The sequence below is a fragment of the Zalophus californianus genome, chromosome 10 (assembly GCF_009762305.2).
Source record: "Zalophus californianus isolate mZalCal1 chromosome 10, mZalCal1.pri.v2, whole genome shotgun sequence".
Taxonomy (NCBI): Eukaryota; Metazoa; Chordata; class Mammalia; order Carnivora; family Otariidae; genus Zalophus; species Zalophus californianus.
The window spans coordinates 109376790-109518164 of NC_045604.1; the positions used below are offsets into that span (position 1 = coordinate 109376790).

The 141375-nt window shown below is 49.0% G+C and overlaps 4 protein-coding genes across 6 annotated transcripts; 1 reads left to right on the top strand and 3 right to left on the bottom strand.

Moving 5' to 3' along the window:
• The first annotated feature begins 1012 nt into the window (after nt 1-1012).
• RAC1 (Rac family small GTPase 1) lies at nt 1013-25230 on the top strand. Its single transcript, XM_027611399.2, has 6 exons — nt 1013-1264; nt 11120-11191; nt 14826-14943; nt 22313-22375; nt 23138-23297; nt 23606-25230. Exons 1-6 carry the CDS (start codon nt 1230-1232, stop codon nt 23734-23736), a joined length of 579 nt encoding a protein of 192 aa, XP_027467200.1. The 5' UTR covers nt 1013-1229; the 3' UTR covers nt 23737-25230.
• Nucleotides 24724-56221, bottom strand: DAGLB (diacylglycerol lipase beta). 2 transcript variants are annotated; one of them, XM_027611385.2, is made up of 15 exons: nt 56048-56221; nt 54425-54576; nt 48589-48760; nt 47230-47488; nt 45494-45616; nt 44443-44570; nt 43445-43571; nt 43002-43085; nt 40535-40612; nt 37495-37575; nt 37272-37399; nt 30338-30406; nt 30179-30251; nt 29012-29262; nt 24724-28897 (listed from the first exon to the last, which is right to left on the bottom strand). In XM_027611385.2, the coding sequence occupies exons 1-15, from the start codon at nt 56140-56142 to the stop codon at nt 28702-28704; spliced, it is 2016 nt and encodes a 671-aa protein (XP_027467186.1). In that variant the 5' UTR covers nt 56143-56221; the 3' UTR covers nt 24724-28701. The 2 variants fall into 2 exon arrangements, with proteins under 2 accessions (XP_027467186.1, XP_027467188.1); XM_027611387.2 differs by lacking the exons at nt 24724-28897; nt 29012-29262; nt 30179-30251; ... (1 more) ...; nt 37272-37399; nt 37495-37575 and adding an exon at nt 37624-38817.
• A 4995-nt stretch (nt 56222-61216) lies between these two features.
• On the bottom strand, nt 61217-78920 carry KDELR2 (KDEL endoplasmic reticulum protein retention receptor 2). 2 transcript variants are annotated; one of them, XM_027611397.2, is made up of 5 exons: nt 78703-78918; nt 69815-69915; nt 65960-66118; nt 64721-64973; nt 61217-63322 (listed from the first exon to the last, which is right to left on the bottom strand). In XM_027611397.2, exons 1-5 carry the CDS (start codon nt 78791-78793, stop codon nt 63288-63290), a joined length of 639 nt encoding a protein of 212 aa, XP_027467198.1. In that variant the 5' UTR covers nt 78794-78918; the 3' UTR covers nt 61217-63287. The 2 variants fall into 2 exon arrangements, with proteins under 2 accessions (XP_027467198.1, XP_027467199.1); XM_027611398.2 differs by lacking the exon at nt 64721-64973 and having other exon boundaries at nt 78703-78920.
• A 15205-nt stretch (nt 78921-94125) lies between these two features.
• LOC113932380 (Grid2 interacting protein) lies at nt 94126-135792 on the bottom strand. The gene is made up of 23 exons (XM_027611400.2): nt 135705-135792; nt 129244-129679; nt 121695-121849; nt 113631-113879; nt 113315-113400; nt 110838-110907; nt 109874-109968; nt 109379-109562; nt 106322-106476; nt 105300-105449; nt 104936-105033; nt 104639-104756; nt 103524-103879; nt 102714-103130; nt 102100-102187; nt 101214-101291; nt 100502-100698; nt 100009-100164; nt 99785-99871; nt 98772-98901; nt 98567-98685; nt 97701-97865; nt 94126-97460 (listed from the first exon to the last, which is right to left on the bottom strand). Exons 2-23 carry the CDS (start codon nt 129658-129660, stop codon nt 97389-97391), a joined length of 3642 nt encoding a protein of 1213 aa, XP_027467201.1. The 5' UTR covers nt 129661-129679; nt 135705-135792; the 3' UTR covers nt 94126-97388.
• Between the last annotated feature and the right edge of the window lie 5583 nt (nt 135793-141375).

Sequence of the window (141375 nt, forward strand, 5' to 3'; positions counted from 1 at the left end):
GGAATGAATAGTAAACGACCATTAAAAACGTCCTAAGGATTCGGCATTTCTCCATTTTGTTTAAAAGATGTCATTACATAATAAAGAAACAATCAAGAGGGACATCTGGCTGGCTCAGTCCGTGGAGCATGTGACTCCCTGATCTCAGGGCTGTGAGTTCAAGCCCCAGGGTAGGCATGGTGCCTACTTAAAAAAACAAACAAACAAAACAAAACTGACAGAAAATACACCAAAATATTGGCACCTTAATGGTCTGCTAACAGAACGTCATCTCCAGAAGTTGGTACAAAGCGTAGGACTAGTAAATGCTCAACGCACTGGAAACAGAAAATGCATAGGTAAAGGAAGAAATTTCAACACATTTTTGGCCTAATGAACAGAAGTTATCTTTATTTATTTATTTATTTTTAATTTTTTTAAATTTATTCATGAGAGACAGAGAGGGAGAGAGGCAGAGGGAGAAGCAGACTCCCTTCTGAGCAGCCCCAGAAGTTATCTTTGAAAAATGGTACAGTGTCGGGGTGCCTGGGTGCCTCAGTTGTTAAGCATCTGCCTTCGGCTCAGGTCATGGTCCCAGGGTCCTGGGATCGAGCCCCGCATCGGGCTCCCTGCTCAGCAGAGAGCCTGCTTCTCCCTCTCCCACTCCCCCTGCCTGTGCTTTCTCTCTCGCTGTGTCTCTCTCTGTCAAATAAATACATAAAATCTTTAAAAAAAAGTGGTACAGTGTGAAGTATTTCCTTCTTTAGAGTTTCAGGTTCCGAATTTTCTGTAAGAATCTCGTCTTCCTGTATCAGGGAAGGCTAGTCTTAGGCCCTTCGCCAGGAGGCACAAAGATGGCGGCCGGCCCGCCCCCGCGCCCTCCCTCCTCCCAGCCGAGCACTCCCGAGCGCTCCCGAGCGTCCCCGAAGCCGGCAGGAAGCCCGGGAGCCGCGCGGGCAGGAGCGGCCCCGCCCGGGAGCCTGGGAGCGGCGCGCCGGCGCGGGGGAGGGGAGACCGGATGTGAGTGGAGCGGCCATTTCCTGTTTCTCCGCAGTTTTCCCTCAGCTTTGGGTGGTGGCCGCTTCTGGGCTCCGGCTTCCCGTCCGCGGAGGGCTAGGCGGCGTGGACAGCGGCCCCGGCACCCCGCGCCCTGCCGTCCGCAGCCGCGCGCCCGCCCGGCCGCCGCGCCTCGAGTTCGCCGTTTCTCGCGTCAGCGCCCGGCCGCCGCCGCGGCCCAGCGAGCGGCCCAGATGCAGGCCATCAAGTGTGTGGTGGTGGGAGACGGGTGAGTGCGCGGGCCGGGAGCCGGGGCGGGGGCCGGGAGCCGGGGCGGGCTCGCGCGGGCCGGGAGCCGGCCCCTCAGCGGCGCGGGGCGTGGGGCGCGGGCCGCCACTCACTCGCTCCGGGACCGGACGGCACGGGCCTGGTTCCGGCTTTTTTTTTTTTTTTTTTTCTTCTTCTTCTTTTCTTTTTAAAATTTTTGGTGGGGGAGGGAGTGGCCGGCCGGCGGCCGAAGGGAAAAGTGAACTCCACCCTCCCGCCTTCTTTCGGGCCAGCCGCGCCGCCACCCTCGCTCGTCGGCCCCTACCTCGGTGGGCTTGCAGTTGCCTTTCGTAAAAAAAAAAAAAAAAAAAAAAAAGGACCCTTTCTGGGCTTTTACATCAATCTCTCGAGCCCGGTTAGGAGCTTCGTGTGTCCCGGCGGTCGGGTCGACAGGACTGGACGAATATTTGCCTGAGCTGGTTTGGTGACCGTAAACTGATTGACCACGGGGTATCTTCCGTTGTATTTCGCCGCTTTAAAACAAAACAAAACAAAACAAAAAAATTGGAGGGGTGTGTGTGTGTGTGTGTGTGAGATAATTTTTGCTCTTTCCGTGGAGAAACTTTTGAGATCCGGGCTGCGAGGAGCTGGGTTGTGATTAAGACTGTTCTTTTCTCTGAAAGTGGTGCGGTCATAAAAAAAAAAAAAAAAAAAAAAAAAAAAAAAGAAAGAAATTGGCTTTCGCTTCTTGCATTAGGTATGGGATGTAGCAGAACAGGCTCCCTGAGCGGAGCTGCCCTGTGACTCAAGGCATTTCTTTTCATTACTGTCTGTGGTGGTTACAGGCCCTAGAGGAAGACAAGACTTGGCTTATGCAGTTTTTTTCTCCCGTGGAAACAAGAATCTCAGTGTAATCCGAGCAGAATTGTGTGTCTCAGCAGTGCGCGAGGAGTGTTGAGTGTTAAACAAGGAAGCTCCGAGGATTTCTATCAGTTTCATCAAACTCAGGATGCAGTTGGTACATTTTTCAGGTCCTGGAAAGTCGAAGGAAGAGTTCTGGCGTCGCTCTTCCTTTTGATTAATAGTCCCCAAAGTTGTCATTAGAACTGGTGTGGCCTTTATGCCTCCCAGGTTGTGAATTAGCTTGTTTAGATGGTCGTAAGTTAGACATTCGAAATTGTTTCTACAGCTAATTCAGACGCAAGGACAGTTGAGCTGATTTTTAAAAGATGCCCATCTGTGTGATCTGTCAGGATCAGCGTGTGAAACATTAACACTTAATGGTTCTGTGTGTATAGCTAAAAATGAAAACTTCACCTTTTTAGGAATATGTATGGTTTTTTTTTTTTTTTTTTACACCCCCCCCCTTTTTTTCTTAAACCCTTCAAAAGAAAGCTTTACTTTCATTTGGGGTAAAAAATATTCAGCTAATTAGTTTAGTAGGGAAATGAGTAAATTGGTTAAACGACATTTGATCCTTTTGTGTAATGAGTTAACTAAACGTGTATCATATTGTTTTAGGAACACTGAATTTACTTTAAAAATTAAAAATACTTAAAGAGTATGAAATAATACTGTTTTTTTAGCCAAACTGCTGATAATTCAATATCTAACTGTAGTATGTAATATTTTTTTTAAAGATTGTATTTATTTATTCATGAGGGACAGAGGGAGAGAGAGAGAGAAGCAGAGGGAGAAGCAGGCTCCCAAGGAGCAGGGAGCCCGATGCGGGACTCGATCCTAGGACTCCAGGATCATGACCTGAGCCGAAGGCAGTCGCTTAACCAACTGAGCCACCCAGGCGCCCGACCTCTATTTGTATTAGCTTGTTTATCTAGTTACCTACTTGTTGAATGCCTACTGTGGGATCTGGATCCCTCCTTCAAATCCCCACCCCACTGCCTAGGGGGAATCCCTGGGCAAATCATCCCCCAGGACAAGGGGCCTCAAGTTGAAGTTGTGAGGATTAAACAAGATGGTGGATACTAACTGCCTCCCCGGTGCTTGGCCCCAGCTGAGTAAGTGCCTACAGCCAGTCTTATTGGTGCTGTTTCTCTTACTCTCAGGCACTGCTGGGCTCTGTGAGGGGAGTGCAAGGCATAAAACACAATTCGTGGCTTTAAGTTTTCAGCTTTTTTTGTACTGGATTTGACGTTGTTGTAGACTGGGGCTAAGCCCTGTTAGAAGTGGAATAAACAATTTAAGCTCTATTTTTTAAATATTTGTTCGTTTATTTAAGTAATCTCTACACCCAATGTGGGGCTCAAACTCATGACCCTGAGATCAAGAGTCGCATGTTTCTCTGACTGAGCCAGCCAGGTATGCCCTCTTTTACTTTCTTTTTTTAATTTTAATTTTATTTTTTTAAGTAGGCTCCGTGGCCAGCGTGGGGCTTGAATTCATGACCCTGAGATCAAGACCTGAGCTGAAATCCAAGATTCGGATGCTTAACCGACCAAGCCACCCAGGCGCCCCCTCTATTCCTTTAGGGGACTACGTATAGCAGACATCATTACTTCAGTGAAAAATTTAGATACATAATATTCCATACCAAAAATATTTTTCTGCTTTTACCCAAACAAAGCATGCCTGATGGTATAACTGGAACGTTCTTTTATTCAAAAATTGTTAAAGCCATAAATGTGGCTCTAAATTTTGTGGGGCAAAGAACTCAGTGCTATGGAATTTGAGGCAATTAAGGGCAGTTTAAGCAATAAAGGCAAATTGATTGAAGTTGCACAAATTCCAAGCTCCCTTATCTAAAATACATTCTTGGAAAGTATGGTTAAAAGCTATGTTACAATCATATAAGTAGGATCAGTTAGCCTATATTCTTCTTACGGATTTTTTCCTAAATTGCAATTCAGTTGCCATTGAGTATAAAATATGAAATGAAATTTTGATACTTTTTAATTCTGCAAATCCTTCTGTTGGTCCTAATTCTGTTAGTCCTTCTTGAACACAGGGTCTGTCACTTTTATTTGGGGGATCTCTGCCCCCAAGAATTTCTCCTAGCTTTACTTAGGTAAGACAGCATCTCACGTTCAGGTATTTCTAAACCATTTTTTTTTTTTAAGATTTTATTTATTTGACAGAGAGACACAGCGAGAGACGGAACACAAGCAGGGGGAGTGGGAGAGGGAGAAGCAGGCTTCCCGCCGAGCAGGGGGCCCGATGCGGGGCTCGATCCCAGGACCCTGGGACCATGACCGGGGCCGAAGGCAGACGCTTAACGACTGAGCCACCCAAGGCGCCCCATTTCTAAACCATTTTTAATAGTGTTGTTTTGACTTTGGTTGACCAGAAGGCTGGGAGTGAGTGACTTGAGCCCTCCAACATTCACTCCAGATTGGACTAGTGGTCTCTTCAGCCCAATGTCTAATTTAGACGTTGCTGTCCAGGAATTTTTTTAGTTGAGTGTGAAAAATACCTTCCGTGATGATGTAGGATTCCTTTTTAGGAATGTACACTACTTACTCCCCACTCACGTCCATTGAATAATCAGTGAAGGTATGATCCATGAATTTAAGTGCTTCATGAAATGTCTTTGTGTATTTTTGTCTTGAGGCATGGGGTTCCATATTTTTGACCTGTTGTAAAGATGTTTGAATTCTGCACTGGCTTCTAAATTTGGGTTTGTTATTTGACTCTGATCTTGGTGGTTAAAATTATACTTAATGTCTTTTTTTTTTTTTAAGGAATCCTATTGTTTTTATTTTTTGTTTTTTGAAGATTTTATTTATTTTTGACAGAGAGCACAAGCAGGGGGAACAGCAGAGAGAGAGGGAGAAGCAGACTCCCCGCTGAGCAGGGAGTCCGATGCGGGGCTCGATCCCAGGACCCTGAGATCATGACCTGAGCCGAAGGCAGACGCTTAACGACTGAGCCACCCAGGCGCCCCAATGTCCTTTTTTTTAAACTTTAAAATGATAATCCCAGTAAAAGTTTGAGGTTGGGTTCCGTACAGGAGTATCAGTAGTTTTTAGAAATCTTAAAGCCGCTTTTTATAATCTTTTGCATTAATCATTGAATGTATTAGTACTTACTACTTTTTTTTCACCTCAGCATCACCCACCAGGTAGTTCTTGTCATTTTAGTCTTACTAAAAAGGATATGTTTTACCAGGAATCCTGCTACCAAGGCAGTTACCACATGTCATCAGAGGACGATTTTTCCTGCCACATCTTAATATGAAAAGTTTCACACATACAGAAAAGTTGAAAGAACTGTGCAATGAACACCTTCCAGTTAGATTTCATAATCAATATTTTGCTCTATTTCTGTATCCCATATCTTCCCATTATCAGGGGTTTTTTAAGATTTTATTCATTTGAGGGGCGCCTGGATGGCTCAGTCATTAAGCGTCTGCCTTCGGCTCAGGTGATGATCCTGGGGTCCTGGGATCGAGCCCCGCATTGGGCTCCCTGCTCTGTGGGAAGCCTGCTTCTCCCTCTCCCACTCCCCTTGCTTGTGTTCCCTCTCTCACTGTGTCTCTCTCTCTCAAATAAATAAAATCTTTAAAAAAATTTTATTCATTTGACAGAGGAAGGGAGAGCACATACAGGGGGAGTGGCAGACAGGGAGAGGGAGAAGCGGACTCCCTGCTGAGCAAGGAGCCACGCAGAACTCAATCCCAGGACCCTGGTATCATGACCTGAGCCGAAGGCAGACACTTAACCGACTGAGCCACCCAGGTGCCCCTATCGGGATATTTTAAGAGGATTTGATTTTGAGGGAGAATGAGGGTGATAAGTAGATAAAAATTCTTGTTTTTGAACTCTGTCTTCTGCATATCCAAATATCAAGTACTCCAGGGTTAGACTTGGTGGTTCTAGAAGGCAGGGGTCTATAGACTGAAGGCTACTTCAGAATTGAACTCTTAGAGATAGCATCTTCAGCTTTGGGGGTTTTTGAAACTACATGGGTTTTTTAATTTTTTTGAAGCCTACAATGGTGATAATAGTTTTCTGTAAGTTGGTTGTGGTGTCCCTTGTTAGTGACAGAATATCAGATTAGAGTTTGTGGTTCTGTAGCACTAAACTACTCTGTTCATTTTCTAAATTTATTCTCTGCATGGTTATGCATTTACTGAAGGCCTACTGTTGGAGAGTTCCCAAACCCCATTTCACAGGGCAAATTGAGGACTTTCATTCAGGGTCTTTCATTTATGCAGTAAACATAAATACATATTTGGGGCGCCTGGGTGGCTCAGTTGGTTAAGCGACTGCCTTCGGCTCAGGATATGATCCTGGAATCCCTGGGTAGAGTCCCACATCGGGCCCCCTGCTCAGTAGGGAGTCTGCTTCTCCCTCTGACCCTCCCCCCTCTCATGTGCCCTCTCTCTCTCATTCTCTCTCTTTTAAATGAATAAATAAATCTTTAAAAAAAACATAAATACATATTTAATACATGTAATTCACATTTCAGTACATTCTATTAATTGATTTTTTTTTTTAAAGATTTTATTTATTTGACAGCGAGAGAGGGAACACAAGCCGGGGCAGTGGGAGAGGGAGAAGCAGGCTTCCTGCCGAGCAGGGAGCCCGATGTGGGACTCGATCCCAGGACCCTGGGATCATGACCTGAGCCGAAGGCAGACGCATAACGACTGAGCCACCTAGGTGCCCCTAAAGATTTTATTTTTAAGTAATCTCTATACCCAGCTTAGGCTCAAACTGACACCCCTGAGATCAAGAGTCAAATCAGTCAGGCACCCCTCCTTTACTTTTCTAACATGAGGAAGTTGCCAGTTTTCCAGATTTATTGATTGTATGTGCTTTTTTTTTTTTTTTAAGATTTTGTTTGTTTGACAGACACAGAGAGAGGGAACACAAGCAGGGGGAGTGGGAGAGGGAGAGGCAGGCTTCCCGCGTAGCAGGGAGCCCAATGCGGGGCTCTGTCCCAGGACCCTGGAACCATGACCTGAGCCGAAGGCAGACGCTTAACGACTGAGTCACCCAGGGCACCCTATTGTATGTGCTTTTAAAGTTTTGGTTTATAGATTTTGGTAATATTGAAATCTACCCTCCAAATTTTAAAAGTTTCCTTAAAGTTCTCCTAATGGAAAAGCAAAGAACATAATAGGAACATAAATTATTGGCTTTAATCTTGGTTATTTCTACAAGATAGAGCAGGACAGGCAGATAGGCTAAAAAAATGTGCTCATGTGAACTTTCTTCCAGTAGACTCATGTTCATTTTTTTAACGTTGTGGCAGCCTTCAAAGATTAAAAAGAGGTTGAACTGAGCAGTTAAGTATATATATAAGTTGGAAACTCCAAAGCAGATAGTAACTTCCAGCGATTCTGCTGCAGCCTCAGGCAAGGCTGTGACCAGATGTGGCTTCCATTCTCCGCGTGAGGAGCTCTGGCTGCCTGAGCCTGTGTGTGTTGACTTTGGCCTCTAGAGTTAGTTTGTGGAGTGTGTTTAAAAGGAGTGAATAAGTAACACTAATGGGAGGTAAATAACCATTTCCTTTTTCTTTTCATCTTTTCTTAAAAACTAAGTAAATATTTAAGTCAAAGGTTGGATGTGTACTTAATTAAAAAGACAGAATTTTGGGGCATCTGGGTGGCTCAGTCGGTGAAGCATCAGACTCTTGATCTCAGGGTCAAGCCGCACATTGGGCTTCATACTGGGTGTGGAGCCTGCTTAAAAAAAATAAAATAAAAAGTCAGAATTTTATAATTTAATAATTTCTTACAGAACTTAGATTTATAGCAAATACTGTAATGATTGTTAAAAAAATTTCAGTCAGTGTCAGGTTATGCCAGTACCTTGAATTCCTTTATAGTTAAACCTTTCAAAAGATGATGCGTCAGCTAAAGATGAAGTTTCAGGAAAAAAGTTTTAGAGCATTTTAAAACAGAGTTGGTCATATTTTTTTTTTTTAATTTTTTTAAGATTTTATTTATTTGAGAGAGAGAGAGCGCGCGCGCATGAGAGTGCGGAAGGTCAGAGGGAGAAGCAGACTCCCCGCCGAGCAGGGAGCCCGATGCGGGACTCGATCCCGGGACTCCAGGATCCTGACCTGAGCCGAAGGCAGTCGCTTAACCGAGCCACCCAGGCGCCCCCAAAAAAAACAGAGTTGGTCATATTTTTAAGTAATGGCTTTGTTCTTCATACATATGGAAGAGATTTAGGGAAGTGCTACTATGACGTTTTAACATAACCATTAAAACCTTCATAGCTGCTTATTCTTGACATTAAGAGGCAATAAGTATTTTTTTAAAGATTTATTTGAGAGAGAGAATAAGGGATAGCACGAGAGGGAAGAGGGTCAGAGGGAGAAGCAGACTCCCCGCTGAGCCGGGAGCCCGATGTGGGACTCGATCCCGGGACTCCAGGATCATGACCTGAGCCGAAGGCAGTCGCTTAACCAACTGAGCCACCCAAGCGCCCAAGAGGTAATAAGTATTAACATTTTTACACACTTGTAATTTGGAAAGAGGTTCACTGATGATGGCTTTAACTCTACTCTCCTCCCTCAGCTACCACATCCAACCCATGGCTGAGCTGTCTTGTTCTGCCTTGTGCCTAGGAAGCTCTTGAAATGGCCCACTTCTCTTCACCCTGAAGCCCCCTCGTTGGTTCACACCACTCTGCTTTTCCTGCCTCCAGTCCCAGCTTCCTTCCTCTGTCCTCTTTCCACACTCAGTCAGAGGCTGCTTCTAAAAATGCAAATTTAATGGTTTCTCGGCAACTAAAAATCTTCTGGGACTTCCCGAGTAGGATCAAGTCCCATACCCTTAACAAGAAGAGATGACAATTTCCTCATTTTCTTTTGCTGCTTCCCCCTTCTTTGTTCTTCAGGTATACTGGGCTTCCCCATAAATGCTGTTGTTTTGCCTGGAATGTTCCTTCTGTCATGGCCCCACTCTTCTAAGTTTCAGTATACATTGCAGCCTCCTCTGTGGGCCTCCCAAGACTAGGTTAGATCCCTTTGCCGTACATTTCCAGAGCATCTTTTTTTTTTTTAAAGATTTTATTTATTTATTTGAGAGAGAGAGCACGAGAGAGAAAGCGCACCAGAAGAAGCAGCCTCTCAGCTGAGCAGGGAGCCCGACGTGAGGCTCGATCCTGGGACTCCAGGATCATGACCTGAGTCGAAGGCAGCCGCTTAACTGACCTGAGCCACCCAGGTGCCCCTCCAGAGCATTTTTAATACACTTATCACACCTATAATTTTATGTAATGACAGCATTCTTCATTTTTTACTTTAATAACCTCACGGATTCCATGAGGTCTTGTTCACTGCAATATCTTCAGCACCTACTATTCTTCCTTGCATAGCATACACTTTGTTGGTATAGATTGAAATAGAATTAATGCCTTCAGTAGTTTTGTGATGGAGTTGGTAGTCTTGCATCCATTTTACAGTTGTGAAAACTGAGTCATAAGGAAGTTGAAACTTACTAACAATTCCAGCCAATAAGTGATAAAGTGTCTCTGGGTCTCAAATCCAGGGTAACAACTGCAGATCTTAGCCTCCTGCTCACAGGGGTTTGACATTGTAAGCTTTTAACAAAACGTTTGGCCAGTGAGTCATTTTGTTTAGAAAGCCTTTAGGAGTTGGAAGCTACTTCCTGATGATGTAATGTTTGACTCCGTGAGGTCTTTGGGGGTGGGGGAGTTCCAACTTTTAAGCCCTTAATAATGTTATGAGTAAAACAAGTATTGGCAAGACTGGATGGGCCTGTAATCTCTCTTAGCTGAGAGGTTTTTGCCTTCAGCTAAGAGTGCTACAAAAATAGCAAAGCACTTAACTTCTTTATTGTGAATCCTAATTCATAGTAGTTGAGATTGAATAACAAAACCTTACAGCTCAGAACTTGATTGTGTGATAAACATGACCTTGGTAAGGCAAGAGAAGACAGCAGGAGATGGGCTCGTTTAGGGAGCGCATTTAGTGAATCCTTAAGCCAGGGACACAGGCTTTCAGAAGCCCTTGAAGTCACCATAAGAATGTAAAATTTGGAAACCATTTTTTGGCTAAGGGTGCAGTGATCTTAATTTGTAGTGGATATTCTCATGAAAAAACATTTCAAGCAGTTGGGAGACTTTGAACCACCACTCTGATCTCTGCCTGATGGTACACTGTACCCACTACCAGTTGTGCAGGAAGCCCTTCTGTCTCTGGAGGATTTCTACACGATTCTTTTAAAGACTTTCTCCTCTTTGCAGCTGCTTGGAAGTTTATGCCAGCATCCCTGAGCCATTAATTAATTGTCTGGAATATATTGTTTTAGTTGCTCTAAAAGCTTATGGTGGTATGTGAGGATGGGGGTTGGGGAGGTGGCAAATGAATACAGATGAATTAAAGCGAGTTCTGTGTGGCTCTTTGTGGTTCACAGTTTGTGTCGTGGTTAGTGACTAAGCACTCTATTAAGAGAACAGTCATTACTGATGCCAGAGGGAAGGCTTTAAAAGGTGGTGGGTTTGAACTACCACTCTGAGGCAGCAAAATATATTACTTAGCAGCCAAGTGGAAGTTGTAGAGGAAGGCTGTGTTCCAAAATGATTTGAGGATAGAATTGAAGGTTCTTGGATGAAAGACTGGTACAGATGTTCACAGAAGAGACTTTCAATTTAAAAATCTTGTTCCTCTTCAACCTGGCTTATTAAACAGCTGTTTCTGACCATGAATGCTAATGCTGTACACCTAAACAGAACGTGAAGCCTCCTTTTTGAGAAATTCGAGTGTGTTTACTATAAATTTCAGGATAAAAATGTGTAGTGTTTAACTAAAAGATTATAGAAACCGTTCAATGCTAAGTACTTGGTGTATACTCCTTGATTTTTCTATAAATTTAACAGAATAATGAAAGGATTACATTCATGTTGACTGAGCAACTTACACCATTTTTTTCTCTCTCTAGAGCTGTAGGTAAAACTTGCCTACTGATCAGTTACACAACCAATGCATTTCCTGGAGAGTACATCCCCACTGTGTAAGTATCCAGTTAAACTGGGAATTAACTTGTCTGTGATGTGTTTTTTTTTTTTTTTTTTACCTTTGACCATTGTTTTCGCTATAAAGGCATTCTTAATTTGTGCATGAACAGAACTAATTAATTTTCCATCCAAACATTCACCAAAGTCTAATTATAAGGTATTTGGGCTTTTTTAAAAATAATCTAATGTAAAGTTTCTATATTGTGACAAAACACACAGCTTTCCTAATTGGTTTGTAGACATTCAGGAAACAAAGTTAACTAACTGAAGTATGAAGACTGGATAATAGAAGAGTCTCAGATAAATTTGGCTCTCTGGGCTGTGTGTGTGAAGGATCAAAGAACTGGAACATGAAATATGCTGTTACATTGTAATTGGCCTTTTCTGGCAAGGAATCTGATGGTTGCTTGTCACTGTTGAGTTATCAGGCTGTTGAAATGAAACCAGGGTGTGTGTTGGGGGCAGTTATGGGAGGACAGAATTGGCTACTGAGCTGCTTAAACCCTCTTGGCAGCAGAATTGAGTGGAGATGGAAAAGTGCTTTTCTGATGATGGGGTACTAGGGAGCCCCATGTAGCCGAGCCTCATAACGTATCGCCCTGTAGCCATGGTGTCAGTTCTGTCTTGACGGCTGCCATGCTGGTGGAGAGGGAACAGCACAGGTCCCACCTGTGCTGACCTCGTCAAGCACAGCACTGTATGCTGCAGAGGTCTCCACAGTTGTGTAGAAATGGGATCATACTGTCCATGTTCTGGTCTTATGGTGGGGACTTTCCTAATCTACACATAGGGTAGAGTTAAATCATTGTCAGTTGTCAGTGACTTTGAACTACAATACCTGGAACACCACTGGTCGTTAGGTCTTTTTTTTTTTTTCCTGTGTTAAAAACATCATTGCACATGTCTTATTGCACATGTGATTGATTTTTAGAAGTGGAAGTGTGCCAAGTCAACAGGGAATGGATATTTAAATTTTTGATAGATACTACCCAACTGCTGCCAAAAAGGCTGTCACTTGGACCAGCTGTGACTGAAGTGGCCCCCTCAACTTAGACCATGGGCAACAGGTGTTAAAAGTTACCTTTTCATTTGCATTTCTGATCATCAATGAGGTTAAGGTCCCATGAATGTTCACTGTCCATTTGCAGTCTTCTGTGAACGGCCTGTGGAAATCCCTTGCTTGTTTTTCTACAGAAATTTTTTTTTACTGGTGGGACTTTTGTACATAAGGAATATTAACCCCTTTGTCTCATTTGTCTGTGAACTTTGTTATATGGGGTCTTTTGCCATAAAGAAGTTTGGCATTTTTATGTAAATATGCCACTCTGCCTTCATGGAGTTTTAAGTCTTACTTAGGAAGACCATTCCTACTTCAGTGATACAAAAATATCCTCTAGTAGTTTTTCTAGATTTTTGTGGCTAAAGTTTAAATTTGTTTAGATTTGATTTTTTTTTTTTTTTTTTTTTGGTATAGTAGGACACAGGCATCTGATTCTTTTTTCCAAGATGGAAAAAAGTCATGATACTGTTTACTGAATAATTTTTCCTTTTCTCACGGAAACAGAATTGCAAAACATGAGGCTTTTTTACGAAATCTAGTTGACATTCCGTTCTGTAAGCTACATTGCAGGCTTACTCAGACCATGATTTTGCTGTTGCAGTGTAGCAAGACCCTAAGTTTTAGTGTTGAGAGTATGTGAAAATGAATTCTGAATTTTATCTTACGGGCTGATGTATTGTGTCCTGTTTGGTACTTGCCCAGGTTTGAATTGCAATGCCAGATTTTCGTTTTAATGAAGTGCTTGGTGGTACTTTAATAATTTTTTTTTTAAATTTTATTTATTTGAGAGAGAGAGCGTGAGGCAGTGCATGAGTGGGGGGTAGGGGCAGAGGGAGAAGCAGATTCCCCTCTGAGCAGGAAGTCCAACTCCAGGCTCAATCCCAGGACCCCGGGATCATGATATGAGCCCAAGGCAGACACTTAACCAACTGAGCACCCAAGCGCCCCACCCCTTTTTGTTTTATTTATTTATTTAAAAAGATTTTATTTATTTATTTGAGAGAGAGAATGAGAGATAGAAAGCATGAGAGGGAAGAGGGTCAGAGGGAGAGGCAGACTCCCTGCCAAGCAGGGAGCCTGATGCGGGGCTCGATCCCGGGACTCCAGGATCATGACCTGAGCCGAAGGCAGTCGCTTAACCAACTGAGCCACCCAGGCGCCCACCCCTTTTTGTTTTAATGTCCACCTTATTTTCTGCCCATCAGACAGGCTTTTCTGGACTGTCTCTTCTTACCAGTAACTACTTTTTGTGTAGCAACTTTAAGTTAATTTATGTGTGTAATTCGGTACACTCACTCTGGAAACGTTGTACTATAGCTTTTCAAATTAGGTTTGCTCTTTGTTACCATGTCCCTTTGGTTGCAGGCCTGGATGACCAGGGCTTGGTTAATTTCACCCTATACTCAGTGCGGGTGTTCTGGAACACTCGGTGTGGCCTGTGTGCCACCTTATTGAAGATGAGTCCGATACGTACACAAAAAAGTCAAGTGGGGTTTGAAAGCGGGACTAATTTTATACTTTATTTCTTCCTGGGGAGAAAAATTCTTTTCTTTCTTCCTTCCTTCCTTCCTTCCTTTCCTTCCTTTCCTTCCTTCCTTTCTTTCTTTCTTTCTTTTCTTTTTTTATTATTCATTTGAGAGAGAGACAGAGAGCGCATGAGCAGGGAGAGAGGCAGAGGGAGAAGCAGGCTCCCTGCTGAGCCAGGAGCCTGATGTGGGGCTCGATCCCAGGACCCTGGGATCATGACCTGAGCCGAAGCCAGACGCTTAAACATCTGAGCCACTCAGGTGCCCCTCTTTCTTTCTTTTTTAATTGACTAATTATGTATTTTTATTGGACAGAAAGAGAGCATAAGCAGGGGAATGGACCGAGTGAGAAGCAGACTCCCCACTGAGCAGGGAGCCTGATGCAGGGCTCCATCCCAGGACCTGGAGATCGTGACCTGAGCCAAAGGCAGACACTTAACCAGTTTAAATTTATGTATGTATGTATGTATGAATGTAAAAGATTTATTTATTTGACAGAGACACAGAGAGAGAGGAAACATAAACAGGGGGAATGGGAGAGGGAGAAGCAGGCTTCCCGTCGAGCAGGGAGCCCGATGCGGGACTCGATCCCAGAACCCTGGGATCATGACCTGAGCCCAAGGCAGACGCTTAACGACTGAGCCACCCAGGCGCCCCCCAGTTTAAATTTAAATAAGCTAAAAACTGAGCCACCCAGGCACCCCATGGGAGAAAAATCTTAATGTTCTCTTTATTAAAAGCAAAGGTTTTCTATTGCTGACAGTAATTTGTTTCAGTTAAATGTAATAGCTTGTCCTTTGTTTCTCGGGCATGTTTCTTCAGGTGCATGTTTTTCTCCTTACACTGCAGCCGGTTTTCCCTCCACTTCTTAGGTCCTCAGTCTCCTCATGCCTGCGTGCTGGTGCATCTGCTGCCCTGGAAGCCTCCAGGCCACTCCTGGCCTTGGCACACCTCTGGGACCCTCACCACGACAGTAACTCAAGCCCCCAATCTGTGCTTAATGTTCTGGAGCTGCGGACTGACTGTTTTCTCTCCACTCTACAGCTTTGACAACTACTCTGCCAATGTTATGGTAGATGGAAAACCGGTGAATCTGGGCTTATGGGATACAGCTGGACAAGAAGATTATGACCGATTACGTCCCTTATCCTATCCGCAAACAGTAAGGATCATGACTGATTTTTAACGTGTCCTTCGGAATGTATTATTTTGCCTGTGTAATTGGGTATTGCCTATGGGTTTGCTTATACAGTTGGCACTTGAACACACAGGTTTGATCTGCAGAGGTCCAGTTAGACCAGGACTTTTTTCCATAAATACATTACAGTACTGTAAGTATATTTCCTCTTCAAAATTTTCTTAGTAATATTTTCTCTGGCTTATTTTAGTATAAGAATGCAGTGTATTTTACACATAACATACAGAATATATATTAATAGACTGGTCATGTTATCGGTAAGGCTTCCAGTCAACAGCAAGCTGTTTATTAAAAGTTTTCAGGGAGTCACAGTAATACACGGAGTTTTGACTACATGGCAGGGGGGCAGTGGCCCTACCCTCCTGCGTTGTTCAAGGGCATAAGTAGTAGCAAGGTTAAGTTCAATAGTGAATGTCCTCCTAGATGCGGACCAAGGATTTGTTTCCTTTTTTTTTTTTTTTTTGGTAGCATTACCAGTTACTTACTGTGGTGCTATGCTTTAATTTCAGTTTCAGGACAGCCATATGAAATAGGTACCGTTTTATTCTTGCAAACCAGTTTCAACAGTAATTAGTTTCAAGGTCAGTTTGCTTTGTAACAGTTTGGTACCATAGAATCGAATCAAACAGTTAAGATTAAGGTTCTTAAAAATCAAGTTAATGACTTGTCTTTTGGGTTTAATATTATTTTTCTTAAAGATTTTATTTATTTATTTATTTATTTGAGAGAGAGAAAGAGAGAGCGAGCTTGAGAGGGGAGAGGGTCAGAGGGAGAGACAGACTCCCTGCCAAGCAGGGAGCCTGATGTGGGACTCGATCCCAGGACTCCAGGATCATGACCTGAGCTGAAGGCAGTCGCTTAACCAACTGAGCCACCCAGGCACCCAAGGTTTAATATTATTTTTCTATAAAACATGCTCATCTTTTATGGCTTTAGTACCTAAATCTCAATGTGGATTCAGGTCTTTTGTAAAGATATGTCCACTGTGTCCAGTCAGAAAAACTTCTAGATTAGTTTTGCTTCCATTTTAGACAATTAAATGATGTATATACCAAAGCGAATCAGATCTATAGCTGGTGAAAATATGCTTAGAAGCCCTTTTCTTGAAATAAGCAATTGTCTTATTTGTACCATTTGCTTATCTTGTTACATGTTTGTTCATCATTTTAAAAGTATTTTAAAGACTTTAAAGAGATTCAGGTGAGATTCAGGTGACTCACTGGTCAAAGGAATACACAGGTGACTCTGCGCTCAGTGCAGAGCCCAATGTGGGGCTCCATCTCATGACCCTGAGATCATGACCTGAGCTGAAACCAAAAGTCAGACGCTTAACCGACCAAGCCATCCAGGTGCCCCTAAACTTAGTTTGCATGTGCACAAATAGGGGAGAGGGGCACAGGGAGAGAATCTTCAAGCCGACTCCCCACTGAGTGCAGAGTCCTACGTGGGGTTCAATCTCATGATCTTGAGATCACAACCTGAGCCAAAATTAAGAGTCGGACGCTCAGGACACTCAGGACACTCTGGACTGAGCCACCCAGTTGCCCCCCCGCCCCTTTTTTCTCGTTTTAAGCTTTTGAATACAGCTTTTCTATCCAATAGTCATTGCCTTTTGTTATTTATTTCCTGCTGGAGGAATTGCCAAATACAATCTCTTTGAGCCGTGGATTTTTGTTGATTGTCCTTTAGCTGAATTATAGTAATAGTGTTAAACAAAGACCAAGACTATAAAATGGGAGGTCTGAATGAGTGATGTCTCAGTTAATCTCTCCAGCTAAAAATTAACTGTGATTAAGTTTTAAAAATCAGCTCGTAATTACCAAATGGTGTGAGGTCTTCAATTATTCTAACCCCAGTGGGTGCTTGATAATTCCAGATTTTAAGTGGATTTGCTAACCTATTGATTGGTAGAGTAGGAGTCTGCAACCCACTGGATACATCTAGAAGGGCGGGGTGTCACTTCTGAGAAATGAGAACCACCTCCTGTGACTCAAGGGGTCCAGGCAGGGTGCGGCCTTTTTCTCTGAGGGAGTCACTCACAATAAGTCAAAGGTGACTTGGCAAGATTCCCACTCTGTATGCTAGAGAACACACTAGAGAACGCGTAGATAAAATAACAGACTGAAGCAAGCCGCAGGGTATGAGGCCTGACAGCCAAGCGGGTGGGGTGTTATCCTTCTGGGGCAGGACTTAAACTATTTATGTCCCATCTGTGTAAGGTGCTATTTTCCTGTCAAATACTTGGCCGTCTAAAAGGGGATAAGGCATGATTCTTGCTCAGGTGGCTCCCGCATGTCGTGTGTAACAAACCACGCACCAGCACGGGGGGGTGTCATGGTGCTTAGAGCAAAGAGGGGAGAGCAGCCATCTGGCAGTTAAAGATGCGCCCGCTGGGGATGAGGAAGTTTTCTTGGCTCCTGGGGGGCAGGCCCCAAATGCCATCCTACCAAGAGGAGCAGGCTTGGTGGTTCCGGGCTGGCACCTTGGCAGAGGGGACGCCTTTAAACTTTGCACTAACTGAAACATGGTTTCCAGTTGTTGACTCTTTGGTCTACAGGCCTAGTTATGTGGCTCATCCATGACTGGGCTCAGACCCTCTCCCGAAGGGATCTCACCACTACTTAGGGCTTTGTGACCCAAAAACAGACATTCTATTTCCTGTGGTCATTTAACACAGCATGCTGTCCTTGTTTGTGGGGTGGCTCTGGGGAGCGGAGTTAAATCTGTGTAAGGCATTTGTTTCTACTTCTTCTCCAAAAGATAACGAACAGGTGGTACTTTTTAGTAGAAACTGTTCACATTTTTGTTTTTTTCAATTAAGTAATTCTTCAGCCTCTTCCATCCTTGAATAAGTTACCTTTATACTCTCTTTTTTTTTTTTTTTTTTTAATACTCTCTTTTTTAAAAATACCCTGAGTTCTGCACACTCATCTTCAGTGGCCTGCTCCCCGTCACGGTGTGGTCCGAGCAGTGCTCAGGCCCAGCATTGTGCATTGTGTCCGGCCCACCGTATTTGTCTTTTTGTTCCAGGATTTAGTGGTGTGAAGGGGAACCTAGGTGACTTGCCAGAGTCACAAGGCCTGAGCTCTGTGTGGGTTCTCAGAAGCTCATGGTGCCCCACCTGTCCGCTGATACACTGGGCCTCTCCTGTCCTGGGCAGCCGGGTTCCTTCTGTGTGAGCTCATCTGGAGAAAGGGCTAGACTGCTCGACATTGGTCAAAAGGAAAAACAATAGCATTTAGCTTGGCTGCTTTGATTTGCAAATGGCTTTCTACAGTTGGCTTTTACAGGATCTGTGTCCCCTGGCCAAAGGTCACTAGGAACACACCTGTGGCTAAACCAAATTGGGTTTGTCCTTGTGTCCCCAGCGAGACACACATCTTCGGGGCTCTGGGGTGTGCGATTCGGGTGAAGGCTTGAGGAGGCAGGGCTTGCTGTGGATGGGGTGCTCGCGGGAAGCAGGGTAGTTTTAGGGGTGCTCTAATCCATATCCTCTAGAAGGTGGGGATGAAGTGTGGCCAGAGCTGTGACTGGTGCAGACATAAGCACACAGTCTCGTTGGCTGGGAGAGGGGGATGTTTGGTGTTTTTAGTTTGCACGGTGACCTTTCTCTGTAGTCAGACAAGATTGTGAAGTGGTCTTCTATTTATTGCTTTACTTTTGGTCTCATTCCAGCCTGTCACAGGCTGCCTCCCAGGTGTCAGGCTGCACCTCTCTCTCCAGAGCTTGTTTTCTTAGCAGCTCCCCATGGATGCCACAGGCACAGTGTCTTTGCCCTGTTTGTATGTATACGTTCCTTTTCCTGGTTTGTAGAATGCCTGTAGTGAAAAATGTTCCAAGCCTGAAGTAAAACCAGGTGGAAGGTCTTCGGAAGAGGAGAGGAGAGAGCAACGCTGGGTAGTATGTTCAGAGCTAGGAGAGCCCAAAGTCTGCCCGCTGCCATTCTGCTAGGAGCTGACTTGTCTCTTGATGGTGCCCTCCACACATTCAGGGAAGGCAGTGGTTTTGAGTGAGAGAGAGCTGCCTTGTGATACACAGGTAATAAAGTCACTGAAGGCATGGTGGGAGCCTTTGTGGTTGGAAATGTCCTGCCAGCTTGGGGAAGGCGGCGTCCCAGCCAGAGGAAAGGTGAGCCTGTGACTCAGATGGAATAAAGAGGCTCCAGGACACACGGTGACCCCGGGAGGAAGGCTGAGCAGGCCAGGCCATGCCTGGCCCCAGTGGCCTTGTGGCGGAGGTTGGGGGTTTACCAGGATGGGCGTAAACCTGGAGATGCCGCGTAAATACTGAGCAGCACGGACTCTTTGGGGTGTTGGGTTAGAAGGCAAAGGTTGGAACGAATTGCTACTGGAAGAGATAAATATCAGAAATACAAGGCATTTTATTTTTTAATTTACTTTTATTTTTTAGAAGTGCTAGTTTGTGTTTGTTTTTGTTTTAGAGGGTGGGGAGGGGCAGAGGGGGAGAGAGAATCCTAAGCAGGCAGTGCGGGGCCTGACGTGGGGCCCGACACGGGGCTCGATCCCACGACCCTGAGATCATTACCTGAGCCACAATCGAAAGTTGGATGCTTAACTGACTGAGCCACCCAGGCGCCCCTAGAAGTATTTTTTAAAGCCATATTTTGTCTGGGGGAAGAAAGGAGAAAGGAACAGGCAGATGGCATGTTAATGTAGGACAGAAAGTGTGTTTCTTCATCAAAAAAGATGTTCTTAAAAAATGAAAGGGGTAGAACAGATGTCGTTGGAGGGTATTTTGAATTGAGGCTGCATTTTTGTAGCCGATGCCCATGAGTCTGTGTGTCACAAAGATTTGGCATCACGTCAAGGTGTCGGGGGCACAAATCTTCAAAAACAGCTCATAGATTAAACCCAGATAGTTACAGCAATTTTAAATATTCTCACAATTGCAGATCACAGAAGCTTGAGTGAGGTGAAATTAAAATAATTTTTTTGTCCGATTGTCTCTTAAAAGAATTGTAGGTTTTAATGTTGCTTGAAGAGCAAGTCTTTCGATTTTTGTTGGAACAAAGAAAGGAATTGAAAGCACTGTGGTAAACACTAGAAATGCTGTCCCTCTGGGCAGTCCCGTCCAAAGCTGGGGGGTGGGGAATGAAAGGTCTCAGTGCGTCAGTGCTGTTCACTCCAGTAACTCAGGTCCCGAAATTCAAACCGCACTCCCAGCATGTGGGGGAGGAGAGGACCAGCACGTCTGTACGGGAGACTTGCGGTGTTCAGGGCTCTCAGACCTGGCCGTGCTCCTGGGGAGCCTTTCCTCTCAGAGGCCTGTTTTTACAGACAGATGCTTTCCCATTTGCGGCGGCTTCAGCTGGACTTAGGTCTCAGAGGTTTTTGATGGAGGTCTTTGACAGGTGTGCCTGTCGCTAGTGGGTGTCAGTGACAGCCTACGGACGCACCTTCATTAAGGACGCTTCCTTCACATTTCCTGACTGGCTGTGACCTGTGTGCTTCCTCAGGCATGTCGTAGCGCCTGCTGGACAAGGAGCACTCTGTGTGCTGCCATGGGTGGGCTTGAGTGCCTCCGTCCTGCCCCTCCCCCCAGCATTGGCCTGACCTCGTGTCTTCACCATCGTTGACCTTCACAGGGTTTGATGGAGTGCTTGGTGGTGTTTGACATCATAGATGTTAGATAATCATCTGCTTTCAGATCCTTTGGGAGGGTTGAGACCGAATTCTGATGAAGAAATAATGGATTATATTGACTTTTATCTTCTTCAGTTTTTACTAAACTCAAACAAAGTTCTCATGCATTACTAGGTTGCAGAAACGTATGGTAAGGATATAACCTCCAGGGGCAAAGACAAAGCCGATTGCCGTATGTAAAACTTTCAGTCGACTTCAGTTTCAAGCTTTATCTGTTCTCTCGTTTCACTTAGTTTTCCCAGGATTTCCTATTGAGCCTCACGTTCCTTGAGTGTTCTGTATTTAATTCACTCAGGGCTGGGTTTTGCTTGACCAAATGTGCTTTCAGTAGAGCAAGGCAGTTTACCTATTAGCTTGAATTAAAGCGGTTTGTGAACTGCTTGCTCCCCTCCTGAGGGAAAGGAGGAACTATGAAGGGGCCTTTCTGGGCGGGTTGGAGATGGAGGCGTGGAGGCTCCACCCCGGAGCCTGTGCTTGAGCCGGAGTGGGACTAACCGTGGCTGCCGGGCCCTCCTCCCCCCGCTTTGGTGTCCCGGTGCAGCGGGCCTGTCTGGGGCATGGCTGTGTGGTGCTGGGGAGCTAACCCAATCTTGCTTTGAAATGACGTAATCAGGTGCCCAAATGCCATGGTGATTCTTGGACAAGCCTGTGCATGCGCCAGCATTTTTTAAATGTCATTTATAAAAAGCTGTTGTGTGGGATGTTTCTCTCCCTTTCCAGGTACAAGATATCAGCTGGATGATTGAAAGTGTTAGCTTGGGAATTGGGTACATTTCACAAAGTAGCATAGTTGCCTTTTTCCAGGAAAATGTCTTAAAAGCCTAGCATTTTAGAAACTCCTAGGCATTTTAAAATATAGGTAAATCTTTAAATTCAGCTTTTTATACAGTACAGAGTGGGACACATGGTTTCCGTTCAGTCAGAAATTCTTCCAGGTATTTACTCTGCACCGACTTTTCCTTTGAACCTCTACTTCAGCTGCAACTACCCTGTGCTGCAAGTCCTCCAGAGACCCTGCTTGGGTTTGAGAAGCTGACAGCCAGGAAGATGCCCCTCACACGCTAGACCATCCTCCTTCACGGTGGAATGTGCTCACGTAGCAAACAGCTGAGCCCCACTTTGTGCCAGGGACTCTGGTGGCAGTTCTTAAAGAAGCAGTTTAATTGCAACCCAATGGTCAACTAAACGTGTATTGAACGTGCACATGGGGAGCTTACTGAAAAGCATGCCATTGGTAAATGGTTTTAAAATAGACTCTGCTTTTGATAAACTGAGACCACATTTTACAGAAAAATCGCAGTGGTATCTTGACACTTGATTTTATCCCTATATGTAAATAGGGCCATTAAGTTCCTGGTGGGAGTTGGGAATGATGGAAAAGAAGCCTTTTGCGGGTCTGATTTGAGGCCTCCCTGGCCTCCAGTAAATTCTAGCACATTCCAGTAAATCTCCCTTCTTCTCCCAAGTAACTGGCTGCTTCATGTGCTGGCCCTGCTTTGGGAGCCTTCTGACAGAACTGAAGGGGTAACGAGGGGGTAAGCTTTAGACACAAGCTGCTGGTACATAACATGCATTTTGTCTCATGATTCATTCCCAACAGCATTTACAAAGCAAAGTGCATTTGTCATTGTAAGGCCATTTCTAAACGCCTCCCTGTTTCCTTTTTATAGGATGTATTCTTAATTTGCTTTTCTCTTGTGAGTCCTGCATCATTTGAAAATGTTCGAGCAAAGGTAAGCGGGGATGTTTTAGAGAAAGATTTTGTTACATAATGTCATTCTTGGGAGGCAAAAATACCATTTAGTGATAGGAGTTTTAATTATTTAAATTGATTTTGTAGTTCTCTTTAGGTAGCGAATCAATTTTTGAAGTATAGGACTTCGTTATGTAGAGTTCTAAAGTTTCGGGGTCTGATTCAGAAATGCTGTGTCCCTTGTTAAAATGACAAGCACTTTGGAGTCAGTCTGATGGGGTCGTCTAATAAAAGTGGCGACGATGATTTTGCACTCCTGCATCTCACACGCTTCTTAGTGAAACAAGACACGGGCAGGATGTCCTTAAGTTGTGATCAGGGATGTGTTCGGTGGGGGTCATGGTAGCAGAGCTGAGACTTCAGTCCAGGTGGAGTTGACTCTCTTCACTGGATTTAGGAAGGATTCTCGGAGATGATCTAAGAACTTGACTCATTTTACCAAAAGGTAGTTGTTTTGGGAGGGGGACCTTCACTTCTCCCCTTGCTCTTGTTGATGAGTAGGCTCGTTAGTCTTGGGAGTCCCAGCTTGCTAATTGAATGCCCACAGGTAGGCCTGTGGTTCTGGAAGGTATTGCAAGGGGGGGTGAGCAGGGCTGGAGGGCGGGGTGCCGTGTCCTGCTGAGGGCTCTGCAGGGACTAAGGTGGGGTGGCTGACACAGTTTGGCGCCCGTAGAAATGGAATTTAGGCGAATGATGTTCAGGGAGGGAGTGTGTCATGACTTTTTTCCTCTCTTGAATCTAGTGGTACCCCGAAGTGCGACACCACTGTCCCAACACCCCCATCATCTTGGTGGGGACTAAACTTGATCTCAGGGACGACAAAGACACGATCGAGAAGCTGAAGGAAAAGAAGCTGACACCCATCACCTACCCGCAGGGTCTAGCCATGGCTAAGGAGATCGGTAGGAAATCCGCATTCTCACATCTGCTTTGCACATGCTTTTATTTCTGTGGCAGAGACGAGAGTCTAGTCTGGGCAGGTAGAAAGTGAGTCTTTCTGACTCAGGCTCCTGTTGACCTCTGGGGAGCCAGCGAGGCAAGGCCCTCGGTGTGAGCCTTCAGGAGCCGGGCACAGGTCAGGGGTTGCTCTGCTGCACCCAGTGGGTCAGCAGGAGGCAGGGCCTGGGGAGCCGCTTCCCGCCCTCGTGGTGGTCAGAAGGGTGGCTCTGCACGTGGCCAGGAGGCTGTACAAGGCTGTGTTTCTCGGCAGGTGCGGTAAAATACCTGGAGTGCTCGGCACTCACGCAGCGAGGCCTCAAGACAGTGTTTGATGAAGCGATCCGAGCGGTTCTCTGTCCCCCTCCCGTCAAGAAGAGGAAGAGAAAATGCCTGCTGTTGTAAATGTCCGGGCCCGCCCCCGCCCCGTCCCCCTCGGAACCTTTGTACGCTTTGCTCAAAAATGGTGGAGCCTTCGCACTCGATGCCAAGTTTTTGTTACAGATTAGTTTTTCCATAAAACCATTTTGAACCAATCAGTAATTTTTAGGTTTTGTTTTAAGTGTAAGATTTCAAACTTTCACATTATATTAAAATTTAGGCCTAAAATGTCAAGCTTTCTTAAAGCCTTATTTTTCAAAAGCCCCTGTTCTTGCTCAGATTAAGAGTTGCCAAAATACCTTGTGAACTAAGTTGCGTTGTGCTGAGAACACTAAGCACTAAACCGTTCGAGAGCTGTGTCTTTCAGAAGAGCCGGCAGCTCAGGTTTGCCCCGCACACACTCCCACGCTCCTTTCTGGTAGGAAAGAAGCACAGCCTCCTCCCCCAGCTGCGCCAGGAGGCCATCTAACCCCGCGCCCTCCCCTAACACTGTACTGTACGTCCTCATGGAATGAGTGTAATGGCTCAACTCTTCGAACCAATCTTTTTGATTTTGTAGTGAGATTTTTTTTGAAAAGTTAATGTATTCGCTTTTGCTGAGATTTTGAACAGACCTCTTCTTCCCGTGTCCCTTCAGCGAAGTGTCCACTCCAGCTGTGGGCGCCCGGGCCAGGGGGGTGTGCAGCACGTGACGCGATCAAAGAATGAAGACAGTATTTTGACAAAATACAGAGGTTAATTTACACTACATTGTACACGTCCTAATTAAACTGAGTAAAAGTGTCACGGGTAAAATATTAAAGGTTAACTTCTGTCCAATGCAGTAAATGACGAAGGTCGGTATTATCACTGTTTAAGCTTTTCCTTTTTCTTAGACCTGCCATCCCTCCTGAAATTGGGCATTTAATTCATCTTTGAACTGGTCGTTCCCATAGTTGCTAACTTAGTGCTTTTCTTATAGAACCCATTCTTAATGAGCAATATGCCTCCTTGTATTATAAAATCTTTCTGATAATGCATTAGAAATTTTTTTTTTTGGTAGATTAGTGAAAGTGCATTTCTGCTTCCTTGTTACTTTATTCAGAGCTAATAAGCGCTTTCCTTAGTTTTCTAGTAACTAGGTGTAAAAATCATGTGTTGCAGCTTTACGGTTTTTGAAATATTTTAGATATTCTTAAACTATGAACTTTCTTAACATCACTGTCTTGCCAGATCACCAATACTGTACCCTGACTAATGCTGGCCCTCCTCTCTGCCTCACCTCCCTGGACACACGCTTCCTCTTGCTCTGCCTGACCATGTTCCCTTGGGTCTGTGAGGTTCTGTAAGCCCGTGCTTGTGCTAACGAAGTTCTGTACAACTTACCCACTGGCAAGAATATAAGGTTGGACCTCTCAACCACTAGAACATTTTTTAAATTGACAGTTGCAGGATCGTGGAGTGTTTTTACATTGATCTTTTGCTAATGCAATTAGCAGTATGTTTTGCATGTACGACTTAATAAATCCTTGAATCATATGACTGTAATACTTGAATTCTTGAGAACAACCTCCTGGGGTATGTGTTTGGTTGTCTCACCTGAAAATCTTGGGTTGTTGGAAACAATTTCTAGTGCATGTTTTTCATGCTGGGGGGACAGGGAGGGCCCCCCGGGGGGAAGCTGGAGGAGTCCGCAAGCACTGGTGCTGGGGGGCAGGTTGGGTTTTGCACCTGTCAAATGCTGGGGAGATGGTGACATCCGCACAAGGGTACGTGTGCATGCACATCTTGGGCCCAAGCTCTGGGCTGAAGAGGCAGATTTTTGGGAGGTAGGGAGGAGGCTGAGTAGGACCTTAAGATCCTTGCCAGAGCCTGAAACTGTACTATGAACTTGTCATGTTAGAATCAATTCTCTAAATTATCCTTTTTATTGCTCTGAAGATTGCTTTAGTTTTGAGCATTTTTTTTAAAGATAAATACGCAGTTTAAAGACCACGTAGTTCCAAAGGTTTGCTACAAAAACATCAGCCTTCTCCCTTCACACCCTCCCCAAAGGCAACCAATTTGAATTCTTTTAACTAATCTTTGTTATTTATCTCCATATGCCTAAGTGACATCTTTTTTTTTTTTTTTTTTTTTTACCTACTAGATCACCAGTTTGTTATTAAAGGATAGAATTCGAACAGCCCGATGGAAGAGATGCCTAGGGTCAGGTATGGGGGAGGGACACAGAGCCTCCACACCCTCTCCAGGAGCCCCCTCCCCAAATCTCCACATGTTCACCCACCTGCAAGCTGCACTCCCCACCGCGCACTCCCCCCTTTTTTTTCCCTGCAGGCTTTGTTACATAGCTGTGCCTATTAAATGACAGGCGGTTTGTTTGATTCAATCTCCAGCCCCTCTCCCCTCCCTGGGTGTCAGGCTAAGTCACTTTATTGCTGGTTGCATTTTCAGTTTTGGCTGTTACCACAGATAATCTGCATGGCAGTACCCACACCCCGCCCCCCTCCCCCGACACAAGAGAATGATTTGGGTTGGTAGTCACTATTGAGTATGTTACTGTGTGAATATTCCTAGCCGAGCCATGGAATAACAATTTGGCTGCACAAACTTCTGGTTTCTTTAGGGATAATTTGTACTTTATCTGCTTCATTTTCTGTGTGCTTAATGATTTAAGTGAACTTCCATCTGCAGTCTAAATCTCTCAAGATGATTGTATTATGTATTTCACCGATTTTTATTTTCCTAAAGTCTCAGAATCCTCTGGCCACCATTTTCCGATGTGCTGATCTTTAGTATAATCCCCACGCCTAACCTGGGGCTCGAACTCACGACCCTGAGATCAGGAGTCAAATACTCTACTGACTGAGCCAGCCGGGTGCCCGACTCCTTTTTAATTTGCTTCATCTTGAACAACAACTCCAAGAGTTTCCTGAGAAGTGTGTGGGAATCTGTTTCTCAGCCCTTGTGTCTTTGAAAAGAACTTTGTTCTCCCCTGGTCCTTTCTGGCTGGTTGGAAATTCCGGGGTGGAAATGCGTTCCCCTCAGTTTGGAAGGCAACTCCCATGGATCTTCCTTGGCCGTTGCTGTTACGTGGGGTGAACTTTTGCTGACAAGTTCTGTGGGCTTTTTTTCCCCCGTTTTGCACATCCTGGGCTGCTTTTCTCCTTTGTGCTTGGGTGGGCTCCGTCTGCCACCATGCAGCTATCTACCGCCCAGCTGCTCTGGAGGTCCACCTGTCATGCTTTTAATTTTCAGGCATTCTTTATTCTCCACTTTTCAGGCTCAGGCTCTGTTTTGTGGTTACAACACTTTCTCTGTTCCCAAGCTGTGGCCAGGTAGTTTCTCCCAGTCCCTTGTACTGCGTGTGCCCAGCAGTCATTGGCCCATGCTTAAGGTTGAGAGCCCATAAAAGCAGATTGCGGGGGCGCCTAGGGGGTGCAGGTGGTTAAGTGTCTTGACTCTTGGTTTTGGCTCAGGTCATGATCTCAGGGTCCCGGGGTCGAGCCCTTGCGTCGGGTTCCCTGCTCAGCATGGTCTGCTTGGGATTCTTTCTCCTCCCACCCCCTCCTCCTCATGCTTGCTCTCTAAAATACCTTAGTCTTAAAATTGGGTGGGGGCGAGAATGGAAACTGGGCACCATGGTGGTGTCAAGGGGTGTCCGAGAGCTCTTAGCTTTCTGCCACTAGGAATGTACAGGAATTGTGTTTAGAAACAAAACTTGTGGCAATTGGACGCCATGACATTTCAGAGTTTTTTAAATGGGCTTTTGCAGGTACTCAAGAGGCTAAGGTGGTATTGGTGTGATGGCCGAGAGGCCCCGAGGGAGGGGTCTCTAGAGGTCAGGTTGCCCTGGAGAGTCTTAGATGTCTGGCATCTTCCCTCAGTGTGAGAAGCTGAGGAGCACCATCCCCTTGCCTCCCGCCGCGCTGCTGTCCAGGGCCCCCTCCCCCACAGAGCAAACCAAGGGCCAGACTTCCTCCAGCTTTCAAGTAAGCCATCTCACTTTCACTCATCCCCTGCTCTGCTGGGGGGGGGAGGGGTCGGAGTTGTAAACCAGGGTAGTTCTGGTCTTTCCTCCTCCACTTAGGATTCTATTTACCTCTAGTCAACCAACTGTTGCTTTTCTTCTTTCCCCATCCTTGTGGGTTTATGCTTTTAAAGAGATCCACTTACTGTCATTTTCTGGCACTTCAGTGGGGTTAAATCAGATGCCCGTGTGATCTCCAACCTTTGGAGATCTCCAACCTCTTGGAGCCCAGAGCTCCAAGAAAGCTTAAGGCTGCATTTTTGCTTACAGTAGATAAAAAACTTCTTTTAAAACAGGATTGCTATACAAACTACCCAGTAAAATAGACCTTCCTGGAAAGGTCCAGTGGACGAGTACATCACTGTCCAGACACGAAGGACACGTGTGAGTGCTTTATTAACTCCCTCTGAACCCACTGGCTGGCCTCCAAGAGCCAGAACACTATGTGCAAATGAAGCAGTGAGCTTGATGTGGAGACAGTGTTCAGGGGCAGGGGTCCCAGTTCCCAGCCCGACCTCAGGGCCACCCAGGAGAAAGCCCATCTGTGCAGCCAGGAAAATCCAGTTTGCAAAATAAATTGCACAGCTGTACGCGCAGGTCAGACTCCTCTCAACAATGGTAAGACCCTGTCAGTCAGTGAAAACTGTCGGGGTGGGAAGCTGATCCATCAGGGTCTTAAACCTGGCCTTGGCTTCCCACCCTTTCCTGGGGGCAGTTCTCAGATCACCAAGGAATGGCCCTGGAGTTTCCTGGAGCTTCCCGGAGCTTCTGGCAGGAGCCCCATCCTCCGTGCTCTGTCCTGATAACTGATCGTGTTAATACTGCGATCAAAAGGACTTCCCAAATTATTCAGTGACTTTAGAAGACCATCCCATTCCTGCCGATGGACATCCAAGGTACTGGCATCACGGGAGTCACTGATCCTGTCAGTTTTAAGAAGTGTCAGTCTGTCGTCCTGGAGCAGTTTGCATGAGCCCCAGTTACACCACGTCCACATTCAAGCTGCCTCGGGCTGGGCAGAAGACGGAGCCGGCCCTGTCCGACACCACGCTGTCCAAGGCTTTCATCAGGACATGGGGCATGTGGTCTGTCAACATCTTGGGACCGATGAGTATTTTGCTGAATTGTGATTCGTGTGACCACCTGGCACTGTACTGGGCAGCAGAACGCCAAAACCTGGGAAAGACAGAAGGTGAACTGGCAGAGCGGCCCTTTAGGCTGAAACCTGTGCATTTTCGACCTGTGTGGACTGAGCCCCGTCTGCTCCGTGCCCATGAGGCCTGCACTTACCTCCCTGAAGCACCTTCTTCCTCCAGGTGGATGATCCTGCCGGGAGGGTAGAGAGGCGGGTACTTGGTGGGGGACTCCAAGGGGGAGTCACTGGAGAAGCTGTAGGTCGGGGACCCGTGCGTCAGCAGGCTCTGCTCCCCCAGAAGCGGCTGCGTCAGGTCTCCCTGGGCGCCCCCGTCCAGCTCCGTCGGAAAGTTATCCGGGCTTCCTCCAAACAGCTCATACCAACACCCGTACAGCAAAATCTGGTACTGGCCGAGAGACCCAAGAAGGCAGCCTGCTCGTTACTCTGTGACGCTTTCACTGTCAACACAGACCTCTGCCCCAGAAGCTCGTGCCGGAGGACGGTGACCCTCAGAGCTCAGACTAACGGTCTTTCTAAATCCTGGATCTCGGGGGCGTGGAGGTCAGTGGCCTAAACTCCTGCGTCTCTTGGGCCATGAAGCCGTATCAAACATGAAGCAATATGTAAAAACCAAATCCTGCCGACGAGCTTTACTCTTTCCCTTCACGACATTTATTAATTTTTAAAACTCGGTGGCGGGGGATAGTTGGGGGTAAGGAGAAGCTTATTTTAAATAAAAAGAATTTGAGTAACAACCATAAAAAATGTCAGAAAACTGGTTAAAGTCACTTCTAAAAACTCTATATCCCCTCCCTGCCTTAGGGGATATATCCCCGAAGAATCATTTTTAAACCTGTCCTTTAAAAAAAAAACAAACTTTTCAGTACATCACTGCTATCTTTCTCTAGTGGTCAACGAAAACTTACGTCACCATTTTTAACGACTATAATATTCCACAGTACACACACACTCGTACTTCTTCAACTCTGTTCAGCAGCCTTATTTTCTAAGCTTTGGGACCAAAAGCATCAAAATATTGTTGGTCACAAGACAGGGCTAAGAGAGTATGACAGAAAGCAAATCACATAACTAGAACAGGGATGGTTCTACTATAGTATTTTCTAACTGTGGCATTTCATGACTGACAGCCATTTGCTTTCTTCGGCGTCATCTGTAGAAGCACACGAGTCTGTGTGGAGGGTCAGAGAGAGGTTCAGGCGACGGCATCAAATGCCCCGCTCGAAGAGGCTGTGAGTTTACAAACTCTCCTTGGCGCACAGCCTCAAACTCCTTAGACCCTCTTACGGGGCCCCGCAAGTTACCTTGGGCTTGTTACAGTGAGCAATCACTCGCAAGATTCTCTTCTTCAAATCTTCCAGGTTAGTCACACTTAACCTGTTTGTTAGCAAAAGACCAGATTGAGCCTCAGTACTTGGTCTTTCAGCTGCTGCAAGCCCAGATGAAGCATCCAGCTGACTCACCTGGGAATGACATCCTTGCCTAGGACAAGTGACACGATGAAGTTCTTAGAGTATTCATAAAGGGATTTGCTGAAATTTCAGGAAAAAAAAAATTAGTGAAGTTTCAGGATTATATTGCCCACAAAAAACTCCAAAGGGAAATGAAGTAACTTTGCCAGGTCAGTGAGGTGAGTTTTCAGAGTATAAAACTGTTCTCTACCCTTTAAAGGAAAAGAGAAATAAAATGGAGATACTCTGATCACAGCAACTCGTTTGCCAGATTCTAGTAAAGCCACAACATGCACCAACCAGATCAAGATGGCAGACCGAGCGAGCCTATGCTTGCATCCTTTGACCCAGCGACCCCTGCTCGGAGGAATCTAACAAAGACGCTCGAGACGCAAAAGGCTATTCACTGCAGCTCTTACTGCTTGTCCTAGCAGAGGCTCCAACCCCAAATATCCATCTGTGGAGAACGGTTCAATTCACAAACCCCGGCCCGCCCGCAGAGTACCGAGTCCTTTGTGCTCTGGGGGGTGATCCCAGGATGTGTGGTCAAGTCAAAACAAGCAGATGCACAAGGGCATGAAGTGTATGCTACCTTCTATCTAAGAGGGGAAGGGATGCAAAGATAAACATACTTGCTTTCATATATAAATGAGAATAATGGAAAACTAAGTCAAACACTAATGGCTACCTTAGGGAACAAGGACAGAAAGGGACATTTCTGAATGTAACTTGTTTATAGAGTTATCTGTGGAACCATGTCATTGGTTTATTTAATTGTAAAAATTAAAACAAAAGCAATTCCTAAAATCAAAAGCCAAATGAAACAAATGAACCTAAACAGTGCCATTAACCAAATAAGAATTATTTCAAGTGACTACAACAACAGAAATCTGGCTGTACATCCCTAGTGGGAATATCACGTAAGAACAAAACTGCAAAAAAATCTCAAACTGCCTTCAGCAATCATTCTGAAACTGATCCATCAGTCTGTTTTCTAGGACATACAGCCAACAGTGCAGAGGAACGTGTTAAAAGTGACATGGTGAATGTGCAGGAGAAATCCAGAATGTGGATTCTCCAGAACTAACCTGGTTTCAGAAATAAAGAGGGAACTGAAATATCTATACATTAAAGGAGAGTTACATAATTTCCATGTGTGTGTGGATCCCTTGTACACATGCTTTTAAATTTGATTTAAAAACAAAAATACAGTTCCAAGACAAACCCACTGCTGAGGGGTGGGGGGGTGGAAGGAACCAGTGGCAAAGGGACACAGGACATCCAATCCAACCTTGTTTGGAATTTAAAGAAATTAACTGTAAAACATTTATGAGATAATGAAGAGAACACGATCAATTATTGGAATTAAATTTTAAGTGCTCTATGCTTTAGAGACACATTAGGGTATTTACAGATGAATGATAGGTCTCAGATTTGCTTCAAGGTACTCCAGCCACAGGGATCTGTGGGAAGTACGGTGGGGTACACTAAGATTGGTCATGTTAACAAATTATTGACGCTGGTGAAATGGTGGCTTTTTATACTATTTGGTTTGAATTTTTAATTTTTGTATGAAAATTCCATTATAAGGCAATAGTTTTAACAGATCATCATAAGCACTGAAGAGAGAATCAGTGAACTAGTAAACAGATCTGAAGAACTATCCAGATCGTACCACTAAAAGCAAAGAGACAGGTATGAACGAGAGTTAGAGATGCGAAATAAGAGCAAGGGGCGCGATGCCTGATGGGAGGCTCTCAAAGTGGGAGAACGGAGAAGAGGCAGTCACATGTGACTAGGCCTTCACAGATTTGAGAATCTAAAACTTTCAATCGAGAACATTGAAGACCATACACTTCAGATTAAAGCAAGCACCCACATAACCTGGATGCATCTTACTGAGTAAAAGAAAATGCAACACAATCCTGCATACTGTAGGATTCCATTTTTATGACCTTCTGAAAAAGGCAAAACTACAGTGACAAAAAAATCCTTGTGCACCTGGGGGGGGGTTGTGTGTGTGGAAGGGCCGGATGGCAAAGGGACACAGGACATTTTAATGGTGATCCTGTCAGCCCCGAAAGGCAAAAAGACAAAACTGTCATTCATGAAATTATACAGTTTAAAAAAAAAATCTGCAGATGAATTATAATTAATAAGCAAATTTAACAAGGCTGTTGGATACAAGATCAAAAGACAAATTTCTATGAGATTAATACATGTCAGCAAAAGATGTGTAAGACTGGAGAAAATCATTAAAAATTGAAAGATATTCAAGAGTCCCTAAATACCTGAAAACTGACTTCATGTTCAAAGGTGGGAAAACTCAATAATACATCACTTACCTCTCAACTAGAAAATAAAGGCAGTTGAAATAAAAAGTCTAAGCTTTTTGTTTATGGAACTTGCAAAATGATTCTTGGGCTAAGAATAGCCAACAAGGCTTTTTAGCCAAAAAGACCATCACAAAAGTGGAAACTCCACAGCCAATAAATACATGAAAAAAGCCCCAATTTCATTAGCCATCATGGACACGCAAATCAAACCACAATGAAACATCACTGCACACCCATTGCACTGGCAAAAAAGTTTTAAATCTGAGATTAACTGTTGGTGGGAATGTGGGGCGTGGCGAACTCAAATACACTGCGGGCACACGTACGCTGGCGCAGGAGCACGGGTGTGTCACACGCGAAGGGGGGGCATGTGCACACGCGTGCTAGTAATTCCCACCTCGATCTACACCCAGAGGGGGTCAAACAACCGACGTCCCTTAGCAGCGACACAGACCATTTGTGATCCATGTACGATGAGACAGAACCAGAACGGACAGAATCACGTCTTACAGGTATCAAACAATGGGGAACAAAAAAGGAAAGTCACAGAATAAAATTAAGTACGATTCTAGTTCTGTAAATTTCAAAAAAAAAAAAAATTTTCAAAGCCAAATTATTATGTGGAGACCTGCATATACGTGGTAAAACTACCTTAAAGCAAAGGAAGAATTTTCACAAAGATCAGGACGGTAACGCTCTGTGGACGGGAGAGGAGAGGATGCTCGGGGAATTTCGAAGGCGCTGACTGCTCTTGTTGCTCAACCTGGGTACAGAGTTGTTTTGTTTTGTTTCGTTTTTGAGAGAGAGAGCACGAGCAGAGGGAGAAGCAGACTCCCCACTGAGCAGGGAGCCCCATGTGGGGCCTGACCTGAGCTGAAGGCACATGTTTCACCGACCGAGCCACGCAGGTGCCCTGAGTGTGTGTATTTTTAAATCGGCCTTACTGAGGTACACACCGCAGAACCACCCACTCTTAAGCGTACAGTGAGTTCTGATAAATGCATATAACTGTTTTAACTACCAGCACCATCAAGATAAAGAGCGTTTCCATCGCCCCCAAAAAGCTCCCTGTGTCCCTTGGCAATCAATCCCACCCCCAACCCCAGACAACCACTGGTATGCTTTCTGTCATCATGTACTTCTGTCTTTTCTAGAAGGTCACATAAATGGATTCTTACAATAGGTCTTTTGTGTAGGGCTTTTTTCAGACAGCAAAATGCATCCACGCTGTATGGATGTTTGTTGCTTAGTTTCAAAAATATGTTTTATGTTGTTTCACAATTTATAAATTCAGGTATTTTTAAAGTCACTCATGTCTTTTCATATGTACAAGTATATATTTTAAAATAGAACTTAGGGGCACCTGGGTGGCTCAGTGAAGTGTCTGCCTCTGGCTCAGGTCATGATCCTGGGGTTCTAGGATAGAGCCCCACATCAGGCTCCCAGCTTAGCCAGGAGCCTGCTTCTCCCTCTCTCTGCGCCTCCCTCCGACTCTTGCTCTCTTGCACATGTTGTCTCTCGAATAAATAAGATCTTTAAAAAAACTTAAAAAGAACTTCTAAAAATTTAAAAAGTACACCAATATTTATATATAACAGATTTACAATGAGAAAAATGAATGTAAATATGCATCAGTACACTAAATAAAAATGCCATAACCAGATGATAGAATACTAAGCAGCTCTATAAAAAACATGTTCTCAAACAATATTTAAGGATATAATGCATACAGATTATGTTAATTTGTAACACACACACACACAGCTGAAAGTAAACAAATAGTTACAATGGTGAATTCTGGGTAGAAGATCTTTGATCTTTCAACCTTTTCATATTTTCCAAAATTTCTATGTTGGATACAAATTTATTTTTTCCTCCCTTTTTTCCTTCTTTTCAATTGTAGCACAAATTTCGTTTATAATCAGGGCAAAGATTATACAAGATTAAGTATGTTGAGTAAGAAAGGAAAAATGTACTTTTCAAACTTAAAATAATCAGTAAACAAATTCAATAAAGTTGTAGGACAGAAATCAAGAGAGACAACTTGGGGAGTCTTGCAGGGCCAGCCCCAGACCGCTGCGGTGAAGCAAATACTGCAGCACAGCGAGGCAGATGAATTGTTTGCTTTCCCAGGTGCGCGTAAGGTACGTTTACACCACACTGAGGTCCGTTAAGTGTGCAATGACGTGTCTAAAAAGCCAATGTACATACTTACATTAACAAATATTTTATTGCTAGAAAATGCCAACCACCATCAGAGCTTTCAGCGAGTCAGTCATAATCACGGGCCCCCCCAGATCAACATAACAAAATACGAAATAATGAAAAAATTTGAAATATTGCCAAGAACTATTAAATGAAACAGAGACACAAAGTGAGCAAATGCTGTTGGAAAAATGGCCCCGACAGACTTGCTTTTAAGGCAGAGTTGCCACGAATCTTCAATTTATTTAAAGAAAAAAAGAAAAGAAAAAGCAGTACTTGCAAAGCACAATGAAACAAGGTATGCCTGTCTGCAGAAATCTGCATAATGAACTATCAGAAAAATAAGACATCAATCCCACTTAACAGTTGCACCAAAAAAATATGAAGGAATAAATTTAGCCAAGGAGGTGGAGACCTGCCCACAGTAAGACGCTGATGAGACAAACTTAAGACACAAATGAATGGAAAGATGTTCCGTGCTCACGGACTGGAATAACGATACCGTTAAAATGTCCAAACCACCCAAAGCAACCTGGAGTCAGTGCAATCCCTATCAAAATTCCAATGGCATTTTTCAAGAAATAGTCGAAATAATCCTAAAGTTTATGTGGAACCACAAAAGGCCCTAAATAGTCAAAGCCATCTTTAGAGGGAAGAACAAAGCTAGAAGCCTCATGCTCCCTGACTTCGAACTAGATTATAAAGCCACAGTAACCACAACTGTATGGTACTGGCAGAAAAACAGACGCAGAGCCCAGAAATACACCCACGTAACTGACAACAGAGGAGCCAAGAATATACGATGGGGAAAGGACAGTCTCCTCAATTGATGGTGGTGAGAAAACTGAAGCCACGTGCAAAAGAATGAAGCCGGACCCCCAGCTCACGTCACACACGCAAAAATTAACTCATGACAGATTAAAAGACCTGAATATGAGACCTGAAACCAGAAAACTCCTAGAAGAAAACAGGCAGTAAGCTCCTTGACATTGGTCCTGATGATGATTTTTTAGATTTGACACCAAAAGCAAAAATAAACAAGAGGGACTGCATGCAACTGAAAGTTTTCTGCACGGCAAAGGGCACCCCCAACAATAGGAATGGGAAGAAGTGTGCAAATCCTCTGACAAGGGGTTGATACCCAGAATATATAAGGAATTCACACAACCCAACAGCAAAAAACCAGTAAGATTAAAAAAATGGGCGGAGGATCTGAACATTTCCCCCAGAAAGACCCGCACACGACCCACAGGGACGTGAGAAGGTGTGCAACATCACTACTTAGCAGGAAATGCAAATCAAAACCACGGGGAGATCTCACCGTCACACCTGTTAGAATGGCCAGGATCAAAAACAAAAAGCCCCCCAAGCCCAGAAATGTCAAGTGTGCGTGAGGATGTGGGGAACAGGGAACACTCATGTGCTGCTGGGGAGAAGAGTACGCAGGTTCCTCAAAAAGGGAAAAGCAGAAGTACCGTAGCAACTGGCAATGCCACTTCCAGGTCTGCACCCGAAGGAAATGAAAATACCGACTTGAAGAGCTGTCTGCACGCCCATGTTCACTGCACCATTATCTGCACTAGCCGACGCATGCAAAGCACAACGTAAGCGTCCGTCGGCACGTGAACGGATCAGACGGGTGTGTGCACATACGTACACGATGGCCATGAAGCAATGAAAACGGAATAAAGCAGAAGGAAATCCTGCCATTTGTAACAACGTGGATGGACCTTGAGGGCATTATGCTCCACGAAATAAGTCACACAGACTTCTTTATCCTTACGAATACTGTAGGATCTCACTTACATGTGAAATCTAAAAAAAAAAAAAAAAAACAAAACCCAAAACCCAGCTCACAAATCTAGAGAATGAGGGTTGGTGTTGGCGGCTGCAGAGGTGCGGCTTGTGGGACAGAAGGGAGTCAAAGGGCACAAACTCCCGGTTATAAATATAAAAGTCACAGTCACTGATGGGGACAGAATACACAGCTTGGCAACGCCAGTTCAGCTGCTGTGCATCTGAAAGTTGCTAAGAGAAAAAATCTTCAAGGCTCTTACCACAAGAAAAAAAAAAGTGAACCCCGTCACCACGAAAAGTGATAGATACGCTCTTCTGCATCACTTGCAATCACGGCGCCGTATGCAAATTCCAAATCGCTGCCTCGTGCAGCTGGCGCTGCTGCCAGGCCGTATGCCCACCACACCTCCGTTTACATTAGAAGCTCGGCACCCTCCGCACCGTGTAGGAGAGCAGAGTTCCGCTCACACAGACCTATGAAAGGCTCTCCAGCGTGTCTCCAACCGAACAGGGCCTGAAACAAACCGGTGCTGCGGACGCGCGAGCAGAATGAAATCACAGAGGCAAGAGCAGCGCGGCGCGCGTGCCCCCGGCCCACACGTACGTACCTCAGCAGGCCCCTGGGCGGGGAGAAGGCGTAGCAGCGGATCTGCGGGTACGAGCTCCGGAGCATGATGGCCAGCAGGGCCGCGGCACCCGCCCCCAGGCTGTGCCCCACCACCACCAGCCGGTACTCCTGCAGGCCAACAGAGAATGCGGCACGGTGAGGGCAAAGGAGCAAACTGTGGACACGTGACAGACAATGAGAGAAAAGACAAATTAGAATCTCACGGGAGCAATGCTGAATGCTTGGCTCAAAATCCCATCGTTGACGAGGCGCTGGTAAACGTATCTGGCGGCTTGAGAAATCCCCTAAAAATGCAGACAAGAGAAGGCGGCTGTTGGTCATAGGACGAGGGAGGTTCTGTCCCATGACAGGGGTACGCCGTGCATGCTTCTGCGTCTCCCCAAAGCCGAGGTGAGCATCAGGGGATCGGCGGCCGCAGCTACTGCGCCCCGCCGTGCTCCTGGTCCCCGGCGCAGGGTTGGGCGTGGAGCGGGTGCTCCAGGACTAGTTCTGGGGACGAAGGAATGGGTGACATCCACACCTTTCCAGCCAGCAGATCTTTCTGTGGCTTTTCTGTAGCCACACGGTATTTTGCTGTATGCACAGACCACAGTTTACTTCAGCCAAGTCCCGATGGCCGGTCCCATTTAGATGATAAATGACTGATCTTTTAACAAGATGTTAAAACATAAGGTTCTGAATTGGTGGTAACTGATTAAGCATCCGGTTTCTGCAGAGGCAAAACGAGGACCACTGGAAGCTGAGTTCTAGGGAGGTTAGGTTTTAATTTCAGAGAATAAATAAAACCTAAAACCTAACAAATACAGCTGCCCTGAGAACCAGGCTTCCTGAAAGTGAAGCCATCTGCACGGAGGACAGAGCACCCTGTGGACGAGATGGGCCTGTCTTCTCTCCCAGCACCGAGCGGGAGCGATCCTGGGCCGAGATGGGAGACTCATGGCTGCCTCAAAAACTCCTGCCAATTCCCGAGTCAGTCACTACCGAGGTCCATGGGAGAAGGCTGACCCTGGCCACATCCAGGAGAAGCTAAGAGGAGGTCTGACGTGTTTACCGTTTGGGAAGAGCACCTCTTGCCGGACCACCGCGCTTCCCGGCCTCCCCTGCGGCCGGCTGTGCAGCCACCTCTCACCCGCCGCGGGGACCGACCACATGTCCGCCTCGGGACAGCTGAAGCCAAAAGGGACCTGGACACAGCAGCCGTGGCGGAGGCCCTGGCCTGCATCCCACACACAGACAGCCCCCCCGCCACCCGGAAAGGCCAAGACTGCGTTCAGCGGCACAGCTTCGAACTCCGGACTGCTCTGGCCGGGGTCAGAGGCAGAGCTCAGGCCCGCCGCCACCACTACCACCGCCTTCCCGGCCCGAGGGAGCTGCCCCCCGTGGGAACCCGGCTGGAGGAGGCCAGGCCCAGCGCGCACCTGGTGCACGCACAAAGCCTCGACCTGCGGGCTGATTCTAGGAACACAGCCGCAGCCCAGGCCACAGGATCCTGCCGGGTATTGTGTGGTTGGCGAGTTGATGTGTCGCTGTAAGAAAGTAGAACATTTCTCTTTGTTTTTCTTCACACGTGCCCAGTAGTGACACTGGAGTCTTCGGTGACTTGAGGCCCAAAAAGACAGTTAAGGGTTAAAGGGGAAAATTCAGATTCCCAGGACTGTCCCACTTCTAACTGGTGGCAGAACGAAAGCCTCCAGTCTGGCTCCAGTCCGGCCCCGTCCTGAAAACCGTCCAGGTGGGACCCCGGGGCTCCATCAGCTACGCTCTCGCTCTGACACACGTTTTTATAAAGATTACACATTTTACTTAAAAAACGATCACCACAGAAGTAATACGGGTTTTGGTTAAAAAACAAAGTATATAAAAACAGCACAGGCCCACTGCCCTCCACCCCAACATCCCTCTCCCCGGAAGGAGCTGCTGGAACCTCTGGGATCGAATCATTCCTTCAAATGTGCAAACGCTCTGCTCTGCAGCCTGATTCATCATCCGGGAGACGTGAGCCCAAACCACAGTGAGATACTGCCGCGCGCCCACTGGCACGTCCAGCTGGAAGCACCAAAACCCAGAACATAAGCGGCGACGAGCACGTGCAGAACGAGGGCCTGGCCACTCGCTGGTGGGATGTGAGATGGTGTAGCTGCACTGGAACACAGCCCGGTGGTCCCTCAAAACGCTAAACGTGGCAAACACCACCAGACACGCAACCCCACTTCTGGGCAGGTTCCCTAAAGCACGGGAAGGAGGGACTCGAACAGCTGTCTGTCCATCCCTGTTCTCAGCAACAGCGCTGACAGCAGCCAACGCCTGGGCGTGACCCCCACGTCCATCCGCAGACGAACGGATCAAGCAGAGGTGGTCCCTGCACACAGCGGGGTGTCGCTCAGCCAGAACGGGAAGGGGGCCTCTGACACATGCTACCACCTGCATGCACCTCGAGGACACTGTGTTCGGTGAAAGGACAAATAGCTGCATGACTCCACCTCTGGGGGGGGTCCCAAGAACGAGCGCCCTGGGGGGCACTGGGTTACCAGGGGCTGGGGGTGGGGTGGGGGCGGGGCCATCACTCACGGATACGGAGTTTATGTTTGGGGTGATGAGAAGGTACAGAGCCTCCTGTGTGTCTCCGCCGCCACCGAATCAGATACTTACAAAGGGAAAGGGTTGCAGTGATAAACATCACGTCACATAATTAAAACCCTTTTAAAAAACAAGTCCACCCGAGGCAGGCCGTTTCTGTCCCGCACAGTAAGACTGAAAGGAGAACCTTGTGTTGTTGACACCAGCGGAGGGAGCCGGCCGGGCCACAGGGAAGTGCTGGGGGCGCCTGCAGCTGGGGGGTGGGGGTGGGGGTGGGGATGTGGGAGGGGCTCCCGGGTGGGGGGGCCTGTACTCAGCTGAAGCTTCTCTTCTCCACAATATAGGACTTCGGTCAAGGGAAGAGCGTTCGACTGGGGTTCAAATGCCAACTGACACTATTGAATAACTGTGTGGCCTCTGGCAAGTCCCTCGATGGTTCTGAACCTGCTCCTTTCTCTTAAAAAACCAAAGCAACCTCATGAGGTTGTCATGAGAATTTCTACGAGAAGAATGGAAAGCACTTACTTTGCACAGCACTTGGCACCTGGTGGCTATCTGCTGTGTGGTTTTAGCATTCCCGGGAGAGAGTCAGAGTTGGAAAAATCCTGACCCCTTTAAGCTTCACCTTAATGGAACATTCCTGAACACACACCCCAGGGCTTGTACCTTGTGTGCCGAACAGTCTTGCACCCCACACTCTAAGTTGAGGGTCTCATTCTCCGCTGACAGGTCCGTGAGGATGTCCTACAAAGAGCGCATTGGAAGAGACCGTCGGGACGAGCTGCGCACGGCGGCCAGGGGGCAGGTCCCTCTGAAGGACCGCGGAGCGCTCCGGTCTCCTGGGTCAGACTGCTGAGGACTGAACCTGACACCTGACCTTGGGGGGGAAACCCAGGCGGCTAGGAAGCTCCTGAGGGACCCACGGTCGGCAGGGAGGGGGTGTGGGACGTGGCTAAGACACACCTGCTGCCTTCCCTCACTGCACACCTCTTCTAAGTACCCATGAAGCACAGAGCCCTGTAGCTGGGTTCTGAACAAAGCATGCTTCCTGTCCTCAGGGGGCTATCAACAGCTCACTGAAAGCTAAGGGAGGATAAGAGATGCATCAGAGGGGAGAGGGGTGTGTACTGCAGGGCGGAGATGGGGGTGGGCTTCCTGGAGGAGGTGGGACCTGAGCCAAAGACTAAAGGGAAAACTTGCTTTCAGGGAACAGAGAGAGGTGGGCAACCCCACCTAAGGGGCCAGCAGGACCCGAGGCAGAGCGTCTGAGCACAGGAAGGAGACACAGGGCCAGGCACATGGGTGCTCAGAGGGGCCGCGGGCAGAGCCCGAGAGGCAGGTGCGTCCCCAGGACCCAGTACAGTTAACCCGCTGCGGATGGGACTCCATAGTAATACCCTGCAAAGCTCAAGGGGACTGCGGCCCATTGGAGAACCACCAGCAGGCTGAGCTCGGGGCGGGAACCAGAAAGGCAGGCTGGGGTCAGGTCACAAAGCATCAACGGAGCTATGATAAGACACGTAAATTTTCTATTAAAGAGTAATGGGGGGGCACTTGGGTGGCTCAGTTGGTTAAGCGTCTGCCTTCAGCTCGGGTCATGATCCCAGGGTCCTGGGATCGAGCCCTACATCGGGCTCCCTGCTCCGCAGGAAGCCTGCTTCTCCCTCTCCTGCTCCCCCTGCTTGTGTTCCCTCTCTCGCTGTGTCTCTGTCAAATAAAAATAAAATCTTTAAAAAAAACACCAAAAACTAATGGGGTGAGGTGCCTGGGTGGCTCAGTCAGTTAAGCATCTGACTCTTGATTTCGGCTCAGGTCAGAATCTCAGGGTTGTGAGACTGAGCCCCGTGGCGGGCTTCGGAGTGGGTGAGAAGGCTGCTTAAAATTCCCTCTCTCTTTGCCCTCTGCCCCTCCCCCCGCTCACACGTTCTCTCTCTCAAAAATAAATAAAATCTTAAAAAAAAAAAGTAATGGGGGGGCCGAGGGAGGTTTCTAAGAAGCACTGATAACATCTGATCCATGTTCTAGAAAGAGTTCTCTGTGGACGGTATGAGGACTGACTGGAAAGATAAGAGACCAGAGACAGGGACCAAGGTAGAAAACTGCTTCCCAGGCCCGGGATGGGGGATGGGGCCACAATGGGGGCCGCGGGGGCCATAAATGGACAGACAGCCGGAGGGACCGGGCCGGAAGCCAGGAGAGAAAGCGAGGATAACTCCACGGTGCCTTCAGGGGCTAGCTGAGGGATGCTGCAGAATTACTAGAAACGGGGGCCAGAGAAGGTGAGGTGTCTGCTTTCCTCGGTGCCCCGGGCAGAGCCCTGGGCAGGTGCAAAGTCCCCGCCAACACCCCGAGCGGCAGGCCCTGCCTCGCAGGGCGCCGAGGGCCCACACTGTGGTGTCTCGCTACACTTTCTGGGTCAGCGGGGAAGTGAGGACCAGGAAATGAGATGCAGCAAGGGCCAAGAACAGACCAGAGAGCACGACACGGAAGGAGGGCAGCGGCTGCCCACTCATCTGCACGGGGCCGAGAAGGCGGGGACGGGCCAGCTGGCACAGGGCTGGCTGGCGGGCGGACAGACAGACACGGCAGGCCCCGCGCCCCTGAGAGTCAGGCGGGCGCCTCTGGAGGAAGTCCTCCAGCGGGGAACCCGAGCCTGCTGGTCTGTTTTTTTTTTTTTTTAAAGTTGAGTGTGTTGGTTCATTGATTCTTTTTTTTTTTAAAGATTTTATTTATTTATTCATGAGAGACGGGGGGGGGGGGAGGGAGAGAAGCAGAGGGAGAAGCAGGCTCCCAAGGAGCAGGGAGCCCGATGTGGGACCCGATCCCAGGACCCCGGGACCACGACCTGAGCCGAAGGCAGACGCCTAACCATCCGAGCCACCCAGGCGCCCTGCTGGTCTGTTTTTGACACTTCTCGGTGAAAAGGAAACGACTCCCTCCATTTCTCCAAAGGCAGCATTTCACAGCCCTGGGTCTGCTTCTGCACTTCCTATCCCGGTGTTTCTGGCTACACCTGCTGCTCTAACCAATGAGCGCTCTACCCTCCGTTCCAGCAAAGGTGGGTCTCCTGGCACCTGTGGCTTGCTGTTCGCCCCACCCCTCGTCCCCGGACCTCGAGCATCAGGCCCCTTACCTGCAGAGACATGGTTCCTCTCACGGCTACCACGACAGATTCTTTCCTGTGGTCCAGAGCCACTAAAAACGGAAGCTCGTAGACCTGAGGGCGAGGGAAAGAAGCATGAGTTCTCAACAGAGAGAGCGCGCAGCTACGGGGCCGAGTTCGGCCGGCCCGGCGGCAGCGGGGCTGGGCTGCTCTACCACAGAAGGTGGGCTGCGTAAGAATCCAGGATGTATCTCTACAAAGATTTCCGGCTCCATCTTGTGTTAAACCCATGTGGGCTTCAGGGGGCCTGGGAGCCCCCTGAAACAGCATACAAACCGTGCGTGTGTGTGTGTGTGTGTGTGCACGTGCGTGCATCTATGCTCATTGTCCTTGGGGAGATAATTTATAACTTCCATCACACTCTCAAAGGACCCTGCGACCCCAGAGCAGTGACGAGGCACCGCTGTACCGACCTTGTCATGAAAGCTTATGTGAATGAAGTCCCTGTACTGCAGGCCCGTCGTGTGCAGGATGGAGCCAAAGTGACAGTGGAGCTGGTCTCCTCCGACCAAGTCGTATTCTGTCGTCCTGCTTCGACAACTAAACACACAGGCAAACGTGTCAGTTATGGTACTGACCGGGGAACATCAAGCTCACCCCCCGCTTCCCCAACAACCATGAGCACCGAGCTCACAACATTCAGCCCTTCCTCTGGCTCCCGTATAACGGCCTTTACTATTTCCGGGCACACCTCTCACTAGAGTTCTGACTTCTGAGGTCGTATTAATGTTTTACATATTCAAAAAATAAATCATATTAAGAACGGGAGAGACTCTAAAATCTCCAGGAATGGGACAAACTGGCATCTTGTTTCCTCCTATGATGGACCAAGAAGGGCAGGACGTACCTCCCGAGGAATTCCTGCCAAAAATGTGTACTCGACTCCAACCCAGAAGAAACCATCAGACAAATACAAACTGAGGGCCATTCACAAAATACGTAGACTACCGTGCAAGGCAATGTCACTAGCACGCAAGACAGAAAATACCATGAACTGTTCCAGACAGCCAGCCAAGCGCTATGCGTGAGCCTCACGCGGAGGAAACCTTGCTCTGAAGGCTCCTACTGGGACAAATGGGAAACTGTGACCAAAACCTAAGGGAGCTACTGCGTAACGTGAGATGTGCTGGCGCAGGGCGTGCGGAGTATGTCAAAGGAGGCCCTCGATCTCAGGAAACGCGGGCGGGGGCGTGCCCTCTGCGCGGGAAGCCAGGCAGGAAGCGATGATGAAGCAGCACAGCTCCAGATAAGCGATCCATGGGCCTTCTCGGTACCGCACTCACAGTTTTGATATATTTCAAAACAGAACGTTTTTGGGAAAGGGGAAACGGGATTATTTTTAGAAACTACAGTGGGGCGCCGTCGGAGTGACGGGTGAAAGGCGGGTGGGGGCCCAGGCGCGCCCACCTACCAGTCCCCGCCAATCTTGCAGAGCCCGGTGAAGGGGTTCTGATAGATGTAGAGAGGCCACCCATAGGCTGCTGCTGCAAACTGCATGTAATGGTGACAGTTGGCTAACTCGGCGTCCAGATCAGCTTCCTGAAGAGAAGAAAAACAGCTTTTTGTTTCAGGGAACGCATTGCGGACGAGACCAACTCACGAAGATCATAAACCTGAACTCGAACTCCTGATGCCTTTCTTTCCTCACGGAACAGACCTCAGCAGACTTCCACAGGGGAAACTCGTCTTTAAACATGGACTAAAACAGACCCCTCACTTTACAGGAATGCCGCAAGTACGGTGGAAATGAACAGCAGGAATCCCTGCTGACTTTTGGGGCCCCTGCTGGAACGAGCCAGGGACTGAGTCGGAAGCGCATGAGGACAAGCGGAGCGCCAGGTCCCTGCAGCAGCAGAGCCGGAAGGCCCGGGCACCTGTGTGAGGGGCAGAGAAATCCATCCACCCGCGTGCAACCTTCTCCTTCAGAAGCCTGAACAGCTGTGGCAGGAAAACTCCTCCAGCAAAACCCAACTGTTCTGCTCCCTCGTTCCAGAGAAGAGAGCAAACATGCCCACGGGGAATCAGGCCCATCCTTCAGCCAATTTCCTAAAAGAGAATGCTTTAAAAATACAATGGAGGAGGGGCGCCTGGGTGGCTCAGTCGGTTAAGCGTCTGCCTTCGGCTCAGGTCATGATCCCAGGGTCATGGGATCGAGCCCTGCATCGGGCTCCATGGTCCGTGGAGAGCCTGCTTCTCCCTCTCCCTCCCGCTCTGCCTATCTGTGCTCTCTATGTCTCTGTCAAATAAATAAATAAAATCTTAAAAAAAAAACAACCCCCACAATGGAGGGTGAAGCGGCCAGGAATGGGCTCCCTCTACCTGAGGGACCACAACTAGCAAAAGCCACACATCAGATTCCAAGCCAACTGTCCTGAAATTGTTGCTGGCCAGTCTATTTTGTTTTTTGAAGATGTATTAATAGTAAATGTCAAAACTGTACAAGGCACCAGAAAGACACTTACCTGGGGGTGCCCCGGGGAATGGCCGATCACCCCGTCCGGCTCCTGGCTATTCCTGATACTGTCCTGTTGCTGATGGAGAAGGGTGAGGCCCGCTGCTATGTCGCTGGGCACCAGGTCTGTGTCCTGGATGTGAACAGTGGCTTGTCATAAACTCAGCAGGGATGGCCCATGAGTTCCTTTTTAAAAATCCAGTTTTTTTACAGTTCATACGCACTCACACATAGGTATGTGTAAAGAGATTCCTTAAGAGTATTTTCCTTTCAAGAGTCCTTCTATATGTGAGCTTGATGATTTTTACTATCCTGCCCTCAGACAAATCCACTAGAGAACACAGAAATGTTGCTGAGCTTTTATTTTCAAATTTCATTTCAAGTAACTTAACTGACTTCACAGCTTTTGTATAGTTGGGAGCAGATGGCTAAGTAAGTTCACCATCTTTGTAGTAATGGCCAATTTTAGCCCAAGGTTAGCCTCTTGCTCAAGATACCCTGGTTTTGTTCAAAGAGTCCCTAGTAGAGATTTAAGAGACTGAACTTAGAATCACTGGCTACAGCAAGCCTCCAGAAGAACCTCAAACTAGGACAGCAACAGAGGGCGTCTCCTGTGCCTGCCTTCCCCCTTCTCTTTCAGGCAGGACTCCTCGGCTGCCTCCAGGCACTTCTGGTCCACAGGCACGGACCAGGCACTGGCCACTCGGCCTCTGAGCCAGCGGTTCTCCCAACTGTCTTAAGACCAGACTGAAGCACTCCTTGAAGGTTACTTTAGGGAGACACACTTCTCCAGCCCCTCCACGGAGGCTGTTGCGGCCACTGCTACCAGCCTACAGGGCCAGCCCTGGGCCCTGCAGACGCAGACACTGCACAGAGCAAGGAGGGACCGGCAGCCGTGCAGGACGTCATGAGAACGCCTCTCCCTTACCTGGTCTCAGTGCTGAACACAACAGTTTACCAGAGAACATTACAGGAAAACGCTGGATGTGAAAGGAAAACGAGTATTTCCAAATCACTGAAGAAACTGCTCTAGAACGAAAATGCCTTCCTGCATTGTAATAACATATTCAAACTCTCCTCCAAAAGCAGAATAATCTATCATTTCTATCATGCTATAAAATAGTAAACAAGGTCTGATACCACCCTGGATGCATGACACTGCCCATACCTGGTGCCTGCAGAGGACCAGCTGGATGGAGGACAGACGATTCAGACAACTGGCAAATCATCCCCAAAATATGCAGGTTCCATCATTTAGCTCCTTAAAAATGAACTAAAGGGCGCCTGGGTGGCTCAGATGGTTAAGCGTCTGCCTTCGGCTCAGATCATGATCCCAGGGTCCTGGGATCGAGTCCCGCATCAGGCTCCCTGCTCCTTGGGAGCCTGCTTCTCCCTCTGCCTCTCTCTCTCTGTCTCTGTCTCTGTCTCTCATGAATAAATAAATAAAAAGTTTAAAAAAAAAATGAACTAAAAATCCTGACAGTGTAACAAACAGGTGGCAACACCAGGACGCAGAGACCAGAGAGACGGGGTCTGCAAGCGCAGGGTCCTGGGTTAACGCCCCCAGTCTCCCCCCGACCCCGTCACACCACAGACCACACGTGGGCAAGAGCTCTTTGACGTGAACAGGGAGATCAGCTCCAAACAGAGTATTCATCTTTTTTTTTTTTTTTCCAGAGTATTCATCTTAACATAAGAGACATTTACTTAGGAGAAAGAGACGAAAGCAGACCCCCTTCAGCTTACTGAAAAGTAGGTTGAGAAAAGCTCTGCCGTACTCGAAAAAGCAACTCGAGTATGGTCGTCTTTCCCGACGCAACAGCACAGGAACTTGATTCTGGTTTCCCACACGCTGGTAGCTGCTGTCTTGAGGCTGTTAAGTAGCTGGCTCGAATCATGACTATCCAGGTGGTTGGGGCCAGAGGAGGGATATGGAGCCATTTTCCCCCCGAGTGGGTCAAAGACGATGATGATGGTGACCACGGTGGAGACGATGATAATCCAGCTGCAAAACAGGGAGAGAAGGCGTGATGGCCCTGGTCCCACATTCAGATGCGGATCTCCCAGAACCAGGTTGAGGTGAGCAACTTGTTTCTTCTAGAAAGTTTTTTGTGTTTTTTTTTTAAGATTTTATTTATTTATTTGTCAGAGAGAAACAGAGCACAAGCAGGGGGAGCGGCAGGCAGAGGAGAGGGAAAAGCAGGCTTCCCGCTGAGCAGGGAGCCTGATGCAGGACTCGATCTCAGGACCCTGAGATCATGACCTGAGCCGAAGGCAGATGCTTAACCAACTGAGCCATGCAGGTATCCCTAGAAAGTTCTTCATGAGCCTGTGGCTGACCCACGCCCCACAAAAATCAGAGCCTTAGAAGTGAAGATCACAAAAGAAAAAAGGAGATGCCTGGTAGGCAGAGTTGCAGCCTGGGCACAGAAGTAGCTGGAACCTGTTCTCCATGGTCCACTGGCCATGACCTAGGCCCTTAATTCCTCAGTGCCTCGGGGTTCTTCTCAGTAAAACCGAAAGAACTGTGCCACATCGTGGGAAACTCTGATGGGTCTTTCATTCATACGTGTGAGGCACAACATGCCAGATACTGTGGTTCCTGGATACGTGTGCCACGGGAAGACGCGCCTCTGCGAAGGGGCTCTGCTGCCCATGCGTGTGCAGCATGGGCAGGGCGACATCAGCACAAGTCTCCAGATTGTTCCTAAGACTGTGAGCCTGGAAACTGTGAAAACCCGATCCCGTGCATTAGTCCCTGTCACGATTCCTGACACCATGTTTCTTCTCATCCTGCCTTTAGTTTTTGCCCTTGAATTGGTCTTTGGGTTTTCTTCCTTCTTAAAACAGAAGGGATAGAATGCAGAAGAATGAGAACCAGCAAGAAAGAAAATGGTATCAATAAATGCGTTAACGGGAGATGAATTGTTTCTTATATATAAACGCATGTCTCTCAATTTTTATGATTTACTCAAAAAGGTCCAACTTCTAATAATTTTAGGAAGCCCACATGACTTGGGGCTATCTGCAGTGCCTCAGAAAGGTCTGCTTCCTTACATCTCAAATGCATCCGAGACAAGGAACCAAAAAAGACAAAGACCTCACCTGATGATGACGGTGGCAATGATGCCACTCACCACTGTCCTGTCACACTGCACGTCATCTGCTATCCAGGCAGCCCCCAGAGAAGCCCAGACCATTTCCGGAAGAAAGAGCGCAAGGCGGAAGTAAAGCAGTTTGGACATAGATTTCCGTGGTCCGGGATTACAGATGGTTCCTGAAACACAGAAGATACTCAACCCGGGCACCTGGCTTCCTCAGAGACTTGCTTTCCACAGAAACAGAGCGCGGAGAGCATCTGTGAGTACTGTAGGCGCGCCTGGTGGTTTCTACTCATAACTGGAAACCAAGGCCCAAGGGAGGGGTGGAGACAGGACAAAAAGCCTCAGATTCATTTCCTAGACTTACTAGGGTTTCAAGATACTTCAGGGTTCAAACTGGGATGACCATCTAATCACTGTCCAAATTGGGACACTTCTGAGAGAGGAAGGGGGTGCTATTAAAAATTATGCTGGGACAACCAGGACAAAACAGAGCTGTCCCAGGCCAACAGGGATACACGGTCACCTGAGTTCTAGGACATAACTCCACCATCTGGTGAGACCTATGGCGTTCAGGCACCATGTGAAACACTCTATACCCATTATTCTGTAATCCTCCTGACTCCGAAGATAGTCACCATCCCATTTTACAAATGAGGAAACTGAGGCTAACTGGGCTTAGTAACTACTTTCTAAAACCTAACCCAGAGGGTGCATGATGGGCGGTAGGGTTGATAAAGCGTCCGACCCTGGATTTCAGCTCAGGTCATGATCTCAGGGTCGTGAGATCGAGCCCTGTGTCGGGCTCTGTGCTCAGTGGGGTGTCTGCCTGAGATTCTCTCTCTCCCCCTCTCTCTGCCCCTCCCCCGGCACTCTCTCTCTCAAATAAATAAATAAATAAAATCTTAACGACAACAAAAAACCCCACAATCCAGGTCTGCCATAGTCCCGGCTCTCTGCCTCCCCAACGTCTGCACTCTTGGGAAGTGAACAATTCTGACGCGTGAGAACGCTTGAAGAAACCTAACATGCAGACACAACCTTTTCACCGTGTGTCTCAAACAAACCCAAGTATCTCACTGAGATCTGTGTGCTTTAATTCCTGATGTAAAACATCAACTCTCTCCATCTGTGAAAAAGTTGTGATAAATACTAATTGAAGCAACATAAAAATGCCACATGGTTAAAACAAAAACAGCGAAAAGAACCCCAAAACCCGAAACAGTGAGTGAAGACATTTCTAAGATGTAAAGAATGATTTGGTGAGGAAACAGCTTTTATGTTCCAAAAATCACCTTCCATTAAAATGGATTACTTAGGGGCGCCTGGGTGGTTCAGTCGTTAAGCGTCTGCCTTCGGCTCAGGTCATGATCCCAGGGTCCTGGGATTGAGCCCCGCATCGGGCTCCCTGCTCGGCAGGAAGCCTGCTTCTCCCTCTCCCACTCCCCCTGCTTGTGTTCCCTCTCTCGCTGTGTCTTTCTCTGTCAAATAAATAAAATCTTAAAAAAAAAAAAAAGAATGGATTACTTAAGAGTCACGTTTTAAAATGTTAAGACACTCTCCAGTTTCATGTTTGGCACAAAGACAAAATACAAGGTAACCAAAACACCACTCTCTCTCTGAGGGACAGGGAGTGCAGACATAAAAACTCGGCGCTATCTGGAGCCTCCTGCTAACAACAGCCGATCACCCGCAAAACAGGCAACCCGACCCGGGCAGGCGCCGTGAACACCGACAGCACCTGGGCCCAACGTTCCAGGAATGGGATAAAGTCGGAAATTAGGAAGCACAAAACGGAGTTCTAAGATTCCAAAAAGAAATCAAGATACTGAAAAAAACCTCCTTTATATAGTCATACCCGCCAACGAAAACATTGTCATTTACTTAGATAAGAGATTTTCCTCTCAAGGCAAAGAGGGGACCGGTGTGCACCCAGATGCTCCAGGGGGCACGGTGACACTGAGAACCCAGAACTGAGGAGCTGGACAGAATGTCCTCAGCGCAGCCCGGGTCTTCATCAGGCAGAACCATTTGGCCAGAGACCACAAAAGGCAGGCCTGCGTCACAGAATCTTTGGTTCAACACCCCTACACACTGCAGCAATCTTCCCCGGCGTGAGATGAGCAATGAACTCCTAATACAAACACGGAGGTGATGCAAGGAAACATCCCAGAATCACGATCAAACCCAGCGAATGGCACACCCTGGAGGTTGAGGGTGTTGTGCCAGGAAAACGTGGTAGTCATGAGGCTGGACCTTCCCCTAATTAAACCTCCTACATGGTAGGAACAGTAGGATTTCACCAGGGAGGTTCTCAAATCAAAACTAGAAACTGCCACAATATCAAGATTCTTCCCAACTATGCTACACTGATGACCAAGAAAAAGAGCAGAGGTAATTACACAAGGATCAGTGTCTGGGGTAAAGATGACTGACCCCCACTGGTCCCAAACGTGTGCAGCCTGTGGTGTTTCTTTTAGAGAGTAATACCAGTGCAAAGCTACAAAAACATGGACTTTCTGCATAAGTGACAGGTTAATTACTGAGATGCCTTACGGAACAAAAGGGGCAACAGAAGTCATCCATGGATCAAGAATAAAACTAACAAGGACGCCTGAGTGCCTCAGTCAGTTAAGCATCCGACTCTTGATTTCAGCTCAGATCATGATCTCGGGGTTGGCACTTAAACTAACATAATTTATAAAATATTGTTTTTAGTTCAGTTGTGGTATCTCTAGCCACAAGTAACGAAAGTTTAAAAACGGGAAGGACCTGGGACCGCCCTGACTTCGGGGACTGGAAATGCAGAGCTGGCACAGGCGTCATGGCTCTCCGGCCCCCCCACGGCTCTGCCCTCCTCTGTGTCGGCTCATCCTGGCGGTGAGCGGAGATACGGCAGGAACTCAGCAGCTCCTCCCTCCACAGAATCACCCAGACTGAAAACAGCCTATTGCTTCTGGATCTTTCCTAGAGGAGCAAGGAAAGACTCCCCAGAATTTTCCAGAAAACTCCTGAGTTTCACTGGCTCAAACTGGGTCACACGTCCATTCCAGAACCAGTCACTGACACATGAGGATCATTCCTGAGCTGGGTGGAGAGTTGGCTTCTCTGACGCACTTACTTCATATGTGAGGGATGGGGGATGTCCCAAATAAAACTGGGTTCTGTTTGGAAGAGGCTGCTGGACAGGCAACCCACCCATAACACAAACAACTGGCACATGACGCCTAACACGTACACCGTCAGATGTTTTCTGAGCTCTGACCGTGAGTGTGAGATGGGGCAGGCCTTAGCAAGTGCTTACAATGGGGAGCCTCAGTGAACATGGCCATCCATCATGGCGTACATGCCCTGACACCACCAAAAATACCTGAAGCAAACCATTTAAGGGAAAAAAAGCTTACATTCCTGCTTCAGATCTGAACCCACTATTATAGCGGCATACTGGGTCTCCTAACCAGAACAGGACATGAACAGAAAAGGCCAATAAATGACATGATACCACAGCTGAAGGGACACCAACCAAAGACTCCATGGTGCTGGGGCGCCTGGCTGGCTCAGTTGGTTAAGCATCTGACTCTTGGTTTCGGCTCAGGTCATGATCTCAGGGTCACGAGATCAATCCCTGCATCAGGCTCCATGCTCAGTGCAGAGTTTGCTTGAGATTTTCTCTCTCTCCCTCTGCACCCCCCACCCCATTCTCTAAAAAACACCACCGTCACAACACCAAAACCACAACTCCACAGTGCTAAAGCCACACAGAGGGCACTGACACAGATCACAAAACTGGGACCTTCTTCGCTCGAGACAATTCATGCATGCATTCATGTTTTCAGGGGCATGCTAAATTACACAGAGCTCTCTTTCCATATATTTCTCTTTAACTGGGCACATGCCACACCTCTTGGTCATCCAGAACCCTGTGGTCTTTCTCATGAAACACTTGGCCACTAACATTTCTCTATCACTCCCCATGAGCTATCCCCATCTTTTAAGTTTCAGTTGGTCATTCCACACCGTCAAGATCATGATTCTGCCGCCCAGTGTATCAGCTATTCCCTCCCAGTGCTTTCCCCATCATCTGGAGTATGTGAGCGTGCCTCCCACAACCCCACTCAAGCAATGATGAAATGTGCTGGAGGGCGGCATGCCATTCAGCCCTGCCTCTGACTGTGGTTTTTTTTTTTTTTTTTTATTTGACAGAGATAGAGAGAGACAGCACAAGTAGGCAGAGAGGCAGGCAGAGGGAGAGGGAGAAGCGGGCTCCCTGAGAGCAGGGAGCCTGATGCTGGACTCAATCCCAGGGCCCTGGGATCATGACCTGAGCTGAAGGCAGCCGCTTAACCAACTGAGCCACCCAGGCGCCCTGACTGCGCAGTTTTTAGTTACTAAGGCACCACGATGCTCGGCTCCTCCTATGAACCTGAGCACTCATATAGGGAGGCTCCCAACATTTTCAGCAAAGTGACTGCAGAAAACTGTAACATGGAGAAAAAAGATATCATTAAGAATAGACGAACTGTTACAACTCATTAATAAAAAAGGACAAATAACCCAACTTAAAACGGGGCAAAGGATCTGAGTAGACACATCCCCAAAGATGATATACGAATGTCCAGTAAGCATACAAGAGGATGCTCATCAAGGAACTACAAATCACAACGACAGTGAGATCCACCAGGACCGCTAGGATCGGAAAGTCAGACAAAGGTAAGTCTGCTGACGATGGGGAGAAATGGAAACTCTTTATAAACTGAAAGAAAAATGGTGTAGCTGCTTGGAAACCAGCCTGCCAGTTCCCCGGAAGGTTAAACACAGGGTTACCACATGACCTAGCCATTCCACGCCTAGGCACACATCCAGGAGAAATGAAAACCTCTGTCTATACAAAAACACACATGTGAACATTCATAGCGGCTTTATTTGTAAAAGTCCAGAAGTGTTAATAACCCCAATGTCCACCGACTAATAAATGGATAAGTAAAAATGTGGCAAACCATTCGATGTAATTATTTATTTTTTTAAAAGATTTTATTCATTTATTCATGTGAGACAGAGAGAGAGAGAGAGAGAGAGAGAGAGAGAGAGAGAGAGAGAGAGAGAGAGAGAGAGGCGCTGAGGGAGAAGCAGGCTCCCAAGGAGCAGGGAGCCCGATGCGGGACTCGATCCCAGGACCCTGGGATCATGATCTGAGCCGAAGGCAGACACTTAACCATCTGAGCCACCCAGGCGCCCCAATGTAATTTTTTAAGAAGATTTTTTATTTATGTGTGAGAGAGAGAGAGAGAGCGAGCGTGTACATAGGAGCTGGGGAGGGGGGTTGGGGCAGAGGGAGAGGGAGAAGCAGATTCCCCACTAGGCAGAGAGCCTGACGTGGGGTTCGATGCCAGGACCCTGGGATCATGACCTGAGCTGAAGGCAGATGCTTAATTGACTGAGCCAATATTATTCAGTCATAAAAAGAATCAAGAGCTGACACACACTAAAAGGTGAACAAACCTTGAAAACATTATGCTAAGTTTATGAAGCCAGACCAAACGGCCACATAGTGGATGACTCCACCTGTATGATCCAGAATAGGTAGATCTACAAAGTAGATTAGTAGATGGCTGGGGCTGAGGAAATTGGGGAAAAATGAGGAGGATTGCTAATAGGCAGAGGATTTTTTTTGGGGTGATGAAAATGTACTAAAATTGTGGTGATGGATGCACAACTCTGTGAATATACTAAACATCACAGACTTGTACATTTTAAATGGGTGAATTGTATCGTACATGAATTATATCTCAATAAAGCAATTAAAAAAGAACAGATATCAAATAGAAAAGGCTACCCCTTACCTTTCATGCTGACACACACAATGGCGGACACCGTACATATAATAACTGCTAGGAGAACAAGAAGAACGATCAAGTAACTGCTGAGCAGGGTGCCGCCTGCACAGTCCAGCTTCCCTCTGTGCATGAGGTACAAAGTCAAAATGCCAATCCACCTGCCGAGAGACAGGGAGGGTCAGAAATGGAAACCAAGGAACTACATTATAAAACATTACAGAATGAAATAAAAGGAGTTAATATTTAAAAAATTTTTTTTAGTTAAAAATTTTTGAAAAGCTAATATTTCCCAAAACAAGGCGAAGTTTGCGTTGGAATATAATTTTCTTCGATAAAAGATCTACTAAAAGAAAACAATAAAAAATCTACTAAGTCAATTACAAAGCGTAAGCTTTTTTAAAAAAATGAGTTTTATCCTTTCTGTGCTTACATGATTGTTCCTAATTCTCCGCCTCCTTTAATATCTAAGAGGCATTTAAATGCCATAAGCAGGCAACTATAATGTGGGCTGATGAAAAACAGCAGCCCTACCATGACTCAGAAACATGCAAGCGTAAACCAACAAAATACACGCTTGCTAAAATATTAACAAGATAATGTTCACTTCTGGGGATTAACAAGAAACTGACAAACACACTCTGTCATCTGCTGTGTGTAATGCAAAAATCAGGAGGTGGTAATCAAGTTATGCCAAGATGTTCCACGGTGAACACTGATAAGCTTGAAAGGCCCCGTACTGCAGACTTACATATATTTTGTAATTCGGTGCAGAACAAGGAAAAACAGCACCAAACATCGCAAAGCAACAGTGACCATTCACCCGAGGCATTTCTGCAAAGGGCAGAACATCGCCGGCAAGAACGCTGTTATTAAGGATACAAGCCCAGGTGTGGAACTGGGACTAGAGAACATTTTATGCTTTTGTCAGTTTTGTGGTATCAGGACTTTGGGTCTGGAAATAACAATGGGAAATGATATTGGAGAGACCTGGCTCTGAAAACTATGAAACTACTGAGGAGCCGCTTCCAATATTTCACGTTCTTATATTCCTTTCTCCTCGAAAATGCACTCTTATTCCCTGCCCAGCCCCTCTGGGAGCAGACTTGAGGCGCCCAATTCCACTTCCCATCGGTTGCACACTTTGTGCCAAGCCTGGCTGCTCGTCGGGGAATTCGGCCACAACCGGCTCCAGGACGACAGGCAGGCTACTATTTCCCACACTTTCCTTTGGTTGACACTTGATGCCCCGAGTTTCCATGCCGAGCGCCATAATGATGCAAGTGGCTGTTCCTGCCTTCAGGAAACAGTTCCCGGAGGCCACGGCCTTTGGTCGGCAACCCCGTCCCGGAGGCTCCTGGGGCCAGGCCTCGGGGCCGCACGCGACTGGAGACCCCCTGGGGGACCCCGGGCCCGGTATCCCCGCTCCAGCCTCAGTGTGCCCTCCGAGAAATGGGGAGAGCGGCTGCACGCCCGTCCTCGGAGGCCTTGCGCGGTAGAGAGGCCCAGACGAGGGAACGCGGGCACCGCGTCCGTGCGCACAAAGCCGGCGACACCGCCACGCTTCCCGGGCCGCTTGAACCCGCTCCCTCCGCGCCTCGGCCGCCCGCCCGCACAGCCCACCGCCCTTACCACACCACTCGCAGGGACAGCTCGAAGAACCCCGGGAAGACCAGGTCGTCGCTGGCGATGGCCCAGCGCCGACCGAAAAGCACCATCCCAGGCATTGCTGAGGCCCCGCTGCCCGGCCTCGGGCCGGCCCGCCGCGCGCCAGAGGCCACTCGGAACCCCGCGCCCTCCGGGATCCAACGCCAAACTGACTGCGACTCGGCGCAGGCGCGCGCGAGGGTCGGGCCCGGCGCACGCGCACTGAGCCCCGTGCGGCCCCTGGACCCTCCGCGCCTGCGTAGAGGCGCTGACCGGAAAGGCGCCGGTCAGCTTCTTAGTGCAAGTGTGTGAAGTCCGTTCTGATAACGTTCCCGTTTTGTAGATAAGGAGTCTTCGGGGCGCGGAGGAATGAGCACCTCCTGAGGTCCACGGGTGTTAATGGTAGATTTGGGACTCCTCCCAGGTCTGGGCCTCCAAGCGTGTGACGAAGTTCACCCTCGGTGCTACCCGCGGTCAGGAGTGCCGCTTTAGGACGCCTCTCGAGTTTAGGGTTTGAAACCACCCGGCGGCTTGGGGCTGGGGCGTGGGGAAGATCCTGATCCTCAGAGCCCACGGCACCGAGCACTTAGCACCTCCACTCTGCCCCACCCTGGTCCGAGCCCCCTTGAGACCCCTTCGTCTCGTGCCAGCCCGGGTCTCCCCACTGCGCTCCCTCATTCTGCCCTTGCCTCCCACCCCCCGCCCCCCCGTCAATGCATTTCCCCTGCAGCAGCTGGGGCGACCTTGTTGAACCGTCAGAGCAGGCCCATCCTCCGCTTAGGATCTTGCACGTCTGCACTTTGTGCATGAGATTGACTCCAACCCCCCCCCCGGGAAAGGCTCTTCCCTGGTAGTCACACACCACAAGTCTGTCAACGCGTGTTTCTCTGTCTCCTTGGGTTTGGGTTACCATTCTCTCTCTCCATCACCTCACTGCCTGCCGCCTCCCCGCCAAATACATCAAGCTCACTCTCGCCCCAGGACTTTTACATTCTCTGTTTCCTCGGCCAGGGATGCTCCTCCCCAGTTATTTACATGTCTCTGTCTCAGGTCATTCAGGCCTCAGTTCAAGTGCCCCCGTTTCAAAGAGGCCTTCCCTGGCCACCTTACCTAAACAGCACACCCACCTGTTCCTATTCCCTCACTCGGCTTCAGTTTTCCTCCCTGATACTTAATCACTCCCTGACATTGTACCACATTTATTACCTTTCTCCTCCCACCTTAGGGTGTAAATTGCATAAGCAATTTACCTCTCCGGTCTTGTTTACTGCTATGCACATAATGGAGCAAATTACAGGCACTTATTCAATACTTGATGAATAAACAAACTCATTGAATGTCAAGGTTTTCTAAGTCTGAAGTTCCTTCAGGGATCTGCTGAAGTGCAGGATTTCAGAGTTAAAAATAGTATCGAAATTATATTGATGGTTGCGGAAATCATACAGAGAATTGTAGATGGGGAAGTTACAAGGTTTCTATAGAAAAGAGAACCGTTCATTATAAAATAAGTATTCATTGGGTACTTGGTGTGGCCAGAAGTGATTTAATCCGAGAGGTCAGGGACGACTTCCCTGAAGAAGATACTAAAATGAGATCTGGAGGAAGAATAGGAATTCAGTGGAAGAGGGTGATTCAGAGGCTAAAGGGCTGTGCCTATGATCCGAATATTCTCAAATGTAATAGTTCCCTTTTGAAAACAGGATTTGTAAGGGTTAGCAATAAGATAATTCTTCTATATAAGCTTTTGTTAGTAAAGATAAAGATACTGATGACTTAATGTTACAAACAATAACAACCCACAAAACTATGATTTCAAACAGGTAGCATACACATTAAAAAGAAAAGAAAATGTGTTTTGTGTAGTTTTTTTTAGATTTATTTATTTATTGGGGGGGTGTGAAGAGGCAGGGGGAGAGTGAGAGAGAATCCAAGCTGACTGACTGCACTGAGTGCAGAGCCCAACAGGGGGCCACAATCTCAGGAGCCTCAGCTCACGACCTGAGCCAAAACCAAGAGTCAGGTATTTAACCGACAGAACCACCCAGGTGCCCCTGTATTTTATGTAATTCTAATCTCTGGGAGTATGTTTTGCCATTTCCTTGTAACATTATTCCATTTGTTGAATTAGAGCTGTTTTAAAACATTATTCCATCATGTGGGTATCTCATACAAAGCATATTAAATCCCCTTATTTTAGACAAGTTTTTCAATTTTCTATTAAAAATAGCTTTTTTAAAAAAGATTTTATTTATTTATTTGAGAGAGAGAATGAGATAGAGAGAGAGCATGAGAGGGGTTAGGATCAGAGGGAGAAGCAGACTCCCTGCCGAGCAGGGAGCTCGATGTGGGACTCGATCCCGGGACTCCAGGATCATGACCTGAGCCGAAGGCAGTCGCCCAACCAACTGAGCCACCCAGGCGCCCCCCAAAATACCTTTTTTTAAAAAAAAGACTTTATTTATTTGAGAGAGTGAGAGAGAGCACAAGCAGGGTGAAGGGCAGAGGGAGAAGCAGATTCCTGCATCGGACTCCCTGCTCAGGGCGGGAGTCGGCTTCTCTCTGTCTCTCCCTCTGCCCCTCCCCACTGCTCGCGCTCTCTCTCTCTCTCTCTCCCAAATAAAATCTTTTAAAAAATAAACAGATCTTTTAAAAAGATTTATCTTTAAAAATAAGTACAGTTGATCCTTGAACATTGTGGGGGTTAGGGGTGCCGACCCCACACAACTGAAAATCCGAGTGTAACTTATGACTTCCCCAAAATTTAACCAATACCTTACTGTTGACTGGAAGCCTTACCGGTAACAGTTGATTAATACATATTTTGAATGTCATATGAATTATTTACTGTATTCTTTTTAAAAAATACTTTATTTACTTGAGAGACAGCAAGCACAAGGAGTGAGGAAGGGCAGAGTGTGAGGGAGAAGCAGGTTCCCCACTGAGCAGGGAGCCCCACATGGGGCTCAATCCCAGGGCCCCTGGGATCATGACCTGAGCTGAAGGCAGCCGCTTAACCAACTGAGCCAACCAGGCGCCCTTATATTTTTTATGTTTAAAGATTTTATTTATTTGACAGAGAGAGACACAGGGAGAGAGGGAACACAAGCAGGGGGAGTGGGAGAGGGAGAAGCAGGCTTCCTGCTGAGCAGGGAGCCCGATGCAGGGCTCGATCCCAGGACCCTGGGACCATGACCCGAGCTGAAGGCAGACGCTTAACGACTCAGCCACCCAGGTGCCCCATCATGACTTTTTTTTTTTAAGATTTTATTTATTTATTTGAGAGAGAGAGAGAGAGCACGAGAGGGGGGAAGGTCAGAGGGAGAAGCAGACTCCCCGCCGAGCAGGGAGCCCGATGCGGGACTTGATCCCGGGACTCCAGGATCATGGCCTGAGCCGAAGGCAGTCAGTCGCTTAACGAACTGAGCCACCCAGGCGCCCCCATCATGACTTTTAAATGATGAAAATTTTCAGATACAGAGAAGATGCCTGACACCTAAGGATCTACCATCCAGATGTAACAAGGGATAACATCCTGCCATGGATGCTGTATCTTGAATTTTTTGGGGAAAAAAAATCTTTGGTATCCTTCTCTGCTTGTTCTCTCAGGTTAATTTCACTATGTATTTGCAAAATACAGTAAGTATTCTTCAGAGACTTTCTTGGCTTTTCATTTTACCTTCATATTAACTTGGAGAAACTGTGACCTTTACTCTTCCGTTTTTCCAAATCAGTTGGCTCATTTCCTCCCCTATTTCTCCCTTTGGGACTTAATTTTCTTTGATTTGAGAAAATGCTGTGTCCTGAGTAAAGTTAATATCCTTGCATTTAGTCTTTGTCAGGTGGGGGTGGGGCAGTGTTAGCCAGGTGATCTTTCAGGAAATTGGATAGTTGTTTCTCTAAGCCCTTCTTTACAGCCCTGGGATCTTCAAATTCTCAGAATTCGAAGTAAACAAGTGACTTTTTTCGTTTCAGGGCACACCAGTTTCCCCGTTACCCAATCAGTTTTTGTCTTAGATCCCTTATTAGAGGAATAAATACATTCCACATTTCCATTCTGTTAGAACAGAGTCAAGCGTAGCATAGTACTTAGAGACTACAGACTCTCACCTTTTCAGTGCCCAAGGGGAAACTAGAGGTAGAGACTTGGCGCATCCTAGTATTATACAAAAGTATCCCCGTCATTGTTTTAAGACATTAGTGCTGTATTATGCTGCAACTTGCTTTTAAATTGCAGGGGTAAGTGGGAATGGTTTCGGAACCCGAGGACAAACGCCCAGAGCACCCACACAAGTCTCCACACAACAAAGGCTAGCTCAGAGGGGTGAAAGAGTGTGGCGGGTACTGAGCACAGTGCGCGTTCCTTGCTATTTCCATATTCAATCACTAGAGGGCGAAGCACACAGGAAAACCCCACCCGGAGCCCCAGGCCAATCAGCCCTCAGGAGTCGTCACTCAGGTGGTTTGGGGTAGGTACTTAGCGGTCAATGTCTACAGATGCATTGCTCTCCCAACAAGGGCAAAATTCACAAATATCATCAAGTAGGTCACAGGGTCTCCTGCGAGAAGTGGTTTCCAGCCAGCTTCTGAGGCATCTGTCCCAAACTAAGCACAAAGGGAGGGGAAAAGGGGTCATACCGGTGCTGAGCACTTAATGTGTGTGCATCAAGCCCTAATTTGAGCTTCACTAACACGGGCTCATTCACACCTCACAAAATCCTGTGGCAGGAGTCTCTGCAGGAAACTGAGATGGAGACTCATGTTAAACCAGGGTCACAGAGCTAGAGTGGGAGGAGTGACCCCAAAGCTTGTGCTTTCCTTCCTCAGGGTTCCCACCAACCACTCATGATTTCTATTGAAACGAAATCTTTGCTTGACCTTTCCACGAAGTCGTCCAACCTAGTGGTGTCTTTGGCAAGGCTGGGCTGGATCCTCTCCCTGCCACCTGCAAACTTTTTGTCCCCCTCGCCTATTTACCTACTCCTCTCTCAACCGGCTTGTAAGGAAGCAGGAAGCGTTATTCTGACGCTGTGATTGAACTGGATGGGGAATGGATTGGTGTCTGTAAGCAGCCAACTTAGCCCACTTAGAACTTTCTTTCTCCTCATGCTTTCATTAAAAAAAATTTCACACGAATAAAACAGCTGGATAAAAAAGTATTAATTACCTGATAACCTTTATTGGAGAAGTGAAAGGAACTTTGAAACAGTGCTTTGTAAGGCGCATGATACAAGGCCTTTGTTTCCTATGTGTGTGAGGACGCTGCCCCAGTCCCGCACTTTCCCACTCAGCCACCCTATTTAAGATGTCATCCTGGTTGGGCGCAAAATCGTGGTAACATCTTAGCCAGTTTCACTTTTACATGGGCAGGATAACTAGAGAAGACACTGATACTTCCGAAGTCAGGCAGCCTGCTGAGGTCCCAGATCCTCGTCTGCGTTGTGCTCTCCTACAATGCTCCCAGCTTGTGTCTAATTTACACGCACAGAAACGGTGTGAGCCCCCCACCCCGCCCCCAGTGTGGGCGGCAGTCTGCTCCACTATACCGAGACTTCCCGCCCTGCCTCCACGCTCTCATAATCTTCCAAGGAGGATGAAAACAGAAACTAAACCAAGACTAGAATGCTGGGAAGATACAGATACACAAAAAGGACAACCATGAGGCACGGCGGTGGGGGGGCTGCGGGGGGCGACGGGACGGGGCACAACAAAAAGATCAAGACAAGAGGTTCAACTCTGCAGGCACCCTGCCACTTTAGAAAGATGTTAAGAGACACACTAGATAAAAATAAAACCCATCTAGCTCCCTTCTTCACAAGATGTTTTAATGCAGCAAGCAAAAATACTACATCCTTCTTGTAGTAAGCACTGTTAGTATTCAACACTTTAACATTTATAGTGCATCATATAAAAACAAAGTCATATGCTTTTGCACAAATCAAAAAAATGTAGCAAATCAATAAAATGGCAAAATCAGGAGGAAAAATTCCAATTTTCCCTTAAAATACAGAAAGTTTTAGATTAATTTGTGGACAATAAATGCTTGCGGCCCTATACGGAGCTTTTGTTGCCAATTGAAAAATGAAAAAATCATCCTGACATAGGATGTTCCAAAAGCCTAATTCACAAAAAAAGGACAATTTATTCTACATTTAATAAAATGTTTATTTAGGATGGTAACACAAGATAAATCATGCAAGAGCTCAGTAAAAATAAAACAAAAACCAAAAAAAAAAAAAAATCAAAGAGTATAAGGAATGGCAATTGGTACTGCCAATTAAGAAAAAACTGTAAATCATTTTACTACCCGAAAGTGATATGAAAAACCATTTGAATCTGAGCACGGACACGGTTGTAGTAAGCTTTTGGAACTGTAAAATAAAGTGATAGGTGACTAACTTGTATTCCATTCCTCAGAGGAGCATAGTCCTAGATCCAACATAATCATTAATGTCCCTCACATCCCACATTTAGATGGCAAGCAGCCCAGAGCCCCTGCCCACTGAGTTCTCTGACACCCTTCGGACAGTCTCAAACTCATTCTTAGCGGGAGAGGGAGGCGGGCACCTTTGGTGACTCTTGAACGAGACTCCATCTACATTCAGAATCCGAAAATTTTGGTAATGAAAACCATAAGCTTGTGAGTCATCCTTACCAGCCTTACATGTAGTGTTGTGATGTCCAAGGAAGGATTTCCACATTAGGTGTGAAGAGATTTGAACAAAGATAGATCAAATTGAACATAGTGTCTCAGATTTCAAACAAATAGTACTCATCTTTTGGCAAAAAATAAATATAGTGGAATGCAAGTTTGATAGATGGAAGAATATACAATCTACCAACTGTCAAGGAGTACAATTCCATTGCAGACACAAAGAATCAACAGTTTCAAAGAATTAAAAAAAAAAAAGTTTGCACTTATTCCTCACAAAATCTTCACTTTTGGAACTACCCCAATTGAAGCTACACACTGAATTTATTAATACAGCATTAAGTTTCTTTTTGTAAAAAAATCTTTGTACATAGTAATAAAAAAAGATAAGGCAAGATGCATTAAACAGAAACCTTCTGGTTCTTTTCCTCTGGGTTCTTACAGAGCCACTGATGACTATTTGCAACAAAAGAGTTAAGGTTCTGATTTTCCGCATCACGCATCTTGTGCCTTTGCTGTGGTAAGAATTCTGTCCGAGCACCCTGAAGGACAGAGGCTGGGGATGGTCTTTGGCACTTACGCTGGCAGACTGAGCTTCTTTCCCTTGAGTACTAGAATTTTAGAGAGAGGAAGAGAAAACAAAAGGTTACTGGTATTGACAAGCTTATAGTTTCTTTCTTCCTGTTCCTAGAGGTCTGTCACACTCAAGACAGCACAGAATAAGGTACAAGGAAACAAGCCTTTGGCATCACGAGTCATTGGATTTTGGTGTCAATAAACAAACCCCCTGAACTATGAGTATGTCACACACACACATACTGGAATTTTCTTCATGTTCCTTGATGTCACAGCAACTGAATTTAAGAAACACAAATTCGATTGAAATTGTCACTAAATTCACAACAGCATTTTCTTCTCATTACTTTCTCCCCTAATCAACATATAGTAAAATATAACTATTAATATGTACAGAGGTCTATGAAATTTTGGACGTTAAAAAAGAGAAGATATATATACCTCTGTAGCTAGCAATTCCACCATTAGGCATTATAATGTATAGCAAGGGTTCTTAGCCTAAGGCTATGGTTGGGTTTCAGGGGCTCCTGAATCCCCTAAAACTATATGCATACATTTGTGTGCACATGCATTAATATGACTTTTTTTTTTGAACAAGGACCACAGTTTTCATCAGATTTTTGTGACGTTCACATGTCCTATACTCACATAAATGTGAAAATATACATATACAAGATAATGATTTAAGCACTTTTTGTTTTTTTTTTTCTTTTTGAGAGAGAGAGAGAGAGAGAGAGAGTGAATATGTGTGAGCTGGGGGTGGGGGCAGAGGGAATCTTAAGCAGGCTCCATGCTCAGTGCGGAGCCTGACGCGGGGCTCAATCTTATGACCCCGAGATCATGACCTGAGCCGAAATCAAGAGCTGGATGCTTAACTGACTGAGCCACCCAGACACCCCATGCACTGGATTTTAATAGCAGCAAATCAGTAACAGCCTGAATATCCATGAACAGGGGGCTGAGTAAGTAAACTATGGTAATACACATAATGAAACCTTCTCTGTTTACTGAAAACTATGGAGATTTCTGTCTCCTGACTTGAAAAAATGTGAGGGGGGAACAGATTATATATAGAACGGCATGTACAGCTTAACTCGTGTATCTGTGCATATGCATATAGACATATCTGGAATTACACTTATCGAAACATTAACTATGATCTCTGAGTAGTAGGGTTTCAGGTGATTATTTTCAGAATTATAAAAGCTGATTAAATTTCTTACACTAAAAACATATTATAGAAAAACAATAAAGCTACAGAAAAGAAAAAGGCTGAAAGCCCTGACCCAGATTTTTTTGACAGTCATTAAAATGTTTTTCTGAAACCAGTTGTGCTTGATGAGCTAGTGCCACATTAGGAGCATGCTGGGCCAGGGAGCTCCTAAAAACACACAGCTGTAGGAACAAAGCAGGGAGAAGGCAGCCCGTGGTACCTTTTGTAATGTACAGGTAGAAGAAGTCACAGTAGAGAATAGTCTGGACAACACCGGCCACCACAGCAATGAGGTCAAAGAAGCCCTCGAAGTAGAAGCGCCAGATCCAGTTGACAAGATAGAGAGCTCGGTAGAGGCCCAAGAAGAACAGGTAGTGGGTGGTGATGGTCTCCGCCTCCCCTGTCTTGCTGATCATGAAGAGCTGAGGAAGGATAGCCACTGATTCTAGGTAGATGGAGAAGGTCCACAAAATCTGTAAGAGAAACCACAGGCTTCAGTCAGCACCCAGTACCCACCGTGAGTTCACAGGAAATACTCCTGCTTTATTGTGGAGCAGCACAAAGAGTGAGGGAGTCTAGGCATCTGAGGACAAACCAGAGTAGCTCAGCAACGGAATAAATCTCAGAAACTTGAGTTACATTGAAGAGGCACGACATTCCCGATGACAAGCTGGGTAACCCAGACACCTCTGCCTCTGCGAATTTTCATTACCCATCTCTCCAGCATCTCCTTCCCGGTACAATTTTCTGTGAATCTACATATGTGTTTCTCCCGGGTAAGCTTGTCCCACTCCGAATCTAGGGTGCTCTCTGCCACGGTGCACGAGGCTGACAGCCGGGGCCTTCTACTCTCCCACTGCTGCTTTTCCTTACCAGCTGGTCTCCTTCACAGACTTTATCTTGTCTATGTATATTTTCACCATGTTTCTTACTCTTCGGACTTTCTTGGTGTGGTTAAATCAAAGGGGTGAGTAACAAGAACTGTAATTACGTGAACACTCTGCCCAACTTGATTCACGCAGACGACAGAAGGCCTTGCAGGTAGCCCTGGGAGTGTTCTGAAACCACAAGCAGCGGCTTCCCCAGGACGTTAAGGGAAGGGCGAGGCAGGGCTCTGTGGAGTGCAGGGCACCATGCAAACTACTTTTCCTCAACACCCCCAGCATAGCAACACTGCTTAGGGGATTTGCACACAGTATCAAAGTGCAACACGCTTACGTGAAGAACTGTGTTCTTCAAGCACTTGGACAGGCAAGGCACTGTCTTTGCTACCACAGAAGCCTGGTTTATTCTCTGGAGAAGAATCCGGCAAATACCTGGGGGTTTAATTCCTGTCTGTGATTTATTTACACCAAATAGTGTATGCTGCACCAGAAGCTTGCCAAATCCAACAAACAAGCCAGAACCACCCACATTACCTGGAAACATGTCTGTTTCCCTAAATAACCTCTTAACTAACCTCCAGAGGAGAGAAATCATGATTGACTAGAAAGGAGAGGCCTCCCACAGGGACCACCAGAAATTCCACTCGGAAGGTATCATGATTTCCATCGTAGGTCGCCTTAAATTTCATGTAGATCAGGTACACCGTGGCATAGGAACAGGCAATGTAGATGAGCTAAGGACAGAAGAAAAGCACAGGTCATCCATACTTTAAAAATGGCTCCAACTCCCTTGGCCTTCTACATCATCCATATGCTCACAAAAGCAAGATTTTTTTCCTCAGCTTCTTTATTTTGCAATTTAAATACAATAAAGTTCACTTCTGGGGGTATATGGTTTTATTAGTCATATAACCACCACCACAATCAAGACACAGAATAGTCCTATCATGTGACGCCCCCAAAAACCTCCTTCATGCTGCCCTTTGTAGTCAAGCCCTTCCCCCAGGCCCAAAGTCTGGTGATAACTGATCTATTCTTTTTTTTTTTGATAACTGATGTATTCTTGGTCCCTGCAGTTTTTGCCTTTTCCAGAATACCAAATAAATGGAATCATATAGTATGTCCCCCAAGACTGGCTTCTTTCAAGTACCATGATGTGTTCTCGATCCACCCATGTTGCTGTGTGTATTAACAACTGGTTCCTTTTTACTGCCGAGCAGTTCGCTGTCTGGGTGCAGCACAGTTGTTCATCCACACACTACCTTCAGGACAGGTGGGTTGCTGCCAGCTTGGAGGGTAACAGATAAAGCTACTATGAACATTTACATACAGGCATTTGTATGGATCTAACTTTTCATTTCTCTTGGGTCAACACCTGGGAAGGGGATTGCTGGATCATATAAGTGTACCTTTAACTTTATAAGAAACTGCCAAAGAATGCATTTTTTTAAAATTAACATATAATGAGTTATTTGTTTCAGGGGTACAGGTCTGTGATTCATCAGTCCTGCACAGTTCACAGCGCTCACCAGCGCACACACCCTCCCCAGTGTCCATCGCCCAGCCACCCCATCCCTCCCACCCCCTTCCAAAGAATGTATTTTTAATCTCACTTTAAACTATTAGATAGCAGCCCAAGGGGTGCGGTTCAACACCAGTGCACCTCCCTCCAGCATGAGGCTATTTCTTAGCTAGTGCCTTTCTTTTCTTTTTCTTCTTTTTTTTTTAATGTATTTATTCATTTGAGGGAGACAGTGAGAGAAAAAGAGTGAGGGGAGGGGCAGAAGGAGAGAATCTCAAGCAGACTCCCCATCAAGCGGGGAGCTCAATCCCACGACCCATGAGATCATGACCTGAGCTGAAACCAAGAGTTGGAGGCTTAACTGACCGAGCCACCCAGGCGCCCCTAGCTAGTGCTTTTCTAAAGAGAAGATACAATGTAGCCCACATTTAACTTTATGATGATCATTTTTACTTACATTGTGTTACTTTAACACAGAACATTCAGATCATTCCCATGAAATTCTGTCTGGTAGCACACCAAAAGCAAAACCAAAAGGAAGGGATAACTTGTCAAACATTGCCACCTACAAGGGAGCTCACATAGCAGTACAGCTGTTCAAAGGCTTACAGTCGAGTTATGTTCTTTCGCATTCAAAAGGTCAAACACCAGATAGTCACGCAACCCAAAGGAAAAGTCTGTTATTCTGAAATTATAGCAATTTTCAAAATGCAGGATTTTAGGTCCAAGAACCAAAGGGCAGGTTTAGTCTCTGAATGGAAACAAGTGGGATATCAGGTGGGATGCCCGGTACGACTCCTCAGGAAAACCACCTTATGAAACTTACAGGAAAACATCTAGGCAAACGACTTATGAGGAAAATGAAAGCAATCATCAAGTCCTCATATGCTGAAAAACGAAACAGACACTAAACTATCCCTGGCACCTCATCATGAAGTTATATTTGCAAATAAATAGTCGACAGGGTATTAAAATTGTTGGTCATACCCGTACACCGAACTCCCCCCCCAAAAAAAAAAATCAAGATTAGTATCTTATATTGTTAGAGTTCTCTCCACAAATATATGTATACATGTATATGAACAAGATAACATATAAATCTACATGTAACAACAAAACACATATACATTTATACTGAGTCTCCTCCAGCAGAACATCTGGCCAAGGCATGTGGTAGCCGGAGGGTCCCTCGCCAGCGCCCGGAACACGGCCAGCCAAGATTCTGTCCCTAAAGGCTTAGGCAGCCATGGAGGTAAGCAGCTGCTACTCTCTCCTCACCTGTGCCTGGCATTTAAAGTCAAAGCAATGAGCATATAAAAGCTGGCTCTCACTCCTCTGATGCTCAGGACATGCTTGGAAACTAGAACCAAGCAAGCATCTTCTGAAAGCCAAGGATCCTGAGGGGATTCTTGCTCACACGCTTGTAATAACCTGCAGTTTTAACTTGCCTGGACAACAAGCAGGGACCTACCCATTTTTTTTTTTTTTTAAAGATTTTATTTATTTATTTGAGAGAGAGAGACACAGCGAGAGAGGGAACACAAGCAGGGGGAGTGGGAGAGGGAGAAGCAGGCTTCCTGCGGAGCAGGGAGCCCGATGCGGGGCTCGATCCCAGGACCCCGGGATCATGACCTGAGCCAAAGGCAGATGCTTAACGACTGAGCCACCCAGGGGCCCCGGGACCTACCCATTTTAAGTAAGCTAATTATTTCCTGAATATGAGGCTCCGGTCACTTAGCGATGAAGAATGAAATGATTATAGGTAACTCAAATTTGTTTCTTAGTAAAGACCACAGGACCAAATATGGCTTTGTCTACTCTGACCTGTGCTTATAAAAAATGCTTTTTAAGTACCACACCAAGAGGCTTCAGGTTAAACATGACTTCCTCAGCTATGCCTACAACACTGCCCCACATGCAGGTGCTCAGTAAGCTATGTAGAACAAATGAATGAAAGAAATCAGACTCCTACTGCACACCCTGAGAGCCCCATACTTCTCCTTCACAGTACCCATCACAAACTGCCGTCATTCACTGAGTATTGGGATGATCCATCTACTCTCCCCAACCAGACACTAAGACTTCTGCTTGTTTTCGGCCCTGTCCTCAGAGCTAGGGAAGTGCCCGGCGCTGTGGGTGCTCAGTAAGTCTAAGTTCAATGATGGCGCGAAACCGAGGCCTTGGCAAGCAGGGAGCATGCACCCCCAGTGGTCCACAAGATGTAAGGTGGTACACAAACATCCTGCATTTTAATATTACACATTTGTTTTCATGTGGATTCAGAAAAAATAGGACACCAAAGCCATGGATACTAATGCTTAGGACAAGTTAAAAGGTTTTAGAAACACATTAAACGAATTATGGTACAGATGTTCTCTAGGCATGGAAAGAGTAATAAAGATGGCACACAAAGAAGTTTACAGAACACGGATTTAGCGGGAAAAGAAAGAAAAGAAGTAGAAGGCTACACATAATCCCTCCCACAACAGCAAAACGAGGTACTGCAGCGAGGAGTCCTGGCTTTCATTCCTCCTTCTGAACCAACCTGCTGGGTTTCCCAGGGAGTCTGTAATTTCGCACTGCTTAAAAACGTAATAGTTAGCCCTCTTTCTTACAGGGTTATCAAGAGCTTTAGAAGTTTATCATACTCAAGGAATTTAAGATTAAAAAATCTCTAACTGCACAGCACTTAAATTAAACAGATACTCCTCTGAAACAGAAAATGTGCTTAATGATAATGCTATTCCCACGTCTATGTACAAGGTGGTCTAAAAGTGCTTAGGTCGAGAACAGCATGTTTAGACATTATTCTAGAAAATGTCTAAGTACACAACTGACACAAACTTAATAGTTTCCATAGGCCTGTGAATTATGGATAAAATGCATTCCATTGGATGCCATACCATACCTTCATAGATGTATTATATAGTGAAATAAATGAAGTAAAAAGATCCAGGTAACGAGTTGTGAAGACCAGTGCAAAGAGAAGCTGGCTTTTTCCAGAAATACCTGAAGAAACAAAAGGAACATATTAGAAAAGCCTCTCTTAGAGAAGCTGAACGCTTCCTGCAGAGAATATCGCAGGAAGTGCAGATACGGAAAGTGGGCTCCAGGGTCAAAGGCTGATGTCTGGGATGACTCCATAAATGAGAGCAGCTGTAGTTTTCCTTTCACTTAACATTCTTGAACATGCTCCTTCACGGAGGCTCTAACAACTCTGCAGTCTTATCATGCTGGGTGGCTATGGGAAAGTGCCTTAATTATGCCAGCGCCACTGTATCAGGATGTTCTGTTCAAATGAATATTTTTCTTTTTTTGAAAAGATTTTATTTATTTATTTGAGAGAAAGAGAGAGTGCAGGTGGGGGAGGAGCAGAGGGAGAGGGACCAAGCCGACTCCGCCCTGACACAGGGCTCAATCTCACCACACCATCCTGACCTGAACCGAGTTGGGACGCTTCCCCGACTGAGCCACCCAAGTGCCCCTGAACACTGTATTTTTCAAATATATGCTTCAGGTAAGAATACTTTCACTAGTTCTACCGGTATTTATTGTTATAACTTGTCTGCTACCTTTTAGCATCTTTCTTTCTACTTTAAAACAGTGTTTCTCATGGTGACAAATCCTTCATGGCCTTGGGATCTCATCTGATCAAGGAGATGAGGAACCCAGAGAGGAACACTGCTACAGGTAAGAGTCTGAGCGTACCACCCTGGAACAGTGGTATGGCCTCCCTAGGCACCTTATTTTGTGAGGGCAGCATTTCTTGGACATGTTAAGATTTTTAAAAATTCCATGTCTTAGATTCATCACACCACCATAAAAAATGTTGCTCTGGATGCCATGGCAACAAGAGGGTAGGAACCTACTATAGTCAGTCCTCAAAAGCAGCAGTCTTTAAAAAAAACCAAAACCAAAACCAAAACACACAAAACAAAAACAAAAACAAAAAAACACCTTAAATCTGTTCCCGCCTCAAACCACCAGTCCACCTCCAGAGCACCGCTGCAGCACGTGAAGATCAGCTGCGGGTGTCGATGGTCACGTAGCATGTGCACTCAGCTTTTCTGACATCTATATTTGGCCAAATATTTATGTGACAAAGGATGTGAACTATGGGTTTCAGATGAAGATTGAGCAAATTCATGAAGGAAACTGAATCTTACTACACGTCAGAACCCACCCACCTTCCTCTACGTTGCAAACTTCACACCATTAAACATTTCAGTAAGCATGTATTTTACAGAAATGTTGCTGCACCAAATTACTGGCAATGCTCCTATGGAATGTGAAAATCACATTGTTTTTAAATGATACTTTATAACACAATTCTGCAGGTTGTTGAAATTAAAAAAAAAGCCTGGATACAAGAATGTTCCTTTCTACATATGAATAATTGCAGTTCTAGTCTATTCACAAAAATACCTAAACAGAACCTGAAGAAAAAGTTGACTCTCTCCTTCTGGATCCATCAGTAGTAACCAATTTCAAGGGTCAAATGTGGAGATACAGACACTCTGCTCCTTTCAGTTTTCCCCAGTAATGGGGAACTTATTTCCTTATCAGAGATCAATGTTCCAAAGGAGAACAATGAGGCTGCCATTCACACAGGGACATGGGAGAGAGAGAAGACGAGATGAAGGGGAAAAGCATGCAGCTCACGTTTGATATTGGCTGAGGCTTTGAGAGAGAAATTCCCAGTTCCTTTCCCATCTGGTTCTTTCCAATATTTTAAATAAAAAAATTATAGGGTACATACAGGCAAATTTGTTATAAAGGGTTTATTCTAATGGAACTTTGGAAGCCAGAGAGATTTGCGATTTTTCCTCATTTTCGGCATCCCTATATTAAAAATCCAGGACTATCATATCACTTTTACCACTCCCTTTGAAGCCCAACTCATATACCACTTCCTGTGGGAAGTCGTCTTTGAAAACACCCTCCCTTGGTACTGTTTATTCATTCAGCAAGTACATAATGGGAACTACTTCCCACCAGCTGCTGCCCCAGCTCCTATTATGATCTTACAATATACACTGCAATTATCCGGTTGCCTGTCTTCCTTCTTCCCCAACAGACACTGAGATCTCCAAAGGTTGGGGTCATGTCTTATCCATTTTGTATTCTCTGTGCTCAGCACTGGGCCTGACACGCAGCAGAGCTAAGAAAATACCTGCCGAATGAATGAACAAAGGGTCAAAAAAAGAGACAGAATTCATTTTATTTTCATGTCATGGCATAAATTCTCATTTTGTGGTATTTTGGGATAACATTTCCAAGAAGTTTCTAAGTCACACTGTGTCTCTATAACTGTCAATAGGTGATGTTCTGTGGGCTCTGCCCTAATTTACTGCCGACCAGAGGGTGGGAGAGCCCCTGAGCGGAGAAGAGCAAGAGTCAGGCAGTGTGTGGCCTGCAGCTTGTCTCATGGTGCAGAATCCATGTAGGAACTTCCATGCTGGAAATCTAGGTGTGCTCATACAGTTCTACCCTATTCTTCCTGGACTGGGATCCTGATTAGGAAGTAGCAGCTTCTTCCTTGAAGACAGAAAAATTTTCCAGTCTTCACAAGATGGCAGAGATCCCAGCTGAAGACAGAGAGGGCAGGGGCAGGAATCTCCTTCCAGGGAGAGAACCTCCTGAAAGCCTGAGGGGCTCCCACAGTCTCTTTCTCCCTGTTTGGGACCAAAGCATGTGAAGGCTGGCAGGTAACAGGCTCTCAAGAAAACTCATTCTAAATGGTCCTGAAATGGCCATCCCAATACCAAATGCACCAAATATCCATATTAAGGAGTATGACACGTTAAATGGAAATCAGTCATTAAACCTAACACCATTCCTGTCTTTTACATTGGGCCAAGTTAGGTTTAATAAAACCCTACAACTATACACTACAGTGTATATTACCTTAAATTATGCTGCAGGTGAAAGGTTGCATTTCTTATATTCACAGTGGTTTACAGAACAGAACCCTTGACCAAAGAGAAAAGCTTTCCATGAATTATTTTTGTTCTGGTAACAGCTGAGCGGCAACCGAGTCCCATAGATTAGACCACCAGGACAGTCTGCACTGTCAACAAGGCACCATGCTCCAACCCATTGTCTCTAAGGATGTGGATACTCTCCTAAAGGCCATTAACTTTCCCTGGAACCAGCAGCCTAATAGGAACTGACTCGTAACACAACTCTTGCGACTTAGGGAAAAAGAGCCTCTGAGGCCAGACAGACTGGATTTAAGCTCAGCTCCTGAACACCCAGGGTAAGCCTGGGCCCATGACATACATTGCGCCCCACCCCCAACCTCACTTTCTGCATCTGTCAAATGGGGACAAATTTTGACAACTTTGTGGGACTGCTAAAGAAAAAGTGCTTTATATTATACCTGTCACACTGCAAATGCTTGATAAATGACAGCTCTATGTACTGTTTTGTTGTTTTTTCTTGTTTTCAAAGAAATCCATGCTATTTAATTAAAAATTCCAACTGGGCTAAAGTATACGAAATAAAAACAAAAGGACCTTTTAACATCCCTCCCACCTCCATTTTAAATGCAACTTTCCAGGCTTTTTAAAAGTTCCTTTCTAGGGCGCCTGGGTGGCTCAGTTGGTTAAGCGGCTGCCTTCGGCTCAGGTCATGATCCTGGAGTCCCGGGATCGAGTCCCACATCGGGCTCCCTCCTCAGCAGGGAGTCTGCTTCTCCCTCGGACCCTCCCCCCTCTCATGCTCTCTCTCTATCTCATTCTCTCTCTCAAATAAATAAAATCTTTAAAAAAAAATAAAAAATAAATAAATAAAATTTAAAAAAATAAAATAAAAGCTCCTTTCTATATACGTGTTTGTATACGTACCTGCATATATGTTTGCCCCTTAAAATGGGGCCACAGAATCTTCTGCTTTACAATTTTTTTTTTTTTAAGATCTTATTTATTTGAGGGAGAGACAAAGAGAGCACAAGCAGGGGGAGCAGCAGAGGGAGAGGGAGAAGCAAGCCTCCTGTTGAGCAGGGAGCCTGATGTAGGGCTCGATCCCAGGACCCTGGGATCAAGTTCTGAGCTGAAGGAGATGCTTAACCAGCTGAGCCACCCAGGTGCCCCTACAATTTGTTTTTTTATCTTAACCTCTCAGATTTATCTTCCCCTGTTAATACTTCTAGCTACTTCTTGTTAATGGCTGCATAGTGTTCCATAGTGTAACCATACCACATTTGCACAACCACTCCACTAACGGACATTTGGGTTGTTTACAACTTTTGTTTTTATGAATACTACATGAATATCTTTTTATCTATAAACAGTGTTTTATAGTTATTTAGGTACAAGGAACATCTTCATACCTATAGTTTATTTACACATATGGCAATTTCTGTAGTTCAGATTCCTTACAATCGCTGGTGTAAATATATGAACATCAACTTTTAAGTTTTGATAAGCAGATTTCCCCTAGAAAGGCTGTGCCCATTTTCATATTCACTAACACCAAATGAGAATGGCCTTTTACACCCTTGCCTATGTTACATGTTATAAACCTCTTACTTTTCTCACCCAGTGAGGAAATGATGGTGTGCATTGCTGTTTTACTGTCCCAGTTCCTAACTATTAATGAGGCTGGGCATTCTTTCATGCTTAATGGGCCTTCTGTTATTCTTCTGTGAGCTGTCAACTTTGCCCATTTTTCTATCCTTTTTTTTTATTTGTAGGATTATTTTATTATGTATGTTAGCTTTTTGTCACTTAGATATATTGTAGATTATTTCTCTCAGTTTATTGTCTTTTAACTTTGATGATATTCTGAATCGGTAAGTTAATTTGGGGAGATGAATCATCTTGCCTCCTTCCCAGCCTATCTGGTCCTATTCAGAAGCACGGTTACGAAGATACATTCAGGTCATCTTCTGTGTCCATTAACAAAGTCTCAGACTTTTCCTCACAGAGGTCTTACCTACACCTTGCTGGGAAGTCATGGGAGCCTTCCCTGTGATCCTTCTAGCCACTTCACATCCACAGGATTTACCGCCTACATTTAACACCCTTTATCTTTTTATATATGTCTTATTATTTCAAGTAAATTGCAACTTTCTTGAAAGCAGAGACTTTTGATAGCTATAAGCTGCTGTTCTAAATTGTGTCCCCAGTACCTTGCACTCAATGGGTGGTCAATAGATTTCCTTTTTTTTTTTAAGATTTTATTTATTTATTTGACAGAGAGACACAGCAAGAGAGGGAACACAAGCAGGGGGAGCAGGAGAGGGAGAAGCAGGCTCCCCGCAGAGCAGGGAGCCTGATGCGGGGCTCGATCCCAGGACGCTGGGACCATGACCTGAGCCGAAGGCAGAAGCTTAATGACTGAGCCACCCAGGCGCCCTGGTCAATAGATGTTTGAGAGCAATGATTAGTCAACAGACTGGCACTCAAAAGAACAGAGGGGACAGCTGCTACAAAGAGGGAGCTGGGAATGTGATACAATAGCTTCCTGAAGTACTCAATGACCGCAATAAGAGAGATTTTGTATTCAAAATTATAAGCTGTCCAATTATGAGAAAAGCAGGGGACACTGGATGTTCCTGTCATGTATGGAAGGATAAAAAGTCTACAACAAAACGAACATAACAGCTAACAACAATCAAAGCAATAGATGGGGGAGGAGGGGAGAGACTAGGAGAGGGCGGCTGGGAGTCATGGATCTCAAAAGGACTCCACTAGTAATTTAAGCACAATAGATACAGCACTATTAATAACTATCAGCCAGCCTACAGAAAAATGTTGCTAAGAAGTTCTCCATCTACAAACCAAGGCTTGTTCTCCCAAGGCTATCCGGGTCAGGGTATAGGACAAGGATAAAGTGCTAACTTGAGTGTACTGTGGATCCAACTGCAACGACAGTTCAGGGATATGAGAAAGTCACCCTTCATTTCGGCACTCCTGTGTAATGACGATAGCAGACAAAGACACAGAGAGCTAAACCAAGATCAGCTCTCCTGCCCTCACTTTAAAACAGGCCGTTTAAGGTGGTCATTCTCAAATTAGATGGTCAGGAAAACAGAATCTCCAGCTTCCTCACTAACCTGTCTCATCCCTTATCCTAAGGGAAAAAAGCCCCATGGTTCTGGCTGCAGGCATATTCAAAACAGGTGCCCAAATCCTAAAATGAACCCCAATACCAGTATTGTCAAAGTGAGAAACACAACCTGAACGTACAAGTCTCTTATTCCAGTTATTTGAGAAACTCATATCAAATTCCCTTTCAAAAGCCTCTAAACAACTTTCATAATTTAGAATGGAAAAACAAAGCAGCCAATCAAATTTAGCATTTAATTCTGAATAAATGATCTCGGTGATTTTGATTTTTAAAAAGGCCAGGAAATCTCATGTATAAGAACTAAAATGATCTTAAGTCTGACCAAGAGAATAGTTTAATAATGCCCTATAACTTCAGGTTAACTGTAGGAATACTTGACAAATACACAAGAACTTAACTACCTACCTTCCTTATTATCTTGGCTGAAGTATTTTCTATTTTCCTAAATGCTCCTAAATCTCCCAAATGAAGATAGTGAATATTAAAAAACAAACAAAATAGTAAACCTCTCACTTTCTCCGTATTACTCAAGGTTCCCTTAAGAATTCTATATGTGGAGGTATACTAGCTTCTCCCCCACATCTTAGTTTACATATGTGTTTAAGAGACAGCATGCTTCAATACTTAAGGACTTGACAGAGAACAGGATTCTGAGAAATACACGAAAGAAAATGAAGAGACTCATACAAAAATTTTGGAGCAAAAATCAAGATAAAAGTAACATTTTCTGAGTGAGGGGTGGGTGAAATGGGTAAACGTAGTCAAAAGGTACACACTTCCAGTTATAAAATAAGTCCTGGGGATGTCATGCACAGCATGATGACTACAGTCAGTAACACTGTATTGTATATTTGAAAGTTGGTAAGACAGCAGATCTTTAAAGTTCTCATCACAAGAAAAAAAATGGTTAACTGTGTGGTGATGGATGTTAACTAAACTTATTATGGTGATCATTTCACAATATATACATATATCAAATCATTATGTTGCATACCTAAAACTAATACAATGTTATATGTCAATTATATCTCAATAAAGCGGGGGGGGTGGCGGGGGCGTGACAAATTTCCTGAGTGCAATGAAAAGATGACCCGAACTACTGGTCTGGCATCAGAGTTTAAACTAAAATTACTTAGGCCAAAATAGACAGATACTGATTCAAAATCCTTAACTGTACCATTAATTTCCTCACCTCCCTTAAGGCTCAGTTCCCTCCTCTACAGAATGGGGACAATAGCACCTAGCTGTTAAGATCATTTTAAAGACTAGGTGGAAAAAGTTATGTAAAGCATTTAGTGCACTACCTCGTACATAGCACGTGCTGAATTGTCAGCCATCACAATTGCTGCAGTTACTCTGCTATAATTGTAAATCTTACAACTGAATCTCTCAGAATATGTACAAAATGAGAGATCACCTCCAAGCCAGACAACACTGGTTTCAGTACATGGACTTTGTAACATCCATTTTGACAGCTCAAAGGTCTCTTTGTTTTTGCTTACTTCCTCGATCTCAGGTATGTTCTGGGGAGACAGGTGAGTCCTAAACCCAGCAGTCAGTGATGTGGGGTGTTACCCTAGATATGGAAATCTTTAGAAACGGATCAGGGAAATGGGATCTTTTACTGCCTGTGCAAAAATTGAGCTCTTGAATTCAAAAGTTATTTCACTGAGGCCATGGCATCAAAAAGAAGTTTAAAGAAGACACTGCATTTCAAGAAATCATTTAAAAATTTGCCCCTCTGAAGCTTTTAGGGTTAATGAGATGTAAAACTTCACAGCTTTTATCTGGGAAAGATTTGTCCCACTGCCTCGCAGCAATGCAAGCATGAAATGTGTACTCCAGAGGCGGGAGTCGCCCACTCACTGGTGACGTGGAGTGAGGAATTACAGGAGACCACACGAGACCTCGGCGGTACCCGGCGCCGCAGGTTTAAGAGAACCCGTTATTAGATGGAGGCACTTCAGAGTTCGACAAACTAGCTCGTTTCTCAAAGCAGCACTGACGGTCCCCAAGAAATTCACTTAGGGACGGACACACACACACACCCCCCACCCCACCCCCAGCCCATGGCAGGCGAGATCCTGGATCCCAGAACTGGGGTGAAGCCCACAGAACTCTAAGGGTCAGGCCTGACCCGACACCCTAACCTAAAGGCCAGTCCTCCAAGGGGCAGGGTAGGGAGCGGGGTGACTTCCCCGCGCCCGCTCCACCTCCCGGCCTGGCCTGGCTGCCACGTCAGGCCGAGCGGGCCGCGCTCCTGCCCATCCTCCTCCCTCCAGTCCCATTGATTCGCGGGCTCCCCGCACCTCCCGACCCGCCGCCCAGGCGCCCAGGCGCGCGGAGCTGCGCCCATCAGAGCGGAGGGCCGAGGGGCGAGCCCGCCGGACTCCCCCGGCCCCCGCCCCATCCAAACTTTTCAGACAGAATGGGGCCCAGCGCAGTCTGGCTGGCGCCTCCCCCGCCCCGACGGCTCAAGTTCGGGAGCCGACCCAGAGCCGAGCGGGGCCCAGCGCCGCGACACCCTGCCCGGCCTGGGCGCCCACCCCGAGGGGCCGCAGGGAACCCCCCCCCCAGCCAGGGCCGATCCCCCGCCGGGCCAGCCGAGGGGGTGTGTCGGGCGCCGCAGGCCCGCAGGCCGTGGGGCGGCCGAGGTCGGCGGCTCCTCGGGGCGACCCGGCCTGGCGCCCGAGCCTCTCCGGGACCTGGCCCGCCGCTCACCGGCGCAGGAGCGCGTCTTCCAGATCTTCAGCAGCAGGATGACGATGGCCGCCAGGTGGGACAGGTCCCCCGTCAGCCGGAAGATGTTCATGGCGGCGGCGGTCGGCGCGGCGGCCCGGGGCTCGGCAGCTCAGGCGGCGGCGGCGACGGCCCCTGAGAGGAAGCGGCGAAGATGGCGAGAGCGGGCGCGACGTGGCCAGGGACGTGGCCGAACTGCCGGCGCGCGCGGGGCAGTCTGGGAGGAGGGGGGCGCTGCCATGCCCCGCCCCGGCCCCGCCCCCTTAAAGGGGACGCGCCCAGCGCAGGCCCGGCCCGAAGCGCCCGCACAGGGGCTCCCTCCCCAGGACCCCGACCCCTCGCGAACTTCCCCTCGCCGGTTTCCGGCTTCCCTCGAGTGCCAGCGATTTCCTTTAAATTTTTGAAATGACACTCCCTTGTGAGGGATTCCCCCCCCCCCACACTGATCTTAAGCGCTCTGCAGACTTACTGGATGAAAAAGTGTAAGAGGAAAATGAACATTAATCCGCGGCGGGTTCGCTCAAGATAAGGTCGTTATTGGGGGTGCCCGGGAGGATGCGGCTTTTGCGGGGCGGGGTGGGGGGGGAGGGAGCTTGAAGCTTTTATCATTCTGGGGACTCTCTTTGAGAGTGCAAAATTTGGTGGAAAAGTGAACATTTCTGTAGGATGAGAAAATAAATCACAAGAAATTACAAGCAGAACAAAGCTGACAAACTGGATCCGCTGCATAATTTGCGGAACCCAGTGCAGATTGAAAACGTGGGGAGGGGGGCGCCTGGGTGGCTCAGACTGTTAAGCGTCTACCTTCGGCTCGGGTCATGATCCGGGGTCCTGGGATCGAGCCCCACATCGGGCTCCGCGCTGAGCAGGGAGCCTGCCTCTCCCTCTCCCCCTGCCTGCCGCTCCCCCCGCCTGCACTCTCCCGCCCTGTGTCAAATAAAAAATAACAAATCTTTAAAAAAAAAAAAAAAGAAAAGAAAAGAAAACATGGGGTCCCGAGTTCAAAAACAAGAACAAAAAGTGCTGGTCAAAAGTGCGAAAATACCAAGCTTTCTCTTTTCTTTTTGCAGTCTGTCTCAGGGTGTTTTCTGTTTGCTATTTTATGCTGTGAATAAGAAAAAGTCTTAAAACTATGATCAAGAGTTTCACAAATTGTCTTTATATTGGGCCATGTCAGTTTTGAATGCAAACACCAGAACACTTAAGTCCAATGCTTAATCGCTGAAAGAACACAATTCATATTTCAGGGCTTGTCCTAGAGATGGACACAGGACGACCCAGGAAGAGGGGAAGGATGAAGAGGGGGTTCCCCCCAGACACAGGGCAGGCCAGGGAGCACTCTTTTGGGCATGGGGGTACTGGATGAGCTAGTGCCATGAAGCACGTCTGCTCTAGATTCCAGTGGAGTGTGCACGTGGGCCTGATGACTGGCTGCTGGTTCCCTTTTAACCAGCTGATATTTCTGGGGCAGGGAGGTCAAGCCAGGAAGCTCCCCTTTCCATGCTCAACCCATAGGCAGAGGGCAACCCTCAAGGGTATTGGAACCTTAATGCCAGGACACATGAGGTGCCTGGATCAGGGGACGGTCAGGCTTGCCCCCGCCAAGTTACCCACTAAGCAGTGGGATGGCCACCTGCTCAGAGAGGCCACAGGGCTCAAGAGTTCAACCAGACCCACTCCAACCCAGCTGGACCCACCCATACCTGCACCCAGGCCCCTACCTAGGTGGAGCATGGCAGTGGTCACTGTCAGGAGCAGAGAGGAGGAGACTGGGCGCCAGGGCACAGGAGAGCAGACAGCCTAGAGCCCAGCCTGAGGAGGTAAGGAGGCGGCAAGAGTGGAACCATGCAGGAGCCAAGGCTCCACGTCCCTGCTGTATGTCCCGTTGTCTCATTGGACCTCACCAGCAAAACACAAATTCAAAGATGAAAGTATTAAGAATTTGAAGACGGTGACCACAGAGCATTAAATCTTAATTGTGGGGTCCGTCTGTCCCTGTGAAACTGCATTGGTCGCTCACTCATGAACTCAGCCCTGCTGACAGATGCGGCAAATAGCACAAAATCCTGAAAATATCACAGTATTTTTATTAATAAACAACCGTGTACAATTCTGTAATACCCTTTACCTCCTTTATTCAGTGTATACTCTTTGGACACCTCTTCTTATGCCAATGATTTTTATGTGTGTCTGTGTGTTGGGATTAAAACTTAATAGTGCAGAACATTGTAATTTTTTTCTATTTTCTATTAAGATATAATTGACATATAACATTATATAGGTTTCAGGTATGTAACATAATGATTCAATATTTGTATGTGTTATGAAATGATCACGACATTTACATCTAGTTAACATCCATCATCTGGGTGGCTCAGTTGTTAAGCGTCTGCCTTCAGCTCAGGTCATGATCCCAGGGTCCTGGGATCGAGCCCTGCATCAGGCTCCCTGCTCCGTGGGAAGCCTGCTTCTCCCTCTGCCACTCCCCCTGCTTGGGTTCCTGCTCTCGCTGTGTCTCTCTTTGTCAAATAAATAATTAAAAAAATCTTAAAAAAAACCCAAAACATCCGTCACCATACAGAGTTACAATTTTTTTCTTGTGATGAGAACTTTGAAGATCTACTCGCTTAGCAACTTTGAAAAGTACAATACAGTATTGTTAACGATAGTCACTGTGCTTTAAATATCATTCCCAGGACTTATTTATTTTATAATTGGAAATTTGTACCTTTTGACCCCCTTCACCCATTTCTCCCGCTCCGACCCAGACAATAATTTTAAAATATTTTCTATAGAGAGAATGGAAAATGATCTTTTCTCCAGCATAATTGATTGAAAAATACTTCAGTCAATCAAAAATAGTTCAAATGATAGTTTGGAAATGTTTCTTTCATCTTCCCAAATGGTCATGGATAATATCATGGAAATTTTTAGGACTGTTGTCACATTTGGGAAAACCTCAAGTTACTTCAGGTAAAAGCTGCAAGATTTCGGGACATTTCTACTTTTCCTGTGAAGGGACTTATATGATACTTTTTGAATTAGTGACGCTAATTAACCAGCTTGTTGTCACTTCTTGCTGTATTTCATGGTTGTGAAATTTGTCCACAAATGACTTGATGGTTCCCTTAAGAGGGGAGCTTAATGCCTCTCTCCTTGAATGTGGGCTGGATTTAGTGACTTGCTTCTAATAAATAGAATATGGCAGGGGCGCCTGGTGGCCCAGTTGGTTAAGTATCTGACTCTTGGTTTCAGCTCAGGTCATGATCCCAGAGTCCTGGGATTGAGCCCCGCATCGGGCTCCCTGCTTGGCGGGAAGCCTGCTTCTCCCTCTCTCACTCCCCCTGCTTGTGTTCCCTCTCTTGCTATGTCTCTGTCTGTCAAATAAATAAATAAAATCTTTAAAAATAAATAAATAAAAATAAAAATCTCCTGGTTCCTGTTTGGCTCAGTCGGTAGAGCATGCAACTCTTGATCTCGGGGTTGTGAGTTCGAGCCCCACGTTGGGTGTGGAGATAACTTGAAAAATAAAATCTTAAGATAAATAAATAAATAAAATCTCCTGTCAACCAGTAAAACCTCTGCTCAAAATGTAAAAAAAGAATGAAACAGTTTTAATATTGGATAAGTATCAAACCAAACTGACGTGAGTCATTGGCAGTCTGCTAAAGAAATTTCAAAGATAGAAAGAAACCTCACCCTTTTGTATAGCCAAGCAGATACAAACCGTTACACACGTGTGAGTTGTCTTTGTCTAGAATCAAAAAGAAAACTTGCCATCTTTTTTTTTTTTTTTAAGTGGGCTCCACGCTGGGCTTGAACTCACAACTCTGAGATAAAGACCTGAGATCAAGAGTCAATATCTTAACCGACTGAGCCACCCAGACGCCCCGTCTCATCTTTCCAACAAGCAGAAAGTTTTAACTTGGAGCCTGGCACATAAGCTAAACTCCCACAGAGGCAGGGAGACAAGGTGCCATCCACCTTGGTGTGTGCATTTCAAAGAGATGGCTCCACAGCCCTCCAAGAGAGACTAGGATGCAAAACTGGCAAGAGATTTATTTAGCTTTTAAAAAGATTTATATACATCTGAAAGAGACAGAAAAGATTGGAGATTACAGGTTTTTTAAAGGAAATGCTGAAAGAAAAGGTGTGTTTCTGCGGGGGGGATCTTTCCCTTTTGGCACCAGGGATTTAATTTTTTTTTTTTTTTTACATTTTTATTTACCCAACCTCATGATACTTCCTGAGCCAGAGGCAGCCAGCTAAGTCAATCCCAAATTTCTGGCCTTCCAAAACTGTGAGATAACGAATATTTGCTGTTTTAAGATACTAAGTTTTGGGGTAATTTGTTACCCAGCCACAGATAACCAATACAGGAGTGATGCATAAAACATGCAACTTCATCCAAAGACACAAGATGTTTGAGTTCCACCAGGGCTCATGCCTCACCCAGGGGTACAGAGGAATTGTGATCATTCTATTTCCCTGGACTTCCATAAAAACAAAAATGAGTCATGTGTCCATAATTGTAGAAGCTGGATAATTGTGCCTATTCAGGCAGGAGAGAATTTCCATTTTTGACAGGGCGTTGTGGAGAACTCACTCCTCCACTTACGCTTTTACACTTTCACTGGCTGGGAAGATTTTTTTGCAGACTAGCTTCTGGCCCTCTACCCTCACAACTTGTTTCTCCCTCACAGAGATGCACGCCCCCCACCCCCACCCCGCGCCCCAGATCCCCTTTCAAGAAAGGGCTTGCTGCCCAGCTGTAGGAAGTGTGGTCAAGATCCACCCGTCAGCATCTTCAGGGCTGGCCTCACCTACAGGGTGCCACCTCACCCAAGGTCACCACTACCATGGGGCAACCCATATCTGCTTCCGGTGATCATAAAGGCTTGGCCAGTTCACCTCGGACGTTCTAGCAGACCGCACTTAGTCCAGAACTCCCACCGGGTGGCCAGAAACAGAACTCCCACCGGGTGGCCAGAAACAGAACCCCCACCGGGTGGCCAACAGAACTCCCACTGGGTGACCAGAAACAGAACTCCCACCGGGTGGCCAGAAACAGAACTCCCACCGGGTGGCCAACAGAACTCCCACCGGGTGGCCAGAAACAGAACTCCCACCGGGTGGCCAGAAACAGAACCCCCACCGGGTGGCCAACAGAACTCCCACCGGGTGGCCAACAGAACTCCCACCGGGTGGCCAGAAACAGAACCCCCACCGGGTGGCCAACAGAACTCCCACCGGGTGACCAGAAGTTTGCTGGGCCTGTGTAACCATTTGCCTTCTCCACGCCCAGCCCTGCTTCTCCCTCTTCCTTCCACAAGTATAGATTCCCTGTATAGATTCCCTCCAACTGTCTGGGCAGTGGCTGCTTCTGGAGAACCCATCCTGTGACAGTTGGAACAGGGAGGGGTCACAAGAATGCAGGTGATTAGATGTGGTTTTGGAGCTGGCTGGCAGTGGCTACCCCATTGGTGCGTGGATCACAGACAGCCCCTAACAGAAGGTAGACATTCAATTAGGAAAACTTTAACTGTTTTTTTTAATAGGCGGTGGACTCGGAGGGTGTATCAGTGCAAGAGAATACATTGGTGGGTACAATGTCAGGTGGGTACAATGTCAGGTGAACTTCGTGGAGAAAATAGTCGGCACAAGGAGGATGATGGGATTGGGGGGGCCGCCGCTACAAGCCACTGATACTCAACATCTACAGAAAGACAATGAAGAGGTGAGAACAAGTTTAACAGCCCCTTGAAAGGCAGGCTAGAATGCCAATGGATACAATGGCTGTGTGCAGGGAAGCCCCCCAGCGCCCTGCGGTGGGAGGAGGGGGAGTCGGGGCTCAAGCCCAAACCATCATAGACCAGGGGCTGAACTTGAAAGGCACTTAGTGAACTTGCCCAACCAAGACGAGTCTGTTATGTCAAGGGTAGGGCCTTGCTTGAAAAAAACCTGGAATCCAGACACATAGATTGGAGGTATTTGGGCGGAGGCCTCAACCATTTCTAGCTCCCAGGGCTACCCTGATACTTCAGAGCCTGGGGCCATGCCGCGCTCCCCACCCTCCCCCAAGATCTAGCACTTCTTGGAGCTGGAAGGCCATGCAAAGGCCTCTCCACACCAGGCAACACGTGCTCCTCTCAGGACCAGCCCTGACATGTTTGGTTCATGACCTTGCCCCTACACCAAGGGAGTTGGTACAGGTGTTTCTGGAAGCATTCACCCGCAGGGACAGCTAGCAGCCATATAACTACATGGAGAGGATTGTGGGTCCCCTACATATGCCCCACTGAACTTCAAGCAAACATATACGCAATGCAGCGTCCCCTTGCCAGACCCCAAAGTGCCCGTGGTGCCTCCAGGAACACTTAGAATGTGAGGGAAAGAGAGGTAGAGTAGAGACAGCAAGTTCAAATATTTCACTTTTGCAAAATTTGCAAAAGCATATGACCCTGTGAATTCAGTGTTAGAAGCACCCCTGCCAGGGTCTTGGTAGCAGCCTGGGTAAGTGAGGGCCCCAGAGCTTCAGCTTCACTCCTTCCATGGTAAACAGACTGCCAGGGGACAATTTGTCCTGTTTGTTTGTTTGTTTGTTTGTTTGTTTTACTATATATACCACATAGATAATGTAAAATTGCATCTTGCTTGTAATAGTTTAAAACAGTATAATCATTCTTTCTCATCATTAGTTCTTTCTGAACACCACTGTTCCATGGAACTTAAGCTTTTATTATACCCCTTCTATAATAGAAAGGAATGCATGCTTATTATCGGAAATGTGCAAATAGAAAAAGGTAAAAGTAACAGGGGAAAAAATAATCACCTGTAAGTCCACAACTTAGAGATAATAATAGTTAATGGAGACCTTGTCTGCTCCACGGTAAAAGTTCAGAGAAGATGCGGTGTTGGGTGGGGGCCCCTGCATGACAACCCCCCAATTCCCAGGGAAGGGCCAGAGTTACAGAGTCTTGCCAACTGTGGGGTGGGGTTGGGGGAATCTAAACCACGTCCTGAACTGGGTGTTCCACAAATACGGATTTGTTTGGGAAGACTGGCAGGAAGCAATGGGATCCCAGCTCCAGAGAATCCTGTGAGCCCCTGAGGGGGCTCCCTGTAGGAGAGGAGCAAGGAAGAAGAAGCTGCTCCTAGGACAGCCTGTCCCTAGTTATCCTAGCAGGAAGATCTCGGTGGAAGGCCTGGGACAGCCCTACCACTGGAGTCTGTAATTGGGGTACTAGCCATTTTTGCTTTGTGCCTCTTTGATGTAGCAAAACCTGAGGGGGGGCGGTGGCAAGGCGAGTTATTCACCTTCCTCCCTCACGAAGAGTGCCAAGTGGTTATAAGTCTGGGGGATGTGGCTGGAGACCTCTGCAGGCTCTGTAGGTGGGAGGGAAGGGGGACCGACTGGCAGGTGTGGCGGAGGGATTTCAGCAGATGGAGTCCAGGGCTGGGCAGAGCCTCAGCACCGACAAGGTACTGGGGAGCGTGACCATGTGTGGTAACCCTCAATAACCACACCACCTGGTAGGCGTGTGCTTGTGAGGCCTCTTCTGCCTGGTTCTGGGGTGCACCTATGACTCACGTTAACCCATAGAATGAAACAGAAGGGATGCTGTTCTGACTCGGGGCCTGGCCTTCAAGGGGACTGGCAGTTTCCCCGTCCTGTCTCTTGGGAAACATGTTTTTGGGAACCCTGGGCTGCTCCATCTACCCTGCTGGGGAGGCCAGGATATGGGGAGAGACCTACACAGCATGGCTGAGCTGGAAGAAAGGTAAAATATTGTCAAAAGCCAGAATGACAAAGGAGCAAGAATCCAGAGAAGAAAAGAAGGCCTGGATCTAGAATCAGCCCTGGAGGCTTGTGTTGATGGTTCGGGACTCAGAAGGACACAGGAGAAAAAGCATGTACAATATGGCAGAGGATTAGGATTGGAGACCTGCATATAAAGTGGGCCCCTCAAGAGGAGGGATGCTCAGTAGGTACATCAGAGTAGAAATCAAAGAGGGTGAAGGGCTTCTTTTATTTAGCCTTGGGTCTGGGTGAAGGGAGCAAAAAAAAAAAAAAAGTCTCCCTGAGAATTTTTTTTTTAAGATTTATTTATTTGGGGGGGGAGGAGGGGCAGAGGGAGAGGGAGAGAGAGAATCCTGAAAGCAGACTCCCCAGTGAGCCCAGAGTCCCATGCAGGCTGGATCCCAGGACCCTGAGATCATGACCTGAGCTGAAGGAAGATGCTTAACAACTGAGCCACCCAGGCGCCCCTCCCTTGAGAATTCTTAACACAACCCTACCCACCTATGAGTTTGAGGCTGAAATTCATAGTACCTGTGTGGCAAACAAAACAAAACAGAACCACCAAGAGAAATGCATTTTATTTTTTTAAAGATTTTATTTGAGAGAGATAGCGAGAGAGTATGAGCTGGAGGAGGGGCAGAGGAAGAAGCAGATTCCTCGCTGAGCAGGGAGCCCAACACGGGGCTAGATTCCAGGACACCAGGATTATGACCTGAGCTGAAGGCAGACACTTAACTGACTGAGCCACCCAGGCACCCCAGAAATGCACTTTAAGTCCAGACTTTAAAGAATTCCCACAGGCAATTTTCCAAGAATAAGAGTTCTCAATACAATGTTGCAAAAACAAACAAAAAGCAAAAAACCACACACAAGGAGAAAGCCACTGTGAGATAGAAACAGCAGAAATGAGACACCGCAATATTGGACTTGCAGAAACTTTAGTTATTAGAATTAGCAGACACATAATAAAAAATGTGTTTAACATGTTTATGTAGATAAAAGGAGAAAAAATATGAATGGGAACCAAAAGACTATAAAAAATGATCCGGCATAGTTGAAAAAGAACCAAATAGAACTTTGTTAAAAAAAGATTTTATTTTTAAGCCATCTACACACAATGTGGGACTTGAACTCACAACCCCGAGATCAAGAGTCACATGCTTTATGGACTGAGCCAACCTGGCACCCCCCCCCCCCGAATAGAACTTTTATAAATAAAAACGATAATAATTGATATTAGAAATTCAGTAGGTAAATAAAACAGATTAAACATAGCTAAAGAGAGAATTAATGAACTAGAAGTTAGATACGAAGAAATTAAACAGAATTTATGGGGCAAATAGATGGAAAATATGAAAGAGACAGCAAATAGAGTAAGAAACAAAATGTCTGATTGGCATTTCAGAAGGAAGAAAAAATGGAAAGAATGAGAGAGAAGCAATATTCAGAAAGATAATTACTGAGAACGTCCCAAAACAGATGAAATATCTGAATTCTTGGATTCAGGAACACCAGTGAATCCCAAGTGAGATAAAGGAAAGAAAATCTCGGGGTGCCTGGGTGGCTCAGTCCATTAAGCATCCACCTTCGGCTCAGGTCATGATTCTGGGGTCCCGGGATCAAGTCCCACATCGGGCTCCTTGCTCAGCAGAGACCTTGCTCCTCCTTCTGCCTGCCACTCCCCCTGCTTGTGCTCTCTCTCTCTCTCTCTCGCAAATAAATAAAGTCTTAAAAAAATTTTTCATTACTGGGGAGTCTGGATGGCTCAGTTGGTTAAGCGACTGCCTTCAGCTCAGTTCATGATCCCAGAGCCCCACACTGGGCTCCCTGCTCACTGGGGAGTCTGCTTCTCCCTCTCCCTCTGCTCCCCCTGCTTGTGTTCTTTTTCTCTCTCTGTCAAATAAATAAAAAATCTTGAAAAGAAAAGAAAAGAAAATCTCTTCTAGACACAGAAGAATGTCAAGAGGAAGGGAAAATTTTGAAATTAACCACAGAGAAAATACATAGAACCCACTGTGCTGGGTCGAATAGTGTTCCCTCATCCCTCACAAATTCACATCCACCTGAGAAACTGAGAATGTGAACTTATTTGGAAATAGGATCTTTGCAAATGTAATTAGTTAAGATGAGATCATATGGGATTAGGATGGGTCCTAATCCAATGACTCGTGTCCTTATAAGAGAAAACAGATGCAGATACACACACACACATAGCACCATCTGAAGACACAGACACACATGGAAAACATTATATGATGGTGGAGGATGGAGTGGTGAGTCTATAAACCAATGGGTGCCAAGGAGTGATGATAACCACCAGAAGGTGGGAGAGACACATGAAACAGATTCTTCCTCAGAGCTTCCAAAAGAAACTGACCCTGCCAACACCTTGATTTTAGACTTCTGGTCTTCCAAACTGTGAGAGAACACGTTTCTGTTATTTTAAATCACCCAGTTTGTGTTAATTTGTTTACAGCAGCCCTGGGAAATGAATACACCTGCCTTTCCCAATAAAATCGTCATTATACTGACAGCTAACTTCTCAAGACCAATAATGGAAGTCAGCAAGTGGTAGAATGGTATCTTCAAACGATGAGAAAATGTAACTGTCAACCTAGAACCACATACCCACTAAAACCATCTTTCTTTTTTTTTTTAAGATTTTATTTATTCATTTGAGAGAGAGAGTGCGAGAGAGCACAAGCAGGGTGAGTGGCAGGCAGAGGGAGGAGAAGCAGACTTCCCGTTGAACAAGGAGCCCAACACAGGACTCGATCCTAGGACCCCAGGATCATGACCTGAGCTGAAGGCAGACACTTAACTGACTGAGCTAACCAGGCCCCCCTAAAGCCATCTTTCAAGAATATGGGTGATAAAAAGACATTTTCAGGGGCACCTCGGTGGCACAGTTAAGCAGCCCACTTGATTTCAGCTCAGGTCATGATCTCATGGGTCACAGGATTGAGCCCCTAGTTGGGCTCCATGCTGGATGGGGTTTCTGCTTGAGATTCTCTCCCTCTGCCCCTTCCCCCACTCATGCTCTTTCTTTCTCTCTCAAATGAATAAATAAATCTTTTTTAAAAAGACATTTTTAGATACAAAAAACAAAGAATTTACTACCACCAACAGGCTCTCACTACAAAAAGTTCTAACTACGGGCGCCTGGCTGGATCAGTCGGAAGGCCATGCGACCCTTGATCTCGAGCCCCACACTGGATGTGGAGATTACTTAAATTAATAAATTAAAAAAAAATTTTTTTAAAGTTCTAAAGTAAGACATGTACTTGAGAAGAGTGAAAGTGATCCCAAGAAGGAAGAAGGGATAACAGTTGAGAAGAATGTGAAGATAAGAATTCTTCAGTGGTGGAAACCGGGAGACCCAGAATAAGACAAGAGCTCAGCAGCCAGCCCTTCATTAGGGCAGAAGCTCTGCATCCAGGAGACAATCAATGGGCCTGATTGTTTCCCAGGACGGAGTTTTCCACTACACCTGAGAAAAAAACTGACAAAATTAAAAATATCTCCTATACCAGTGATCCCTTGTGGCTCAGCAGTTAATCTCCCAAATCAGCATTGTATTAATTGGTGTCCATTTACACAGCCTCTTTCAGAGATATCAGTTCGTACTTAGTATAAAGAAAGGCTAACCAAGGTTTTGGGGTGACTTTCTCGAGCACGTCAGAAATGGCTCTTGATGCAGGTACAAATATTCTCATTTATTTCTGGGAAGTTTAGATCATTTTTGGTAACTAAGTAGTGTGTTTTCTATAAGTATTATGTATTTCAAGTACTTCTACCAACTGGTAAGTAAAAATCCAAGACCGGTCTTAATATTTTGGGTCACCCATTGGCAAGCATAATTTTTTCACTGATCCCCTATTTTTGGACATCCTGGCTGCTTCCGATTTGGCCCACTCATTGGAAGGCATTGCAAAACAAATTGATTTGTATAGTACGATGCTGCCAGTTGTTAAATATTTACATACTGCATACACCTGTATATTTCAGCAATGGGCCTGGGGTCCTATCACCTATTCCTTTTCGGTTTGTTTGTTTTTGCTTTTTGTAAGTGAAAAAGATTCAGAGCAAGCACACAACCACTTTTCATTTCTAGCCACAGACAGATAAAACAGCCTCCTGTCAGGGCAATACAAAGTTAAGCACTGAAAGTATCCAAATACTTTGAAAAAGCCGTCCTATGTTCATCTCTCCTTCCATTTGGGATATAGTGTGTGTGCCTTTTTTGGTATAGAGTCAGCTTTGTGAACTTTTTTTTTTTTTTGGTAAAAAATTATAGCACCTTGGCTCATACTGACAATAACACCTAAGAGATTTATAATTTCTTTTGACTCTTCTGTAGAGCTTATGAGATAGTTTCAGCCTTAAGTAAGCATCATCAAAACCTTGTGCACACATTTCAGTTTGCTACGTAATGTAATGATATAAAATTGTACTTCACTTTCTCTTCTCATTTCTCTTTTTGCACGCAAGTTTGCTGTGAAAATGCAAATCTCTGAATGCAAATGAGGTTATGCCTGAGATTTATTTCTGCATATTATGTATCTGAGTCCATGATGTCTTCAGAAGAATGATGAATTATTTTCTATGTGTGTGTATATACGTATACATACACCTATAACTCAACACATGCACACTGGCATGCGTATACTTTTGAATAATATGAAATTATCTGGAGACAAGAACTTTCTGTGGATTCCTTCACCAGTGAGGATTAAATTAATGATTGCTGGGCACCTGGGTGGCTCAGTCAGTTAAGTGTCTGCCTTCAGCTCAGGTCATGATCCTGGAGTCCTGAGATCGAGTCCCACGTCGGGCTCCCTGCTCAGTGGGGAGTCTGCTTCTCTGCCCTCCCCTGGCTCATGCTCTCTCTCTCAAATAAATAAATGAAATCTTTTTAAAAATAAATTAATGATTGTTTAAAAACCCTTGACAATCTGAGGATAATTTCTCATGGATTGGATTAAATGGCCGAGAACACTTAAAAATGGCAAAACAGATTGAGTACATGCACCTTGCTCTTCTTTCTCTGCAGACTGGTATAGGCTCCTCTAGCTCACCTGGAAAGTTTACATCTCTTCTGTTCCAGAGAGCAGCTGTAAAGAGCCTGAAATCTCTAGATATTTATTTCAGATCTTCTTGGGATGGGTTCTAATTGGCTCAGCTTAGGCCAGGAGTCCACTCAAAGTCCAATACATTGGCCAAGTGGGCAAAGACATACTGTGGAAAATGGCCGCCAAGGGCCCATTGGGTTTATTGGGAGGAGGGGCATTGGGTGGGGTCTGCACAGACAACCAAGCGAGCAGCCCACCACACTCCATGGGTCAAGGGCAGGCTCTCTGGCTCCTGTAAAAACATTCCAGGCATCTTCTGGCCTCAGAAGTCAAGCCAGAAAGAATGGTCATCTTCAGCCCAGTCTAAAGCTTGCTCTAATTCATTTCAGGCCCCAAGATTCACCTTTTCAAGGATGACTGATGGTACGATTTATATTTCCAACAGGAGAAAACCCATCTCCCGCAAAAGTGATCAAATGGAAGTTAGCATTAGGGCACCCCCCCATCCAAGTGTCCACAGTACTCAGTTCTGAGTGGCTGTGCAGCAGACATGGACAAGCCAGACCAAGTGGGTTACCCCGGCCAGCTCCTTCTCCTCCTCTCCTTATCCGGGCTTCAAAAAACTCTTTTCAGCCAAGGTCGTCTTGTTACATCCAATTTTGTATTTTTCTTTTTCACTTATTATATCATAAGCATTCTCCCATGACTTAACACCTCTTCCACATTTTAATTGCTGTTTCATTCCAACATATGACTGTTGTGTATACTTTCACAAATCCTTTGTTTTTGGACATCCTTGTTCCTTCAGATCGACTCCACATACGAACGGACAACTGGGTGCCTCGATGTCTATTTGCATTCCTGACTGTTTCTGTGGGGTGAATTTCCTAGGTACGGATATCACCACCCATTTCACCAGACTGGGGGATATGATGACACCATGGGGGTTTTTAACTGCTCAAATCACAATGCTTCTAAGATTGCTCTGGCTCGAACTGGTGGGAGTTCTGATCTTTCCCTTGGGTTCTCCCTCCTCAAAGAGCTTCTGGGGGATTCTTTAGGGATGGGGCCATGTGCCACATGTTGTGGTGGCCGCCTGAACCTTGGCCCGGTTCCGCCATTTCTGCCCACCCTGTTTGTATCCCTGAACCAATCCCTTCCTTCTGCCAATGCAACTAAGGCCCGCCCCCCGGGGTGTCCACCCAGCACCCAGTGGGGGAGACAGGACCCAGCTCACTTCTTGCTACTGGGGGGTCCCCAGCTCCACCCCAGTGGGCTCTCCCCTTCTGCATCCTACAGTCCTTCCTGCCCATGGATGCACAACAAGCCAGGCATCCATTTCCTTCTGTGGAAACCCCCACACTGTCCCTACATTGTCTAAGAACACACAATCACTGTGTTTATTCAATGCTGGTGACGTTAAGAATCCAGTCAAACTCTCTTTAGAGAAAACACTTTCCTTTTCCTTTAAAGACACTGTCAAGGTAAAGAGGTAGCTAATTTGCACAACTAAACAGATCCTTGACCTCTTGGTCTGTGGAACCAGCATTTGATTTCCTCGTAGCTCACGGTACCCCCCCCCCCCGCCCCCCCGCAGAATACTGTGCAGGTCTCGCCTTCCTGTGAAAGAAGGGCCCACCGGGTGAATTTCTTCAAACAAAGGGCATCTTCAAAACAAGGTAATCAGCATCTTTTCATCCAGAAACTGGAACTGCCAACTAGCCTCAAACACAGTTCCCTTGTTAAAACTGAAAAACGAATCAAGTCCTTTGTTATGAGGTACCCCCACTATACCCCAGGGCAGTGTGAATGTGCCAACTGGTGCGGATGCTCTATTTCAGGGGTTGTGCACTCACAGCTGGGCTCTATCTGGCTCACATGTTTTCTTTGGCTCATAATTGATACTCTTCCTTACAGTTTTGCACTGGCTGCCAACATTTCACCAGGACATTGTAAATAAAAAATCCGGATTTCTAGCTTCCTTTGAGAAAGCCTGAAGATCCGGCATCACATGGCATGCCTCCCCACAAGGACGTCCACGGGCTGGTTCCCCCTGCAGACAGGGCATCTGCTCCCGGGCACCCCATGCTCTCTCCTGTCCCTCCAAGTCAACTACCCTCCGTCCCTTGGCTTGTGTTGCTTTCTTGCACCTGCCCACTTCTTGTGTTTGCCTTGCTTGCTCGGCCTCTGTGGACTTTTCCTTTGCACCCCTTGTCTTAGAGCTTCAGATACACGCAGCCAAACCATCTTACAGGAGGAAGGCCGCCATTTTCCTGAGCAGTTTGGGAGCCCTGTATCTGGTTGTGATTGCGGTTTGATTTAATGGGCAATGATTGAGTGCTCGCTGCGTGCAAAGGCTAGAAGCAGCCGGGCCAGTGGGAAATCAAGCTGATGACAGGGTTATTGGTGCACCTCGACACCTGGTAGCCCGAGTCTGGGTGTGTGAGAATTTGCCAAGGGAGGGCAAGCAGTGCCCGGTGCTGCTTCAATAAAGGTCAGTTAAGATAAGAACAACAAGCATGCCCCGTGGCTTCCTGTCAGGGAGATAGCAGGTCGAGATTAGAAATACATACGTGTACATTTGTAAAATTGTGTTGAGCAAAACAAAGAAGACATTTCCGCACAGAGGATGGGCTTTCATGTAGACAGGGGGGCTGAGTTTTTGATGCAGAAAGTCACAAACCTTCCTGAGTTTCACTTTTTATTTGTAAAAATGAGAGGACAAAAACCCATCTTAGAGGGTTACTGTGAACATGAAATGAGCCGAAATACGTAAAATGTTGGGCACACTACCTAGTAAACATGTGTGATTAGGAAAGGCGGCATGTAATTAGGCTATGTTATTTGGGTAGTATTATTGAGAAATAAGTAAATTCCTGGGGCATAAATGTTTCCATTCACAGCTTGTCACTTGGTGAGGAGTTGCTGGGGGGACATGGTGCACATATGGGCTCACATATAGGGCTTTGTACCGACTCGGGTATAGAATCACCATGATGTAGAACCCTAGAAAACCAAACTCAGAGAGGCTGACCCACAAGATATTTGTACTCGGTATGGTGCCTGGCACATAGTAGGCAGTCAAAAATGTTGGCCAATGCAATTATGAAGAGCGCTCATTGAGGATGTGAAAAGACTGAACATCCATAACCATCTGTGGATGGGTGTTCTTAGCCAATGCTCTTAGTGTTGCAAGCGACAGAAACCCATTCAAACCAGCCTAACCCAAAAAACTAAAATAAATTTTAAAAGTTTACAAATGGAGGCGAAATGTATTGGCTCAGAGACCAACAAGTCCAGAAGTCTGCCTCAGGCATGGTTGGATCCAGAACAAAGAGATGTATGGAGTGGTCTTCTCTCCTCTTCTTCCCTGTATTGGCTTTATACCCAGGCAAGTGTCCTCCACACAGTGGTCCTCGCAGCCCCATCCAGGGTTCCACCCTCTATACATCCAATGATTTATCCAGAAGAGAGGGAGCCTCCCTTTCCAAACAGTGCAAACTTGGGTCTTAACTGGACTCTGAGCCACCCAGCCAGAGTCACGAGACCATCCTTGTCCAATCAGCACTGCTCAGGGCCTGTGAGTGGGGGAGGGATAATTTCTCAAATGAAAGTCAGGGTGCTTTCCCCAGCAGACGGGAGACTAATCAGCCTAGGCAGGTGCAGAGCGTTGCTGTCCCCTGCATGGAGTAGAGTCAGGAGACTAGGTAATGGGTGACTAGTTAAGAAAGAGGGAGAAGCATGCCACCTGGAGGAACTGCAGAGATGGCTAACCAGAACTGAGCTGGCAGGACCGAGACCACTGAGGATTTAGAGGCTGGGATCTGTCCCGGGATGTCTGGCCAAGCGGGCAGGTGGTAGAGTGATGCGAAAATGGCCCTGATTCTCCTGAATCCACACCCCCTGCCATGTGACTTGGCATCGTCTTTCATCAAGAGTGGAGCCTATTAGCCCTCCCCTAGAATCTGGGCTGGCCTTGTCACTTGGCAGGAGACTGTGGTGGAACGGTGGTGTGCCAGGTCTGAGGTCTGAGCTTAGACCTCAAGGGGTTTTCTGTGACTTTGGTTCTCTTGGACCCTTGCCTCCACCATGGGAACCATCCTGGCTATTTGGCTGGGGGTGGGAGGCCCCATGGAGCTGTCCCAGCTGTCTCAGCCAAGGCCCCAGACGTGGGAGAGAGACCTGTATGACTAGTAAAGCTGCTTAGGGAGGGTGGGGAGGGACAGAAGGAGAGGGAGAGAAAGAATCTTAAGCAGGCTCCACACCCAGCACGGAGCCTGACACGGGATTCAACATCACGGCCCTGAGATCATGACCTGAGCTGAAACCAAGAGTCAGACGTTTCACCCGCTGAGCCCCCTCCCCCCGGCGCCCCAGGTTTACAGGGTGGCTGTGAGCTCCCCACTCACAAGGAAAGAACATACATGGTCTCAAAGAGCAGTCTGTGGGAGACTGCCAAGAACTGAATGGGTCCCAAATACTGTCCAAGAGCAACATTAGACATTTGAATGTAGGGAGAGAAAAAGAATCCAAGAGACGAGTTTAAAGCCCGTTTCAGACTTCTCTGGAAGAAAGTTGAGGAAAGAGGCAACAGGAATCTACCTGATGCCCAAAACCACCAAAGGGAGCATGGGAAGGATGGAGGAAATTAACCCATCCTCCCCACCCACAGCACCCCTGCTCCCTGTCTCCCCTACCCGCCGACCTCCCCAGGGCCTCCAGATACACGTGTGAAACAGCCTCTGGGATCCCAACCATGTCCCACTGTGCCATCCAGTCCAACACCTGCTCTGCTCATGTGACCCATTCCAGGGAACATCACCACGACCCAGCCAGGCAACCAGCCTGAGTCCTGCTCACCCAGCACCTGAACATCTTCCCATTCTCCCTGCCCCTACCTTGCCCATGCCATCCCACTCTCAGGCTCCCCAAACTGGACTTAAATTTGTCTGCTGGATAAAAACCCTCAGTTCTCCAGCCTGACGTAGCGTGTCTTCCCAATCCAGTCCTCCCCTGTATCCCTGCCTGGCACCTGTCCTGCCGGCCCTGCTTCTGGGCTGCAGCCAGCCGCAGGTTTTTCCAGCTTCCAAGACCCAGGTTGGGTGCACAGGCCCCCAGGTCCCTGCACCTAGGGCTGTCCTTTCTCCCCCTTTCTTCCAAGCAGCCCCAGGAGGCCGGGGCTGGGTGGGAGACCTCAAGGCCTATTGTGCCCACTGGCATGGCATGTTCCAGGGCTTCTGTCACCCTCTCCAGGCTCCAGGATGCGTGTTCTGCAAGGGCGTCCCTCCAGCCCACTGCAAGCAGGCTCCAAAAGGAGATTCGGATGTCCTTGCTTGGGGCAGGGTGTGCTCTGGCCAAGCTCGGAGGGGCAGACAGCAGACGCCGCCCCAGGGTAGGGGCCGACCCACAGTCCCCTCGCGGGTCACAGCCCCGCCACCCCTCCCTGGGACCAGACCAGAGTCCTGAGGGTGTGCACAGCCAGCACCTGCTGCAAGGCCCAGAGTGAGGCGGGGCAAAGCCAGGCCTCCCGGTGTGAGCACGCCAGCGGGCAGCCAAGGTTCACATTCCCCGGCGAGTTGGCGCCTCCTCTCTGCCCCATACCCCCGGTGGGTGCCACAGCCAGGGCCAAGGCCCACAGAGGGGAACCCAGCGGACCCTGCACTTTCCCGGTGCCCAGAGCCTGATGGCTGAGGTAGCTGGAGACACGGGGAGGCCGGGCCCCATCTCCCACACCCAGGCCGCTTTGGGCTGCTCCAGGCCACTGGAACGGGCCTCAGGCAGGACAGCTCCGCAGGTCACCAGGCCAGGGGTGAAACCATCCCTGAGCTGCGTGGGCCATCCCCAGCCTCCAGGTCACTGAGTGCTCGCTGGGGAGGAAGGGGGCACATGGGAGGGGCTGGTCAGTGGTCCCAGGAGCCCCTGACCCCTGCCCTGACTCATCTCCGCCCTCCACCCCCCAGAGAGCCAGGGAAGAGATCTGTTGGCCCCGTGGGGGTCACATCACACTTGCTGGAGCCCATTTCCTGATCTGGGCTTCATGGAGGCCCCCGCATTTGACCTCTGGAGGGACTTCTAAGAGACCCCTTATGCCTCCCATCATGGCTCACCTCGAACTTGCTCATGAACTCTGCAAAGATGCCAAAGAAGGCCTCGGAGGTGGTGGCTTTGGAGTCCTCGCCAAAAAAGGCCAGCGCCCTGCCCAGCTCCTCCATGGCCTCGCGCTGCAGCCCATCCAGGGCCCGCAGCACCGGCTGGGCCGTCTCTAGGAAGGACTGATCGGCCTCCGTTAAGGAAACTGCCAGGCACCCTCAGGTTCCCTAGCTGCCTGGCTCCCGCCTGCCCTGTGCCCTGTGCTTGGCCGGGAACCAGGCTGTGTCCAGGGGCTCCAGTGCCTTGGCACGCTGCCCTCTCAGTTGCTCCTGGAGCCTGCCGCATCCAGCGCAGCCCCAAGGCCATCTACTTGCCTTCTCTGTAGGGCAGCCCTCTCCCCATTCTGGGCTTTTCTCAGATGCCATGACCCCCTCCTCCAACACCCACTTACAGTGGCCCCCTGGCACTCTCTTGGCTTTGATCTCTTTCTTTTTTTCCCCTGTAGCCTTCGTCCCTAACTGTGCTCAGTGGCAACGTGCCCGTCTCCTGACTGCCTTTGGCTGGCCAAGGCCTGACAGGTCACACCCTTTATCTTGTGACCTAAACCTGGGCTCTCCTGCCCACAAGGACAGATGGGGCAAGGCAGCGGCTTTTGGACAGTCAAAAAAGCTCCTCTTCAGTTACACAGACCTGCTGTTAAGCGCTTGGCTTCTAAATCACCAGGATGGATCCTCTGCCGGGGCCCCCAGACCCACCCACAGCAGCCTCTGCCCAGAATCTCTGCCAGAACACGGGGTCTGCGGTGGCCGCTGGAGCAACAGCTAGTTCTACTCGGCTACCCCAGGGTCCACCCTGGTGCTGGGACAGGCTGCTCCCTGGATACCGTCATGACCACAGCAAACTTGTCCTCACTGGAGGGGGACATGCTCTGGCAAGCAGCCTGTATCTCACTGATGGTGCCATGGAGGTCAGCCAGGTCACTGGTCAGGGCCCGTTGGTTCACTGCAGGGCAGGGAACAGAGCCGCATGAGCACTGACCTCCCAGCCCAGGACAGCTTCCACGCCCACCGCCCATCCACTCAGCCTACCTTTGGCAGCCAGGGGCACAGTGGGCAGGTCCTGAGCAAAGCCCAGGAGTTCTGGAAAGTGTTGGCTCAGTGATTTGGCAAGGATGTGCAGGAATGTGGACTTCCCATCCACAGTCTTGGTGGAGTTGAGCTGCAAGTGATGCCCAACATACATCCTCCTCAAGGACCCCATCAGATTCCTGATCACATGGGTCTGGGTACTCTTGGCCCCACTTCTCCTGGACTGTGGCAGCAATTCCTGGCCCTTGACACTCACCAACTCCAAAGCTGCTAGTATTCCTCACTGTGAAGCTCTGCTGGGATGCCCAAAGGCCTCCCCAAAGCGTTCGGAGGGTCCCTGGCCCAGATCTTTGAGACACCACCCCCTGCTCCCACCCAGGAACCAGGCCCATAGCCACCAGCTAGAGGAGGCCACCAGGTGTCCTGTCCTTGGGAGCATGCCCTTGTCAGCAGATATAGTCCAAGATTTCCTGACCTCGGGGGGAGCACCACTCACATATCTTTGCTCTTGTGGTTTTCGGGAACCATCTGTGCCCCATCTGTGCCTCAGACATCCTAAAACATTCGTATCTACAAATGGAATTTTTCTTCCTCTCTTTTAAAACAACGAAAGGTACCCTGGGAAAAGGTCTCAGAAAGAGTGGGAAGGCTGGATATTTGTGCTGTCCTTTTTCAGATCCTAGAGTTTTTTTGGGGTAGGACAACTTGGCAGTGGTGGTGGTATTAAGGGCACAGAACCTACCAGGTGGGATTCCCTCCTTCTTCCTAGAGTCTTCTCTCCCTGCCCCCCCCCCTTTTTCCAGATCCTGAGGCTTGGCTTGGAAAAGCCCCCACCCCAACCTTTACAGCAGTTACATCCTGGCCTTTGGGCAGCCAGGTTTTCTTCCTGGGGGAGGGGCCCTCTGTGGTCATGATATTCTCTCCTCTCCTCTGCCACAACTTGGGTTGGGCCTGGCCTTCCCAGCCTTGATGGTAGAGCAAGCTCATCGATTACTGCCAACTGGTCCCCTCACCTCTGTCAGGAAGTTGATCTTGAAGCCAGTGGTCTTGTTGGTTCTGGGCTGTCCATCGTTGAGATAGTTGCCCATGGCCAACACAAACTGTGGAAAGGAAGATGGACTTCCTGCCCAGGTCCTCACCCCACCCCCCCGAACCACTCTCAGGATGGGTCTCCAAACTGGAAGCCCCAGAGGGCAGACAGGCAGGTGGGGTGACCAGAGAGGGGGTGCACCCTGACCTCCAGGATCTTGGCGAGTTTCCGGCTGTTCTTGAGCTCGAGGGAGGCCTGGCGCAAGCACTCCAGGCTGCCCCGGATCTCCTCTGTCTTCTCTTGTAGGGTGGCTTGGAAGTGGAGGCTGCGCAAGCGGGTTTTGTATTCGGGAACCGATAGCATCTGTCACCAAGGCAAGGCCAGGATTCACCCGCCCCACCAGGAGACCCACAGCCCCACCGCAGCCTGGGGTGGGGCTCAGCTGGCTGCCGGACATTCCCTCAAGAAAAATAAGCACAACCCCAACATAAGCACAAAAAATATGCTCAATTCCCTCTACCTTGGGCCCCAGGTGGGAACTGGCCGTTAAAGGTGTAACACTGGGACTCAGAGGCGCGACGCAGTGGCGGTAGGGGAGCGGGACCCACGCAGCCCCGGTCACAACGAGAGCCCTGACGGAGGCGGCCGAGGCCGCTGGGCAGCACCCCCTGACCCCCGGCGGCCGTCACGGCCGCAGCACCTGCAGGACGAACTGGTCCGGCTCGCTGAGGCGGCCGGGCGCCTCGCGGAAGGCCTGGTAGCGCTGCTCCTCGTCGGCGTCGGGCGCGAAGAGCAGCAGCTGCGCCAGGTGCGCGGGCTCCAGGCGCCGGGGCTCCATGCTCATGAGCACCTGCCGCAGCTCCGCGGGGCTCAGCTTTAGGTGAGCCAGCAGGATGGCTGCGGGCGGGGCCGCGAGGGTGAGCCGGGGGCGGGGCCAGGCGGACGGTGGGCGGGGCCCAGAAGTCCCCCGGGGCGACTGGGTGGAGCCTGGGAGGGGCAAGGAACCTGGGCGGGGCAGGAGCCGGCCCAGAGGTGGAGAGGGTCCTTCCCACCTCCGAATAAAGGCGAGGACAAGGTTCTCGAAGAGACACACCTCGATAGGGTGGGGCCTGTGGGGGCGGAGCCGGAAACGGGGGAGGAGACCGCGAGAGGGAGAGTAAGCGACGGCTGGAGGCGTGGCCAAGACCCGGGAGCCCCTCACACGTGGGGGCGGGGCCAACGAGGGACGGGGCCGGTGAGGGTGGAGGCTGCACCTGGGTGGGATCTAGAACCCGAGAAGCCGCCTTCACCCAGCCGGTGTCGGGCCCCCAAGACCTAATGTGTCATCCACACAAGTGGATCCAAAGCTCTGCGGCCCAGAGAGGGGGCCGCCTCCTGTCCCCCACAACCCCTGGGACTCCCCAACCCCTCACAGGTGTTGTAGGCCTTCTTGTGAGACAGGATCTCCACCACCTCTTTCTTCCTGAAGGGCTCAGGCCCAGGCACCGGCTCTAGAAGGGAAAATGGTTTAATGAGAGGAGGCTAGGCTGGTTGCAGGGCCCAAGAGGGGGGTGGCCACACCTAACAGCCCAGACAACCCCTGACATGGCCTTCACTGAATCAGCTCCAGGTGTCCCCAGTCCCCTCCTTAGTCTCCCACTCAGGGACTCTCCGGCCCGTGTAACATACTCAGCATGCATGGTGGGTGCCTCTCCCCCACCCTCTCTCCCCTGGGTCCTTGGGGTTGAGCTGCCCAAGGAAGGTGAACCAACCACCTCTCCACCTTGCAGATGCTTCTTGGATGGACAAGGCCTTTCTCTTCCCTCCTGCAACCACCTTCCACACACAGTATCCCTGGCTGCCTGGAGCCCCACCTAACGACTACAGGGAGATACCCAGAGGAGGGTGGGGACGACAGAGAGATTGGAAGGGACATCTAGTTGGCTATATATGGATGCCTCCTCCCTTATTCTGGCTGTGTGACTTTGAGCAAATTATCTAGCCTCTCTGTGCCTCTTCACCAGGAAGTTAGGGTAATCACAGTCCCTACCTCGTAGAATTGTCACAGGATTAGTTTAGAAACAGGGGTGTTTGGCGTTTGGTGAGCATGCAATAAACACCAGCTACTATGATTATCTCCACTTTCAGATGGGAAATCTGAAGCTCTGAGAGGTTAAATAACTCAGGGACACAGGAAGTAAATGGCAGTCAGTGCAGACCTCTGGGACTCTAAGCCCTGGGATGCCACAGAAGGCAGCAGGTGGGCTTCCATAGACAGGCCTGGTATGAGGGTTCCCCCAGGGCCGTAAGGCCACTCACTGGCAGGTTTCTGGGTGCCAAAGTGGAGCTCCAAATCGAGATATTTCACCATGTCGCTCAACTTGTCATAGTCAGAATCTTCCCCGAGCTGCAATGGGGTGAGGGGGGGAGGTTCAGGGGGATGAGGAACACTGGCAGCTGGACTGCCATCCTCCCCCCACCCCCCATCCTCTAAGCCGCCTGGGGAACTACCGAGGGAGAGCCCTCATCAGGCCCTGGGAGAAACCTGAGGACCATAAGAGACTGCAGGAGAAGCTAAATCATCCGAGTGATGAGGCGATGAGCCACCTCCTTGTGAGGTCAATAATGCACACACACCTGGAACGCTCCATGCAAGGAGGCAGCAAGTTGCACTGGAGCAGGGGGATCAAGGGACTGCAAAGGGGCTGCAGCCAACCAAGGGGGCTTAAGGAGGTGGCCGAGAGGCCTGGCCCTGTCTTGAGGGGTCCTTTGTAGGGGGTGAGTTCATCGGAGCTGCCCTGGGCTTCTGATGCTGGGGGAACGGAAGCTGGGAAATGCCAGGGTCTAGAAACTGGACAGGGTCTTGTCTTCAGTGCTGCTGCCCAGGCCAGCCTCCTCTGGTACAGGGCACCCCCAGACCCCCGGTCACCTACCTGACCCCAGATGGTGCCTTCCGAGTTCTCCACCTGCTCCCACCGCAGGCGCTTGACACTCATGTGGCTGGTCTCACTTCGGCGGTGGCCCAGGCCCCGGGACAGCATGGGGGGTGCACAGGGCACCGGTGGGGGCAGGGGTGGCGGGGGCGGTGGAGGGACTGGGTGGCTGAGTTGGGTAAGGGGCTTGGCCAGCACCTGAGCAGGGCCCCGGGGACCATCAGGGGTGCGGGAGCTGGGCTTGGGGTCATGGAAGGGCAGAGGTGGTGGAGGCGGGGGGCTGAGCGGGGGTGGGGGGATGTGGTCCGAGATGGAGGAGTAGGTCAGGGAGCTGCCTTCCTCACTGCTGCTGATGCACTCACTAGCGCTGCTCCGTTCATTGGTCACAAAGCTTCCCTGGTCATCGTGGAAGCTCATCTGCCCGGGGCAGAGCAAGGTGAGGGAGGGTGGGCTAGCTTGGGGCAGGGGGTGGGCTAGCTGGGGACAAAGACAGGCTAGTCTGGTGGGATAGCCTGAGGCTGTGGGTAGGATAGCCTGACAAGTAGTCAGGGAGAAGGAATGGGGTAACCTGAGACAAGGAATATGGGGGGGCCTTGAGTGACGGGTGTTATAGCTGAGTCAAAGGGTGGGATAGCTCAGCCAGGGAGAGGGGTGCCTGGGACAGATTCTAGGATGGACTGGGGCAGGGAGAGGAGTAGCCTGGGGCAGATCCAAGGGCAGCAGGCCTCTTGCAGGAGCCCTGTTCCCCTTCCAGACCCCCCATGTCACACCTGGGCCCCTGGCCCTCCACATCTGCTGGCATGTGCTCACCTCCTCATAATCATTCTCAGGGCTCAGGAAATCATCCACGACAGTGACCCGGGGGCCCAGCTGCTCACTCAGCACATCCAGGAAGCGGTCAGTATCCCGGCTTCGCACGGGGCGGGAGAAAGTGAAGAGCTTCCTGCGGCTGGGTGGGCGGGCAGGGTCCGGGCTGGGGGGGCTGTCGGAGCGGATGGGCCCAGGTTCTGGCTGTGGGGAGGGCGCCCTGCTGCTGTCCAGGCTGGCGTAGGGGTGGGACTCAGAGCTGCTGGGGGAGGCCAGGCCCCCTGAACACAGTGGGTAGTAGCAGGGGGAGGGCAGGAGCCGCTCGCTGGGCCACGAGACGCTGGACAGGGTCCTGGGCCCTGGGGTGGGGGATCAAGTGTGAGGACCCTTCTTCAGTCAGTACCTGGGTTCCAGGTGCAGGCTGGAGGGGAGGGGCCTGGGGCAGGTTGGTTTTGTATCCCTGCGCACCTTCCTTTCCCTCTCTGGACACAGCACAAGACAACCCTAGATGACCCTTCCTCCCCAGGCCCATGAGGGAAATCAAAGGTCAGAGTAGGTGAGGCAGAACACTACTTAGCCCCAGGACAGGCCAGACCCCTGCTCATCTTGGAAGGGACTTCGGGGTCCTACCTGGGACCAACTCGACACAACTGAAAGGGCAGAGGAGCCTTCTCCGGGTCCCAGATCAAGAATCATGAGGCACCTCCCACACCCAACAGGCCCTTGGCTAACAAGAACAGTGCCCAGGGGTCCTGCCTTCTGAACTGCAGAGAAACCATCTTCCTAGTTGTGCCATTCACAGAGCAATGCATGCACTTAATAATTGATCCAACAGCCACAGGCTCACTTGGGGCTCCTTTGGGGGAGGACCTTTGCTTTTTCTAAATCTGCAGTAGGGGTAAGGATCAGAGGGGGGCATGGGAAGGCCTGCGACAACCCTGACCTCTATGAACCTTTGCCATGCAGGCTGCTGAGGTTCCCCACAACTCAATCAAGTGGTCACGGAGCAAAGGGGAGGCTCCAAGGATGTGCCCCAGATGGGGGCAACACCCAGACAGATAGCCCAGAGGCCAGAGGCCAGTGCTGCTCCCGGGAACCAGGGCTGGCTGAGCCCCTACCTGCTGGGCCTGCCGGGCTGGGCCCTGGTGGGGAGGCACGGGATCTGGACGTGGTCCCCACCTTCCCTTTGAAGCTGCTGTTCAGTCGGGACTCGAGCTCCGCATAGACGGCTGACATCTTCAGGGAGAGGAGGCCAGGGTGAGTCCAGCCCACCGTCACCTCCTCCAAGAGGCCCTCACATGGCCTCAGAGGCCAGGCCTGGGTGATCTGGGAGGCAGGCATCTGCCCCAGCCCCATGGGACACCTATTCCCAGGAGTCACATGAACCACCAGGAGGGTAGACAATGGGGTCTCACCATCTTAGGATTGGGGGTCTCGGGGAGGGATGTGCCGTCGCCTGCCTGGCGCTCGCCCGGGATTAGAGGAAGAGGCATCTCGGGGCAGTCGCCGGGACCTGCCACGGGAATCGGGGAGGGTGGAGTCCACCATGGGGAGATGGAGTGACTCCTCTGAGCTCTAAGGCTTGGGTTCCAGCCCAGCCTCGTGGACAGCCATCAAGAAAGAACCAGCAAGCCCCGTAGCCCCAGGAGGGCCATCACTCAGCCCTGCCCAACGTGTTCTTGGGCATTTCTCATCCCACCAACCCCATTCTGCAGGCGGGAAGACAGAGCCCTGGTGGCACCCTCACACCCTGTCCCGCCTTTCAAGCCAGAGCCTCACCGCAACTGAGGCTGGCCTCCAGGCCCTGGGACCGGAGGCTGCGGCGACACATGGACGAGGCTCTCAGGGAGCTCCGCCGCTGCAACTCGGGCACTGGCTCAGGCTCGGGCTCGGGCTCCGGCTCCAGGTCCGGCTCAGGCTCCGGCTCTGCTGTGTCACATGAACAGGAGATGGGCCCCTTGTCCTCTCAGCCAGACAAAGAGCCTCCAAACACAGGAGGGGTGAAGGCAACCACTGTCTGCACCAATCTGTGACCCCAGGCCCTGCTTGGCATGTGGCCTGAGATGGAAGATTCTGGGTCTAGGCAGACCTATGGAACATCTGCTGGCCAGCCTATACTCTGAGCCTCTTGCTAAAACCTTTGAGCTTCCCCCAGCACACTGTGGGTCCCCAGCACGAGGGATAGTGGGCAGCCGAGGGCCAGCTCACGGGAGATGTGTAGGCTGTGACGCAGCAGGTGCAGAGTGCCTAGAACAAGTGCACAGTGTTCGGCACACTTCTGATTCCTGTGGCCTAAATGGTGAAGTACATGGTTTTCTGGGCACGTGGGGCCCGCTGTAAGAGGTGTGCAGCAGTGGGAAGCTGAGGCTGCACATGGCCCGGCGGGCCCTAGTGTGCGTCTGTGTGCCTCAAGGCCCACCAGCCAGGTACGACCTGGCTGTGTCCTTGTTCTCCAGCTCTATAGATGGCAACCACGTGAATTTCTTGATCTGTGACACATTTCTTGGCGTGCAATGCACAGCCATTGAGGCCACTCCCATTTTGTGGGTGCAAAGCCTGGGATTCTGGGCAGATAGGTGGGGTGTCTAAAGTCTAAGGTAATGTGGCAGATGCTACTTAAGCATTGAGAGGGAAAGGCACATCTGTGGGGCCAAGTGTGAGACCAACCTGGGTGCGCCCGGCATGTATCTGCAGGCTACGGGGACGCATCTGTCTGTGGGAGAGGCCCAGGTCAGCTGTCATCTGAGGACAGGTGTCTGGCTCCTCACCGGGTGGGCTGGGCAGGGGGAGAGGCTGCTTACCTGTCATGGCCGTGTAGCCCAGGAAACATGCAATTTTCTCCTGGCAGAGCTCCTGCTCCTCGTAAGTCAGCAGCTGGTAGACGAACTGCCAAAGAACTTGTTTGGCAGGTGTGTCCAGCACTGGGTAGACGTCCACAATCAGGGTGTCAATGTTCCTAGGGGAGGGTGCAGGAGCAAGGGGTTCACGACTCAGGGGCTCACCGTGGGGGGGAGGGAGAGATGGACAAGGGGGCTCTTCCAGGCCACAGAACCCACCCCTGCCAAGACAGAAAAGTGGGGAAGGTAGGAAGGCAGGCCCTGGCGATGGGCTCCCCTCCCCCCGATTCAAATCCTGGCTCTGCCACTTACCAGCCAAGTGACCTTTCTCAAGTTACTTAATTCCCCTGTGCCTCAGTTTCCTCTTCTGTAAAATGTGGATAAAAATAGCATCTACCTCACAGAGTCACTATCTGATGAAAACACACAGAGTGTATTGGGTAAACTGACTCACTATAGCAGAGATTGGCAAATCATGGCCCGCAGCCCAAAATCTGGCCCACCTTCTGTTTTTGTAAAAAAATTTTTATTGGAACACAGCCATGACTGGGTGTTTACCTATTGTCTATGGCTGTTTTCGAGCTACAAGGGCAGGGTTGAATAGTTTCTATGGAGACCATATGGCCCACAAAGCCTAAAATATTTACTATCTGGCCCTTTGTAGAAGTAGTTTGCTGATCCTTGCATATATGGGAAAATAAAACTGGATCCTGGGGCACCTGGGTGGCTCAGGTGTTAAGCGTCTGCCTTCGGCTCAGGTCATGATTCCGGGGTCCTGGGATTGAGCCCCGCATGAGGCTCCCTGCTCAGCGGGAAGCCTCCTTCTCCCTCTCCCACTCCCCCTGCTTGTGTTCCCTCTCTTGCTGTGTCTCTCTCTGTCAAACAAATAAATAAAATCTTTAAAAATAAATAAATAAATAAAACTGGATCCTCACATAACACCACACACATAAGGATGAACTCTAGGTGGATAAAAAACAAAGTATGAAAGATACAATGGTAAAATTAATAGAAGACAGTGTAGGAGAATATTTTTTTGGCCTAGGGGTAGGGAAGGAGTTCTTAAAATTTCAAAAGCCAAAGCCATAAGGCCCCCATTTGTATTGAATTTGATTTTACAAAAGCAGGCATATCTGTTCAAAGAAGCCCAACTTGGACACAATGATATTACATATAACAGAAGTAATAACAAGTAACAAATGGAAGAAGATGTAACAATGTCTAAAATCAAGGAGGACTCAGTATCTAAAATATACAAGGAACTCCTGCAAATCAACAAGAACAAAAAGCCCAATGAAATGAAAATGGGCAAAGGGTCTAAACAAGTAATCTAGAGGTAAAGAAACAGAAAAGACTGACAAGGATATTCAAAGATGTTTAAAATAGTCATTTCAAAACCCCAAATAAAATAAGAAGATGTCACTTTATGCCTAAAAGACTAGCATGAGTAGAGAGCTGGATGGTGCCCAGTGTTGGTGAGGACGTGGGGATGGGGGGCCCAGGTACACTGCAGGTGAGAGACAGCAGTGCTCTGGGAAGCAATTTTGGATGACCTAGTCAAATTAAATAAACAAATTCCTTAATATCCAACAATGCTGCACTTAGATATAAATTCCAAATGAATTGTACACAGCGCCATGGGGAAATGTGCACAATGATGTTCATCACTGCTATCAAGATGGAAGAGAGTGGTGACAAGCCTGTGTCTGTCACTGGCAGGTAAATAGATCAGACCTGGACCCTTGATCCACCCACAGGAATTTGGCTGTAGTTGTAAACAATGTATTACATGTACACGGAACAACATGGACAGATCTAAACACATAGGGTTTGGTGGAAAAAAGGTCACAGAATGTGCACAGGATAGCCACAATTCTAATGTAGACCAAAAATACATCCCATGGGAGGCACCTGGCTGGCCTTTGACTCTTGATCTCAGGGTCATGAGTTCGAGCCCCACATTGGGTGTGGACATTACTTAAATAAATGAAACTTAAAAACAAACAAACACATCCTACAAAACAGCAATGCCCATGCTTCAAGAATACGTCAGACCAAAGGAGGCCTGTTAAACTCATCGGACTGGTGGCCTTGGGAAGGGGAGGGACACAGAAGAGAGAGTGGAGCTAAAAGGGAAGGAAAGGTGGAAACAAGCCAAGTGTCCATCACGGATGAATGGACAGACAACAATGTGGTCTGTCCATGCAATGGAATGTTATTTGGCCATGAAAAAGGGAAGAAGTAGATGCTCTAACTTGGATGAACACTGAAAACATGATGTTGAGTGAAAGAAGCCAGACATCAAAGCCCGCATACTATAGGATCCTATTCACATGAAAGCCAAGAATAGGGAAAGCCACAGAGACACTAAAGTAGATTCGTGGTCATTGGCGGGGGGGGGAGATGTACAGGGGAGGGAGGGGCAGAAGAGGAGGGGGTGATAGTGAAGAGCTGCAGGGTTTCTTTTTGAGTGAAAATGTTCAAAAACTGAGTGTGGTGATGGGTGCACAGATTTGTCAATTAAAATCCAGTGCACCGTACGTAGTGAATTATACCTCAATAAAGCTGTTTAAACAAAAAAGGAAAAGGGCATGAACAGGCAAGGGGTTTGCACGGACCATGACAATGACCCTATGCACCGAAGAGTATGACAGACACAGCCTGCTGCTACTCAGGTACAAAAAGGAAAACACCAAACCAACCCCAACAGGCTCAGCAGCCGGTGGCTAATGCCCACAGGCTAGTGGTCCTGTGACTTTCCCACAAACAGCTTTGCGGAGGTCACTGCTTCACCTGACAGGGGCTGGGTCACGTGGCTAGGAGGTTTCAGAGTCAGGTTTTGTGGTGGGGCACCTTGACTGCCCACCACCCGGGGGCCCCTGGTACCAGCGGCTGCTTTCTTTGAGTCTCTCCCAGGAGCAGGGCGCTCAGGAGGCACAGGCAGGGAGACCCGGATGGTGAGTCTGGGCAGGATTTGGGGCCCACCCAGGGCAGCTCCCACCACGGCTCTGGCCCAGCCACCTGTGCTGGAAGAAGCTCTCAAGGGCCCGGCAGACCCCATAGCGCTCGGGAGGCGTGAGTAGGTGCTCCAGCTGCTGGCTGAAAGTCCTCCCCTGCACCCGGATGCTGGAGGGCAGGATCTCTGCCACCCACTGCAGGGAGGTGAGCGCCGAGGACGGGTTGGGGGAATCCAAGGAATCGGAATCTGTTAGGGCCACAGGCAGGAGAGGCGCAGGTGACCCAGCATCCCCGGGCCAGATGCCATTTCTCTGGCAGCTGGGGTGAGTGCCGGGCATTGGGAGGCACACCTACTGCCCGCTGCTGGGGACAGGGATGGGGAGACAGCCCCAGGCAGGGCCCTGAGGCTGCCCCACTGGAATCTACAGCACCACCTGGGGAGGGCAGCTGCAGGTTTGGGGGAAAAGCAGAGTCCTCTGCAGACTCGTAAGTCCCACACGTGGAGGCCCTGGCAGGGTCTCTGTGGGCCACAAAGCCAAGTGGCCGTGGGTGTCTCACCGCTGGCAAATGGGACGAGCCCCTCCTCCACCACCAGTGTGGGCATCGCGCCACTACCTTGAAGCATGGATACCACCTTGTCATGGGAGCAGTTCCTGCCAAGAAGAGATGGCCCGGGAGGGCCTGACCAGGATGAGCGATGTCCACGGCCACCCATCAGATCTCCCCGTCCTCCCTGTAGAGACTGCTCAGCAGGGCACAGCTGGGCCAGGACCGGAAGTCAGGGCGGGCCCTGCCTCTCCTGCTCATTTATCTCCTCTGCAGGAGAAACTCCAGGCCCAGGACAAGCTGGACACTTCTGGGTGCCGAGGGGTTGTGCCCATGTCATCCCTAGGCAGGGCTCCCCCTCAAGGGCAAGACACTCATGGTCTGTTTAATTCTGTGTTGCCTGGGAGCCTGGTTGGCTCAGCCGGTAGAGCATGTGACTCTTGATCTTGGGGTTGTAAGTTCAAGCCCCACATTGGGTGTAGAGATTACTTAAAAATAAAATCTTTAAAAACAAAAACGGGGGCACCTGGGTGGCTCAGGTCATGATCCCAGGGTCCTGGGATCGAGTCCTGCATTGAGCTCCCTGCTCAGCAGGAAGCCTGTTTCTCCCTCTCCCACTCCCCCTGCTTGTGTTCCCTCTCTCGCTGTCTCTCTCCCTCTGTCAAGTAAATAAAATCCTTTTTAAAAAAGAGTCCTTTAAAAAAACAAAATAAAAAATAAAAACAAAAACGAAACAGCAACAACAAAAAACTCTCTGTGTCCCTTGCATGGACCTGGGGTATTTTCTAGTTGGAAGGCTAAACTGACATCCTGTCTAGTCTGAGGGTACAGATTCAAGAGATCCCACAGGAAGAGGGGCAGACCCTGGGGACAAACTGGTCATAGGAGATCAGGACCATGGCCTAGGTGTCCCAAGAGCCAGGAGTCTCGGAGGTTGGTTTGTCACCAAGCTTTGATGTCCCCAGTAGCCTCTGACCTCATGTCCAGTCCATTGAGGAAGAGGATGCGGTCGCCTGACTTGAGGGACGCATTGTCAGCTGGGCTCCCTAGAAGCAAGAAGAGAGCATGTGCTGGTCAGCTGGGCAGGGCTGCACTCTGTGAACCCACTTTACAGGTGCCAAATGGGATGAGTGGCCAAGGAGAGCCAAATTCAGGCCAGCAGATCCCACACTAGACCCAGCACCCCTCTGCTCTCAGCTGCTCTGAGCAGGGAGTGAGCCCCTGGGTGGGGGTGGGAGGGTTTGGGGCTCAGTGTGGACTGCTGGTCAGCCCTGAGCTGTTGGAGAAGGGGGGGAAATAAAGAAGGTCTTGGGAGCCATTTTTCTGTAGAATCTGTGCACCTGCTGAGAAGCCTGCTCCATACTGTTCTCTGCCCCACCCATAACGGTTCACATCCTATATTCCTCTGTGCCTTTGTCATCAGGAGAAAATGCACCTGCCTACAGGGAGGCAGCTTCCTCCCCCAGGCTGGGAAACATGGTGTATTAATCATGCTTGTCTGTTTCTGTACTTCCTGAGGCTTTGGCATCTTGGGGCCGTTGCTGACCCTGGAAACACTGCCCTTTGGTGGCTAGCCAAGCCCTACATGGTAAATAACTGGCTCCGAAGTGTGCTTGTGTGGCCGTGCGGGGTGTGGCCACGCCCCCTCCTCTTGGGGACTGTGAGTTACAAACTCTTTTTCCAATGGCCATCATTTCCTGATCTGTTGGCCTCACCATGCCTCAATACTAGTAAAACCTGCGTTTTAAACACAAAGGAGCAGCTGATTCTCTGCCCTGGTGGCACTGAAGGTCAGACCTAATCCAGTACCTAACCCCTAGGGATGGGGCTGGTAGTTTGCTCCTGTGGATGCTCCTGTGGATTTCTGCCTCTTTTATCAGCTGTTCCTCTAAATTTGATTCAGAAACAAGTGGGGGAAGTGACAAATGCCTAAAGAAAATGTACTCGCAGATTGTGAGGCATTCTCTCATGAGGCTGTGGGTACTGTCAGGGGAGGAAGAGAGATGCTCAGGGAAGACCTGCTGGGGAAGGGGAGTCCTTCCCCCCTACCCCCAGACTGAAGAGGCGGGGAAGGGAGAGGTGATGGTGGTGATGAATCCAATCTGGCCTGTCTGGAAGCTTGGGTCAGCCTGGAGTGGAAGGGCCAGAGGGGTTGTAGCCGGGGATTCAAGATCACTGGATCAGGAGTCAGGAAATCCCAGGTTCTGGTTCTTGCTTTGCCAGAGCCTCTAAAGGCCTCAGTTTCCCCATCTGTAAAAGCTCTCAATGAAGCATCCGTTTGGCTTTCCATGACAAGGAAGCCATGGGGTTACCAGCCTGGAGGCTGGGTTGGGGACACTAGCACCCCTGGATCTTAAACACGGCCCCAGGCAAAGTATCCCTGGCTGCGCCCCACATGGGGGTGGTGGGAGCTGGTGGTGCTCGTGGTGGCACAGTTGGAAGAGACAAAGAGGAGAGATGACTCCTTTCTAGAGGACGAGCCATGGGCCTTTTCCCTACAACACTGTGTCAACAACTTAGTAATGCACAAATCCGAGGAGAACTACAACATGTCAGTCATCAGGATTCGGTCTCAAAACGATCCGATGGGTGGAACAATAATGCAAAGGCACTAAGGCACTTTCCTGGGGATCAGAAGATGTCCAACCCACAAATCCCTGCGCTGGAGGTGTGAGATGAGGGAGGGTAGAAAGGACTCAGCAATGGGGATGTGTCACCAGGAGCATCATCCACAGGTGCTGGGAGGGTATGGGTGCAGGACAGAGAGAGTGGGTGACCCGGTTGACCAGGTGGTTACCGGGAGGGAGAGTTCAGTTTAGCACCAGGAGCCATTTCTGCCCCACAGAGACCTTCCACAATGGAATGTGCTGCCACAGGAAGAAATGAGTTTCTCTCCACACTCCCCCCACCCACCCTGGAGAGGCAGGAAGGAAGAATTCCTGCACGAGGAAGGCTCTGCTTTCTTCAAGATGTCACCGTTCCAGGAGCAAAAAGAGGCAGGCTGGGTGGGGGTAGGAGGAGAGTCAGATTGGGGGTAGGGGACTGGATAGTGGGCAGAGGCCCTGAGGGCCTGATGCCTCTCTGAGTCTGGCCGGCCCAGCCAGTGCCAAGTTCACAGTGGGCACTCCACACAGGGCAGGTTGAGTGGGTGCAGTCTGGGTAGGTGTCAGGTGTGTCTTGGCTACCCCAGTGTCTGGGGCAGTGCCCTTAGCCCTCCCTGGGGACATAGGAACGGTCTGGGGATGGAGAACTTGGCTCTCTTGGCTCAAAGGTGACCCTGAACTTGAAGGGGGTTTGCCCCAACTTGGATGGGCCCTCTGGGATACTTAAGAGGACACGGGCTACATGAGGTTAGAACCTGGGGGCAGAGGCGGGGGTGGGGGGAGATGGGCTACTTAGTATGGGCCCAAGAGGGTCCTTCACCCCATCCTGGACAACCCGCCCATCCCTCACCAGGCAGGACAGACTCGATCCAGACAGGCCCGTGACCGCGCAGCGTGAAGCCGAAGCTCTTGTTGCCCTTGTAGACTCGGACTGTCCTGGGGAGAAAGAAGGGGCGGGGTGGGGCGGCTGGCAGCGTGCCCTGCCCTGGGGAGAGGGAGGCTGGGGGCCGTAGGGGATAGAGACGTCCCGTGTCCTGCTCTCCTTAATCTCTCCTGACCCCCACCCCCAGGTGTCCACGCCCCGACCCCGCGCCCTCTGCCCAGATCTTCATTCCAGCCCACTGCCTAGGAAGCGTCCGCGGCCCGTGCCCGCGCGCCCCGGGTACCTGCGCGTGCCCCCCGGGCCCGCGCGGCCGCCCAGCAGCGAGGCAGCCTTGCGCGGGGGCGGCTCGTCGGGGCGGCGCGGGGCGGCGCTGGCTCGAGTGGACACCAGGAGGCGCTCGGGCCGCTCCTCGCTGCGGCTCCGGCGCAGCCGCTGTGCGCCCTGCGCCCTCCGGGCGCGGCACAGCTTGCCCAGCAGACCCTGCGACACCACCTCGTCGAAGCGCGCCCGGTGCTTCTTGGGGATGAAGATCCTGCCGGCGAGGACCGCAGAGTCGGGGCGCGCCCCCAGACCGCGCCCCGATCGTGCCAAACCGCGGCCTAAAGGCTCCTTCTTGCGGGCGCCACCCTAGGCTCTCCCGCCCCTACACAGGGGTAACAGGGGAATCAGCAGCGGGCACTCCAGTCTCCCCCCTCGGTGTCGGGACTTGCGCCCCAACCGGCCTGGGCCACACCAGAACCACGGTGCCCGGCTCTCCACCTCGGGAAAGTCACAATGGGACCATCCCCATTGCTGTGGCCCTGGAGAACCTCAGAGCCCCCAAAGCCCGTCCGTGGACCTGTTCCCCCTCCTGCCTCCCTCTTCCCATTTCTGGCCTCTCCCCTACGCCCTCATTTCATGCCCTTGCACCTGCCCAGCCAAAGCCAGCCAGGAATCCCTGGCCACCCATCTTCTTACCTGATTCCAGGCAGCTCCGGTGGAAAAAAAATGAAGCCACAGCCTGGCCGGGATCAGACTTCCCCCAGACCCTCATCACACGCCCCGCCTTCCTGCTCGCTTCTCTGGCCAGCCCTTTCTACAGCTGCCGCCTCAGAATTTGCCAGGACTGCCACATCCAGTCCTACCTCTTACACTCTCGCCCTGCTGTTGTCCTTGCCCCGTACACTCTCTGTTTCCTCGCTACACTGGGCTCGACCTTCAACACCCAACGCGGGCCTTCCTTCAGTTCAATCCCACATGCTTCAGTAAGACCCTGCTGTCCGTGCCATTGGGTTCAAAGCTGAAGGCACTGTGGTTCCTGTTCTCAGAGGAGAAAGTGATGAGAGGCAGTGGGAAGGCTTGGGTGGACTCTGTGTGGGGTCTACACCCTGGGATGATTCCCTGGTGCCTGTGGGTGTCTCCTGCAAGGCTGGAAGCTCTCTGAGGGCTAGGTCTGTAGCTTGGCTGGGAGCCACAGTGACCGGTCAGGGTTTGACACAGGGGAGGGACTCAGTGACTCAGTGACTCAGTAATCAGGGGGCCCACCAGCAGCACAGCCATACCTCCCAGTAATGGCACAGTTAATATCCTGGTGGACTCCCCTGTCCATGGCAGAGGATCCGGGGGGCTCAGAGGAGATCTGTAACTTTCCAGGGTGACACAGCTTGGACAGAAAGCCAGCCTCTGAGCCTCGGCACAGTGGCAGGACTCTGCCGAGGGCCTCTGAAGTTCTGGTGTCTAGTGAGGCCTCCCTGGCCGCATCCCAATGTTCTCTTCCATGTTCTCTGTACCAGGAGCCAGTGCCAAGGGCATGGTGGGGAAGAGGGAGGAAGACGGGAACAATGGCTCTGCAGCCGGCTGAAATACAACCCCTCTGAGGTCATCCAGTGGCTCCCAATCGGTTTCCCTGACCTCTGTGGGTAGGATTAGTAAGACAAGGCAGGCAGAATAAGCTGCCTGGTGGGAGGGAAGAGATGTGGGTCCTCCAGGAGGAGGGTGCATCAGGGTTGCCCCTCAGTGAGCTCTGCTCCAGGTCTGAATGTTCTAGGTGACCAGGAGGCCAAAATGAAAGGCCTGCTCAACTCTTCCAGGAGCATTCTGGCCTGATGTTCATCCTTGTCCACCCACAGCGATTCCCGAAAATCTAGAGCCTCAGCCACATTCCCCAAATGGTCACTCAAGGTCTCTGGAGCCTGACACCTCCATCTGCCTGACAACCACACCCTCCCAGTCCCACCACATGCCTCATGCCCAGGCAAAGGAGGGATGACAAGCCAGAAATTGTCCACCTCACACTTTGGGCTCCAGCCCCAGGCTCCAGAAGGCCCTAGGTCCAACCTGGGCAGGGGCCAGATGACTGTCCCAGCTCCACCCTCCAGCAACAATCAGAAAAGACCTCCTGCCACGCCACCCCCCCTCCCCCTGCCCCAGTGTGGTAACCATGGTGAGTCACCAACTGCACAGGTGGGAGAAGATTGGTGGCCTTTTCTCTGCTTGGTGTCCTTGGGACTAAGCCAGAGGCCAAGGCTGCCTTGTGAGCCAGATGCCCTTCCTGGCTTGTGTTGGCCCTCCATGCAGCTCAGTCTGCCAGGCACCCCAGCCCTGGGTCTGCTCTGAAACCACTGGCCCAGAAGAGCCAGGCACAATGGGGCCTCGTGGACCACTGTGGCAGATCGCTGCTCCTCTGACCCTGACAGCATGGCTGCCCCAGGACTCCCAGGTCCCTGCTATGCCAACTGGCTTCTCTGAGACCACAGGAGGCTTCCCTGGCCACACAATGACGTTCCAGTCAGTCAGTTCTGTTCCCTCTGCCTGGTGGGGTCAGGTGTAAATCCGTGTCCAGATTCCTCCTAGGGGCTGCCCTAGGGTCCTCTCTCTCTACCACATTCCCTGCCTCGGCTCTCTGGCCAGTTCCCTCGACCTGCCCAATTGTAGGAAGGAAAGACAGCTTTTCAGTCGCAGCCCTTGGTCCCCCCTCCGATCCCCATCCCGACCCCCAGGGGCGCATGCAGGTTCCAGGCATCCAACGCGGGGAACTCGCCCCCTTGTGCCGGGTGGGTGTCCACCTCAGTGCCCCAGCCCCACCCCTTCTCAGGCCGCCCGAGGCGGGTCCGCCGCGCCTAGGGCGCACAGTTCCCGGGGGCGCGGGGCGCGGTGAGGAAACTACCGAAAGTGCCGAGAGAAGCCCTGGTCCTTCCCCATCTGGAGCCGGCGACGGCGGCGTGGCAGGTGCCGACAGGCAGGGGTGGCCGAGCCCGCGAGCACAGCGAGGGCGCCGCGACTCCACGAGCCTCTGCGGGGCGAGCGCACTCGGCCCCTCCCGAGCCCGCCCGGCCCGCGGCCCCGCGCCCGCCCCCTCCGGAGGCCCCGCCCCGCCCCGCCCCCACGGGGGACCCTACAGCTAGCTCCGGGGGAACTGGGGGCGGTTCAGAACTGTCAACGTCGCTTCCTCTCCTCTCCCTCCATCAGTCCCTCCTCAGGTGTCTCGCCTCCTACCTATCGGGCCGGGGCGCCCAGGTCCCCTGCACCGTGGCGAGTCCCGGCCCCTGGCTGCAGCGAGACTGAACCCCACGGTTCGGAAGAAGCCCCGACTTTCTTTTGTAGAGCATGGGAAGGCTTTCCGGAGGGCGTGGCCTTTGCGCTAGGTTTCAGGGAGGGGGGTCAGCGAGGGGAAGCCCCCCTCACCCACCCGGGGTGAAGCGCTAATCAAGAAGCGGTTAGTGAGGGAGGCCTTGAATGCCATTGCCACTGCCAACCGCTGAGACTGTACTCAGTGAGGAGGGGGGGAGGGTCTAAGGATTTAAGGAGAGGAGGAGGGACCCCAGAGGTTTTGGTGCGGCCAGGGGAGTGGGTGAGGCTGGGAGGGGAACAGGGAAGGGTGTGGGGTGGGACACGTGGCAAGATTCTGGAATCACAGAGGAAGGAGATCGAATGAGATCTGGTGAATGAGTGGAAATGAGGAGGGGCAGCCAGGCTGGGGCAACTTCCAAGTGGGGGTTGGGGATGGAGGCCTCCTACTGGGAGAGAGGGAGCTAAGGGTTGGAGAGAGGGATGACAAGAAAGGGAGCCTGGTCCCTTCCTCTGGCTCTGCGGCTGCTACTCCCAGAAGTCAGAGCGGGAGTAGACCCCGGGGAACCCACTGCGTTGTCATTTTCTCCCTGATCCTGTCCTGCCTGCAGGAAAGGGCACGTAGATACCGGAAGCCAGCCCAGGACTTCCTGAGCAGGGGCTCCTTGGGGGACATCAGCATAAGGCTCTCTCCTCACCAGGAGTTGGCCATTACCCAGACAGACAGGAGCTGCAGAGGCAGAAAACCCTGAGACCCTCCCTCTGTCTCAGTCACTGGGAGAAAGGGACATCTTACATGGTTCTGCCTACAGGTTCCTGCAGCCGGTCAGACCTGGTGCTCGGTTCAGACCACGCCGCCCTACACACCTCGGCCCCGCGTTCCTGGCCCCAGCAAGACCACCGCCCTCCCATGATCAGCCAGGGCTGCTTTTCTCCCCTGCAGCAACAGCAAGCCAGAACCAGCACACATGCCGCATCCCCCCAGGCCTTGTCCTCAGCCCCGTGGGGGAGAGAAATGCCTGAAAACCTCTACAGTGAATACGGCTCCCTTACATCTGCAGGGCCACAGCCATCCCATCATGACAAAGCCACTTCGGATAGTTTGGTTCTGGGTACAACGGCCCAGCATCCAGAACCAGGCCAGCCCAAAGGCTACGAAGACTGTCCACCTCACTGTGGGCGGAGGAGGTGTGAGCATGGAGCAAATGCTCACGCCTGCATCCGGACAGAGGCAGAAGTGCACACACACTGCCTTGGGGCCCGGCGTCCTTGTCATCCCCTATCCTTGTACCTGTCTGTCTGCACCGTACGGCACCCCTCTGTCCCAGCGCCCCAGCACACAGGGAAGGCATCAGAAGGGGATAGCAGCTGGTGTATCAGATAGCCCAAGACAAGGAGGGGGGCGGGTTGGGGTCAAGCAACAGATGGAGTTTGCGGAAGTGCCCGCCCCCGTGAGAGGGTCCTACTAAAGGCAGATCACTCTGGGGCAGAAGCTCTCAGTTGGGGATTTTGCCCCCCAGGGGACATTTGGCACTAGCTGGAGACAGTTTTGATGGTCACAAAATGACAATTGGGATGGGGAGTGTGCTACCAGCATCCAGTGGGCAGAGGCCAGAGACGCTGCTAAACATCCTACAACATACAGGCCAACTCCCAACCACAGAGGATTATCGGGCCCCAAGTGTCAAAAGTGCCATGACTGAGAAACCTGCTCTAGGGAGAAAGACACCTTCCATAGGCGAAGCCCACGCTAACTGAGCACATACTATGTCCCATGGTTTCATAGAATTCTTCCGATCACTTTGTCTTATGGTGTCTCCGACACTGGTCCCTAAAGCAGAGGAGGATGGAGGGGGTACAGGTGTTCCCTCGCACCCTCCCCCCACAGCTAATCTCTTTTCTGTGTCCTGCTGGCAGGGTCCATTTCTGTGATTGCCTACCAAGCACTGTGCTGGGAACACGTAAGGATGACCCACCCCGTTTTATAGACAGACTGTAGAGGTCAATGAACCTGCTGAAGGTTGCACAGCCCGTGAGTGGACTTGGGGGTCTGAGCGAGGCCTGTGGGGATTCCAGACCCCAGCTTCCTCCAGCACTGTCCCTGCGCTTCCTTCTGCCACCTGCCGGCTCCTCCCTCTCCTTCCAGATTTCCTGAAACACAGCTGCCTTTGCTTTCCTGCTCCCTCCTAACCACGTCACACTTCCCAAGCTGTCTGGCCTGGCCTGTCCTAATTAGAAAGTCATTTTGTCACTTCATCAAACTCCGATCCCCTTGGGGATAGACCCAAATTAAGCTCTGAGCTGCAGGGTGAACTGCCGTCATGGAGGAAGATGAGACCCTTTGCTTCCATTACCACCACTGACCCAAATCTTACGCTCATAGCAGCACTGTCCAAGAGAACTTTCTTCGATGATGAACATGTTCTAAAGGTGCACCATCCTGCACTGTGGCCACGAGTCATATGTGACTAGTGAGACTGAGAAGCCGAATTTCAAATTTGATTTAGTAGTCATTAAATTTAATTTTAAAAAGCCACATGTGGCTCCCGTGCTTCATGGTCTCACTGCTCCTTCTCCTTTCTCCCCGAGCCTTCTGATTTGGCCACTGGGACCACCTCTCGGAGGCCACACAGTGACTTGGGTGGGTTCCAGCCTCTGCCAAACTCACACACACACACACACACACACACACACACACACACACACACAGCTTCACGCACCGTTTGCGCTCACTCATGTAAACCCTGTCTCTCCTCAGTGGAGTATCCTCAGGCCAAAACTGTCGCTCTTTGTGGCCACCCATCCTAAGCAAGGTGGTTCACAGCCCAGTACTGTCGTGTACTCAGTGTTGGGTACTGAGTGGCACCACTCCCCGTGGCAGTGTCCACTTCTGTGGCTAGATGCCCGGCCCTGATGAACTCCTCTTAGGGTCTGTCTATCCACTCCATAGGACATACTGCCAGACAGACTCTGAGGGTCACTGAGCCACAGCAGTGGCACCTGCTGCCTCCTCCAGGGAGCCTACCCTGATTGCCCCCCTGCTAAGTTAGCCCTAGGCTGCTGGCACTCAGCCTTCAGAATCACAGATGACTGTGTGCCTGTGATTCCTCCCTGCACCCTGAGAGCTCTTCCCTAGAAAGTTCTGCATGCGGATCGCTATTGAAACCCTGGAACCCAGCATGTGGGCCACCAGAGCCTGGGGGTGGGGGTGGGGAGATGGAGGGGAAGGAGGTGGGAGTTGGGGTGGCTGAAGCCGCGCTGCCAAGGTACCCTTCTCCCTGCAGAACCTGGCTGGGCGCTGCCCCCCTTCCAGCATCCTCCCCAATTTTCCTGTCACACTTGACACACGCTGACAATAGAGGTTGCTGTTTCATCCTCCCCAGCAGTGCCCCAGGGATGCTGCGGGTACCAGGCATCCCCCGATGTCCAGGGTTCCCGCTTCCCAGGCTCTAAATCCAGTGCGCCCAAGGGGGCGCCTCCCCCACCCTGCTCTTCCTGACCCGCTGCCGGCGGTGGCTTGGGGACAACTGCAGACGGGAAAGCAGGCGTGGGGAGGCAGACAGGCTGTCCCGGGAAGCAGAGGCGACACAGACGGAAGCCAGGGCAGCTCCGAAGGGAGATGAGGAGGATCGGGAGGGCCTCCAGCTGAGTCCGGCTGCTAGCAGCCTTGCTACACGCGCATGCCAACTTCCCAGGGGACAGCCAGCCGCCCGCGCCCCTGGCCCAGCCCTGGTAGAGATGGGTGGGGTGGGGGCCTGTCCATTCATCAACACCCCCCCCCCCTCGGGAGCCCTCAGCACGAGCACATCATCTCCACTGCAAATTAGGCTGTAGGAATAACTTTTTTTCCTCTCTGGATTTTCGTAGCAAGGGGCAGGCCCCTAACTCACCCCAGGCAGCTCATGGTGGCCTCTTTCCGTGGCCTTCTGTGCTGGGCTGCAGAGCCCAGCTGCTGCGCCCGCCCGGGCTTTGGAGGGGGGTGGTGGTGGCCAGCCCCGTCCCTGACATTGGCCAGGCCCAGAGGGAGGGGCAGGCTGCGGGGTGAATGGCAGCAAGGGGAGGGGGCGGGCTGAGTCCAGGAAGGGGGAGGGGGGAGGAGTCTCAGGCCCTGGAGGCAGGGTGAGGAGAGAAAGGCGCCCCCCCCCCTCCAGGATCCTGACAGGGAAGGCATCACTCCGGCCCAGTGGGGGGCCTGATCAAAGCTGTGCTGTGCTGGGCAGTGATACCCCGGCAGGAAAGTGGGTGGGTGTGGGGGGCTTGGGAGATTCAGGGGCCACTCCAGGTGTCAACTCACCAGGAATTTTTTTCCCTAAAGGATAAACTTACAGGGTCCAAAGCTGAGCAGACGAACAGAAAGTGCACAGCTGGTGGGTTCACGGTCCTGTGACAGCCACTCATTTGCTGTATGACTTTTGGGCCAGCCTCTTAACCTCTCTGAGCCTCAGTTTGCTTCCGGGAAATGGGGATAATAATAGCACGGAGATGATCCAGCCAGAGAATGTTCCTCTAGGGCCCTGGTGAGGTCCTTGGCACACAGCTGGCATCATCAAAGGTCAGAGAGCACACACTGTTTCTAGCATGGGGATGTCCTTTCCGCAGGAGGTGGGTCCTCTCTGCAGCCTGTCCCAGCCCAGCATCTAGCAGCCCTTCTGTTATCACTCACAGCGATGCCCTGGGAGTGGGTTGGTACTGGGGCCCCATCCGGTAGCAGGATGCGCAGTGCCGGGGGTGGTGGTGGGAGAGTGGGCACCCCCGAGCGAGACACACCCTGCCTGCCCCTCCCTCCCCGCAACCGAGGTACCTGAGGTTGTCCAGGAGTGGCGTGCGGGCCTCGCGGGGCAGCTCCAGGGTGAGCGCCCACACCAGGTCATCTACCCGCTGCTCAGCCGCAAACTGCTTCAGGGCGGCGAACACCCGTTCCTTGGCAGTGGGCTGGTCCCCCAAGATCTCATCCACCTGCACGGAAGGGTCTGGTGAATGACCCCAGGGGACCAGAGCAGAACACTGCTCACCTCCTTCCCTTCCTCCCTCAGTTTACCTCCATGACAGCTGACATGGGAGCACTGCCTGAGCTCTGTGGTGAGCTCTCTACCCAAATCACATTACCCACCTCCTAACAGACAAACAAGGGGACATGGCTAATGTCTTCATTTACATCTAAGCACAAGGAGGCTGGTGTAGGTGGAGTGACCTGCCCAAGGCCACGGGGTCAGGACTCAAACTCAGAGACAGCCCTTCTACTGAGTATTGTAAGGATCAAAGGAATCAATACAAGAGCTTTACAATGTGCCAGGTGCTCAGTAATTGCTAGTTACTATTATTATAACACTATACTCCTTTCCACCACACTGTGCGCTGAGAGATCCCACAGAGAACATTCTGGCTCCACAGAAAAGCCCTGGAGTGTGTGCCTGGCCCTGAATTCGGACTCCCTCAGCGCTCCCTTGGGACTTCTGTTTTCTTCTGCTGTGTGTACCAACCAGCTGATACCAATCAAGGTACATCTACTCAGAGGAGTCCATGAATCCGCTGGAAAGGGACATGCAAGTAGGCACCGTGTCTCTGGAGGCCAGCCTTGGTAAGTGCGTCCAGAGCCTGAAAATGCGCGCATCATCTTACTCAGTGATCTAGAAATGTATCCTAGAGATGTCCCGAAAGACAGGATGACGCACAATGATATTTGAGTGAAGAGGCTCACCTCTGCGTTGTTCATAATATGGAGACATTGGAAGCAATAGAGATATCTGATAATATGGAATAAATCATTTTAGCACATCCATTTGGGGGATATTTGTAGTCCTGGCTATTCAGCTAAGAAAGAAGGAAACCCCAGGCTACGTGGGAGGCAGGATCCTGGCAGTTATGTGGAAGCCTTGGGCAGTTGGAGGCTCTGGTCTAGAGTTTTGGCTCTTGAAGAAATGATGCAGAGATGCGGGGACAGCAGAGCTTGTTGAGGGTGGTAGCCAAGCCCCACGGTGCACCCTGAGCAGACTCTTCCTGACGGGGTGATGAAGGACAGCTGGGCTCTAGGTTGCCGATCTTGTCCTGGTTCTAAGGCTGGATCTCCAGTGCGGATTCTGCAAACTGTTCCTCCCACAAATCCCTTTCCTGCCTAAGTTAGCAGAGTCAACGTCTGTTGCTTGAGAGCCAAGTTCACTTGATACTCTGTAGTACCGGATAGTGTTGATTCTGGGGTGAGCATTTTTTCATATTCTAAAATCTCTGAAATCAGGATGTATCTTATGGCTAGCTGCCATGCATATGGATGTGATCGTCAGTGTTTATATTGTTACTTACACTGACTTATGTGCATTGCTGGTACTAAATATGTTCATATAAGTCTAAAGTCCTTTTCTAATAACTACTAAATTGACAAGTAGGTGATAAGGAAGTATGTGTCATGGGTTTATTGCCAGGGGCATTTCTCTTTTTGTGATAAAAAAATGGGATGCCTTGCAATTGACAATGTTTTCAATTTGATGCAATGTGGTACTTTTGGGCCAGAAAGAATGATGCTGTAGATATTTATTGAAAACAAGGAGGGGCTGAGGTCCCTGGGTGGCTCAGTCGGTTAAGTGTCTGCCTTTAGCTCAGGTCATGATCCCAGGGTCCTAGGATTGAGTCCTGCATCAGGCTCCCTGCTCAGAGGGGAGTCTGCCTCTCCCTCTGCTTGTCTCCACCCGCCCCCCCGACTTGTGCTCTCTGTCTCTTGCTCACTCTCTTTCATTCAAATAAATAAATAAAATCTTAAAAACAAAAACAAAAAACCCATGAGGGGCACCTGAGTGGCTCAGTCAGTTGAGTGTCCGACTCTTGATTTTAGCTCAGGTCATAATCTTGGGGTCCTGGGATTGAGCCCTGCGCTGGGCTCCACACTCAGTGAGGAGTCTGCTTGAGGATTCTCTCCCTCTGCCCCTCCCCCTGCTCTCTCTCTCTGCAAAATAAATAAATCTTAAATAAAAAATAAAACCGTGAAATGGAGAGTGATGGCCAAGGGTGTGGGGGTTCTTTTTGGGGTGACTAGCGTGTTCTGAAATTGATCATGGTGATGGTTGCACAAATCTGTGAATATACCCCAAACCACTGGATTGTACACTTTAAATGAGTAGATGGTATGATATGTGAATCTATCTCAATAAAGCTGTTATAAAATATACAGAAAAATGTGATAAACAGGCAAGTGAGAAAAACAGTTTACAAATGGAATACACAGTGTTATATTTTTAGACATATATGATTACCCATATATCTAGGAATTGGAAATATGCACTAAGTTTTATATTAATTTGGAGTTTTTTTAAATAAGTCAATGGTTTCCATCTTTTCTATAGTGAGCTTATATGACTTATACAGTCAGGAAAAGGAAGGCATGTTATCACTGTTCCTTTTTTTCCCCTTTATTTTTTACTGTGGTAAAAATGCACATAACATACAACTACCATTGTAACCATTTTAACGTGTACAATTCAGTGGCATTAAGTACCTGCCACGGCGTGGTGTAACCATCACCACCATCCAGTTCCAGAACATTTTCATACTCCCCCAAATGGAAACTCTATACCCACAAAGTACTCACTCCCCACTCCCCTCTTCCCCAGCCCCTGGCAACCACTAATCTGTTTTCTGTCTCCATGGATTTGCTTCTACTGGATACTTCTTGTGAATGGAATCATATAGTGTGCGGCTTTTGTGTCTGAAATGGTTAGTTTTTGTTTACGCAGCAGTTAAGCATTGTCTGTCTGTACTCCAAGAGAGCCCTCCCTTGATAGTCAGGGGTTCTGGGGTGTAGCTGGACACCGATGCCCTGAGCTGACCCTGAAGCACAGGTGGGCGGCTGGGCGAAGGAGTGAGTGTGTGGGTTTGCCGTGCCTCTCTCTCAGGGGAGGGTGGGCGCAACCTCCGCCAGAGCTAGGGCTGTTCATACCACATTCATCGCCTTCCATCCACCCCCAACGTCCACAGACAGCATCCTTCCCCACCACCCTCCACTGTCAGAGAATGAAGAGCTTCCCCCTTCCTGACCAAGGTCGGCCCTCCAGTCCACAGACACCCCACCGCCTCACCCGTCCGCACCTCCTTTTCCTCCACCTACTTGTCACTCGGCTCTCAGCTCGTGAAAGTGAGCTCCTCGGGGAGCCTTCCTGACCACTGTGGCCAAGCAGCCCCCATCTCTCTCTCTCTCTCATCTCCCTGTTTATTTCTTCACTTCCTTGATCATGATCCCCAGATAGCTTGTTTATACATTTGTCCACTTCCTCGCTGGCTTTTTCCCCACAGGGACACCCGCTGCATGGGAGCAGATTCCCTGCCTGTCCTCAACACAGCTATCTCCCAGGGCCCCGGGGCGTCACAGGTCCAGTCATCAATGATGGCAAAACACATGGATTTCATTGTCTCTACTGCCTCCTTCCCTTCAGCTTATGTAAATGTTCGAGTCTCTCCCAACCTATAAATACATGAGTACATAAAGTCCTTCTTACCCTGCAACCCGAGCATCCTCTTACTTTTCCTGGCCCAAAGCTGTCTACATTTGTTATTTCTATACAACTGCCCTGACCCACTGCAGGGCACCCCCTACTGGCAACGCTCCATGTCAATTCTCTGGGCAAGGACCCCAAATGGTGACTTCTGGACCTCCATCTCCAGCCCAGAGCTTGCGCTGGAGCTTCAGAACTGCATGTCCAACTCCTTCCTAGATAGTTGCACAAGGGGGTTAAGGCTGGCTTTTCAGAGGCGGTGACAGAAGCAGGGGGCTTCGGGGGCCTCATGCCTGAGTCCTAGCACGTGCACCCCACAAAGTCTGTGTTGCTATCTGTCTCCTCCACCTGACATGACCTGGCGTGACGGCCTGAGACCCAGACCTGAGGTCTTGCTCCTGCCCAGCCCCAAGCACAGGGCTTGGCACATAGTAGACCCTCTGTGAATGTTTAAGGAGCTGAACCCAAGAGCCACAGATGGCTGGCTGTCCTCTCGCTGCATTTCCTGCTGACCTCAGTTTCCCCGGCGGTGAGTAGGGCAGTCCGCAGAACCAGAAGCCCCACCTCATGCACCCACTGTGCCGAGGAAGGTTAGTGGTTTTGCGATCAAAGTCAGCGGCAGCCTCAATTCAAAGGAGAACATGGCTAGCTGGAAAGACTTTTATGTAAGAAAGAGGAAAAAATAGTTCCTCCCCCCTGGGGCCTGTGCCACAGTGTGGTTTTGGTGTCAGCTATTACCCAGATGCTCTCAACCTACATCTAAGCGTGAGGCACCATCACGGGACACTAATGGATTTTCTCTTAAATATCAGAATCTTCAAGGAGAAAAAACTGGGGCAGGGAGAGCACCAGTGAGAACCCGGGAGCTAATTGCCAGAAAGCCTTGCCTTGTCCTGAGGCAGTCTCTTCTGGGGATTTGCTCTCGGTTTTTGGAGGTACTTGGTGAGCTCAAACGAGAACCCACCACTCCCACTCCCTCTTGACAGAACACACATCCTGGCTGGCCTGGGCAGCCGCTCACTACCCTGGCCCTGCCTTGCAGCCAGGTCTGCAATCCATCCTGCCCTTCTGGGGGCTCTCACCGTGCCCCCTTCCAACTCTCCAGGGGTCAGATGGAGTCTGGGACAGGCCTTGGGTTCTGTAGCAGGTCATCTGGAATTATAGCAGACATTACCAGTTGCTGCGGTCTGAATGGTGGTGCCCCCCCCCATTCATATGTTGCAAACCTACCGTCCAATGTGAAGGTATTAGGGGATGGGGCCTTTGGGAGGGGATGAGGTCATGAGGGTGGGGTCCTTGTGAATGGGATCAGGGCCCTTATGAGAGAGAGCCCAGAGACCTCCCAGTTCCTTCCCTCCTGTGAGGACATGAGAGGTCTGCCACCCAGAAGAGAGTCCTCGCTCCACCATGTTGGCACCCTGATCTTGGACGTCTGGCCTCCAGAGCTGTGGGAAATACATTCCTGTGGTTTCTAAGCCACCCAGTCTGGTATTCTGTTACAGCAGCAGGGATGGACTGAACCACTCATGCTCATCAATATTGCCAGCTCCCCTCCCCTCCCTGGGCTCACAGAAGATGGCATTTCCCGGCACCCTTTGGGAGCAGCAGTGTGACTAGTTCTGGCCAATGAGCGCCAGCTGCAGCTGCAGCGCTTTGCTCCCTCTCTGAAGTCCTTGAGAGCCAATGGGCATGTTTCCACGCTCTCTTCCTCCTCTACAGAAACTCCTGAAGCTGCACTTTGAGATGGGGGCGCCTGGCAGGTCGAGGCCTCGTGCAGAGGTCAGCCAGCCTGGAGAGTGCCTGAACTTTTAGAGGACTTTGTGTGGATGGAGAATAAACCCGTGGGGTGTGCAAAGGCACCACGATGTTTGATGTCTGTTATAACAGCAGAGCCTGTTCTCGGGATAGAAAGAAAGCCACATCTTCTGAGGAGCTGGACACTGGTGAGGCCAGAGTTGAGTCATGTGTGTCTGTGTGAGTGACTGCATACACTTGGCTACAGAGGCTGGCCTGCTCCGGGGCCATGGGCTGAAAGGCTCAAGCTGGGGTCCTGCCCAGACAAGGGGTCATGCCAGGGTACATGGTGGAGGTGAGGCTCCTGAGGGGGTTCAGTTTAGAAGGAGGGAGGACTGGACCAAGCTTGGGCGCTGGAGAAGGCCAGGTGAATGGAGATCTGATACCTGGGCCGTGGACTGGGAACCAGTTCTCTAACAGCAGGGCTCCCAGCCCTCTGCCCCCCCAAACCTCATGGCCACGCTCTGCCAAGAGGACGAATGAGCAGTGCCCTTTCCATGGAGGACAGGGGAGGGTGTCTGTGAACTCAAGTGTCCCAGTCATCAAACTGAGTTTCCAAGATCTTGGGCTGGGCACTCACATCTGAAGGCCCTGGAGGACAGGCATATGAGGGCGGAGAGCCTGGGGTAGTTGCTGCGGTGACACCTTCCAGGGGGCCCCAGTAGACCATACTGGTCAGCCTCTTCCCTGTGTTACATCCAGGTTTCTTGGATTTCCCTGGATTTGTCCAGAAAAGGGCCAGGTTTCTGCAAATCGGGGATTGCTCAGGATTCTGGCCTGAGGACAACTCCATCCTCAGATGTTCTTTTCCAGCTCTGGGTCTCTATCTCTCCTGGTGGCCACCCCTTGCTTCCCGTAGGTGACTCAGACCTTGGACTCCTCTTGTGGCTAAGGATGTTGGCCATTCCAGGATCTGACTCTCAGTCCTCGGGGAAGCCCTAACTTTCCACCTGCCACCCCTCAGGGTCTGTTCCTGCCAAAGTCTGATAGGAAATGCCTTTGGAAGGTCAGGGACTTGAACTAGGGCCTCCTGTCGCCAACTAACCAGCCAGACTACTGTGTAAGGCAGGGCCAGAAGCCAGTTTTGTGGGGGCTTGAAACAAGTGTGGCTCTTAAAAAAAAAACACTATGTGCTATTGTCTGAATGTTTGTGTTCCTCCCAAATTCATATCTTAAAATCCTAAGCCCCAACGATGATGGTATTAGGAGGTGGGGCCTCAGGGAGGTGCTTTGGTCATGAGGGTAGAGACCTTATGAATGGGATTAGTGCCCTTAGAAAAGAGACCCCGGAGAGCTTCCTTGCCTCTTCCACCGTGTGAGGACACAGTGAGAAGCCCCCAGGTGTGGACCAGAAAGTGGCTCTCACCAGACACTGAATCCACTGGCCCTGAGATCCTGGACTTCTTGCCTCCAGAAATGTGAGAAATACATTGAAATAAATGCCTGTTTTTCCTAAGCCTCCCTGTCTCTGGTATTTTGTTACAGCAGCCGCAACAGACTAAGACACTGTTAGTAATTTGGCAATAAGAGGAATGACCCCCGGCCACACGACATGGATGAAAGTCACAGCAAAATGTTGAGCACAAGAATCTCGGCACCAAAGAGTACATGCTGTGTATTCAGTAATATAAAGTTCACAAACGGGCAAAAGTCATCTACAACGACACAAGTCAAAATAGCAGCTACCTCTTGATGGGGTGGACAGACAGAGAAAGGAGCACGCCGGAACTTTCTGGAGTGAAGGAATCATTCTGTTTTCTACACTCTATCTATATTCTGTCGATCTGCATTTTGATCAGGGGGTGATTACAAGGGTGAGGGCATCTGTAAAATCCTGTAAGCTGTACCCTTAATGTACTTTACTGTACACCTGTGTACCTCGATAAAAGAGAAAAGCAACCCCCACAAAACCACGCAGAATCACAAAATTAGGTACAGGACCTTGAAGCTTGCACGTCATTATATTTCTGGCATGTCCCTAGAAGACTCCTCAGCTCCGGGCCCACACTAGGCCCCAGAAGAGGTTGCCCAGCTGCCGGGGGACCCTGCCAACCACGCCCCACCCCTCGTGTGTCCTACCTTGCGGCTGAACTCCTGGGCCTTGCGCCTGCGCTCGCGGTGCACCGCCTCGGGGCGTTTGCGGAGGGCCAGGCGCAGAAGCTCTCGGCCCAGGGAGAGGCCTCGGCCGGGGCGCGGGGGTCGCAGGGCTGGGGTCGGGGACGCACGGCCGGATCCCGTGCCTCGGTCGTCGCCCTCGGGGCCCGGGAGCACGCCGAGGCTGGGAGGCACGCGCGGGCAGCGCCGGGCCAGGCGCACGAGGCGCTCGCGGCTCAGGCCACCCACGGCCAGCCCCTCCACCTCCAGGATCTGGTCCCCGGGCCGCAGACCCCCGGCGTGTGCGCTGCTCCCTTCTGTCACCTCCAGGACGAAGCAGGGGCCCGAGCCGCCCAGCCGGAAGCCGAAGTCTTCGGGCCAGCCCTGGTTGGTGGCCGGCATGGCAGCGCTGGAGGTGCGGCTGGAGAGAGAGAGAGAGAGAGAGACCGCACAGCGGATTCATTTTGGCCCTGTCCGCCGCGCTGCAGGCCACTTAAAGACCCAGGAGATGCGCCGGTCTGGGCCTCTGCTTCTCTCTGCCTCTGGGTGGAGGATTAGGTCTTAAGATAGTGTCTCAACTCCTGGATCCAGCTGTGCCTGAAATTCACCAACGTCCATGTGACAAAAGGACTTCTCAGTGACATGAGCTCACAAATTCCTACTGACTTTGGCGGGTATTTGCCCTTTGAATTGTATGACCCCCCTTTTTGACTTCCTTGGGGAAGCATGGTATGGCTGATTTGGAGGTCTCTGAGCTCCTGGGTCTAGGGGAGGGGGTGCCTCTATCCTCCAAAAGAGGCCAGATTGTGTGGGCTGGTGAGGTGGGCTGGAGACACAAAAGTGAACATTAATAAAGGGAGACCTCCTAAAACGGAGTCAGGAGGCCAGAAGGGGGAGCCATACAATTCTCCCTCAATTATAGTAAGGATTATCTAATCCAAAGCCCAACAGAAGAATCATCAAACAGAAAAGAATCACCCATTACAAGTCCAACAGGAAAAGATGTGCATTGCCTCTCCTACAAGAAAAGGACCACCCCTGCAACTTAGCCAATGAGGAACCATGATCACCCCCATCTCTTGCTTCTCTCCGATGGACTTCTGTTCAAAACCACCCCTCCCAGCTTCCTTGTGCTTCTCTATATATAAAGTTCCTTTCTTTTGTTTGTTGGACCCATCTATGGCTTTTGCCATAGCTTACTTGTCCTGAATTGCTATTCTCTACCATTCCTGGGTTAACCCATTTTTTCCTGGAAAAATAACTTTTATTTTTTAAGATTTTGTTTATTTATTTGACAGAGAGAGACATCAGCGAGAGAGGGAACACAAGCAGGGGGAGTGGGAGAGGGAGAAGCAGGCTTCCCGCGGAGCAGAGAGCCCGATGCGGGGCTCGATCCCAGGACCCTGGGATCATGACCTGAGCTGAAGGCTTCAGACACTTAACGACTGAGCCACCCAGGCGCCACCAAAATAACTTTTATTTATTTATTTTTAAGATTTTTTATTTATTTGCGAGAGAGAGAATGAGAGACAGAGAGCATGAGAGGGAGGAGGGTCAGAGGGAGAAGCAGACTCCCCACTGAGCAGGGAGCCCGATGTGGGACTCGATCCTGGGACTCCAGGATCATGACCTGAGCCGAAGGCAGTTGCTTATCCAACTGAGCCACCCAGGCGTCCAATAACTTTTATTTTTGAGGTTCACAAACTCAGCCCAAGGAGGCGAGGGTGACTGTCCTGGATGGAACAATCTATGTGTGTTCCTGTAGGTCTCTTTAGGGCAGGGGTTGTTCACAGTCCACGGACAGCCTCTGAAACTGCAGGCCGTATGTGGTGTGAAGGCTCCGTTTTCCAGGGAAGAGTCCTTAGTTCTGAGGACTTCCTGACTCTGGCTTTGGAGAATGTCTGAGGGCTGGATTTGAAGGCCCTCCACATGGAGTCATCCGCCCATAGCTCCCTCTCCCAAGACACCTGAACACATCTTAGCAGCTGGGGAATTGGGGCGAGGAGGAGACCCGGGGTTCCAGCAGCATCGTGGACTAGGAAGAACCAGGGACACTTAAGGGACAACCAGGGAGAATTGGTCTCACTGGGACACCAGAGGACAGTGTGAGCACTCCTCACCTGGGTGTGGTAGAGGCTGTCATACCCCAAGGCTGGCCAGCTGCCTCCCGAGCCCATCCCAGGGGACCTGGTCCTCCTCTGCCAGGTGGCCATGATGCCCCGGGGCCTCGGGGACACTTACTCTGTCACTTGGTGGCTTTGCTGGACTCCTGGGTGCACTGGGCCCAGATGGGGTGGGGGCATCACCACGTCTTAGACGAGCTTGAGGTCAGTTCTTGTACCATGAGAAGTAGTCACCTCCTCCACAACCAAAGAGGGGCTGGCTGGCAGCTCTGAATTTGGGGCTGGGGCACAGCTGTGGCAAGGCTGCCTCTCAGAGGCCAGAGCAGACAATGCCTAGCACCTTTACACCCAGCCTGTGGAGCCCACAGATCCAAAGGGGCTGCCAGCACTCGGACCCCGCTGGACTTCTACACCAGGTCAAGCCCTCCCGTGTGTCCCCAGCCCTGCAGAGTGACTTAAGTTCTCTCCCACCCACCCCGAGCTCCTGGTGTGGGCCGCTCTCTGCTCTCTCACCTTCACCCAGAAACTGGAATCCAGGCTCCTGGCAGGGCTGATGGACTATCTCAGGGCATGAGAGGGAGGCATCCCAGGGCCGCCCGTCCCAGAATATTGGGAGCCAACCCCCCGCGCTCCCAGGTTTGCTCACCTTCCTCACTGGCGAGTTCAGTGGTTGCAGGGACAGAGCGCAGGGCTTGTGGAATGCCTGGGGACACTAGCTTGTTGCCAGCCCTCTGCTGCTCAGGGCCTTGGCGTCAGTTACTGAAGCACCCGAGGTGACAGCTGGAGTTTCTAAGGCAAAGTGATCCTCCGAGTAACCTGAGAAGGCCCCAGTTACCAGGCAGACCAGCAGGATGGCTGGACAGCTTGGCCAGGGCCCAGAGTGGCCGGGCCCTGCTGCGTGGTCCTGGGGGGCAAGCAATGATGCTCAGACAGGAGTGAAGACTGGCTGGAGCTGGGCCATGGGCTGGGTCCACCCGTGAGGTCATGGAGCTTGGCAGGTGGGTCGAGAGGGTTCATCTAGGCTGTTTTGAGGTGAGGGGGTGTCCCTCAGTCCAGTGATGGCAGAGGGGACTGATGAGACTCAGGAGGGCATGGGGACCCGGTCTCCATGGAGAATATCACTGCCGGAGCCCGGACGGTCAGATGTATCATCAAAAGAAGGGGAGATCCAGCCCAGGAAAAAAGGTTTGGATGGGTAAAAAGATGCTCACTGGAAGTAACTTTGGAAGTGAGTGGCATCTGCAAAACTAAAGGCGTATGGAACTGCACACACCACCTCTAGCTGGGGAAGTTATTTCCCACAGGGTACGGGTGAACAATTCTGAAATCACATATGTGCATGCTGGAATCGAACAATTAAGTAAATGGACTATGGCAGCCAGGTTTCTCTCTGGTGGAGTGGGAGGTTACAGACAAGCAAAGGGGAAGGCTAGAATAATCTGCGAGGCACTGGATTAGAGTCGGGGACCTCAGTTATGAACTTATGCTCAGCTTACTACAGCTGCAGAGGGACACATATAGAAATATTTATAGATCTGTGTACATGCATAGGTTAGTATATGAACGTATGTCTGCTTATTCTGTCAGCAAGAGGGCGTGGAAGCAAGGTACCCCGGCAGCAATGAGCACATCTAGTGCCAGATCTTGGCTTCTTTTTTTTTTTAAAGATTTTTTTATTTATTTGACAGAGAGAGACACAGCGAGAGAGGGAACACAAGCAGGGGGAGTGGGGGAGGGAGAAGCAGGCTTCCCGCAGAGCGGGGGAGCCCGATGTGGGGCTCGATCCCAGGACCCTGGGATCATGACCTGAGCCGAAGGCAGACGCTTAACGACTGAGCCACCCAGGCGCCCCCAGATCTTGGCTTCTAATATCATTCTCCAATAAAAGGAGCCCGGGATGCTTAGAGAAATGACTGATTCGAGGCCTGGGGCAGGAAGGACACAGGATGAGTGTAGAGCATCTTCTAGTGCCAGAGAGTACACAAGTGCTAGACACACACACACACACACACACCCTCACCCTCAAGTGCATGCACCCATGTACGATGGGGTTTGTCAAAGGGACACAGGAGCCAGCTGAAAGGGCTCCCAGGGACCAGTGCTGGAACAATTTGAGCAACAAAGTCAATAAAATAGTGTTGGATTATAACCCAAATAAAATGAATATCCACCGGTCCATACTGATACAGACAAAACATTCTTGACTCTTCAAAACTGCCGAGGTCAACAAAAACAAGGAAAGTCTGAGAGACTGTCACAAGCTGGAGGGGCCTAGGGAGACATGATGACTAGATGCAATGTGGGATCCTGGGGCAGAGAAAGGACATTAGGTAAAAACTGAGGAATCCCAAAGGTGCTCCAAGTTACTGTGTGTGTATGAGGGAGAGAGAGGGAGGGATGTCTCTAGTCTCATTTACATTACAAACTCTGCTAGGGAGATTACAGTATATCCTCTTTGGGAGAAAACCCCCAGAACTGTGAGTGAACCAGTGTCCACAAAGCATGGTCAAAGACTGACTGATGCTGGAATAGAATACATCTTTGAGCACAGCTCCAAATGCCTACCAGACCATGTAATTGTTGTGCTGCATGGTAATTACACATAAACTGTGATAGCCCCACGGGTGGCTTTACTTGGCATGCTCTTTTGTCTTTTTTTTAAAGTAGGCTCCATGAGCAGTGTGTAGCCCAACACGGGGCTTGAACTCACAACCCTGAGATCAAGACCTTAACTGACTGAGCCATCCAGGCGCCCCTCTTTTGTCTTCTTGATTAACAAACTGATGTTTCTCTAGATGGTAAAAAATGGCATCACCTGACCCTGCTGATGGGGATGTGAAATGGTAGAACCATTATGGAACACTGCTTGATGGTCTGGCTGGCTTAGTTGGTAGAGCACTTGGCTCTTAGTCTCAGGGTCATGAGTTCAAGCTCCACGTTGGGCATGTGGCCTACTTAAAAAAAAAAAGCTAAATGTACACTTATCATGCAAACCACCTATCCTAGGTATTTATGTCTCCAAGAGAAATAACAGTGTATGTCCACATAAAGACTTAAACATGAATGTTTATAGCAGCACTATTCACAATAGCCCTGGAAACAGTTTATACATTGATCTACGGGTAAATTGGATAAACAGACTGAGGTAATATCTATGCAATGGAACGTTACACTACTCTATAACAAGAAGAAATGAATTACTGATACACATAACACGAGTGAGCCTCAAAAACGTTATGCTAAGTGAAAGAAGCTGGTAACAAGAGGCTCTATGATTCCATTTATATTAAATTCTATAACATGCAAACTGATCTGTAACATCAGAAAGCAGATCAGTGATTTCTGGGGCCAATGCAGAAGCAAGGGTGAACTGCAAAGGACCTTGAGAGAACTTGTACACTTAATATGTATATGGTTTGTTGTATATACCTTAATAAAGTTGATTTTTATTTTATTTTTTAAAGATTTATTTATTTGAGAGAGAGAGAGAGAGAGCGAGAACATGGGGGTGGGGGAGGGGCAGAGGGAGAAGAGAATCTCAAGCAGACTCCATGCAGCACAGAGCCCTACACAGGGCTCGATCCCAGGACGCTGAGATCATGACCTGAGCTGAAATCAAGTGTCAGATACTTAATCGACTGTGCCACCCAGGCACCCCTAAAGTTGATTTTTAAAACTTGAATTACTTGAGGGGTATACTCCTAAATCCTGTAACTTAAAGGAGATGGGGAAAATGACACACTGAGCCAGACCCGATCACGGGCTAGCAATTTTCATATATTTTTAAATCCCATTTGTTTGTCATGCTCTCCTAACAAAGTCAGAATTGTTACCTCCAGTTTAGAGAGGAGAAGCTAGAGCTTCAGAGAAATGAAGGGACCTGTCCCGAGTCACACTGGCTTCTGAGCAGCTGAGGTAGGCTTTGACCCTCCCCAGCCTCCACCCTCTGTCAGCCCTTGGGAAGACAGAATTCCAGGACCCTGGCATTGACCACAGAAGGACGATGCAGTCCAGCCTGGATCCTTGCTCCATGTTTCATGTTCTGCCTTCTTTAAGGCTTTGCCCAGGATTACCAAAAGGCTCAAAATGTGCCCTGGTATTTCCCACCCCAGTCTCAGAAGGTTGAGCCAAGCTGTGGATTTCCTGGGGGCCAGGAAGGGGTGTCCACGAATTTGGGAAAAGAGACCCCTGGAGACGCTTGGGTGGGTGCTGCTGAGAAGGGCTGGTGTCCCTGACTCCTCACTTTGTTGTACAAGCCAAACTCAAACACTATCCAATCCTATGGATGCTACCTTCTACTTTTGAATTTCAACCAGAACCCACCTGCTTCTCTCCACCGCCACTGCCACCACCGTGGTCCAAGCCACTATCGTCCCTCTTCTGGACTGGTCTCCCAGCCTCCTCGCTGGTCTTCTCTTTGTCCCTGCAGTCAACATAGAATCCAGAATGATCAGGTCAATCCAAAGTCTGATCCTGTCACTCTTCTGCTCAAAACCCAACCCATCGCTTAAGTCCTCACCATGGCCTGTGGGACCCTACCCAGTCAGGCCTCTTGCACCTCTCTGACTTCTTGCGCAGACCTCAGGGCCTTTGCACTGACTCTTCCCTCCACCTAGAATCTGTCCCCACCTCCCGAATCTGTGCAGATGTCTCCTGTTCCATTCTATTTCTCCTCCCTTCCCTGCTTTCTGCTTCTTCCTAGTACTTCTCACCATCCACATGCCATGTGTTTGCTGATTTATCTTGTTTCATGTCTGCCCCTGCCCATTAGAATACAGGCCTCAGGAGGGCAGAGATTTCTGTTTTGATCATTGCTATACCTATAGTACCTAGAATAGTAATTGGCACATAGTTGGTGCTCAGTATTTGTAAAAGGAGTGAGTACATTAATAAACCTTACCCTGAGGTCCCAGCCCTATAACAGAAGGAAGTGCATTCTCCTCCCAAGGCTACCCTAAGTGATTTTTTTTTTCAAGATTTATTTATTTATTTGAGGTGGGGGCAGAGGCAGGAGAGGGGAAGCAGACTCCCCTGCTCAATGGAGAGCCCAATGCAGGCGCGAACTCACAACCCTGAGATCATGACCCTGAGATCATGACCTGAGCCGAAACCAAAACCTTAACCAACTGACCCACCCAGAGGCCTCTGCCCTAAGTGATCTCATGGGAATCTCGAGGAAGGCCCCCAGTGTGGCACGTGGTATGCATTATGTGATTATTATTATATTCACTATAATTATGTCCTTCTGACAATTCAATTGTGTTCCCAAAAGCTACAGACCATCTTTTATTTTTTATTTTTATTTCTTTAAAGATTTTATTTATTTAACAGAGAGAGACACAGCGAGAGAGGGAACACAAGCAGGGGGAGTGGGAGAGGGAGCCTGATGCGGGGCTCGCTCCCAGGGCCCTGGGATCATGACCTGAGCCGAAGGCAGACGCTTAACGACTGAGCCACCCAAGCGCCCCCAGACCATCTTTTAAAACATAAGCTTTTATTTTAGATCAGAATCTAGTTTTAGATTCACAGAAAGATTTCAAAGACAGTACAGAGTTTTCATATACACATCCAATGTTCATTTCACATCCAATGTCCCTTGCTGCTGACATCTTGCGTTACTATGGTACCTCTGTCACGATTAATGAACTAACATTGATCCATTATTATTAACTGATTCAGAGTTTCTTAGTTTTTACCTAATGTCCTTTCTCTGTCCCAAGACCCAATCCAGGATGCCACACAGTTACCATGTCTCCGTAGCCTCCTCTGATATGTGGGAGTTTCCTTGGTTTTGATTACCTTGACAGGTTCTTTTTTAATAGCTTTTAACAAATTTATTAAATATGACCTTTAGTACTCTTCTTGTTCTTCTCATTCACTTCCTCTTCCCTCTCCCTCTCTCTCTCTTTTTCAAAGGACAGTTTTCAGGAGTATTGGTTAGCTATTTCACAGCATGTTCTCCGTTGGGTATGCCTGATATTTTTCTCATAGTTAGACTGGTTACAGTTTTGGGGACGAAGACCACAGAGGCAAAATGCCATTCTTGGGGCACCTGGCTGGCTCAGTCGGTTAAGTGTCGGACTCTGATTTTGGCTCCGGTCATCATCTCAGGGTTGTGGGATCGAGCCCTGCATCAGGCTCTGCACTCAGTGATTGTGATTCTCTCTCTGCCGCTCTCCCGCCACCCCATGCACTCTCTCCCACTCTCTAAAGTAAATAAATCATGTCATATCAATGGCACAGGCTATCACCCTGATTTACATGCTGTTAACCTTGATCACCTGCCTGAGGTTGGGTTTGTCAGTTTCTCCACTATAAAGTACTCTGTCCCCCACCCCTCACACTGTCCTCATTGGAAGGAAGTCGCTATGTGCAGTCCACACTTAAGAAGGTAGAGTTATGCTCTATTTAAATTATTTGGAATCCTTCTGCATGGGAAATATGTCTCTTCTCCTCTATTTATTTGATCAGTTATGATCAAGTATGGATTCACAGATATTTATTTTACACTTTGAATTATCATCTAGTACTGTTATTTATTTTGTTGCTCAAAGTGTTCCATCTTTGGCAAGTGGAGTCTCCTGTAGTTCATTCCTATGTCCCTTCGGCAAATCTCCATTGCTGTGTGTGTGTGTGTGTGTGTGCATATGTGTGTTTTACAACTGGCATTACAAGTTGGTCCAGAGTCATCCCAGCCCTAGAATCAGCCATTTCTCCAATGCGCTTTGATTTATCCTGAAGGGGGAATAATATTCGAAACTAAGATCTGGGCACTGGATGTGTAGTTCACCGCTGCTATGATGTCCTTGCTTCTCGCCGGCTGGCTGACTGCAAGCAGACACATGCCCCTCTAGCCATGTGGCCTCCATCCACTCCTGAATTTACTCAGGTCAGTTCCCTTTTGCCTCATCCCCCTCACTGAAGTTACCTTAGACATTTGCAATTAGGTTAGATTCTTTTGGTCACATTCTGTCTTTCATCTTGGGGTGCCCCAATTTCCTCGGAGACTTTTAAATTTGCATACATTGAGGGTGACTCTTTGTGCCATAACTGCCCATGGATTCTGACACATGTGTGATTGCATGTGTCTGCCATTACCGTGTCACTGCCCTAGACTAGTTCCTGTGCTTTATCCACTCAACCCCCCTGCTCCCCATCCTCTGGCAACCCCTGATCTCTTTGCTATCTCTACAGTTTTGCCTTTTCCAGATTGTCACATAAATGGAATCATACAATATGTAGCCTTTCACACTGGCTTTTTTTCACTTAGCAATATTCATCCTTGTTTTTGTGTCTTGGTAGCTCATTCCTTTGTTTTTTTTTTCAGTATCCATTGTATAGATGTACCACAATTTCTTTATCCATTCACCTATTAAAGGACCTCTTGGTTGCTTCCAGTCTTGGGCAATCACGAATAAATCGCAGACCTAACTTTCCAATCAGTTGGGTAAATATATAGTAAAATTGTTGTATCATGGTAAGACAAAGTTTAGCTTCCTCAAACTGTCAAACTGTTTCCAAAGTGGCTGCACCATTTTGCATCCTGCCAGCAACGAATGAGAGTTCCTGTTGCTGTACCATCCTTGTAGGCAACTGGTGTTGTAAAGGTTATTTGGGATTTTAGTGTGTAGGTAGTGGTATCTCATTGATGTTTGCATTGTTTTATTTTCCTAATGTTAAATGATGTTGAGCATCTCATATGCTTATTTGCTCCTTGTGCACCTTCTTTGGTGAGGTACCTGTTCAGATATTTTGTCTATTAAAATTTTTGTTTGTAATTGTTGACTTTTCAGAGGCTTTTTTACAAGTGTATTTTGGATACAAGTCCTTTACCTGATGTATGATTTACAAATATTTTCTCCCAGTAGGTAAACTTTTCATTCTCTCAACAGTGCTATTCACAAAGCAGTTTTTAAATTCAATAAAGTCCAGTTTATTAGATTTGGGGGGGATTATGCTTTTGGTGTTGTATCTAGAAACTCATCACCAAACCCAAGGCGGTATAGATTTCCTCCCAATTTTTTTCTTCTAGAAAATTCTGGAAAACATCCAGCCCTACCCTGATGCCCTGTTAAAACTGTGTTGATCTGGCTCCTCCATAAGAATAGGCTCCCCCTCCCTTAAACAATCCACAGAAATATGACCGTGAACACCATAGAATGGATCCTGATTGTTAGGGGCTGAATTTGTCCCCTCGAGTCCATTGGTTGAATTTCTAGCCCCTGGAACCTCAAAATGTATCTCCTTTCAAGGAGTGATGGAGTAAAAATGAGACTGTTAGGACGGGGCCTAATCCAACATGGTTGCTTACCCTACGAGAAGAGGAAATTTGGACACAGAGACACCAAGGGATGTGCATTCACTTGAGAAAGACTGTGTGAGGACACAGTGAGAAGGTAGCCATCTACAAGCCTCAGGAGAACCCAACCCAACCCTGCCAACACCCTGATCCCAGACTTCCCACCTCCAGAACAGAAAGAAAATACATTTCTATTGTTTGAGCTACCTAGTCTGTGGTATTTTATTATGGTAGCCCTAGAAAACTAATGCACCGGCACAGTGAAATTTTATGAGTATGACTAAAAGATTCTTTCATTCAGGATGTGTTGAGAGCTGGGTAAGTGGCCTTGGCCAAGGAGAGCCAGGGAGGGCAGAAAGGGATTGATTGAGAAAACCCAGACATAAGTTTAAAACTGGCTGGTGTCCTTTCTCTGTGCCAAGTCCTCCTGACACACCCAGCTACTCTGGACAGAATAGAAAGAGTCCAAGCTGGGCATCAATGTCTTGCAGTCATGTCATTTCCTACTACCCAAAGCCTCTGAGAATATTTGCATGGGGCCCTCAGGTGACAAAGGCAGGGGGGTAGGTGACAGCCTGCTGGAGGGATGGAGGGGTTGGTCCAGATGATTGTCCATACCCATGACAGGAGAACTGAAGTTGACCAATGACATAATGGTATTTTGAGGGCATTTTGATGACTGCCATGGGGCCAGGTTATGGCTTTCACCAACAACTTGGATAGTGTATTACCTAAGGTGATTAACACTAGCTGCTGTAACAAACGCTCTCCAATCTCAGTGGCTTAACACTATGAAATTTCATTTACCAGCTACATCACAGTCCAGCATGGATTGGATGGCTGTCCTGGGTTGGGGTGAGGGCTTCCTCCAGGAAAAGAGACGGGGTTCTTGATCCATGTCTTGCACTGACATCTTAAACACGCGGTCACTTCTCCAGAAGTCCCTGAAAAAGGGGAGGAGATTGCCAGAGGATTGTGCAAGAATATTTTAAAGGCCCGGTCCAGAAGTGACCTACATTTCATCTGCTCACTTTTTCAATGCCCGGAACGAACTTCAAAGGAGTTCGTTCGAAATGTATAGTCTTCCCCTTGCCCAGGAAAAGGAGGTACTGTGGCAAACACCTGATGTTGTCTCTACCACAGATAAGGTCACGAATTTTCCTACCAGGCCAGCAAATGTTGGGATGTTGGGGAAGACGGTGGGTGGAGACTCAGCCCCCACAGTTAGGGATGTTGGTTGTGACAGTCATTTCAATCTAACAGGACAGGAGGACAGTTGGCTTAGCAACAAACAGGGCAAGAGTTGGGGGTTTTCTTGACCATGGGTCTGGTGTGAATTAAGGAGGGGCCTTGTTGGGATTACTCTTTGAAGGGGAGGGTGGCATGAAGAGCAGCATTTGGGAGAGTAAATCCCACGGTCATGCCATGGGGAGTGTTAGCAGTACAATGGTGATGAAACAGCCACCATGTCCAGATCCAGACAGGCCTGACTCTCTGCTCAGCCCTCGGCACAGGTCTTGGGACTGAAGTTGCAATGCAGAGCTGGTCTGTGAGCCACATGCTAGCGGGAGCCCCTCCCAGCACCCTGCTTCCATGACAGAAGTGAGATCAGCCCACGGAGCACCTCATCTTTCTTATGCTCATTTCCCTTTTGTACTGTGTTTTCCCTCTGGTCACATTAAAGTTATTTTATCT

Coding starts and splice junctions, on each gene's coding strand:
- LOC113932380 (XM_027611400.2), bottom strand. CDS start 129,660: ATGCCGGCCACCAACCAGGGCTGGCCCGAAGACTTCGGCTTCCGGCTG. Junction 105,450..106,321: donor GGGCTACACGGCCATGACAG/GTAAGCAGCCTC, acceptor CATGTGACACAG/CAGAGCCGGAGCCTGAGCCG. Junction 105,034..105,299: donor GGAGGCCAGCCTCAGTTGCG/GTGAGGCTCTGG, acceptor TTCCCGTGGCAG/GTCCCGGCGACTGCCCCGAG.
- RAC1 (XM_027611399.2), top strand. CDS start 1,230: ATGCAGGCCATCAAGTGTGTGGTGGTGGGAGACGG. Junction 1,265..11,119: donor TGTGTGGTGGTGGGAGACGG/GTGAGTGCGCGG, acceptor TTCTCTCTCTAG/AGCTGTAGGTAAAACTTGCC. Junction 23,298..23,605: donor AGCCATGGCTAAGGAGATCG/GTAGGAAATCCG, acceptor GTTTCTCGGCAG/GTGCGGTAAAATACCTGGAG.
- KDELR2 (XM_027611397.2), bottom strand. CDS start 78,793: ATGAACATCTTCCGGCTGACGGGGGACCTGTCCCACCTGGCGGCCATC. Junction 66,119..69,814: donor TATATAATACATCTATGAAG/GTATGGTATGGC, acceptor TTCTGTCCTTAG/CTCATCTACATTGCCTGTTC. Junction 64,974..65,959: donor ATGATTTCTCTCCTCTGGAG/GTTAGTTAAGAG, acceptor TTTCTCTTACAG/ATTTTGTGGACCTTCTCCAT.
- DAGLB (XM_027611385.2), bottom strand. CDS start 56,142: ATGCCTGGGATGGTGCTTTTCGGTCGGCGCTGGGCCATCGCCAGCGAC. Junction 45,617..47,229: donor TTTTCTCAACCTACTTTTCA/GTAAGCTGAAGG, acceptor GTTCACATCCAG/GACACAGACCTGGTGCCCAG. Junction 28,898..29,011: donor GAAGAAGGTGCTTCAGGGAG/GTAAGTGCAGGC, acceptor TGTCTTTCCCAG/GTTTTGGCGTTCTGCTGCCC.